Genomic DNA, 144179 nt, shown 5'->3' with positions numbered 1-144179 from the left:
ACTCAATCCTTTATTTCTAGCAGTGAGGACAGAGGACAAAGAACCTGGCCGGGCCTTGCAACTCAGAGCATCTGGGCTAGGAAATGCAGCAGGACGTGGAATTGGTCAAGAGTAATTAAAGAACTATGGGAACTCCATTTTAGACCTGGTAGGTATTAGTAGTAAAAGTTGTCATTAGGTTTTATTTTTGGCATTTATAATAGGTTCAAATATAAAAGAAGAGACAACACCAAAATAAACAGATCCACAGGGCAGTAAATTCTTCCAATGGTCTCAATTTCCTCAGTAATTACTTGATAGTTTCCAATGGTAACTGCACCTATAGATATGCATATTTCCCTGTTTGAGGGAAGTCTTATCTCTTGTCTACCTCTAAGATCCATCCTCACCTTATAGAGGCCATGGGAAAACTTCCTCTTTGCTCTCTGAAGATTTGCTCAAAAATCAACTCACGAAAGGCAGATAAATTAGAGAAAAGGCATATAAATTTACTTAACATGTGCACACGAGCCTTCAGAATGAAGACCCAAAGATACACGGAAAATTGTCCATTTTTATGCTTAGGTTAAACAAAGTATTAACATCTATGTAAAAATATTGAACAAAAAGGGTATGATCTAATGCTCATACTGAGTGGAGAGGCCCAGCAAGGCCCATCTGCTTAGATTCTTCTTGGCCTCTCCGTTATAAGCATTCATTCCTTCTGGGTGTGGGGCAGGACTCTCTCTGGAATGGGTGTCTTGTGACCTACAGTCAAACAAGGTAGGTCAGATCATTTCTTTATGTACAGTTTTCACACAGAAAGGCTGAGGGGAAGTTAGGTAATATTTTTAGGCTTTATGGCTGGCTTTGGGGAAAGGGGATCCTGGCTTCTATGATCTGCCTTGGGAAAGAGGAATTCTAGTTTCTGTGGCCAGCCTTAGGGGAGAATGGGACAGAGAGACTGGAGAGAAGGAGAAGGTCAAAGAAAAAATTTTTGCTTCTGAGGCCTTCATTTTGGGGTATTGTCTTCTGTTGAGTCTCAACAATTTCAAGAATGTTGTGCAATTCAGTAACCCATAGAAATATATTCCTTAGAGTTCTGAGTTACTCAGTCAAATATAGCTGCTTCTGAGCTGTCCCTTTAGTGAGAGGTGCCTTCTCATTCTTCCTTAATTCATCTACTAGCTAAACACAGGAACCCACATGCATGCATACACACACATCTTGAGGAAATATGGTAATCCTCAGAAGAACAGAGTTTCCAGTCATATTAAGAAAGAAAATCATTGTTATCCACTTTTACACAGCCACTATTAATATTAGTATTTTGTTATTTTGAAAGGCAGTGGCAGTTGCCCTTTGTATTCCTCTTATCCTCACCATGAAAAAATATTGTGTGTGTATATGTTTGTGTGTATATAAATATATATATATTCATATAATAAAACATCATTTTTAAGAACTGAGTAATAATCTGAGGCCCCTAAAAAGCCATCTTTCTTTTTTTTTTATTATACTTTAAGTTCTGGGGTACATGTGCAGAATGTGCAGGTTTGTTACATAGGTATACATGTGCCATGGTGGTTTGCTGCACCCATCAATCTGTCATCTACATTAGGTATTTCTCCTAATGCTATCCCTCCCCTAGGCCCCCACTCCCCAACAGGCCCCAGTGTGTGATATTCCCTACCCTGTGTCCATGTGTTTTCATTGTTCAACTCCCACTTATGAGTGAGAACATGCAGTGTTTGGTTTTCTGTTCCTGTGTTAGTTTGCTGAGAATGATGGTTTCCAGCTTCATCCATGTCCCTGCAAAGGACATGAACTCATGCTTTTTTATGGCTGCATAGCATTCCATGGTATATATGGGCCACATTTTCTTTATCCAGTCTATCATTGCTGGGCATTTGGATTGGGTCCAAGTCTTTGTTATTGTGAATAGTGCTGCAATAAACATATGTGTGCGTGTGTCTCTATAGTAGGATGATGTATAATCCTTTGGGTATATACCCAGTAATGGGATGGCTGGGTCAAATGGTATTTCTGGTTCTCGATCCTTGAGGAATCACTACACTGTCTTCCACAATGGTGGAACTAATTTACACTCCCATCAACAGTGTAAAAGCATTCCTATTTTCAGATCACATAAATCTTCTGCATTTTATTAATGAAAAGCCATCTTTCTATTGATGTCCATCTATTACAACAGTAAGACCCAACAGAAACTTTGAAATTCAAAATTCTGTCTCAGTTGAACAGCCAGGTCAAAGTCCTGAACTCCCACTTTTCTTCTGTAAAATCAAAACAGGAAACAGTTGTGATCTTTCTGCACAATGAAACCCCAGAGATTGAAGATTGAGTGTGCCCATAGACACACACACACACACACAATCACCTCTCAATACAGATGTTGAAAATAGTAGCTTGATTGCCAGGGACCATGGGAGGCACTGCCTCCCTGCCAAGCCAGTGGATGTCTGCCCCAGGCTGCCAAGGCACAGATTGGGCATGGGTTGACTTCAGTGAAAGGGGGAACTAGTACTAAGATCTAGAGTTCTGGAGAAGATACCTCGCCTTGGACTAATACTGTTGTTGACACCAATAATATCACCTCTCCTGCTGCCTTAAACACCATTTCTTATCAGGGTAGTACTTCTGACAGGTTGCCGTTATGTCTTGTACTCAACATCCATCAAAGATAGAAGAGAAAGAGCTCAGGTAGATTTTCAGAGTGTTTTATTTGAAACCTTGTTGCAAAATTTGAATCATAAACATGATGTTATATAAACACACCTGGAATTACAGGTGTGAGTCACCATTCCCAGCTTTCTCATCTTTAAGATGCATACCACCCTAAGCAAATGGTAAAGATACTGTTTAATAGATGCTATGTCAGCATCTGAAAGGCAAAACCCATAATATCTGTGGATAAAGAACAAATTAAAGAAGCTATTTGATTTGTAAAAATACATGGGCTAGCACATATTTCTGAGAAATAGCAATGTACGAAGAATAAAAATCATGCTAGTTATTTTTACTACTCATTCCATAAGTATTTGTTAGCTACCTACTTTTTAATAGGTACTATGAGTGACACTGGAAATACAAAATAAACAAACATGATTTATGACTTCAGAGCACTCACATCAGGACATCAGGAATTGAGAGTAAAGACATATACAAGGACACTCCTATCCAGTAATCTCCCCCACCCGGTTCATTTTACAGTAAGTCTTTTTTCTTCCAGTGCTATGAATACACACAAATGAGTCTGCCAAAGTTATACTGCAATAAGAATTAAAACTTGCTTTCAAGCAGTTTTTTTCTTGACCATAGCTAGGTAATATGAGTTAATAGTTCTCAAAGTAGACTGGAAGAAAAAGCAAGATAAGAGGCGACTGATTATGGTAATAAAATAATTAAATTCCATTAAGATCAATTACCAACATAGGGATCTTAGCAATTTTCTCTGTAATCATTCTCAATGGTCCTTTCTCTTACTGCCTTATGCCACAATATTTATTATCTAGAAAGGAAATTAACCCAATCCTCTCATCTCTTCCTGGCTTGATTCAGAGGGCTCATTTTCTCATCAGAATGAATCCCGCATTCATTCCATTCTTTGATTGTGTGATATTCACATTTCCTTTGATTTGCCCCAGCACAACACAATTTCAACACCCAGTGTGAAGTCCACATGTTGCAAAGGATGACTGGCTTTTGCTGAGTGTCTATAAACCAGGGCTGGCTTCTTTCCTATTCCTAATCTACTCTATTGAACACTGTTCTTTTAAGCAAAAACAGATGCTTAACATCCTGAAGTATCCTGTAAGCTTGAACCTGAAACATAGTTACATATATAATGCTTATATATTACTGCTATGGATATTTCTAAAATTACTTATTAGCTTTCAGAGACAACCCTTATATCTACTCAGCAAATGGCTGTTATGATCCTGAATGCATAGTGTGACCCATTTAAACCAGATCAATCTAAAGTAGGTAAGTCCTTGGACTTCAAACTGTGCTACAAGCTGACCAGCTGCTATTAGTAAAGTAAGTTACTTATGTCATCTGTCCTTGAGTTTCTTTACTTTATTCATGTTTTATTACCATCAGTGTTGAAGTTGGGAGTAAATTAGAAGCTTCTTCTGGATGTGGGGGTAAAAATTATAATAAAATACTAACTAATCCAAGTTGATATTCTCTTCACACATACCCCCAAAAAGGAAGCCATTTGAGGTAGTGTGCAACCTGACAATATTCATTTGTTCAATAAATATATATTGATCATATAGTATGTGCTAGGCATTGTTCTACGTATTGAAATCGAGCAGTGAAGAAAACACTCTTGCCCTTATGGAGTTTACATTCTAACAGGCGAAAAATAATCAGGGACAGGAGAAATAATCCAGGAACATGACAGAATTAGTTACTCATTTGCACAATAATGCAGGACTGATTATTTTATAGAGGGAAAGACTCAAAGTCGTGTGACATAAGACATTGCCTTTTTCTCATATGAAATTAGGAAAAAAATTCTCTTCTTAAGATAATGTGCTTACTTTCTTGAGAAACTCATGAGGGAATCAACCATAATGTTCATTATCAGAGAGGCAAAAATAGGACTTGGATTGGAGCACCAACATCCATTCTCACCCATGGTATCTAAGCCCACCTCCTCTTGATGAGTGGAGGAGAGCCTCCTCCAGCACCCACACAAAGTATGAGGCCCCCCAGTTTCTAAGACCCAAGAAAGTACCAAAGAAAGGGTGAGAGGGGCATTTCTTCCTCTAATAAAAAGACTGAAGATTCCCAAAGCAGCCCCAGGGCACTTGACTAAGGGCCATGAGGGGCTGTGTTGAAGCTAAAGGGCAAGAAGAAAAGAGAAGGAGGAGTCAGGACCAAACACCCGCAGGTGGGCACCCTCTCCCAGAGGGGGTAAGTCCATAAGGCCCTTCCCTTGAGTCCTATAAGGGAACAACAAAGTGGCAACTTTGAGATTCACATTATCCCCAACAAAATCAAGTGTGTGTTTAATCTGAGAAAAACTAAGCAGACAGGAGAGTCTCAGGAAAAGGATGGCAAATGTCTCTGAAGCATACTGCTGGGATTTCTATTGGAGACAACACACGCTCACTCACATACACACATGCAGACTCGTAGATGAAGTTTCCACAGATTATCACCAGCAACACAGTGATGCCCTCATAGATGGCAGCAAAACAAAAACAAAAGCCTCTATATATGAGGTTGTAAAACTGAATTCTAGATTATCCCCTACACACACACACGCACACACACACAAGTGAGCAAAAAATCTTCTTTAGGACAGAGGAGGGACTTTGCATGTACAGTAAATAACGTATTCCATACAATGCTTGGAATTTCCTTGGGGAAATGTACTCTAGCGTTCCAGAGCATAATCATGCAAATAAAGTTCCCAACAGCCTCTACATGGTTCTATACCAAATAAATGGGTCAAAACAGACTCTAAGCCCTGTGTGACCAATTAACTCCACAAAAACACACACTAAACTTTACTGCAAATTTGAGCCACATAATCAAGTGATATAAAAATGTGTATTTGTGTTCTGTCTACTTATAGCTTACATATGGATTTGACATGTAAAACAGATTACGTTACTGAAAATAACTCAAAATACATAGCACACTTTTGATTACTATTTCATAAGGGCCTAAGGAACAGAGGGGAGCCCATGGGTAAAGAGTGTCAGCAGTCACAGGACTGACTCTTAGGTGAGTATAGGTTAGTATATTATATGTTTTTTCCCTTTACTTAAGAACTTGAGCCATGTGCATACTATAAATTATGGAATACATACATTATTTATTAATTAAATTCTAACTATAAAGTTATAAAGTGGTACAAATATGGATGTCATTAAACTATTTTCAAAGGAAATGTTTCAATGTTTTCATGTTTGAATAGCTAAGTTAATTGATTGAACATGTTTAAATTTTATTCACATCCATTTATTATCAATTGAGCAAGGCTTATAATTAATTCTAGAGATACCAAAACATTTGCAATTTTTTTTAAAAAACCAATTGCTCAAAATATGTTTCACTTCAAAATGTCAACCTGCCATATTAAATTATTTCAACTACAAAATACAGCCAAAACAAAGACATTTTAAAAGCAGGGCAATTTAAGTACAGAGTTGGTGATATTTTAGGTTATCATTACAAGTTCTCCTAGGCAGTTTATTGGCAAATATGCTCTCAAAGACAAAGCTTTTAAACAGTAAAGAAAACACTTCATTTAAAAACTACATTCAGCCTAGACAGTCTTGAGAATCCTAACTTCCTTGGAGTGCAAATAGTTAGACTTCAAAGAGAATGAGAAAGCTGAATAGACACACTCCAGAGACGTCCTCAGAGCCCACAGTCAACAGGAGACGTGCTGGAAAAGTGAGCTCTCTTACCTGCCTCTATCACTTCTTCATAAAAGAAGATGAATACTTTCCAGACAATGCCCTGAGCAGAATTACTCCCAAAGCACTGGGGGAGGACTGCTTCCCCATGGTACACCAATCCCTCTAGTGGCTGGGTCAGAAGGGTAGGCATTTCCATGAGCCTGCTGGAGAAGACCATGTGACTGTCTCTGTAATTTTAAGTTATTGGTCTTTCACTGGAGGTTCCCAGAAATTCAGGAAACTAACCCATCCTCTACCCAGTAGAGCCAATATTTTTCTAAAAGTGACTTCAAGGATAGCTCCTACCAAGTCTAACACACTTCTTCATATAAACAAAATGGTAAAGGGAACCTAAATTTTGCTTACTACAAACAAAAATTTCATCATAAACATCACTGAATTTAGATACAATAAATGTCAATGTAAACACAATAATGCCAAACTTAAATGATATCTGTAAATTCAGTATGTCTAGCCTACTGTATACATTTTCAGGAGCATCATCCTAGATGAACTGAGATCTAGGTTACCAAAGAAAACAAGTTAAAAAATTTTTCTAATTCCAAACATACAAGTAACTTTGAGATCTGAACAAAGAAAAAAATGACTCACTGTTTATCCAATGAGGAAAATGAAAACTGTGTAGACCAGTCATCTGGATGGATTACTGACTTCTTTTTGACTTTCATTTTATTTACTGCATATATGTTGAGTCCTTTTGTATTTTGTTCAGATCCCACAGTTACTCCTATGGAGGTTTATTTTGACCATGCTATTTTTAAAAGTACCACCCTGCCCCCTATTCTTTTACTCTGTTTTGTTTTTCTTTATAGCAGGTGTGCCATATTAACAACATAGTATGTTTTTATTTATTTATTGCCATATCCTTCAGTAAAATGCAAGGCTCTTCAAAAATAAGAACTTCATTTATTTAATTCACTGCTATATCCTCAGTACCTAAGACAAGGTTTTGCAGAAAGTAAGACCTCAATAATTATTTGTGGACAGAAAAGTAAACAGAGACTTTAAGGGCAAGTGGAGTCTATTGACATAAAGTACTTGTTTCTAAATTTTGACCCTTCCATTATGTCAGTAAGATAATATATTAGTTCATTCTCATGCTGCTATAAGGACATACCTGAGACTGGGTAATTTATAAAGGAAAGGGGTTTAATTGACTCACAGCTATGCAGGTATGGGGAGGCCTCAGGAAACTTACAATCATGGTGGAGGGGGAAGCAAACACGTCCTTTTTCACATGTCAGCAGGAAGAAGTGCCAAGCAAATGGGGAAAGGCTCCTTATAAAATCATCAGCTTTCATGAGAACTCACTCACTGTCACAAGAACAGCATGGGGGGTAAATGCCCCCATGATCTGATTACCTCCCACTCAATCCTTCCCACAATACATGGGGATTATGGGAATTACAATTCAAGATGAGATTTGGGTGGGGACACAGCCAAACCATATCACATAATATACTCTACCACGTGATAAAGTAGTGTATTTCCACTTTGTACTTGGGAGAATAAATAATGAAAGAGAAATAGTGTTACAGATTTTGATATGCCAATAAGAGGAAATTCACAAAAAATTTAAAACTCATTTTTTAAAAATGCACAGCCAAAGTCTTACTGTAGCCATTAATAATTTGAACAGCATCCTCCAAACCACTTGGTAGGCCTTTGTATACTCCTAGGACACACAGAGGATATATCTAGAGAGCCGTGCGTCAGCATTTTCTTGTAGTCTAGGCTCCTGGGAAAAAATTAGAATTTTGTAAGAACTACAAAATAGAGTAAAATATACTAAGAAACAATTCTACAAAAGAGACTATTATGTCCTTTGGGAAAAGCCTCTTCTCTCTGTATTTCCTGTAGCAGACTCCCAAGTCAGAATGTCTTTTTTAATTTTTATTTTTATTTTAAGTTCCAGGATACATGTGCAGAACATGCAGATTCGTTGCATAGGTATACATGTGCCATGGTGGTTTGCTGCACCTATCAACCTGTCACCTAGGTGTTTTTTTTTTTTTTTTTTTTTTTTTTTTGAGACGGAGTCTTACTCTGTCGCCCAGGCTGGAGTGCAGTGGTGCGATCTTGGCTCACTACAAGCTCCGCCTCCTGGGTTCACACCATTCTTCTGCCTCAGCCTCCTGAGTAGCTGGGACTACAGGTGCACACCACCATGGTTGGCTAATTTTTGTTATTTTTTTTTTTAGTAGAGACAAGAGTTTCACCATGTTAGCCAGGATGGTCTTGATCTCCTGACCTCGTGATCCGCCTGCCTCGGCCTCCCATAGTGCTGGGATTCATCACCTAGGTTTTAAGCCTCACATGTATCAGGTATCCGTCCTAATGTTCTCCCTCCCCTTGCCCCCGACACCCCTAACAGGCCCAGTGTGTATTTTCCCCCTCCCTGTGTCCATGTGTTTTCATTGTTCAACTCCCACTTATGAGTGAGAACATGAGGTGTTTGCTTTTCTGTCCCTGTGTTACTTTGCTAAGGATGATGGCTTCCAGCTTCATCCGTGTACTGGCAAAGGAGAGAATATGTCTTGAGTTTCATTATAAAGCAAGAACTTTAACGTTGCAGTTTGTGAGAGCTGGTAAAATATAAGAATTGAGAGATCAGGCCGGGCTCGGTGGCTCACGCTTGTAACCCCAGCACTTTGGGAGGCCGAGGCGGGCGGATCACGAGGTCAGGAGATCGAGACCACGGTGAAACCCCGTCTCTACTAAAAATACAAAAAATTAGCTGGGCATGGTGGCGGGCGCCTGTAGTCCCAGCTACTCGGAGAGGCTGAGGCAGGAGAATGGCGTGAACCCGGGAGGCGGAGCTTGCAGTGAGCCGAGAATTGCGCCACTGCACTCCAGCCTGGGCGACAGAGCGAGACTCCATCTCAAAAAAAAAAAAAGAATTGAGAGATCAAATTAAAGGAAAATAGTGTCTCATTCCATTCTGTTTCTTTGACTAACAGTTTGACCAATATCATTTCTGATGATCAAGCACCACTTATGTAAGAAGTAGTGTAACAACACAATTTCAATTGTTTTCAGAAAAGGGATTAATGTTGGACTTGTGGTTAAATATTATTCTACTCCCTCCTGAAACCCACTAACCTAAGAATAAAGAGATGGATAAAAATGGCAAAGCCCACAAGGGCTAAACAAAATTGTAACTGGGAAATCAGTGGATAAATGGCAACTGATATGGCAGAGAGGAGTAAGCCTAGACTTAAGTTAGCAGAGAAAGCCCAGGAGCCCCACAAAATCTCGGGAATTAGAGACATTAGGTAATCTTAGAAGTGGGGATTCAGGTGAGGCAGAATACAGAATGGCAGATAGAATGTCAGTAGAAACCTGTTAATGTCTATATAGAAAGTACTGCACTCCAGATCCTACATAGACACACACACACACACACACACACACACATGCACACACACACACACCTCATTCAGCTGGAAAGCGACCTCTCCTCCAGCGAGAATAACAGTGTCCTTCACTCTAATATAAATGGAGACTTCTACTTCTGAGTATGATGGAGAGCTAAGAACAGCGGAGCTAAGAACAACTAGAAAGGTAATTTTAAAAAAATTAAAGCTGTTTGAAGACTTATAAGAACTCCTGAAATAATGGATTGGGAGGAGGAGGGAAACAGCAGAGAATGAGCTGATATTTCTGCAGTGGCATTCCCCTAGTGCATTGCCAATTCTGAGAGCAGGACAAGAAGTCAGCAATGCAGACTTTTCTCAGGCAGAGGAGAAACCAGCAAAGATTTTGGCAGTCTTCTGATGCTGGGAAGATAAAAATTGTAACAAAGTAGCAAACAAATAGAAAGTCCAAAATCACAGTGAAAAAGAGAGAAACAGAAAAAGAAGGCTAACACTCATCTGGTATTATCCTTAAGACAAGAGTTCTGCAGTATCATGGGGCAGGAAGCTGAAAGCTAAGCAGAAATCTTTCAAGGAGCAGAGGGTAGATTTTTATGATCTTAAAGTTCTGAGATGGCAAGGATTAAAGTTCAGGGTTTGACAGTGAAAAGGGTCTCAGTGAATAAAACAAGCTCTTGGTTGGAAGATCTGCAGAGCTACACCCCAAGAGTGGATCTAAAACAGAGGTAGAAAAAGACATCCCATGTTCATGGATTGGAATAATTGATATTGTTAAAATGTCCATGCTACCCAAAGCAATCTACAGATTCAATGCAATCCCTATAAAAATTCCAATGACATTTTTACAGAAATTTTAAAAACAATTTTAAAATTAATATGGAGGCACAAAAGACCCCAAATAGCAAAAACAATCTTGAGCAACAAAAACAAAGCTGCAAGCATCAATTACCCTATTTCAGAGTCTACTACAAAGCTATAGTAATCAATACAGCATGGTATTGGCATAAAAACAGACATATAGACCAATGGAACAGAATAGAGAGCCCAGAAATAAGTCCACACATTTACAGTCAATAACTACAATAACTTGAGGATCTTCTGTAATAATTTGGGGGATCTTCAACAGATTCCCCAAGAACACAAAAGGAAAAAGTACAGTCTCTTCAATAAATGACGCTAGCAAAGCTAGATAGCCACATTCAGAAGAATAAAATTAAACTCTTATCTCACACTGTACACAAAATCAACACAAAATGGATTAAAAACTTAAATGTAAGACCTGAAATTTAAATTAATAGAAGAAAACATAGAGGGAAAGCTCTAAGACATTGGTCTTAGCAAAGAATTTTTGGATATGACCCCAAAAGCATAGGCAACAAAAGCAAAAATAAATAGGATTGCATCAAACTAAAAAGCTTATGTACAGCAAACAATCAACCAAGTGAAGAGGCAACCTACAAAAGGAAAGAAATATATTTGCAAACCATACATCTGATAAAAGGTTGAAATCCAAAATATATAAGGAACTCAAACAACTCAATAGCAAGATAACACATAACTCAATTTAAAAATGGGCAAAGGGACTGGGTGCAGTGGCTCATGTCTGTAATCCCAGCACTTTGGGAGGTCAAGGCAGGCAGATCACTTGAGCTCAGGAGTTCAAGACCAACAGGGGCAACATGGCAAGACCCTGTCACTACTAAAAATACAAAAAAAAATTGCTAGGTGTCATGGCATGCACCTGTGGTCCCAGCTACTTGGGAAGCTAAGGTGGGAAGATTGCTTGAGCTCAGGAGGCGAAGGTTGCAGTGAGCTGAGATTGTGTCACTGCACTCCAGCCTGGGTGACAGAGCCAGACGCTGCCTCAAACTTAAATTTTTTTTAAAAAGAAATGGGCAAAGGACCTGAAGACAAATGGCCAAAAGATATATGAAAACATGCTCAATGTCACTAATCACCAGGGAATACAAATTTAAACCACAATAAGATGTCACCTCACACCTGTTACAGTGGCTATTATAAAAAAGACAGGGGATAGTATTTGTGAGGATGTAGAAAAAGGGGAACCCCTCTATACTGTCAGTGGGAATATAAATTAGTATAGCAATTATGGAAAATTAAACAGAAGTTTCTTGAAAATTGAAAGTAGAACTACCCTATCATATGATCCAGCAATTCCACTTCTGGGTGTATGTCCAAAGGATATGAAATTAGTATATCAAACAGATGTCTGCACTCCCATATTAACTGTAGCATTATTCACAGTAGCAAAGATAGAAAATCAACCTTAGTGTTCAAATTTACCTATGTAACAAACCAGCACATCCTGCACATATACCCCTGAACTTAAAATAAAAGTTAAATAAAAAGCTTTTTAATAGAGCAAAAATAAATAAATAAAAATTTTAAAATCTTAGTGTTCATCAATGAATGATTAAAGAAAATGTGGTATAGTGTGGTATAGATATACAACGGAATACTATTCAGCCTTTAAAAAGAAGGTAAGCCTGTCATTTGTAACAACATGGATGAATCTGGAGGACATTACGCTAAGCAAGATAAGTCAAGCACACGATGAATGCTACATGATCTCACTTATATGTGGAATCCTTAAAAAGTCAAATGCATAGAAATATACAGTAGAATGGTGTTATCAAGGGCCTAGGGTTATGGGGGAGGAAGGATTGGAGAAATGTTGGTCAAGGGATATAAAATTTCACTTAAACAGGAGGAATAAGTTCAGGAGAGCTATTGTAAACACAATGAGTGACTATGACTAATAACAACGTAAAGCATACTAGAAAATTGCTAAGAAAGTAGATTTTAAATGTGTTCACCAAAAAAATGATAAGTATGATAATTTAGCCTTTCCACAATGTATACCTATATCAAAGCATCATGTTGTACAATTTTTGTTTTATTTTGTTGTTTACTTTGTTATTAACAAGTAAAAATATATAATTTTTACTTATCAATTAACAAAATAAAAAAATTACAATTTCTTAAAAATAAAGCAGAGGTAGAAAGAACTTACCAAAACTGTAACCCAGCTTTGATATATCTCAGTCCCTGATTGGATTAAGGTGAGCAGTTGCACTCTATCTGCCTGGAAAACGAAAAGTAAAACCTCTTTGGAGGAAGAAATCATTATTTGAACCTCTACAATTTTTTCTTACCTAATGTCTCATATTCGATCAACAATTACTAGGCATGACAAAAGACAAGATCATATCAACAAGACTCAAGACAAAAAACAGGAAATAGAAACAGGCCCATAATGACTATATATTGGAGGTAGTGGAGACTGACATTAAAATAATCGTGATTAATATGTTCAGGAAAACAGAGGAAAAAGTGGCAAATCTCACCAGAGGACTAGAATCTATAGAAAAGAATCAAATAAAAACTCTAAAACTGAAAAGTAATATCTCTAAAATTAGGAACTCAATAGATGGTTTTAAAACAGGTTACCTATAAAGAAAGGAGATTAGTAATATAAAAGACTGGTAAATAAAAAACCCAAAGTGAAGAACTATGAAGAAAGGACTAAAAACTATTTTCAAAAGTAAAACCCAACTAGGTCAGTCAAATGGCATAATATATATGTTACTTGAAGTCTCAGAACGCTAAGTGAGAGCTAGAGAATTTAGTAGAATCACTATTTACAGAAAAAATAGCTGAGATCTTTAGAAACTGTTGAAGGATGTTAACTTGCAAATTCAAGAAATGCTATAAACCCCAAACAGAATAAGCAAGAAGATTATTTGCTAATTAAGTAAATGAATAAAGAGTCGATGCCATAATCCAAACCTGTAAGCATAGCATTGCCATGGCAATAGAAAATTGGCTTAGGCAGCCCAGCACAGTGGCTTACACCTGTAATCCCAGCACTTCGGAAGGCCCAGGCAGGTGGATCACCTGAGGTCAGGAGTTTGAGGCCACCCTGGGCAACATAGAGAAACCCCATCTCTGCTAAAAATACAAAAATTAGCCAGGTGTGTTAGCACGCACCTGTAATCCCAGCTACTTGGGAGGCTGAGGCAGGAGAATTGCTTGAACCCCGGAGGCAGAGGTTGCAGTGAGCCGAGATCACACTACTGCACAACAGCCTGGGTGACAGAGCAAGACACTGTCTGGGAAAAAAAAAAAGAAAAAAAATTGGCTTAGGAGCAAGAGAGACAGCCATTTCTAAGGCCACCATCAACTTTTATGTTCTTGTTGGCATGACTAAAAGAGATGGAGGAGCTGATCTATTATTTAGCCAGTTGTGTATTGCCTAAGCAGTTGATTCAACTCACTAGAGCATAAGTCACATTAGGGAAGGGATTTCCTTTCTTGCTCATGCTCTACCCTCAGTGCCTGAACTGTGACTTGTTCACAGTAAGAAATCAACTAACATTTATGGCATTAATGAATGAACCATCTAACCATTCATTCATCCTCAAAGATTACTGCCAAATATGCATGAATTTTCTTTCAGTAGAATTGCAAATAATACCTATTATCTCACTCAACTTTATCTCTGGGGCTATGGGCAAATTGCTGACATATTATTTTAAGTGCTGGCCCACAATTTTAAAATAGGAGCTCATCTCTGAGAATATCTTGAACCAATGGACACTTCTACTTAATTTTCACACACTTATCTACCAACGTATTATTGCACTGGTCCACCTTATTAACATTTTATGTTCATCAGCTTGGATAATACAGGTTACAGACAATAAACAAAGAGGTGTCCTCAGAATTATTGCTTGTTGAATTATCAGATTCCAGTTTTTTTCCATCATACTTTTTAAAATTGAATGATCTGTCAGTTTTTCACAGAAGGTTTTTGAAGAGAATCTTCACATATGCCCTTGGTTAAGTCACTTCTTTCTGGGCATCCATTGCTGATCAGAACAGAAGACAGTTAGACCACATCAGAGGCACCGATAGAGCAAAACTCGGAGTGGATGGAAGCTATAGACACATCTTATTTTACCTGTAGAGAGGTTTTTTGGGGGTGGGGGGTTATTTATGTGTGTGTGGCTGAGGGGGTGGTTGGTTGCCAATATGTAAAAATGTTGTTACATAAAGATTCAAACATCCAAATTTCTAGCTTCTTCAGAAGTCAGATCTGGCAACAATGGGTCCAAAGTCTTATGTGGCAGCCAAAGGAAAATTCCTCCTTTGTCCTCCAAAGGTTTGCTGAAAACCAATTGACAAAAAGCAGATGAATAGGAGAAAGGGCATACAAATTTATTTTAATGTGCATAGCATGGGGGAATTGTAGGAGATTGATTACCTAATAACCCAACGGGGTCCAGATTGTTATATACCCTTCTTCTTAGGGGAAAGGGAGATGAAGCAGTGTAGATGACGTTAATGGGTTAGTAAATGATCTTTAGGAGAATTCAACGGGCTTGAAGAATATACAATGGCCTGGGACAGAGTCTGTTGGACCCTCAGAGCAAAGAGTGGTTTGTGATAAAAATCTGTCCAGGTGTGTTGACAGACTTTAGTCTTCCTTCCTGCAATATAGTTCAGTTAATGAAAACTCACGGAAGGGACCAGAAGTCATCGTTTCCTTTTTTGGAGGGTCCAGATTTTAGGCAGATGAGAGTACTTGAAAGAGTAACTTAATCCTGTACTTTGGGAGAGACAGAGGACTGAGAGACAGGATGGTGGGTGGGTAGGTCAGAAAGATCTTTAGGCTTCTTTTTCAGTTCAGCATGTCACAGGGCCATATTTTGGGGGTATTGTTTTCTGAGCCCCAACATTCACATGAGAACAGGTTGGGGCTACCCTCTTCCATAATAGCTTGATTTCTCTGGTTCTCCCAGTGCCTTCAAACCCACATCACCCCTTAATGTGACCTGACCCCTGAACTAGGTGGGTCCTGATTTCCTTGTGTATGGAGCATTGTTATTTTATAAAATACCGTCAATTAGTGTGTTAAGCCGTTCTTGTATTGCTATAGAGTACTGCCTTAGACAGACCGGGTAATTTATTTTTAAAAAGAAGTTTAATTGGCTCACAGTTCTGCAGGCTATACAAGCATGGCCCCAGCATCTGTTCAACTTCTGGGGAGGCCTCAGAAAGCTATTACTCATGGTGGAAGATGAAGTGGGAGCAGATATTTCACATGGCAGAGCAGGAACAAGGGAGAGGTGGGTGCCACACGTTTTTAAACAACCAGAACTCACCAGAGGTCATTCACTATCACTCAGAAAACACCAAGACATGAAGGATCTGCTGGGACTCAATCACGTCCCACCAGGCCCCACCTCCAACACTGGGGACTACATTTCAACAAGAGGTTTGAGAGGACATAGATCCAAACCATATCAATTGGTATTGGACGACTAATAAGCATTTCATAAACATGTGCATTGGTTAAAACTATGTTGGCACTATGTATGATTTCTTTATGTTTAAGATCATAGGCAAACTCGATGCTCTGAGTCTCAGTTTCCTCATCGGCAATGAAGGGAGTAGGTTGCTAAATGAGGGGCTACTGGGGCCTAGTGGTCCTATGCAGCCCACTGCCCTCCCTCTGGATTTAAGGCTGCTTCTCAAATATGCCCAGATATTAACACTGAATGCTATAAACTGGAGAATATTTCCATTAACACTCTTCTAGTTAATGAAGTAGATAATATAAATTGTAAAATGGTATTATAAGAAGCAATAATAAAGGGCTGAGGGCTATCTTCTTAACAGAAACATTGGAAGACAGAAGACAACAAAGTTGTATCTTTAAAATGCCTTATGACAATAATTGCCAACATGGAATTCTATACTTTGTGAAGACGTTTCAAAAATCTAGATGAAATAAAGACTTTCCCATCAAGCAACAGCTTTGAGGGTTTGCTGCCAGCACAGCACATCTGAATGAAAAGAAATACTAAAGAAAGTTCTTCAGGCAGAGGAAAAACGGTTCCAGAAGCAATGGTGGAAATGACAAAAGGAATGAAGAGCACGAGAAAAAGGAAATTCATGAACTAAACGTAAAAACAAATGAAGTTTGGCTATGCAAAACAATAGGTCTGCAAAGCACTGACTGTGAAAAACAATGATGTCTTTGCAGGGTTTCAAATATATGTAAAATGGTCATAAAAATTTACGACAACAGTAATTCAAAAGGAAAGAAGGGGTAGAATTGCAGTAAAGTGCCCTAAATTTCTAATATTATGAGATATGAGGTACAAGTAAATATACAGCCCATAGTAAGCAGACATTACAGAAAGCCCCTCATGTAAAAGACAGAGACCAAAGTAACAACAAGCAAACAGAAACCAGTCTGAAAAGAAACAAAGACAGTATAGAGAGGGGAAGACAAAACAACAGATAACATACTCAGAGCAAAAAAAAAAATTAATTAATAGACTTACAACGATCAGAAAGGATGTTGCATCCATGAAATAAGAAAAGAAAGCAAAAAAGGAGCATTCAGAAAACAAAGTGTAAAGTACTTTTGGAAATTTAAATGAAAATAGAAACTAAAGACTTGGAACTAACCCAAATGCCCATCAATGATAGACTGGATAAAGAAAATGTGGTACATATACACACACCATGGAATACCATGCAGCCATAAAAAAGGATGAGTTCATATCGTTTGCAAGGACATGGATGAAGCTGGAAACCAACATTCTCAGCAAATTAACACAGGAACAGAAAACCAAACACCACATGTTCTCACTCATAAGTGGGAGTTGAACAATGAGAATACATGGACACACAGGGAGGGGAACATCACACACCGGGGCCTGTCGGGGAGTCAGAGGCTAGGGGAGGGATAGCATTAGGAAAAATACCTAATGTAGATGACAGATTGATGGGTGCAGTAAACCACCATGGCACATGTATACCTATGTAGCAAACCTGCACGTTCTGCACACGTATCCCAGAACTTAACGTATAATTAAAAAAAAAAAAATCAGCCAGACATTGTGGCACATGCCTGTAGTCCTAGCTACTCAAGAGGCTGAGGCAGGAGGATCACTTGAGCCCAGGGAGTTGAGGCTGCAGTGAGCCATGATTGTACCACTACACTCCAGCCTGGGCTACAGAGCAAGACCCTGGAAAAAGAGAGAGAGAGAACGAATATTTAAATAAGTAAAAGTGTTTTTCATTTTCCTAATTTTGAAAATCATGCTGTAATAAATATCTTTATAATTAAAGTTTATTAAGGAAAAAATTTCAATAACAGGATTTGAGGATAGTGCTAAGTAATCTCTCAAAAGATAGAGTAAAAAATATAGGTGAAATGTAAGACAGGAAAGATGAGAAAAGATTAGGATCAATCCAGGAGATCCAAAATCAGAATAATAAGAGCATTAGAAAAAAAATAGATAAAACAGAAAGAAGGAAACAATCAAACTTTTTTTTTCTTTTCAAAAAAAAGTCTCCACATTGAAAGGCAGGAGTTTCCAGATTAAAAGTACTAATAAAAGCAATAAAAGAAAAATGCATTACAAGCCACATCATTAAGAAATTTCAGATCACCAGGGACAATAAAAAGGCCCACTAATTTCCAAAGAGAATTAAAAAGCAAAAAGTCCATTCAACAGATCAAGAATTAATATCGCATCAGATTTCTCAACAGGGATACTGGATGCCCTGAGAGCAGGAGCGGGGCTTGCAAAAATTCTGCAGCAACCTGACTTTCATCTTAGAATCTAGACCTGGCTAAACTAGAAATCACGTGTGAGGATAAAATTAAATCATCATCAGACATGTAAGGTCTCCAAAACTTTGCTTCCTATGCCTCCTTTCTTGATCAACTCCTAAATGGCATTTTTCTCAACTAAAATATGGGAGAAAACCAAGAAAGTGGAAGACAAGGGATTCAGGAAAAAGGAAATCCATGACAGGAGCAAGTTAAAAGAACCTTCACAAGGTGGCGAGGGGAGGCTGAAGGATGGCAGTTGTGTGTCCAGCCTTGGCAGACAGTCTAGATCAGAACAGGAAAGAGGACCTCCAGAGGGATGTGCTCCCAGCGCTCTACCTCCCAACAAAAAGGATGTAGATAGGTCACATTATTTTCACATGTACTGGTTGTACTTGAGAGAAGATTTACACGTCTGGCTGACAGTTTGGAAATAAATTAGTGATAATTGGTGTTTACACAGAAACCTAAGGAAAGAGAAAAAGAAAGAAAGAGAAACAGACAAAAAAGAGGAAATTATTTACCCCAGGAAAATCTAAACTTATAAAAGATAAGAACTGTAACCACACCTTGCTACACTTCACAGCTGTGAACAGTTACATAGTACCAACAATGTAAAGAGTGAATATTGATGTAATCAAAAATTATAATGCAACACAGAGAGGATGAAGAGGGAGATATATCTTGGGGTTGTGGGAGGTGATTTTAAGAACACTAAATTCTTGCCTTCCATATAGTAAGGGGCCAGTAAGTAAGGCCTAGAACTGAAAACAAATCAAGAAATAACACTACAAGCAAGTTATTTAGAAATATGGCAATAAACAGCAGAAGAAACAGCTTAAAGTTGAAAGAGATAGTCTCTGGGGAGTTGGAATGGAGGAGGGAAGGGTGGGACAGGATATTGCTGTTTTTCATTATGAGCTTTGTAGAAGGTTTGACTTTTTAAACAATATTAAATTTAAAAAGAGAGGGTGACATGAAGCTTTGAGAGCTCCAAAATAAAACTAGAATGAATCATTGGTATGACACTAAACTTGAAATGCTTGAATTCTAAAGCTAAAAGCTTGCTTTTTCTAGTCCTCACTTTTCTCAAGGGGATTGATTAATTCAGAGTAAAAAAAAAAAAAAAAAACCCTGTGAACTACTAATTACTAGCAATTAATGTCCCTTTTTCTTAAGTCCAGTTGCAAATCATTGTTGCCTAAGAACTAGGACTGCCAAACTCATTCTAAGGAGGTGCATCGCTCATAAGGTACCTTTTAAAAGCCAAAGTGAAAACCTATACTTCTTGTTCTAGTTCCCTTGTGTGACTAAACAAAAGGCATGAATAGCAATGCGACTGTCTGTAAAGCTGAATGTGTACCAGGTGCAAGGACAGATCACACTTCATGTTAGTGAATACACCAAGGATTTCATTACTAAACGACTTCAATCTGCTGAAAAGAATTACTGCCACCAGAGGACCTTTATTAGCAGAAGCAACTATGAATGAATGAAAATGCAACATAAAGCAACATAAGCATTTCCAAAAAAGCATTGGAAGATCAATAGCTCTTTTAGATTTCTCCAAAGAACAGCTCCTCCTCCCTATTTTCACATCTAGTGAGAAATGGTGTGCTCCTTTCTTTATCACACTGTTTTTCCAGGTAGCTATTAACAAAGAAGGCTCTCCTTTGCTGCTTTCTTCTGCCTATAAGCATTTTTAAGCTAGCATTGACCCTAACAGGGTCAGAGCTTACACTGATGTCAGGCTAGTATGGCATTGCAGACAGGAATCTCATCCATGGTTTGAGGAATTAAAGCATAATAGTGGAATCCTATCAGCTGTCCTCTAACTTATGTAGTTGCTTAAAATTACTTACTTGCTTAAATATTGATTCTTGCCCAATGACCATAAGTAGTAAAATTTACAATGCAGACAAAAAAAGTCCAGTTAGTGAGGCCGGCCATATGTAGTTTCCCCTATTTTCAGCTGCCAACAAGAGAGTATTTCTCTTATTTTGAAACATATTTTCTCCCATAGAGGGAATAAGAATGACTGCGGAACAAGAATTTAGGCAACATGCATTCTGGAAAGAAACCAATGTGATCTGGGTTTTGAGAAATTCTGGCTATGGAATGTTTCTGAAAATAATTATCCAGTCACAGTATTCAGTTAGCCATTTCTGAAAACTTGATTTTCATTGTGCTGGCCACTTTGGCAGGCTTTCTAATTCTCAGATGGTTTCCATCCATTCACCCTGAAAACGTAAGTGCTAATTGTCTTGCTCTGGACTCTGTTAGTTTCCATTTGAGTCATGACGGTCCAGCCCCATGATTCTTGTTAATGTTAATAAATAAAGCTCTATAGTAAAATCTTGGCCAGAGTGAAACAACTCTCAGAACATATGGACTCAAGATGATCATTCACACCAGGCACCAAGGAACTCAGTCCAAGAACCTAAATGTGTAGTTTCTTCCTAGTTCAGACTGGTTTTCTGCCTCACACAAAGGAACAGGTAAAAACAACTTATAACTTGACCGTTGGATTCCTCACATTACATTTGGTAAAATTATGTCGCACTTTTCCAGTGTAGAGAGGAATTGTTAAGGTGAGCATTTTTTACTCATCACCACCTTCTTCAAGGAAGATATTTAGTAGGCATAATATGTGGAGTTCCAATCTTCTGGGAGAGACCGGACCTAACTTGAGACAGTTAATTGACAATGATAGGTAGAGTTCCCTAAATGACGAATGATGCAAATAAAATAATGCTAAAGGAATTGGGGAAGGGGAGGTATATGGTTTGGGCAGGAAAGGTAGATTAGAAAGAAGTGGCCATGAGCTGAGCCTTAGGAAAGTTTGAGATAGAACTAAATGGAGAGGCAACAGAATACAATTTTTAAGAGTATGAATTCTGGAAAAATCTACCGGGCTGTGAATCCCAGCTCTGCTGTGTAATAGTCGTGTGGTCTTAAACAATTTGTTTAATATTGCTGAGCTTTAATTTTCTCTTTTGTAAAAATAAGATTAAATAGTATCTGCCGTCTTAAGGGGATGCCAGGTTAAATTTAATTAAAACATGTAAGGGACTTAGGTCAACGTTTAGCACAGAGTTGCTGTTGTTGCTATATAACAAATGACAGAGGAGTTCAGAAGACATTCCAGGAAAGGGAAATATCCCAGCAAATTAACAAAATATATTTAATCACATGATTACACCGAAATGAAAAGCTCACGACAGCACCAACATTAGAAAGTTTTTCCATTTGTTCCTCATACTGGTGAACCAGCAATTTGAAAAGGTAAGTATGTAAGTGGTGAGATTTCACTTAAAGAATTACCCATATCTGTGTTGGAAATTTTGATTATTTGTCTAAAATGTAAAGAGTGGAAGCATATGTCACTAATTTTAAAAAAGGCAGTTCACGTATTTTTTTAAATGACTTCAGTCAGACATGAAGACCCAGGTGCTTTAGAGGCAGGCATTAGCGCAACACTAGAAAATAAGAAAATGAGGTGCCAGCCTACATGATTTAGAACTCATTTCTCTAGTCACTATGAATGCAAATGTCTCATTTACATAAAATCCACTCATATAGATGCTAATCGAGAGCAAAGGAGAGGCTACCACTTTTCCTATCTAGCATCAGAAACAGGAAATCAGAATTCAAATTATTCCCATTGGAAATAGTGATAGGATCTTTCAAATTGTTATGTTGATCAGCTTCAATATTTTGATATTCAAGAAGTATCTATTGAATAAAGAGTACTTATGGAGTGTTAACCATGACCCAGGCATTGTTCTAAATGTTTTTAATGCATTTTTCATATAATTTTTTACAACAACCCTAATTAGAATGTTCCATTATTATTCCTTCTTTTGCTAATAAAGAATTGAGGCCTAGAAAGGTTAGGAAAGTTGTGCTGTATCCCAAAGTAAGTGTGTCTATCTGATTTTAAAGTACATGCTTCCTGCTCAATGTTAAAATGTTTAATCTAACTCCATTAGCACCCACCTCTCACCTGCATCTGCCCAGTGCTACTCCCATTTCCAGAAACAGAGCATCCAAAGAGAGGCTCCTTTTCCTTTAAGCCAGGCAGAAATTTATGCAAGGGAGAAATATGGAAGGAATAAGTATGGTGCTAGGGACTATGACAGAATTGTCCACCTGAATGCAAAGGAGAAAGCCCAATACTTAAACTGCCATTGCATGCCATTCTGTTTTAATCAGCCAACAGTAGCAACAATCTAATTGAGGAATTGAATTGCCACATTAGTAGAAGACAAACTGCTTAAGTACTTGTTTTTAGCAAATATTGAAGACAGTTTCAAAGGCCCAAGGCGAGGAAATAAGATTTGTGCATTTACAGCTAGATGCTTCTGATAATTTCTCATAACGTCAGAGTTCTTAAAATGTTTTATTTCCGGCAATCTGTAGGAGTAAGACATTAGAGCCAAGTGAATCAGCATAGAACCTTGCTGCTGATTCTCTGATTTTGAGAGCAATATTTATTTTCCTCTTGAGAAGATTGTTTTAGGATCTTGCATCTGCTTCTATGCCATTCAGTTGGCAGCTGCTTCTCCCTATTTCCTCCCACGCCCACCAAGGTGTCTCAGCTCTACCAAGAACTCCCACGCCCCACCTCCATGAGTTCTTAACCCACCCTGCTGTGCAAAGCTCCCTCGGAGGGGTCCTTTAATATTGCATCTCTTAATTCCAAGCACCATCCATATCACAAAATACAGGGTAAACTCACTCTACAAAAGAGTTGGGGGTAAAGTCATGTCCAGTAGGACATGACTAAAACCTTTAGTTAAATATAGTTACTCCAGAGTTCATGGGAAAAGTAAAAAAATACAATAAAATTTTAAAAAGTAAGCCCTTCTCAGGTGAATCCTATGAAGACACATCCATGTTAGTCTCCTTTTTTTTCCCCGTCTTCTCTCTTCTGAGATAGACTCTTTCTACAAACCTTTAAATCACAGGCCTATATCCACCTTTTAGGAGCATCCCACTGCCTAAACCCAAGAGTTTATTTTACTTTAGGATTAAGCCATAAGACACTTGGCAGTAGTAGAGTCCCAAATCCACATCCAGCCATGAATAACACCACAGTGGAGGATAGGGAGCAGGGAGGTGAAGTAGTAGTTTTCCCCCCAGGTCCAGCTAATTCTCTCATTCTTCCTGGTTATCCAGCATAGAAGCATTGGATTGACACGTTCACCACAATTTTCTGCCAGTATTATCAGAGAATTTTCAGAAAATTGCAATCTCAATTGATATTAAGGAAGATAAATATTTCCTTAAATATAACATCTACTGACTTTATTCTTTAGAATGTGTCATTTCTCACGGATTCATTATCCTTCTTCTCATGCCCAGAGACCAAAAATCAGGAAAAGAAAAGCCTTTTTTACGCCACTGAGCCAGCTGCCCCTGATAACCATCGTCTGGTTACATGAAGGCCTGGCCACAGCATCTAAAATGTTCCTTTTCTTTCCCTCAAACTTGATCAGATTCTTGGGCACAGCATCCCTCATATCTGTTTCTGTAAACAGAAGGATCAAGTGAAGACTCACCATTGTCTTGTTTACAGTAACTGTTCTGTCGTCAAGAGATACGTGCTACCACCTTAATTTGAAGTTAGAAGAAATGCTATTTAATACAAATAGAAACCAAATACAATTTTTTTAACATACTTTCATTCTGAATCTGTGGCATTTTCGGGAAAAGTCCATGCATTAGTTCTATACGTTTTGTAAAATATTTAATGGTTGTTTGTTCCATTGCTTTAAGCAACACCTACTCGGGTTCTATATTTTGTGTATAATTCCTAGACAAGGCTGTTGTATTTATATGCTATCCAGTGGCAGGTATTCTGTGAGTTGCTCTGTATTAGAGTAGTCCGAAGAGTGCCATAAATATTTCTGCTCTTCAGAGTTCAGAGTCCCTGCTCCCTCATCTCTTCCCTGTCTTCTCTTTCTCTGACTTCCCTTATTCCCTTTTTCTATCTCTTCCCTTTTCTGTCCTTATATTTTCTTCCCAGGATATCTGAGAACTAAGGATCAGAAGCAGATCTGAAGCATCAATAATGAGCAGTTCCAAATTACAGGAAACTAAAATTGAATACTATGCCTTCCCAGGTTCTTAAAAGTCAATGCATGTGAAGCAATATTTAGAGCCTGAAATTGATTTAATATCTGAAAACCATTTTTAAAACTCCATAGATGGGAAGATTAAGGAAAGCCTGACAGAAATTAAAAAGTAGTCCCTTTATTCAGTGGTTCCTAACAGAAGTGCAGAGGGAATAATTTGGAAGATGTGGATTCGACCCTGCACAATTCCCATGGTAACTGACAAGACAGAAATGATTTGTCTAAACTAGGGGTAAGGAAATTATGGCCTACGGGCCAAATGCAGCACACTGTCTTTTTGTGTTGATAAGGTTTTATTGAAACACAGCCATGTCCATTCATTTGCATGTTGTTCCTAGCTGCTTTGGCACTGCAGTGGCCAGGTAGTTGCCGCAGAGACCTTGTGGTCCATACAGCCTTACAGATTCACTCTCTGGCCCTTTACAGAAAAACTATTGTAATATTTGGAAAACATGTGGCTAATGTATTAATGTGAACAGAAACAAGATCTCCAAAAGTATATTTGTCATCAAGTTTGTATCTTGTATTGTCTTTGTATTTTGAAGTTGGCGCTGCTGCTGTGATTGTTAGGACATGCATGTTTATGTCCTTGAGAGCTTATCAGTAGTTAAACAGACTGATGTTCAGAGTCTTTTTCACACATGAGACACATAAAACTTGGCCTTTGACTTAGTCATTGTCAAGTCTATCAGCAAAACCTCATACAGGCTTCTTAGAGACTTTTCTTAGTGCTGCTCCTGATTGCTATAAACCATGATGTTCCAACAACCTAAAGGCATTCATGTGATGGTTAAGAATATAAAGCCAAATTTCATTGCTTCAAATTCTGATTCTACAACTAATAGCTTTGCCTGTTTTCTTGTCTGCAACAGTGGGGATAATAATAGTACCCATCTCACAGATAAAGACACCTAGAATAGTGCTGGGCAATATGTACACTCTGTAAATATTAGCAGTAATCATTACTGTTTGAAGGTATGCTACTCAGTTCTGAAACATGCAAAGTATCTTCCAAGGGAGCAGTTACTCACTTTACCTTATAATTCTGGAATTGATTGTGTGGTCCATTTGAGGTATCATGATAAGCATGGCTATGTCATAGAATTAATTCATTAGTCAATCGGTATTTACAGAGCATCCACCCCATGCAGAACAAGATATTAGAATAAGTGGGGATGCAAAGTAAACATGAGATATAGTCTTGTTCCTGGTAGAATTACTAGCATTGATATCTGGGGGAGCAGACCTATATACCCACAACACAAGCAAATAGACAAGAGACAGTGATTAGACTCTGGCATTCTTACAGTTAAAAAGGGCAAGGGAAATAAGACCATCTTTAATAAGGAATAAGGCCTGGAGGTACAATGTAATTAGTCTGCACCACTCAAGTTACTGTTTATAAAAATTCAGATGGAAAAGAAAGCTCTGTGAAACCTGTGGTGATCATGGAAGAAAGGCTTCATGGACAGGGAGGAATATGAGTTGATCTGAATAGGTAGAGACAGCAAGGGAGGTCTTGCTGAGCAAAGGCTCACAAGGTGATTTGTTCATGGCACGGGCAGTGAATAGATCACACTGACTGGATATGAGGTGCAGTGGCCGGGGACCATACGCAAGATGTAAACTTGACCTCCAATCTAATGGCATGAAATGAATGAGGACATAGAGGGGCCCACTGTGGACTTGGCATAGAAATTGCCAGCCTCCCAAGTTTCCAAACCATGCGCATTGGTTTGATGGTATTTCCTGCATTTAAATCTTGTACAGCTCTTGGTTGACTCTTGAATGCAATTCTGACTTTGGAGACAGGAAAGGAGGTTGGGGACAGGTCACTTTAACATTGACAGGTCACTTTAACATTAATATTGAGTAGGATAATGAAATGAGATGTTAGATTCCCAACAATTTATCAGATGGTTTTGGGGAGGATCACGTAAAATCGATGAGGAAGCTAACAGGCCATGGTTGAGATGTAAAGTGGGAAGCGTGTGATGTGGAGATAGATAAGAAAGACTTGCAGAGTGAGAACAGAAAAGGTGTATTACAGACTAGTCACAGGAAATGAAGGAGGGAGATGGGATAAATTACAGATGGCATAAGGGCAGCCCCAGATTACTTTAGGAGTAATGATGCCCTGGCCACCATTGGAGAGTGGCGAGGAGAACAGACTCTGCCTTGTTGCTTTTAGTTCTCTGCAGGTGTGGGGTGGAAATCAATTGTCAGAGAAAATGACTTTAAAAACATCACACGTAAATGTTTGCTGGATTCCTCTCAGGGTGGGCTTCAAAAAAAATGGTCATAGCTCTAGCCATAGCTTATAACATCCATACCTCATTAGCTAGAAAATATTTCCTACAAAATTGAAACTACAGTCTGTATGTGGGGAGCTGACTCAGCACCAAGCTGTCCCTTTGGCAGCAATCTGGGAAGAACCACCCACTGTTGCAAGAGTGAGTGCCTCTCACACTGTGTGTCTGGTTTATAAAAAGTTAGTGCCCTAAACACAGTGCTCAGCTACCACGCTCTTTCCCAAATTTCTTGTGTGAACAACCCACCACTCCACAGTCCTAAGAGGAGGACTTATATACCCAGTGGAGTGACGATAGGATGAAGAAAAAGGTGGGAGTGTGTGTCTAAAATTTGCCAACTTACAGTAGATCCCACTCTTTCCATTTAAACAGTCTCTTTTAAATAAGCACTTGGTCTTTCAGATTTCTTTCTTTCTCTGATATTCCCAAGATGCAGAACTTCAAGCCCCTTGAAAACTCAGGGTGTTAAGATACTCCCAAGATGACATCTGGCTATTTGGAGGGGTTAAAAGATGTGAGGTGGCAGCAAGGGGACCCAAGATCTATGCAGTTGGTTTCTTTAGTTGGCCTTAGGATTCTATGGCCCATGTGGTCATGTGGAGGCCTGGTCCCTGTAATGGAGTTTAAGGGAGCTAGCTAGGTAGACATGCATTGCCCCCGTCTACATCCAAGAAGCTAAGATTACACATTTTCCTGCCTTATGGGCTCCACTGCATTAGGGTCACTGATGCCCAATGAACAGGACAGAGTAATGGCAGCCTCAATGCTTCAGCAGTGGCAGGGCCCACTGGCCCAGCACCACCCACCAGAAGGCACAGCAGCACCCAGCTGACTACCCAGAATCCAGGGAAGTGAGTCTGAGCTAGAAATAGAGGAGAAAATAAGTGCTGATATTCATAAGCTCATTTGAGCCACACTTCCTGAGTACTTATTAAAAATGTATGTATTGGGTTGAGTTTTCAAGGGGCTTGAAGTTCTGCAATGTCATTTGGGGATAAAAGCCAGTATGGTATACAAGTTATGTAAATATTCAAACTGTGCATTATCGTGACTGTAGGCAGAGTCTCATTCTGTCGCCATAGTCAGCAGCTTTAAGAGAAGAAACTGCTCTTAGCCTCTGCTTAACAGGCACTCACTGACCCAGCCCCATCCTCTACCTTCTTAGGGCTGTCTTCCACTTCAGCACCTAAGTTCTGGCATCTGGGATCCATTTTTGAAGGAGAAGGGCCAGTCTCCTTACACTTCTTATATACATTTTAAATTTGTTTTAAACTTCAAAGGTTTAGCCAGATTATGATAACAGTAATGGCTAACATTTGTTGAATTCTTACATTATATTCAGCACATTTACCTACGCAATACACACAGCAATATTTGGAGGTAGACAGTATTCTCCGCCAACATTTTCATGAGGATAGAGGCACAGCGAGGTTACCTTGCTTGCTCTGTGTCACATATCCAGTAAAGTGTCAGAACACAAACCCAGACATTACACTTTCAGAACTATGCTCTTAATCAGAGGTAGATGATAGATTGATAGATAATAGATGATAGATGCTGGCATGGTACCTGGAAAATTAGAGGAAAGCAATATTAAAAGTAGAACCTCAGACCTTTATATGTGGAAGGTACTTCAGAGCCCATCTAATCCAGTAGCTTCCAAACCAGACTAAATCCCCCCTAGGGAGCAGACTCCAGGGATGTCATAGAGATTGAGGGAAAAAGGACAAGCAAACCAGCAGGGCTCAGAGCTCCTCCTTTCCTGCTATAACTTCAGCAATTCTGTATATATTTGTTTTATGTTAGAGATTCTGTGTAAGAATCTTTTTATAGGAAGAATTATGCTGCTAAAAATAATCTGAGAATCACTGTTATCTATCCCAACACTTTCATCAAAAAATGGGAAAACCAAGACCCAGCATCATCTGAATCATACAAGAAGGTTATGGCAAAGTTGAACCAAGCATTCACTCTCCTAACTCATTTGTGGAAAATATAGAATACCCACAGGTTACTTTCAGCATTCTTGTCAGGCCAGATAACCTACAGATCACATGTGGCAGACTTCCAAATTCACCCACCTGAAGGAGGTCTCAGGATACATGGCTTACATCCTGTCCTTGAGTAAAGAATCTTATCTGAGTCCCTCAAATCTTATCATGAGTTCCTCCAACTGTTGATGTACTGATAAGTACATAACCTGCTGACATTGAAAAGTACACTGACTTATTTCTGAATCATGAAGTTTTAAGGATTGTCTTGCACACAGAACATTTTGGCCTATATGTTGTAATCTATAACCAATGACTGTAACTTCTGTATTCTACTCTCTAGTGAAAAGAACAACTCTGGTATGAGGAGTCCCCTACTCTTCTCCTAAACTTTCCTGTAAAAGCCTTCTGTATTAGTCAATTCTTGCACTGCTATAAAGAACTACCTGAGGCTAGGTAATTTATAAAGAAAAGAGGTTTACAGAGGCAGAAATACCATTTAACCCAGCAATTCCATTATTGGGTTTATACCCAAAGGAATATAAATCATTCTATTATAAAGACACATGCACGCATATGTTCACTGCAGCACTATTCACAACAGCAAAGACATGGACTCAATCCAAATGCCCATCAATGATAGACTGGATAAAGAAAATGTGGTATATATACATCATGGAATACTATGCAGCCACAAAAAGGAATGAAATCATGTCCTTGGTGGGGACATGGATGGAGCTGGAAGCCATTACCCTCAGCAAACTAATGCAGGAACAGAAAACCAAACACCATATGTTCTCACTTATAAGTGGGAGCTGAATGAGAAGACACGTGGACACATGGTAGGGGGAGCAGCACACACTGGGGCCTGCTAGAGGGTTGGGGAGGTAGGGGAGGGAGAGCATCAGGAAGAATAGCTAATGGATGCTGGGCTTAATACCTCGGTGATGGGATGATCTGTGCAGCAAACCACCATGGCACACATTTACCTTGTAACAAACCTGCACATCCTGTACATGTACCCCTGAACTTAGCTCTAAGATACTCCCACTTGGGAGTATCTTAACACCCTGAGTTTTCAAGGGGCTTGAAGTTCTGCATCTTGGGAATATCAGAGAAAGAAAGAAATCTGAAAGACCAAGTTTCTTTTATCAAAGAAAAAAAGAGATTTAATTACGCTAACAGTTCTGCAGGCTCTACAGACTTCTGTTTCTAGGGAGGCCTCAGGAAACTTACAATCATGGCAAAAGGTAAAGAGGAAGCAAGCATGTCTTCACATGGCCAGAGCAGGAGAAAGAGAGAGAGAAGGGGGAGGTGCCTCACACCTTCAAACAACCAGATCTCATGAGAACTCTTTCACGAGAACAGCAAGAAGGAGGTCCAACCCCATGATTCATTCACCTCCCATAAGGCCCCTACTCCACCACTGGGGATTATAATTCAATATGAAATTTGGGTGGGGACACAGAGTCAAACCACATTAGCTTCCAACTTGTAACAGACTCTGGAACACATCCAACTTTGTTGATGTGTCTTTCCAGGTCCATCCTCACATTTGGCTTCCAGTAAAACTTTATCAGATTTTTCCTGCCTCAACAGCCTTCATTTTGGCCAACAGGCAGCTATTGTTGATGAAACTGACTCTTGTTTTTCATAGATTAGGGGAAGGGTAAAGATTGCCAGGTTATGACAAATGACAATCCTTCAATATTAAGGTAAATGTGATCTGGAAAAAAAAATTGTAAAGACTTCCTATTCTGTCACTTGCCACCTGCCTCTTGGTTAGGAGTTGTTCCTGTGGTTGACTTGAGTCCTTTACTCACAATAGAGAACTATCTGTTAGTTCTGTGTCTGATGCTGTGGGCCAAAACTGCTGAACCAAGAACAAGGGTTTCATAAGCAATCCTTATCCAAGGTCAGCTGTGTCCTCTTAAGTATCAAAGAAGGATTGCTTTGCTGTCAGAGAATTCCTAAGTTTGATATAAGGATGAAGTACAAATGTTTTGCTGCAAGGAGCACATGAAAGCAATACCATCTGTTTGGCTGTTTAGATCATTCAAAACGAAAGGCGTACCTTGACAGAAGCAACTTACAGGCTCAGAAACCTGAGGTTATTGTTCCAGACTCATCTTGTGAAACAAAGGCTGTTTCACAAGAACAGATGTACATGATTAATCAAACACACAGATACTAAAATACACACATATACACACACAGCACAGTGCCCATTTATTAACTCACAATGAGAAATTCTGCAACCAAATAGATGGCACTGTTCACATCCACAAAGTATTGCTTTCCTTCCCATTAGGCAAGTGATGCATGTAGCAGGTGATCAATATATATCTATTGAATTAATGAGGGAAATCAAATTATAAGCAGAATGTTAAGCCATTGAATTACAGTGAGAAATGCAATTCTCAAAGAGCGTGGATGATCATATAGCCCCAATCAGCACATTCATTTACCGTCAACAAATGACTTGTATTGGAAACAAGCTATCAGAAGGCTGAGGAGAAATTGTGAAATCAAAGTTAAGGGAGACAGTATCTTAAGAAATGACTCTCAAGAAGGAACAGTTAAGGCCTCTTTATCTAACAATGAATTAGATATTCCAAGGAAAACACAACGATTGAGTCCACTAGCCAGGACTCCTCTTTCCGTGGTGAGTTGGATGGCGCGTGCCCACACCTGCCTCTAATTCTCATTCTGTAATCGCATGGCTCACCAGATTCACAGCAGTCTCACCAGCCTAAAGATGGTTCTAACGCTTTTTCCTTGTGTTGCCCAGCTCTGCTGTGATCCATAAGACACTGCTTTTAAAATTTAAACTTCCACAAACTGTCTTATTTCCTTTTTTGTGTGGAGGAAGGAAAGAGGAAGAGATGAAACATGTTGTAGCCTGTTGGTAACCACAACCCAAATTACATAAAATGAATTATTTCTTATTTTAGTAATTCTGTAAGTTTAGAATTCCATATAGAGAGAATTTTTATGCTTGAAAAACTAATATAAAGCATCTTTTATGAGAGAATTGCTAATATCTATCACATTTAGACTAGTATTATGAATAATTATGAATCAGTTACATTTTCCAACTCTGTACTGAAAGCATGTTTTTAGATCCCTATCAAGCTGATACTATTTAAAGCATTTAATTTATTGATATATTAAACATGTATTATAATAAATGCCATCCCAACAAACATAAAGACAGACTCACCAATATTTTATGAGACAAAATAGATCACTTCTAATGATTTCATGTCACATCTTCCTTCCACTAAAACTCAGTCATCCATCCTTGAGTTTCAAACCTACTGCTCCATCCTAAGTACAGCATGGATTCAAATAGATGTATCTTATAGCACATCCTCCCATCCTCCATTTTAGCAAACTTCTATTAGCCTTGTTGGGTGTCCCTATTCCGAATTTAAAGACCTTACATCAAGAACATGTATCTTCCTCTCTTCTTGTAATAGTCAGAAATATAACAAAAATGTCACAAAGGCAACAGAGAGTCCAGGAGATGGACAAAGAAAAAAAATCCCCCCTGGATGCAAAAGGGTCAAGGCCAGTGAAACTCTATCTGAAATTACCAGCTCTGGGATTTTTCCAAAAAAAAAATGAAAGCCTACATAAAGCATGCATTCCAAGGATTATGAACTCATTTTGGCTTATGCTCTTCAAAAAGGTCTACAGCTGCATTCAAAATATATCCAGCTCATCTGTAGGCCTTTGGACTGACATGAAGCCAAGAGCCCCAGCTGGGACATGCAGGCAGGAATCAATTTAAGCCGTTCTGGCAGGACATGAGGTGGTTTGTTATAATGAATGTTAAGGAGGGAAACCAAACCATGGAGAATTGGGTGTTTATCTTTCCTGAGTATTAAAGAGAGGATAAATTGATGGATGAAAGTATATAGGAGATTCTCACAAAGCTATTGTTCATGCTGGGTAGGGGCTGTGTCAGTTTCGCAATGAAGACTTAATAAAAATAAATCAGGGTTTGAGAATTAGGGAAGTCCCAGCCATGCTGTTGAGAGGAGAAAGATCACCTGGGGCTTCAAGCCCTGACTTAATAGAAAAGACGAGGCATTCATTTGTAGACCCCTCAACATTAGTAAAGTAATAAAGCTCCCAAAGTTCTTAGAATTCTACATTTTTATTAATAACCACTGTCAAGGGAGCTAGTAACTGTATTAGAGAACCATATTTCAAAAGTAAAAATGATACAGGAGAGGAATATTTAAAGCCTGAAATCAATTTTATAAGTACCAAGTGAAGTGATCTATAAATATAGTTATAATCCAAGATGTGCCTATTTGGGTTACGAGAATTCAAATTTATGAAGCATTTCATGTAATATCCCTTGCTTTGGCTTCTGAGGCATTTCTTCCCATTAATAGAAACCAATTTGGATTTTCCTGTGCCACATGCAGTCATCTTTGCAGATGTAGTTAGCTCAAATTGCATTAAATTATCCTCTCAGGAAACTCATGGTATGCTCATTTATAGCAGCAGAAATAATCTCAGGAATCATGCCATTTATGACGTCAACTTGTCTATTTAGTATGACGTCACTCGCATTGTTTCACTGCATTCCTTTGTCTTTGAATTGTGTTTATTGTTGTTACATTTTTACTTGCTTTGCAATACAGTCTGAATTGTGCTATTGTGCTACAATAGTAAAAGAATATTAATATATAATTTGGGGGCATTGACAATATGTGGTGTACTGTGCTAAACATTTTGCACATATTAATTTATTAATCCTCACTCAATCCTAAGAGGTGGGTACTATTATTATCCCATTTTTCTGATGAGGGAGCTGAGGCACAGATTAATTAAGCAATCTTAATTAATCTCGAAACTACAGAGTTAGTAAGTGGCAGAACTACATCTGAATGTGGTACCTAATATACTGTGATAAGTGCTGTAAAATTGCATAACAAGAGCAAGTAAACAGCTGTTTTCTAATTGATGAAGGGATAACACCTTGTCAGGGGCTATTATAACTTATTTTAACAGCTATTAAAATAATCGTGCCCAATTTAATGGGATATTATGTTGTTTTAGTGTAAGTGGATGCCAGTTTGAGGGTTTAAAAACACATGACTTAACAAAACATGTACAGGATCTGAATACTGAAAACTAGACAATGCTGATGGAAAAAAAATCAAAGAAAACCTAAATAGAGAGACATAGCATTCATATGTTAGAAAATTCAACATATGGAGTTATGAAGTATCCTCAGACCTATAGATTTAGCAGAATTTCTATCAAAATCTCAGCAAAGATTTTCATAGACATAGTTTATTCTAAAATTCATATGAAAAGGCAAAAAAAATCTAGAATAGCTAAAACAATTTTGAAAAAGGTGAATAAAGTTAAAGGAGTCACTCTACCCAATGCTGAGGCTCATTGCATAACTGCAGTAATCAAGACAGTTGGCACTGGTGAAGGGAAAGACACGTGCATCAATGGAACAGAACAGAGAAGCAGAAATGATCCACAGATGTATATCGAAGTGATTTTTAACAAAAGTGCAAAAGCAATTCAGTGGAGGGAGGGCAGGCTTTTCAACAAACAGTATTGCAACAATTGAACATCCACAGCGGAGAAAAAAAAGAAAAAAGAAAGAAGCTCCACTTAAATTTGATACCTTAAAAAAATTAACACAAAATAGATCACAAACTTAAATATGAAGTGTAAAACTATAAAACTTTTATGAAAAAGCATAGGAAAAAATCTTCAAGATCCAGAGCTAGGCAAAGTGTTCACAGACTTGAAATCAGTAACGCAATTCATAAAAGGGAAAATAGATAGATTGTACTTCATCACAATTAAAAACTTTTGCTCTGCAAAAGACCCTGTTAAGAGGATAAAAATGTAAGCTAGAGATGGAGAGAAAACATTTACAAATCATGTGTCAAAGGACTAGTATCTACAATATAAAAAGAACTCTCAAAACTCAATGGTAAAAAAAAGAAATAATCCAGATCAACTAATAGGGAAAAAAATACTTTTTAGATACAAAAGGAATAAAAGACCAAAAACTGTTTTAAGAAAGCACACAGTCCAATTGAAAAATTGACAAAGGACATAAACAAACATTTCACTGAAGAGGATATATAAATGGTAAATAAACATGCAAAACTGTATTCAACATTGTTAGCAATTACAACACTGTACATTAAAACCAAAATGTTATAAATGGCTGGCCGGGCGCAGTGGCTCACGCCTGTAATCCCAACACTTTGGGAGGCCGAGGGGGGCGGATCACGAGGTCAGGAGATGGAGATGATCCTGGCTAACACAGTGAAACCCCGTCTCTACTAAAAATACAAAAAAAAAAAATTAGCTGGGCGTGGTGGCAGGCGCCTGTAGTCCCAGCTACTCAGGAGGCTGAGGCAGGAGAATGGCATAAACCCTGGAGGCGGAGCTTGCAGTGAGCCAAGATCGTGCCACTGCACTCCAGCCTGGGCAACAGAGCAAGACTCCGTCTCAAGAAAAAAAAAATGGTTAAAAAAAAATTTAAAGAATAGTAACACCAAATGTGAGCAAGAATGCAGAGAAATTGGATCATTCTTGTGTTGCTGATGGGAATGTAAAATGATACAGCCACTCTGAAAAAATGTTTGGCAGTTTCCTACAAAATTGAAAATTAAACATGCACTTGTCATATGATTTGGCAATTGCACTCTTAAGGTATTTATTCCAGAGATATGAAAGTGTTCACCAAAAAATAATCTGTATATAAATCTTCATAGCTGCTTTATTATACACAAAACTCAGAAATAATCCGAAAGTCCTTCAGTGGGTGAATGGCTAAACAAATAGTGATATATCCATATTATGAAATACTAGATAGTAATAAAAACGAATAAAATGTTGACAGATAAAACAATTTGGATGGATCTCAGGGAAATTATTCTGGAAGAAAAAAAGCCAATCTCAAAAATGGTTACATTCTGTATGATTCCACTTATTTAATGTTCTTGAAATAACAAAATTATAGAAATGGAAAACAGATTCGTGGTTGGCAGGGGTTAGGTTTGGTAGGGAAGGCGGTAGGTATGGCTATGAGGAACAACCAGAGGGAGACTCGTGGTGGCAGAACAGCCTTGTAGCTGGATTGTGGTATTTGTCACACAAACCTACACATGATAAAATTGCATACAACTACACACACACACAATCTATGCATGTACATAGATTGTACCAATGTCGATACCCTGGTTTTAATGGTTATGCAAAAATGTTACCATTGGGGGAAACTTGGTGAAGGGTATCCAGGAACTCCTGTCCCTGCACATTTTTTGGCAACTTCTTGTGAATCTATAATTCTTTAAAAACAAAAAGTTAAAACAAAACATGAAATTCTTCCCTGTTTCAATTATTTGTAATTACATTTTTTATTTATGATGATTTATTCCTTCAATAATTTTTTCAGGAATAAATTACCCTTGAAAAACAGGAGAAGGCTGTTCAGATAAAACACTATCCTTTTCCTTTCAAGCAGAACGCTTCCGAGACGCGTTTGGAATAAGATGAAATGTACATTATATCCTGGGTTTCCCTCTCTGAAGAATCCATAACAACACCCAACATTTTGATACCAAAAAAACTAGGTTCTATTAACATCAAGGACAAACTTGAGAACATAAGTCACCAAAAGACAACATTCAGACTGACAAATTTATGCATTATGGTTTTTGTTGAAATCAAAAACAAGTCTCATAAACTCTATAGCAAATTTAAACATCACTTTTTAACAAATAAAAAATGCACCATTTGCAAAAATTTACATTTAAGCTACATGGCACTTTATTGGTATATCTATAGATATCTATACTATATATCTCTATCTGTCTATTTTTATTTGGCATATTCCAACATGATTTCTTAGAAAGACCATCAGGCTCTCACCATCAGGAAGTGGTGGGGGCTTGGAATGGAAAAACATCTAAAGAGTTTATGAAAAAGGAGTTAAGGCTGAGCGCGGTGGCTGAAGGCTGAGGTGGGCAGACCACGAGGTCGAGAGTTCGAGATCAGCCTGGCCAACATGGTGAAACCCAGTCTCTACTAAAAATACAAAACATTAGCCGGGTGTGATGGCAGGCACCTGTAATCCCAGCTACTCGGGAGGCTGAGGCAGGAGGATCACTTGAACCCAGAAGGCAGAGTCTGCAGTGAGCTGAGACCACGCCACTGCACTCCAGCCTGGGCAACAGAGCAAGACTCCACCTCAAAAAAAAAAAAAAAATGAAAAAAGAAAAAGGAGTTGAAAATGACTCCTGTATGGATTCTGTGCTTTTAACAAACATCATTTGAAAGATTTAACAGTAGATGAATAGAAACATACAGAGCACATTTACCTACCTTTCAAGTTCATATGAATATAAAAGTTCAGGGAAATTTCTCTGGCAAATCTCAGAACATTTTCTCAACGATTTAGTGTATGTATAAACATCAAAATGTGTCTAGATTTTTCAGCTAAAACCTTTCTATGGTGCATATTTATGGTTTTAAAGGATGGTTTCAATGTTCATAATAATTTGAAAATAACACATTCAAATCAGAGATTGCTTAGCTCTCCCATAAAATAAAAAAGATGTCTGCTAAAACACTATATAAAAAACAGTTTGTTCCTGGAGCTAGCTAAGGAAGTAGGTGAGGGTTCTATGATTCCAGTTAATGAACGTTTCACTCCAGTGCATGACTCAATGTCGTCTAGGCTGGTTTGTGATGTCCAGCATTCATTCTGTTTCTTTGTCACAAAATCCAAAGCTCTTCACCATATGGTGTCATTTTTGAAATGTTAATCTGAGCAGACCTTGTGATGCCAGTTAGGTTTCCAGCTGGTCTCTGTATTGGCTATTTCACAGACATTAGCCCTGTTTTGAATTAAACTAAATTAGGGAATAAAATGAGATATTGTCATGCAAAGTCAGGCAATATTATTTGACATCTGCACCATCTCTGAGAGCTTTATTGAGTGGTTATTTTTAAATGTAAACTAAGAAAGAATATATAAACAACTTAAGGCTAGATAACATATTAATGTAGCATCTTAGGAGATAATAACAGTACTTGAAGAATGACCTCCATCCACACCCTACGTCTATTTGGGCCAGAGAGAAGGAAGTAAATAGCTTTTTCTAAGACATTTACAGACCCAATGCATCATTTTTGCCTGGCTAAGGAAACAGCCATTAAGATGTGTGTGGATCAGAAATGCACGTGTTTGCTTTTTATTTTTTCACCTTCCTGTCATTTCCAAAAGACACCTACTTGAAAGTAAAGAGATGGATGAAAGGAATTCACTCTGCTTTGCATAATAATTTAGTATGCTAAATCCACTGCAAGAGAGTCGTCTTGCTGATAACTACACAGGGTTGGCATTTGGTGTGGCTAAACATTTCTCATTCTCCTGTGGCTTTACTGTCCCCTGCCTGAGAATCAGAATTTGTCCATGGCAGATGTGTATCTGTGTGTCTCCTGCACGGATGAGGCTGTATCCATGGACACTTGTTACTCACAGGAAAATCAGAAACAAAAATTTGAACTGCAACTTACACTGGGGATAGATCTTGAAAAGGACTAGACTTGCAATGCCTAAATTCCTCCCCACCATCCCTCCCAAAAGTTTTCTGCAGGACTTGGGAAATCAAGGGTCATTAAAAACTATTCTGCTGTAACTGTAGAGCCTAATTCTACCCCAAATCCCCAGACTTGTTGCAAGGCTTTGCTTTGAGGATAGAGATGGGTCCAGTGTGTGCACAACCCTGTGGGTCAGGTGGTTTCCTGTGGAGTCAGTCCAGGTTTGCCCAGGAGATCTGAAGAGAGGCTCTCACAGAGGAGGGTAGACCTGAGATCGTGTGAGCAAGGGCAGGAATCTGGATGTGTCCTAGGGAGGGCTACTTGTGAAAGCTTTAACTTCTTGAAAGCGTTCCTTTTGAATTTTTTTTCCTTTTGACGGTTCTAAGTATCTTTCCATGTGAGTTCCCTTTAATAGAGCTCCAACCCTTCAGTGACCTCTGGTCTACCCATCCAACTGGATATTCCAGTGGTGCAGAAGAAAGGAAGGACAGGGGGTGAAATGTACCTCACATTTGCCCCTGGCCACTTCCTCCCTCTTTCTTACCCTACATCCTTGCCTTATCAAGGAGGCCCGCAGTCCCGCGTTCCAGGGCCCCAGCTGATGACTGAAGAGAAGTGATGAGAGACTGTGTTATGGACTGAATGTTTGTGTCCTCCTCAAAACTCATGTGTTGAAACCCTAACCCTCATTAGGTGGTTGACCTTTGGAAAGTGATTAGGTTAGGAGGCTGGAACTCTCGTGATGAGATTATAGAAGCAAAAGAGTTTCCTTACAAAGAATCTTATAGTCTGGCTACAGTGGCTCACGCTTATAATCCCAACACTGTGGGAGGCTGACGCAGGCGGATCACTCAAGCCCAGGAGTTCTAGACCAGCCAGGGCAATGTGGTGAAACCCCACCTCCACTAAAACTACAAAAAAATTAGCCAGCTGTGGTGGCACACACCTGTAGTCCCAGACACTTGGGAGGCTGAGATGGGAGGATTGCTTCAGCCTGGGAGGCAGAGGTTGCAGTGAGCTGAGATAGTGCCACTGTGCTCCAGCCTGGGTGACAGAGTGAAACTTTGTCTCAAAAAAGAAAAAAAAAAAAAAAAAAAAACAGAATCTTATAAGAAGAGAAAGGGATATTCTCTCTCTCTCTCTCTCTCTCTCTCTCTTTCTCTCTTTCTCTCTCTCTTCCTAGGAGAGCCACCCAGGAAAGCATGCACATAGAAAAGGCCATATGAACACACAGCTAGAAGGCAGCTGTCTGTAAGCCAGGGAGACAGCCCTCACCAAAATCTGAATCTGCCAGCACCTTGATCTTGGACTTACCAACCTCCAGAATCATGAGAAATAAATATTAAATGTCTATTAAATAATTAAGCCCATCTAGTCTCTGGTATTTTGCTATAGCAGCCCAAGCTAAAATAGATTGCAACTCAGATAAGAAACAGAGATGAAATAATCAGGGTCTGATTTCACACAACTTCTTTCTTTTCCAGAATGAGTTCATGTTCTTTGCAGGGACATGGATGAAGCTGGAAACCATCATTGTCAGCAAACTAATACAGGAACAGAAAACCAAACACTGCATGTTCTCACTCATAAGTGGGAGTTGAACAATGAGAACACATGGACACAGGGTGGGGAACATCACACACTGGGGCCTGTTGGGGGTGGGGGGAAAGGGGAGGGAGAGCATTAGGAAAAATAGCTAATGCATGTGGGGCTTAAAACCTAGATAAGGGGTTGACAGGTGCAGCAAACCACCATGGTACTTGTATACCTAGGTAACAAATCAGGACATTCTGCACATGCATCCCAGAACTTAACGTAAAATAAAAATAAAATAATAAAATAAAATAAATATAAGAAAAATAACTTTTTTCTTTTCCAAATACCCTACAAGGATGGTGATCCCAAAAGCTGTGCAAAACCAGCCCACATGTTAGGCTAGATGACATTTATTACTTTCCAAATGCCAGCTCTCCTGACCATTTCACTTGCATTATATTTGAACAACAATGCTGTGAGGTAAATGCAGTCACTTTCCTTGTTTTACAGATGAATGAGGAGAGACTTGATTAATTAACTTGCCCACTATCAGAGAAATGGAAAGCAGTGCATTCTACTTTGAAAACAGGTGGTTTGACTCCAAAGTCTATGTACCAACCACCATCCTAATCCAACCATTTTCTGACTTTCCTTAATAACTCAATTCTTTTGTACTTTTATGCTCCACATTTTTTCCCAGAAGCTAGAACTTCCAAAACTCTACTTCTTGCTTTGACCCTATCATTTTCTGCTCAAGAAGTTTGTTGGCCCCTTCTTCCGTGAAAGGCTCTCAGCCCAGCAAATACCTAAGGGTAGATCTGGGCAGGGTACTTGTCATTAACTAGTATCATTCTTTTAAGAATCTACTTTTCTCAGATGGTATGGTACTCTGTATTCCTTTTTCCAAACCCATATTTGGTGCCCCTCTGTGTGGAAGGATGGCATTTCCCCACCCTACTGCACTCAGGCAGGGCCCTGTGATTTGCTTTGGTCAATAAAATGTGAGCAGAAGCGACATGTGTCTCTTCCAGACAGAAGTTTTAAGAGCCAGCACCTGCTTTGCTATGGGCTATTTTTTCTTTGTCTGAGCAACTGGTAATATTCATTTGGAAACTACTCCACCTTCCTGGGTCCTAGGCTGAAAATGACATGAGGCAAAACCTCAGCCAAGCCACTATAGATATGGAGCATACTGAGTAAGAGACAAATCTTTGTTGTTGTTGATCACTGAAATGTTGGAGTCATTTGTTACTGCAGCATCGCCTAACCTAACTGACTGATACAAGTGGATAATCTGTATTTCTAAAGCTGCCTCCTCCTTCAGGGTTTGATTTATCCTCCAGGGGATATTTACCAATGTCTGGAGACATTTTTGGTTGTCACAAGTGGAGGCATGCTACTAACACCTAGCTAGCGAAACACTGCCAAATATCCTACAATGAACAGAACAGTCCCCCACAACAAAGAATTATCCAGCCTAAAATGGCAATAATGCCAAAGTTACGTCTACACTAACCACCAAAATGATCCAACTTATTGATGTATCATTAGGAGTGATTTATTTTCAAGGAAATAGAATGCCCAAGTAGTCTCAATAGCTTAAAAAAATAGTTGATTTTGTTTTTTGGCTAATACAAAGTTCAACACTAGGCAGTCCAAGAATGGTATAGAAGCTGAGAGATGTCATCAGGAGTAAGGCTCTTCCTACTATCTGTGCTGCCATTCTTAGTATGTGAGCTCATTAAATTCATGAGCATGAGAAAGCTGCTGCTCCTCCAGCCATACACACAGATTCTAAGCAAGACAAAGCAGAGAGGCAAAGATCTGAGCCAACCACATCAAATCCATTTCATCAGAAAAGCCAAAGCTTGTCCATACACCCCTCAGAAGATCCTCCCTTAGGTCTCATTGGCCAAAGCTTCTCCACTTAGCATCTCAACTACCAAAGGAAGCTGGGACTGTGCATATTTAGCTTTCCCAGTCTTTATAGTAGAAAAGGCAAGAGGAAAACAGATTGAGAATCAGTCTTTAGAGAGCAGTCTTACAGTATCTGTCTTTCTCTGGCTTTAGGCTATAGACCAGTTACACTGACTTGTGCCATGAGTGAGGAAGGGGGAAGATGACATGCAAAACTGTTTTGAGATCTGTGGTCACGGTTCCATAGGCAGCTTTGTGAAGTAGGATGAAAAGAACCTCCTCCTTCTCCTTCCATTGTCCCTTCCAGGCATTCCAGTGAGTCATCCTACTGCTTCAAGCTCATGCCCAAACCCAAGCACCTGTCCTGCGGTCTTCACAGCCTGCCAGAGGACACCTGTAGAACTACATGAAGACAGGTTTTCCCATCATGGCCTCATGTGAATTCTAGGATGTGGAGGCAACTAACTAGCTAGGAGTTAGGCATTCTTGGACAGTAGTGTGGGAAGCCAGCAGAAAGACAAGAACAGTGACCTTCGGCCCAGAAAGTCCTAAATTATTGGCAATGGCTTTGTCTTTCATCTCAACTCTCACCACACCTCCACATCAGACTAGTCAGTCCTTCTGAAGGTTTGCAATCTATGACTCAGTTAATAGGGGCAATATGTGCCCAGGAGGACTTCTAATAGGAAATGCATCCATATGGAAATGCAATCCAAAAGCATCAAGGAGCACAGATGATGCATTATGATAACCTTAGCTCATTCAGTAAGTCAGCAAAAGTGTGTGTCACAGTAAATTAAAAATGACTAAACACTAGCCTTTTTGTCCATTTTAAGTAATATTCCTTAATGACCTTAAATGAAACAGAAAATTAAAAATCTGTGAGATGAAGAGAAGAGCAAATTGAAATACTTACTCAGATACAGGATGAAAGCAGCAAAAAGTTAATAGTTATTTCTATGTTTAGTGCACTGATGGAAAAAATGAGTTGTCATAATTTCTTTACAATGTTACAATGTGATTGCTATTCTTAATGTATTTTTCAATCAAAGGCAGAGCCAAAGAGATAAGAAAGGTAATATATAGAAAAATGACTCAGTGTGTAGGCCAGATCAGAAGTTGGTGCATATGTAGAGTACTTAACTTCTTCCAGGTTTTATTATTACAGTGATTCCTTATTCAGGAGTAGAACTCTTAGATACTAGCCCCTAAATGAATGGAGAGCTGTATGCCACATAGCTTGGAAATTGGAAACTGATTTAGACGTCATGATTTCTAAGCCTATGTGTTGGCACTTAAAACCTCTCAGAATTAACTTATATATCAAAGTTGACCCAATGAAATGAAAACACCAAGAGATCATCACACTGTTCTTGGGGATAGGAGGCTTCTTTGGTGTTGTAAACAACAACAACAAAAAAAGCACTGAATCTGGGGCCAGAAAATATACTTCAATCTTTGCCTCCACCACTTATTTACTAGATATGACACTATGGGCAGGTCTTTACATCTCTCTAAACTTCAGTTTCCTCCAAAATCTACATAAGTTATCTGCTACTGAATAACAATTTACCCCCAAAACTTAGCAGCTTAAAACAACAATAAAAATTTATTATCTCACATAGTTTCTGTGGGAGAGTTCAGAAGCAACTTACCTGGGTGGTCCGGACTCAGGGTCTCTAGCGAGCTATTGAGATGCTGACCACAGCAGTATTCATTTTAAGACTTGACTGGCCCTGGAGAATCCTGTTCCAAGATGCTTACTTATATGGCTTGCAAATTAGTACTGACTACAGGACCACTCACTACACGGACTCTCCTCAGGCCTGTTTGAGCTTCCTTGCAACATGGAGGCTGGCTTCCTCCAAAGGAATAAGCATAAAAGGACTTTTTAAATCATAACACTCTTTACAATTATTATAAGTGTTTCATCCTAATTCCATCATATGATCAAGAATGTACACTTGGTAACAGGGTTGATCAAGAAATCCATGTGTATGTCCATATATATATGTGTGCTTTTTAACTGACTTTAATTGTTATCAAAAGTATACGTGTACACGGTTTTAAAACTCAGATAGTGGATAGTGCCATCAGATTTACAGAAAAAAAAAGTCAGGCACATACCCTATTCCTGTACTTCTCAAAAATAACCACTTTTAATCTTATAGCATTTTAACCCAACCTATACAAATAACCTGAGTGAACTGCTATTTTTTTAATTTACAATTTTAGAAATAATTTATTGGCTTCCCAATATTAGAAGTTTTAACTCTAATACCATATTCACCTCTTCCTCAATTCCCAAAAATATATATATATAATTTAAAGAAAATCAATATTCAGTCTGTGCATAATAATGTTGGTGTAAATTTGGGTCTTAGCTAAGCTGTATAAGGTATTAGGTAATTTCTTTTTAACGATGATATTCATTTTATCTGCAAAGGAGACTAAAAGCTATAAGTTTTTTTTAGTATTATGAGATACAGAGAAATTAAACAGTTTCTTCAAGGTTTGATTAGCAATAAGTCATTTTGAGACATATTTATTCAATGCTTAGCAAGGTAGTCTGGTGACATTTTTTTAATTATGTAAAAAAAGCCAAGAGCGGTGGCTCCCATTTGTAATCCTAGCTACTCAGGAGGCTGAGACAGGAAGATTGCTTGAGGCCTGGAGTTTTGAGATTAGCTTGGGCAACATAGTAAGACTCTATCTTTAAAAATATAAAGAATAAATTAGCTGGGCACAGTAACATGAGCCTGAAACTGTTGTCCTAGCTATTCAAGGGGCTGGAGTAGGAGGATCGCTTGAGCCCAGGAGTTCGAGGCTACAGTGAGCTATGATAACCACTCAGCTTGGTGACAGAGTAAGACCCTGTCTCTAAAATTAATTAACTAAAAAGCCTTTTAAAAGAAAATATACTTAACAAAAAATTTACCATCTTAATCATTTTCAAGCAGACAGTTCAGTGGCATTAAGTACATTCACATTGTTATGTGACTATCACCACCATCCATCTTCAGAACTTTCTCATCTTCCCAAACTGAAACTCTGTGCCCATCAAACTATAACTTGCCATTACTTCACTCTTCTGGCAATCACCATGCTACTTTGTATGAATCTGACTGTTTTAGATACCTCATATAAATGAAATCATACACAATATTTATCCTTTTGTGACTAATTTATTTCACTTAGCATAATGTCTTCAAGATTCATCCATGTTGTAGCATGTGTCAGAATTTCCTCCCTTGTTAAGGCTTAGTAATATTCCATTGTATGTATATACACATGTGGTTTATCCACTGTTTCAGTAGATATTTTGGTTGCTTCCACCTTTTTGCTATTATGAATAATATTGCTACGGACTTGGGAATACAAATATCTCTTCAAGTCTCTGCTTTCAAGTCTTTAGGGTATATACAAAGAAGTAGAATTGCTAGACTCTATGATAATTCTATATGTAATTTTGCTTTCTTTTATATAATGGCCATCCTAATGGATGAAGTGGTATCTCTTTATAGTTTTCATTTGTATTTCTGTAAGGAACTGTGATTTTGAACATCTTTTCATGTGCTTATTGGCCATTTATAAATCATCTTTGGAGAAATGTCTAAGTTTTTGCCCATCTTAATTAGGTTGGTTTTTTTCTTGTTGGATTGTAGTTCTTTTTGTATCCCGGATATAATCCCTTATCAGATACATTATTTGCAAATATTTTCTCCCATTCTGTGGGTTGCCTTTTCACTCCGATAGTGTCTTCTGATGCACAGAAGTTTTTAATTTTGAGGTAGTCCCATTTGTCTACTTTTGCCTTTGTTGCTTGTGCTTTTGGTGTTACATCTAATAAGTCATTGCCAAATCCAGTGTCATGAAGCTTTTTCCCTATGTTTTCTTATAAGAGCTTGATAGTTTTAGCTCTTGCATTAAGGTTTTTGACCTATTTTCAGTTAGTTTTTGGATATGGTGTAAGGTAAGAATTCAACTTTGTTCTTCTTCACATGAATATCCAGTTTTCCCTGCACAATTTGTTGAAAAGAATGTCCTCTCCGCATTAAGTAGTCTTTGCAGCCTTGTCAAAAATCATTTGACCATATATGTGAGAGTTTACTTCTGCGTTTGTATTATGTAATGTACAACTTTTTGTTTTCTTTTGAGTTAACAGTTGCCTTATCCTTTCAATTGCTTCATTTCCATGTACCTATCATTAATTCACACCCAACTGGCCCAGATATATAAAATTCCTCTCATTATAGTTTTTAAAATCTGGCAGTAGATCGGTTTGGTACATTTTCTTGATTGTTTTGGGGACATTGTTCTCAGACACCTCTGCCTCCCTGCTCCTCTTTGAGGACTTCCACACAGCTATTATGTTTCTTTTCACTATCATCCTGGGAATTCCCATTGCTGCATCTTGTGGCAGGTGCCCCATACCCAGGATTCCTTACATCTTCCTTCTTTACTCACTCGTGTTGGTGAAGCACGTCATTCAACTTTCTGAATATATTTATTCCATCCTAACACTTTAGTTTTCATATGAGTAAGTATGGAATTCTAGGTTTGAAATGTATTATCTCAGAATATTGAAGGCTTGACTCCATTGGCTTCTAGCTTCCAGCGTAACTGTTAAGAAATCACATTTTAGGATATCAGTAAAAAGATTGTGGGTGGGAAATTTCATGGTCATATCTTTTTCAAGTAGATCACACTGACTGCTGTGTGACAGATGAACCTAAGAGGTGCAGAAACCAGTTGGAAGACTAGCAGAATTCCAAGGAAAAGCTAAAAAAACCTAAACTAAAAAGAGCATTAGAGATGGAAAGAAAGGGTAGAATTCAATAAATATTTAGGAAACAATATGAGTAGGATGAACTGATTATTGGTAGGGTCTAGGATGATTCCCCATATTTGGACAAAAGTAGATAAAGCCTCAGCATTTGGAAGTACAATAGATAGACAGATAGATATAGGTATATATCTATACAATAGACACATCTATATATATAGATTTTTTTTTATTTTAAATGTAGTTAACTGCTGTTGATGAGAAAAAGACCAAACTGTAAAATATTTGAAGAGGTTTATCCTGAGTCACTATGAGTGACTCAGATAATATGAGTCACTACAGCCAGGGACACAGCCTCAAGAAGTCCTGAGAACATGTGCCTGAGGTGACTGGGTTACAGCTTGCTTTTATACATCTTAGGGAGACAGAAGTTACAGGCAAAGACATAAATCAACACATATAAGGTACATACATTGGTTCAACCTGGAAAGGTGGGACATCTCAAAGGGGACACATACAGGTCATGAGTGGATTTAAAGATTTTCTGATTGGCAATTGGTTAAAAGAGTTAAGCTTTGCCTAAAGAGTTGAAGCCAGCAGAAAGAAATCCTTGAATTAAAATAAGCAGGGGTTGTGAAAGACAAGGTTCTTGTTATGTAGCTAAAGCCTCTAGGTAGCATACTTCAGAGAGACTAGATAGTAAATGTCTCTTTTTGGACATTAAAAGGTGTCAGATTCTTAGTTAAATCTCTTCTGGATGAGGATAAGACCTAGAAAGGGAAGGAGATTCTCTACAGAACATAAATTTCCCCCACAAGAGATGGCTTGGCAGGACCGTTCCAAGATAATGTCAAAGAAATCTGTTTTTGGGTAAAATACTTCGATTTCCTTCAGGGCCTTTTATCTGTCATGTAATGCTATACCAGAGTCAGGTTGGAATTTGTCATCTTATTACTACAAAATGTCTGTTCTGTCAGTCTTACAACCTTTATCTTCATGTTAATGCTGGCCAGTTGTGCCTAAACTCCAAAGAGAATGGAGTATAATGAGGTATATCTGACCTCTAGTCAGATGGCCTGAACTAGTTTTTTTCTTTTTTTAAAAAAAAAAAACTGTCAACATTAGACAGATCAATGAGACAGAAAGTTATCAACGATATCCAGGAATTGAACTCAGCTCTGCACAAAGTGGACCTAATAGACATCTACAGAACTCTCCACCCCAAATCAACAGAATATACGTTTTTTTCAGCACCACACCACACCTATTCCAAAATTGACCACATAGTTGGAAGTAAAGCTCTCCTCAGCAAATGTAAAACAACAGAAATTATAACAAACTGTCTCTCAGACCACAGTACAATCAAACTAGAACTCAGGATTAAGAAACTCACTCAAAACCACTCAACTACATGGAAACTGAACAACCTGCTCCTGAATGACTACTGGGTACATAATGAAATGAAGGCAGAAATAAAGATGTTCTTTGAAACCAACGAGAACAAAGACACAACATACCAGAATCTCTGGGACACGTTCAAAGCAGTGTGTAGAGGGAAATTTATAGCACTAAATGCCCACAAGAGAAAGCAGGAAAGATCCAAAATAGACACCCTAACATCACAATTAAAAGAACTAGAAAAGCAAGAGCAAACACATTCAAAAGCTAGCAGAAGGCTAGAAATAACTAAAATCAGAGCAGAACTGAAGGAAATAGAGACACAAAAAACCCTTCAAAAAATTAATGAATCCAGGAGCTGGTTTTTTTAAAAGATCAACAAAATTGATGGACCGCTAGCAAGACTAATAAAGAAGAAAAGAGAGAAGAATCAAATAGATGCAATAAAAAATGAAAAAGGGGATATCACCACTGATCCCACAGAAATACAATCTACCATCAGAGAATACTACAAACACCTCTATGCAAATAAACTAGAAAATCTAGAAGAAATGGATAAATTCCTCGACAAATACACCCTCCCAAGACTAAATCAGGAAGAAGTTGAATCTCTGAATAGAACAATAACAGGCTCTGAAATTGTGGCAATAATCAATAGCTTACCAACCAAAAAGAGTCCAGGACCTGATGGATTCACAGCCGAATTCTACCAGAGGTACAAGGAGGAACTGGTACCATTCCTTCTGAAACTATTCCAATCGATAGAAAAAGAGGGAATCCTCCCTAACACATTTTATGAAGCCAGCATCATCCTGATACCAAAGCCTGGCAGAGACATAACCAAAAAAGAGAATTTCAGACCAATATCCTTGGTGAACATTGATGCAAAAATCCTCAATAAAATACTGGCAAACCGAATCCAGTAGCACATCAAAAAGCTTATAGACCATGATCAAGTGGACTTCACCCCTGGGATGCAAGGCTGGTTCAACATATGCAAATCAATAAATGTAATCCAGCATATAAACAGAACCAAAGACGAAAACCACATGATTATCTCAACAGATGCAGAAAAGGCCTTTGACAAAATTCAACAACGCTTCATGCTAAAAACTCTCTAGGTATTGATGGGACGTATCTCAAAATAATAGGAGCTATCTATGACAAACCCACAGCCAATATCATACTGAATGGGCAAAAACTGGAAGCATTCCCTTTGAAAACTGGCACAAGACAGGGATGCCCTCTCTCACCACTCCTATTCAACATAGTGCTGGAAGTTCTGGCCAAGGCAATCAGGCAGGAGAAGGAAATAAAGGGTATTCGATTAGGAAAAGAGGAAGTCAAATTGTCCCTGTTAGCAGATGACATGATTGTATATCTAGAAAACCCCATTGTCTCAGCCCAAAATCTCCTTAAGCTGATTAGCAACTTCAGCAAAGTCTCAGGATACAAAATCAATGTGCAAAAATCACAAGCATTCTTGTACACCAATCACAGACAAACAGAGAGCCAAATCATGAGTGAACTCCCATTCACAATTGCTTCAAAGAGAATAAAATACCTAGGAATCCAACTTACAAGGGATGTGAAGGACCTCTTCAAGGAGAACTACAAACCACTGCTTAGTGAAATAAAAGAGAATACAAACAAATGGAAGAACATTCCATGCTCATGGGTTGGAAGAATCAATATCGTGAAAATAGCCATACTGCCCAAGGTAATTTATAGATTCAATGCCATCCCCATCAAGCTACCAATGACTTTCTTCACAGAATTGGAAAAAACTACTTTAAAGTTCATATGGAACCAAAAAAGAGCCCGCATCACCAAGTCAATCCTAAGCCAAAAGAACAAAGCTGGAGGCATCACGCTACCTGACTTCAAACTATACTACAAGGCTACAGTAACAAAAACAGCATGGTACTGGTACCACAACAGAGACATAGATCAATGGAACAGAACAGAGCCCTCAGAAATAATGCCACATATCTACAACTATCTGATCTTTGAAAAACCTGACAAAAACAAGAAATGGGGAAAGGATTCCCTATTTAATAAATGGTGCTGGGAAAACTGGCTAGCCATACGTAGAAAGCTGAAACTGGATCCCTTCCTTACACCTTATACAAAAATTAATTCAAGATGGATTAAAGACTTACATGTTAGACCCAAAACCATAAAAACTCTAGAAGAAAACCTAGGCAATACCATTCAGGACATAGGCGTGGGCAAGGACTTCATGTCTAAAACACCAAAAGCAATGGCAACAAAAGCCAAAATTGACAAATAGGATCTCATTAAACTAAAGAGCTTCTGCACAGCAAAAAAAACTACCATCAGAGTGAACAGGCAACCTACAGAATGGGAGAAAATCTTTGCAACCTACTCATCTGACAAAGGGTTAATATCCAGAATCTACAATGAACTCTAACAAATTTACAAGAAAAAAAACAAACAACCCCATCAAAAAGTGGGCGAAGGACATGAACAGACACTTCTCAAAAGAAGACATTTATGCAGCCAAAAAACACATGAAAAAATGCTCATCATCACTGACCATCAGAGAAATGCAAATCAAAACCACAGTGAGATACCATCTCACACCAGTTAGAATGGCCATCATTAAAAAGTCAGGAAACAACAGGTGCTGTAGGGGATGTGGAGAAATAGGAACACTTTTACACTGTTGGTGGGACCGTAAACTAGTTCAACCATTGTGGAAGTCAGTGTGGCGATTCCTCAGGGATCTAGAACTAGAAATACCATTTGACCCAGCCATCCCATTACTGGGTATATACCCAAAGGACTATAAATCATGCTGCTATAAAGACACATGCACACGTATGTTTATTGTGGCACTATTCACAATAGCAAAGACTTGGAACCAACCCAAATGTCCAACAACGATAGACTGGATTAAGAAAATGTGGCACATACACACCATGGAATACTATGCAGCCATAAAAAATGATGAGTTCGTGTCCTTTGTAGGACATGGATGAAACTGGAAAACATCATTCTCAGTAAACTATCGCAAGGACGAAAAACCAAACACTGCATGTTCTCACTCATAGGTGGGAATTGAACAATGAGAACTCATGGACACAGGAAGGGGAATATCACACTCCGGGGACTGTTGTGGGGTGGGGGAGGGGAGAGGGACAGCATTAGGAGATACAGCTAATGCTAAATGACGAGTTAATGCGTGCAGCAAACCAACATGGCACATGGATACGTATGTAACAAACCTGCACATTGTGCACATTTACCCTAAAACCTAAAGTCAATAATAAAAGAGAAAAAACTAAAAAAGAAAAAAAAATTTTAATAAGCACTTATTGAATTAAAAATGAATTAATATAAATTATGGTGTTATATAAGACTATAAACTTCAACAAGATCTTTAGAAAACATTTTCTAAAGTTCAATCTCCTAAGTCCAAAAGTATCCTAATTATATAGCTTTTTTATTAGTATTATTATTTTACTTTAAGTTCTGAGGTACATGTGCAGAACATGCAGGTTTGTTACATAGGTATACATGTACCATGGTGGTTTGCTGCACCCATCAACCCATCATCTACATTAGATATTTCTTTTAATGCTATCCCTCCCCTAGCTATTCAGATTTCTTTGGAATCCCTTTGGCCAGGAGGGGCTCTGTTCAGTCAGCTGGAGGGCTTAGAAATTTATTTTTGGTTTACTTTGCATTATGAGATAATGGATACCTCATCTCTGGAAACACGTGAGCAAAGACCAAAGGAGTATTTTTCATCTTTTTTAGGTTATGACTCATTTCAGAATTAGATGGAAGCAAAACTACATACATGTGCACGCATGCACACACAAGTACACACACACACATTTTTGTATATATATTTAACCTCTAAGTCAATTAGGTGAAGAGAAAATGAACTAATTGATCTTTTGCAAGGTATAGTATAGAGAGGATCCTTGGGCTGACTATGAGGTAGGATCAATGAGCTCTGATTAGCTTCTAACTCTCATTATTCTAATTCTATAAATAATAAAGTACTACCTGTTGCTGTGTCCCTGCACCAAGAATGCATTGTCAAAGTCACCTCACCACGTTTCCATTTGAGACAGGAGTTTGGCAGGACTGGTTTCACGAGACACAGGTCACAAAGACGCCACTCATAAAACAGGATGCAGTGAAGACGCTGGCCAAAACCAAGATGGCAACAAAAACAAACTCTAGTTGTCCTGGCTGCTTATTATATGCTAATTATAATGCATTAGCATACCCAAGGAAACCTCTCACCAGCACCATGACAGTTTATAAATGCATGGCAATGTCTGGAAGTTACCCTATATAATCTGAAAGTGGGAGGAACCCTCAGTTCCAGGAACTCCCTGCCCCTTTCCTGGAAAACTCACAAATAATCCACCCCTTGTTTAGCATATGATCAAGAAATAACCATAAAAATAGCCAAACCAGCAGCCCTCAAGGCTCCTCTGCCTATGGAGTGGCCACCCTTTTATTCCTTTACTTTCTTAATAGACTTGCTTTCACTTCACTCTGTTGGCTTGCTCTTTAATTCCTTCCTGCACGAAGCCAAGAATACATGTAGCCTCCCAAGCTGAACCCCAATTTGGGGGTTTACCCTGTGACACATTACTTACTTACATGTATTGACCTCCTTGAGGGAGAAGTCTTTCTTTTACCCCTCTGGATGTCCCTATCATGAAGCACAAGGTTTATTAAATAAATCTTGTCAAATAACAACATAGGGAAATCAAAGTGGTATGGTCCTTGCCCTCTAGCAACAGCGTCTGCTCTTTTCCTTCTCTTCCCCAACCACTACCACAATCCTTACCCATTAGAATTACACTAACTACTCAAGTTCAATCGTGTATCCTAAGATACTTAATGTTTCTATTGGACCCCAGTCATGCCTTTGGGGAGTTACATGGAACCTGTTTAAGATTTTGAAGGAAATCTTGATAGCCCCAAATTATGTACCCCAGCCCCTCCCGCCAAAAGAGATTTTTATCCTTTGATTACCGCTTAGGAGGGGATATGGTGGTGAAATAAGCAAAGACGGGAATTTGGAGATTAACATCCAGTTCTTAACTTATTCTGGGTCCTACAATTAGCTCCCTTTCTCTCCTTGGGCTTCAGTGTTTTCATCTGTAAATGAAAAGACTTGACTGGACCATAATAGCTAATAGGCTTTCTTTTGGGCCGTCTCTGATCAGTTGGTTACAACTGCCTGGTACACTGTGCAGAGGAGGACTATGAGGCTGGGTCTGGGCCAGGGCTGAGCAGCACCCTGTTTGGATGGTGTCTGCAATGGAAGGGCAGGGTGTCTGCTGGCAGTATGCCAGCCCCAGGGTGGATGGTCACTAATGTCCCCGTTCAGCTTTCTAAGTCTGTGACTAATACCCTTATTTTTCAGCCTGTTAGCCTTTTTTGATGGTCTCAATTAATGAATCTCCACATTTTTCATGTCCCTTTTTAATTGAGGAGACTAAAAGTGGATAAAGTTTGCTTGAAAACTTATCAGATGCATAATGTCATAGTTCCTAAATTCCACATTCCACTTACACGTCATAATAGTTGCTTCTTTAATTGGAATTGAAATGTCAACCCATGCTATATGGGACACACGACACTAATAATAACTAATTTCCAGCTATAGAGAAATATATAATATAAAATAAAATAATTCAGCATAACATATTATATTAGTTTCTTAGACAGCTCCTGTAACAAATTACCACAGACTAGGTGGCTAAAACAACACAAATGTATTCTCTCACAGTCCTGGAAGCCAGATGTCCAGAATTAAGGTATTGGCCATCATGTTCCTTCTGAGGGCCCCAGTGAGGAGTCTTCCTTTTTCCTCCTAGCTTCTGGTGGTTGCTGGCAATTCTTGACATTCCTCGGCTTGCAGCTATATTGCTCCAGTCTCTGCCCTTGTAGTCACATGGTACTCCTCCCTGGGAATCTGTGTCTCCAAATCTCTCTCTCCTTAGAGGAAAACCAGTCAATGGATTTCGGTCTCACCCTAATCTAGTATGATCTCAACCTAACTTGATTGTATTTGCAAAGACCCTATTTCCAAATAAAGTCACATTCACAGGTACCAGAAGTTAAGACTTCAGGACATCATTTTGGGGGACACAATTCCACCCACAACACATATCATAGCAACTTCTACACTTGCCAAATAATTCATTATTAAATCATGACACACATCCATGTTTCATCTTGCATATCTTGATAATGATCTATAATTATTTACCTGGAATGGTATCATAAGTTCTTGGTGAATAAAAACACCAGACTATAGTATAATAGAATCTTATTTACAGGATATTATATAAAATGTCTATATGTATAAAAATGCATTGAGAAATACTTGAATAAGGCAAGTATCATTTTTATAATAACAAAGCTTTAGATTTATAAGCTAGACACAACTAATAACACCAATAACAAAATACATTGTTTACAATGCTAATACTTCTCAAAACAATAAAAGCAAAAGTAAAAACAAACATACCAATTTAAAAGACATGTTTTTACATGTTGACAAAAAACAAAGATAATTTTGGCATTTATATTTAGTCCTAATCCTTCTAAAACCTTTAGCTAACCAATGATCAAAGATGAAAAGGGTCTTGACTTCTTTCTCATAAAGGAAGAAATTCTTTCCCCGAAGTCCAAAGTAACTTTATTTAATAGGTCACTTTTTCTCTCTTATTATTATTGAAAAGGCTGCCCCTATTATGTTATCTCTAAGTTGTGGCAAAAACAAAGTTGACATCAGGTATTTGGCCTCAGATGAACCTACAATAGAGAAATCAGAAAAGCAGTGCAAAGAAGGGAGTCAAGACAAACATAAGCCTGGGGGCTGAACAGAGACCCAAGTATTCACCGTTCAGCAAATCTGCAAGGACAACCTTGACTAAGAGGTGAAATCAGTGGTCAGTGGGGCATGCAGCTTCACTACTTCCACCTGTCTTTTAGTGTGTCATTATTGCAAATTAAATAATTCAGTTGAAAGATAAAACATTTGCTACACTGGCGGCAAAATCTTTTGATGCCAACATGTGACAAACATAATTGAGTTCTCTTCCACTAAAAGTCAGACTATCATGGAGTTCAAATCCAAGTCTCTCAGACCTTCTGTGTCCCATTTAAGAAGGATGGTTGTATAGGCCCTGACATAGTTGACTTTTTAACTGCAAAGGAAGGAAGTTCCTTTAAGCCTAAAAAAGCAAAACCATCTGGTATTGCACAGCTGTGGAAATATTGTGTATCTAATTATTTATGGAGATACCTAAGATTTGGCCTTGATATATCCCAAAAGTCTTTGGAAAAGCAGAGTTTCATTGCGGGTTCAGATCAATAGCTTCTAAATGGTTATTCTGGTCCAAGATTTTTCTCATCGGAATGAAGAATGGAAAAACCCTGTTTTCATTAAAGAACCACAGAACTGTCATCCTGGTTTATGTCAAGATATCAGAGAAGACATGGCTATGTAGTCCTGTAGGAAAAATTCTGACAGTCATTCTATAACTTTGGCCTTTAAACTTCATTAGTCAGAACAGGTGACAGAAATATATTTAACAACAAATGTAGTATCTAAACCCCTAGTTATTTATTGCCATATACGCTCTACAGATTAACTACTAAGAAATGATAATCCACCCTTTATAAATAAAATCACAAAAAAATGTAGAACTTTAGAGTTTAACACTTAATAGAGATTTTCTGCTTCATGTCAGAACACAAGATTAGGTTTTTTGGTTTTGTTTTTGGTTTTGCCAGACAAATCTTCTTTCTAAAAATAGAAAATTAGAAAGACATTTTTAAACTATAAATGCTTGAAGGCATCAAAGAGTTTCAAAAACTTAGATTTTTCAAAGAGAGAAAAGGGGCACAGAGAAATGAGCTCAACATTCAGTGTGTTTTACCCTTAAGCCTCTGACAATTTACCAGTGGTGTCTTAAGGACTGAAAAGTTGTGCAGAAGCCTGTGTCTAGAAGAGTGAGAGACCAAACAGAATTTCCAACCCTTGTAAGAGGCTGAGGAGGACATAAATTGGAATTCAGAGTATACCAAGTTCTGTAGTTTGAATGTGTGTCTCAAAGCAACAGCATGGAGAGGTGGGGCCTAATGGAAGGTATTTATCATGAGGGCTCCTCCCTCATGAATAGATTCATGCCGCTATAGAAAAGGCTCATGGAAGTGGACTTTCTCTCTCCCACTCCTGTTTTTCTGCCATGTGAGGACACAATGTTTGTCATCTCAAGAACTGAGCATTCAAGATGCTGTCTTGGAAGCAGAGAGACTAGGCCCCAACCTGTGAGCACTTTGGTTTTGGACTTCCCAGACCCCAGAACTGTGAGAGAATACATTTTTGTTCTTTATAAATTATTCAGTCTGTGGTGCTCTTTTATACCACCATAAAATAGACTAACACACCAAGGAAAAGGAATCTTGATAAATAACCAAGACATTCAGCTAAGACTCCTGAAAGATAATTGGGAATCCTTGTAAATATGATCAGTCAGAAACAATGTTGGATCAGCCATCAAAAACACTAAAATCTAACTTTGAATCATCTCAATTCTTGGCTAGATTAAGGTGACATTCTACTATGCTAACTGCCTAAATCAAAACGCAAGCAAATCCTTTTTGAAAAAAGATTAAAATCATTCAGAATCCAATTTCTCATATATGACATCTAGCATTAAATCCAAAATTACCAGGGTACAAGAACACTTGACCAAAAATCAAGAGAATAATATATAATAGTAATAGATCTACAAAAACCTCATTAGAGTAATTAGACATGAATTTTTTTAAATGGTGATTAATACCCTCAAGAAGTTAGATGGCAAATTGAAGAATTTCAGCAGAGAAATGGAAATGATAAAAAATACGAATTTTAGAGCTAAAAATATATAAGCAAAATCAAGAATACCCCTAATGGGTCTAATAGCAACTTACATACAGCTGATGAAAAGATTCATGAACTATAAGTTTGTAAAAATATACAGACTGATGCATAGAGAAACAAATAGAAAATGCATATACAAACCTCAAATAGGATGAACACAAATGAAAGAACACCTAAGCACATCATGGTAAAACTGCTGGAAATTAAAGACAAAAAAAAATTATAAGCAGGGAGAAAGAAGACAACATTTTATTCAAAGAAGCAAGAAGGCTAACAAATTGATGGATGACTCTACAAAAGAAAAAATGAGATCCAGGAAAAATGGAAAAACATAATAAAAGTATAGAAATAATCCTGTTGCTTATTTAGTCCCACTCTGACTCACCTATCTCTGATGAGAAAACTACTCCCAGAGAGGTAAGTATCTAGCCCAAGATAACAAAGCAAAGTCAGACCAGAATTTTAGGTTGCCTTAAAATTCAGTCTCCTAGTTTACTTGTATTCTTCCCACTCAAAGAAGATAAAAAACATTTTACCCTACCAAAGAAACTACTCTTTTCTGTGCATACCTTTCTCAAATATGTATTTGGGTATCCCTTCAAAGAAAATACTTTTTTTTTTTGAAGATAGACTCTCACTCTGTTGCCCAGGTTGGAGTGCAGTGGCATAATCCCAGCTCACTCCACCTCCACCTCCCAGGTTCAAGCAATTCTCGTGTCTCAGCCACCTGAGTAGCTGGGACCACAGGCATGCACCACCACACCCAGTTAAATTTTTTTTGTATTTTAGTAGAGACAAGGTTTCACTACGTTGGCCAGGCTGGTCTCAAACTGCTGGCCTCAAATGATCCACACGCCTCAGCTTCCCAAAGTGCTGGGATTACAAGTATGGGCCACTGAACCTGACCAGAAAATATTATTTATATAACCCAACTGCTAAATTTTGACTAGACATATTAATACTTCTGAAAACATAGATTTCATTTTTGCTCTTTACAAAGAACTCTTGGAACTAGGAGAGTTCCCACTAAAAAAAATCCCTGAAGTATAAAATTCACTGGTTCATTTTAAGTACTGCATTCCCACTTTGTCTAAAAATTGGGTAAAAGGGAGTATTATTTTGCTGTGTGTGTGATGCTTTATTCAACTTCAATTCCAATATCTCAAACAGGACACAACCACTTTTTTAGACAACCTCTATAGACCGACTTTTTAAAAAAATGTTTTGAACATATAAAAAAAATCTTTTGGTGCTTAAAAACTTACACTTGCCTAAGTCATCTATTCCATAGCTCTGGCAGTAAAGATTAATAAATGTCATTCTTCTTAATGCCACATCAGAAAATGTGGCCTTTCAACAAGCACATTTGTGCAATTCAAAACCATGTGGGGGGTCTCCTTAAATGACTTTTCCTGAATACATTCAGGGATACAAATTACTATGCATGATGAAAGAGATCAGTAATGTTTCTCATTTTTATAAGACATTATTTCCATTTTTTACATAATTGTAATAGTTAAGGAGGGTATAGCAAATAAAATGGAGGCAGCTCACTATTTAGAAATGTAAAGGTGATAATACTTGCTATAGGAATTTTCTGTCAAATTTACAGGAAAGAATTAGAGATTGTAAAGCCTGAGTAATTAATTCTGGGAATATGAAAGCATTTTCTGTGTCGCTGAATTAGCAGTGCCCTCAGATTGTCTCTTGAAACACTGCATAGCACTGAGGGCACCAAATGAATAGAAAAAAGTAGGTTCATTTTGCTGCTACTAAATGCAGAACTTTATATCCCTGACTAATATTTTAAAACTGGTCATTACCTAAAAATAGTCTCATTATTTTTATTAATTGCCAATCAAGGTTTGCCCTTTAAAGTAAAGTCCATGAGTGGGCAAAATCTACTTTTGCCATTGAAAATTCTGTATCTTTGCGGTAGTATCTGTTTAACGTTGTCTTACCATGCTAAATATCTCAGTAACCACCCATGTCTGTGCCAGATGGAGGTGACTGCTGCTCTAACTCCACATGCACCTGTCAGCAATCCAGCAATCTAAAAGAGTTAAATGACTCCATCTGCTCTTCCTGATTGCCTGGAGACTGCCCCTCAAATGTTAGTGGTTTTGTTTGTTAATAAATAATAAAAGGAGCTTTGTCAATTGTGTGACTTGACTGATTGATAATTTGTGCTAACAAATTTCTGTCAATATTGAGTGAATCAATAAAGAAGCATTTATTAGGTACTCACTGCATATCTTTATTGTACTAGTCACTATAACATATAGGAGAAAATAAATTTATCATTTAGAAGGAAAACATACTTAAAATCTTCAGAGCATTTCCTAGAAATTTACCTTCTCTTGGTTGTCACCTCTGGTTTAAGCTCCTAACATTTTTGAATTTGTTTAGGGAACATCTCACCATCCTTTTCATGCATCCTGTTTAATTTCACACTACATTGACCTAGATGTGGAACTGTTTTACTTAATTTCCCACAAAGCAATCAGTCCCCTGGATATCTATACATGAAAAAGATTTGACTGCAAATTTGGGATGTCAGGGAATTTGCATGGCCACAACACAAACAACCTGAAAATGCAAGTTGAGATATTTCTGCTATGAAAGTCACTCGGCCATTTGCAGAACTAGAATTTCAGTCTTCTACCATGTTATGTTCAACTCTCTTCTCACTCCCTTTTCTCTTTCTTCTTGTGCTTCACTACCAAGTTCTTCTTCATTTCGAATTCACAGTAGCTTTTCATCTTGGCTTTTGCCAATCTGTGTATTCAGAATGTCTTCCTTCATCCCTAATTGGCTGGTCAAGGTATTTTCCTTAAAAAGTCTACAACCTCCTTAAGAGGAATTCTGGAATCAACCATTACAGTTATAAAATATTTTACCCTGATATATTCATAATTCCCAAAGCTATCAAGGTAGTGGAGAAAGCGGTAAACTCTCGCATTACTTCTCAGCTGTAGAGTCAATTTACACTGCCTCTAGAAATTTAACAACATTTATTAAAAATAATAACGTTCATATGTTTTTGCCCTGGAATTCCACTCCACAGAACTTTACATACTTCATAGTAAATACTCAGTATATGATAGCTATCATTATTGGTTATTATTCCAAGGTAACTAAATTTATACCTGTTAAATGCACAAATTGTTCTTTGTAACATTACATATTACAGAAAAATTTGGAAACGATATGTACAATTGGTGAACAGCCAAATTGAATACTAATATTTGATAGGATATAATGCAGCCACTAAACATTTCCATGTTACTACTGGAATATACATTTATCATCTCACAAATTTTTTTGTGAAAAAAATGATCAGAAAACAAGGTAACATTTCTACTGATTGAAATCATGCAACAAACATGTACATAAATGAAAATTGGATGAAAACATATACAAAAGAGAAACAGAATATAAGATATAGTAGTGTGCCTACTGGCATTTTAATATTCCTTTTTATTATTTCCCTTGTTGTACTGGCTTTCATATAATAAAAATCCTAATAGTTCACTGTCACCAACAAGTTCTTTCTCCAACATGAGCCTGAAAGTCAATATAAATTTTGATGAAGATTTTAGTGAACATTCCATGAACAAAGTCTTTCCTTCAAAGGTGATTGAGAGATATCTGGAAACAAACTTGAATATGATTTGCTTCATAATTTAGAGCTCCCTAGAAATGCTCTTGGATTGTCTGCTTGCATTTCAATGGTATCATAATCTCTATCCTGCATGGTAAGTGGAGACCTCAGCTGTGAGGCCTAGTAGGAATTTAAAGGCTTCTTCCTGGATTCACGGTAAAATGGAACGCTTGCTTCTCTTGAGCCCTTCCTCTAGGGCTGTTGTCTCCAAAGTGAAGTGTGCACATCTCAGGTGGTACACAAATACTAGGGCTTCTGCATACATTTATTTATATCTTATTCTTTTAAAACTTATTTTGAGTGCTTTTTAATTTACATATTATTTTAATAATTAGTTTCTCTAAATAACTTATAGGATAATAAATATGTTTATGAGGACATCTGTTCAAAAGCTTCTTTTGACAGATGTTTGAACAAAAAAACTTCTAGAGAACACTACTCTGGAGGTGAATTAGAAAAGTCATCATTAAATTTAGTTTCAACAAAAGCAGATGCATATCCTAATACATGATAGGGTATCCTAACCATCACCTCAGTTCAAGCATCTTGCACTGCTCTGTTCTTCCCCCTCTCATCCTCTTGACACACATATAATGGCTTCCCCACCATCACCCTGCCAAGTATCCAGGCCCTCTATTTAGCACTAGACTTGGGTTTGTGCACCTCCTAGAGCCCTGAGGAATGTATCCACAGAGGATAATTAGGGGAGGGGAGTTCACCCAGAGTTTTATGGCATGGATGGGTGTCACTCCTTAAGCAAGTGCTAGGTAGAAATGGAGCAAAATGCTCCAGTTTTAATGGTAGAATCAATTGTCAGAAGCACCCAAAGTCAATGGGAGACTCTCACTCAGTAAAGGCTGAGTGATAGGACAATGAGGACACGACTTTCACGAATACCTGGTCCTCTAGGTGCACTCACTCAGCAATTCCAGAACATTCTCCCTTCTCCAAGATCACCTTACCAGCTTCAAAGGAGGCCGGGCTTGGTGGCTTATGCCTATAATCGTAGCACTCTGGGAGGTTGAGGTCGGCGGATTGCCTGAGCTCAGGAGTTGTAGACCAGCCTGGGCAACATGGTGAAACCCTGCCTCTACTAAAATGCAAAAAATTAGCCAGGTGTGGTGGCACGTGCCTGTAGTCCCAGTTCCCCCAGAGGCTGAGACATGAGAATTGCTTGAACCCAGGAAGGAGGTTGGCAGTGAACCAAGATCACACCACTACACTCCAGCCTAGGAAACAGAGAAAGACTTTGTCTCCAAAAGAAAGGGGGGGCCTCTAGCCCCCGTACTTACTCTTCTTATTCCTCAACCCCAGTTTGCAACTCGTAGTATTCATCCGCTGTGACTTCTATCACCACCACTACTAAACCGGGTGTAAACAGGAACAGCAATGATGATGATTATATATAGACGCACCATTGAGCACCTGCTATATTTCATTCATTGCAGTAGCTCTTTATTGAATGATGGATGCTAATAGATTTATAGAGATTCTCACAACAGTGATAATTTATGGAATCAATCCAGGGACAATTTTATATCTTTTTCTACCTGAGAGTCATCCCTTCATTGTCAGCTCTTTATGGGAGTTCCAACTGCCAGTAAACAGGCTGACTAGGGCTTGCAGAAGTTTTAAATTTGCCCTGGTTTTGTTGTATTGTGCTGTTGTATTTTAAGTTCATATGCCTTTGGTCATAATAAGTTCCTCCAGGTTGCCAGAGTTCCTACCTCTCTATATTGTCTTACACTCAGCATCACATGGTTATGTTAACTGTTCAACTCTTTAAGGCATTGCATTTTCCTACCATTTTACTCTAGACTGAAAAGTATCTTTACAATGGATATTTGAGGCCCTCAGCATAGCTGACTCATTAACCATCTGTGTTCACAAATAGACTGATGACCCCAAGAGCTTGAGAAAAACGAATGGAACAAGAATCTTTTGTGATTTAGTGGTGGTCTTTTACTATAGGAGAATCTTTGAAACAGCCTGAAATAGCTTTAGAGTTGCTTTTCCTTCTTGGCAGGGCCTTCTGTGTAATTTGTACATCCCAGTATAAAATGACTATGTGGGACCCCACATTCAGAAAATAAGAGAGGGAAAGGCTGCTTACTGTTACTAAAATATAAAGCTTTTTCTTAAAGTACTATATTACTAATAAAACATAGCAGAGTTAAAACTGATAAATGAGTAACAAAAACTTATGTATTCCCAAAAATATTTTTGGTGTCCATTTTTTACATAAAACAATATAAATAACAATTTATTAATGTCTTGATTGATAAAATTTTTCTGCAACAAAATACTAGCAAATCATTTCCAGTAGGATATCAAAAAGCGAGTTCACCACAATCAAGTAGGCTTTATTCCTGGGATGGAAGGTTGGTTCCACGTATGCATATCAATAAATACGATTCACCACATAAACAGAATTAACAACAAAAATCACATGATTATGTCAATAGACACAGAAAAGGCCTTTGATAAAATCCAACATCCCTTCATGATAAAAACCCTCAACAAATGAGCCATGAAAAATATATACCTCAAAATAAACCTCAAAATAATAAGAGCCATTTATGACAAACCCACAGCCAACATCATTCCTATTCAACCATAGTACTGGAAGTCCTAGCCAGAGCAATCAGGCAAGAAAAAGAAACAAAAGGCATCCAAATAGGAAGAGGCGAAGTCAAACTATCTCTCTTCATAGACAATATGATTCTATACCTAGAAAACCCCAAAGACTCTGCCAGAAGGCTTCTAGAACTGATAAACAACTTCAGTAAAGGTTCAGGACACAAAATCCATGTACAATAAACAGTAGCATTTCTATACACCAATAACATCTAAGCTCAGCACCAAATCAAAAATGCAATCTTATTCACAATAGCCACAAAAAGTATAAAACACCTAGGAATATAGCTTACCAAGAAGATGAAAGATTTCTACAAAGAGAATTACAAAACACTTCTGAAAGAAATCAGACAACGCGAGTAAAAAAACACTCCATGATCATGAATAGGAAGAATCAATATTGTTAAAATGGCCATACTGCCCAAAGCAATTTACAGATTTCATGCTATTCCTATCAAACTACCAACATTATTTTTCACAGAATTGAAAACAACTATTTAAAATTCATATGGAACTAAAAAAGCCTGAATCACCAAAGCAATCCTAAGCAAACAGAACAAAGCTGAAGGCATTACACTTCCTGACTACAAACTATATTACAAGGCTATAGTAACCAAAGCACGATAGTACTAGTACAAAAACAGATACATAGGTCAACCAAACAGTTTAGAGAACCAGAAATAAAGCCACACACCTACAACTATGCTAGACCCCTTAAAACTGGATCCCTTCCCTTCCCCATATACAAAAATTAACTCAAGGTGGATTAAAGACTTAAATGTAAGACATAAAACATAAAGATAAAATCTCTAGAAGAAAACCTAGGAAATACCATTCCTGATAGTGGCTTTGGCAAAGAATTTATTACTAAGTCCCCAAAAGCAATTGCAACAAAACCAAAAGTTGACAAGTGGGACCAATTAAACTAAAGAGTTTCTGTACAGCAAAAGAAACTATCAACAGATTAAACAGACAATGTATAGAATGGGAGAAACTATTCACAAACTATGCATCTGACAAAGGTAATATCCAGACTCTATAAGGAACTTAAATCAGCTAGCAAAAAACAAATAACCCCATAAAAAATGGGCAAAGGACATGGACACTTATCAAAAGAAGACATGCATACAGGCAACAAATATATGAAAACATGGTCATCACTAATCATTAGAAAAGTGCAAATCAAAACCATGAGACACCATCTGACACCAGGCAGAACGGCTATTATTCAAAAGTCAAAAAACAACAAATGCTGGTGAGGTTGCAGAGAAAAGGGGGAACTCACACACTGCTGGTAGAAAGGTAAGTTTGTTCAGCCACTGTGGAAAGCAGTGTGGAGATTTCCCAAAGAACGTAAAAGAGAACTACCATTCGACCCAGCAATCCCATTGAGTATATACCCAAAGGAAAATAAATCATTCTACCAAAAAGACACATGCACTCGTAAGTTCATCACAGCCCTATTCACAATAGCAAAGATGTGAAATCAACCAAGGTATCCACCAGTGGTGCACCGGATAAAGAAAATGTGGTGCAGATACACCATGGAATACTATATAGTCAATAAAAAGAATGAAATCATGTCCTTTGCAGCAACATGGATGAAGCTGGAGTGGATTATCCTAAGCAAACTAAGGCAGCACAGAAAACTAAATATCGCATGTTCTCACTTATAAGTGAGAGCTAAACACTGAATACACATGGACACAAAGATGAGAAGAATAGACACTTGGGACTGCTTGAGGGAGGAGGATGGGAAGGGGCCGTGGGATGAAAGCCTACCTATCAATCGGGTACTATGCTCACTACCTTGGTGACAGGATCATTCATATACCAAGTCTCAGTGACATGCAATTTACCCATGTAACAAACCTGCACATGTACCCCCTGAACCAGAAATAAAAGAAGGGGGGAAAAAAACATCTTTTTGGCTTGTTATTTGGCAAATTCATTTATTAAGACATCAACTTCATTTTAAATCAATGCAATTGAAAGCAGTGTCAATTGCTCTTGACAGATGCTAGATTGCAAATATATTTTGGTAATTTTTAATTTTGAGAAAGATCTTTTTGCTGATGTAACTGTTATAGGAGCTATCAAGTTTTTTTATAGGTTTCATTCTTAACATATGTAAAATAGATGATGATACTGTTAGTGTATTTTTTTTTCCTACAAATGTATCATCGGTGTCATTTCTAGGACTCCTTCCATTGATTATGTTTCCTATTATAGGCTACATTTTCCTGCTTCTTTGCATGCCTAGTAATTTTTAACTAGATGTCAAATATTGTAAAGTTTACTTTCTTTTTCTTTTTATTATTGAGACATTTCTGTCACACAGGCTGGAGTGCAATGGTGCAGTCTCTGCTCACAGCAACCACTACATGCCGGGCTCAAATGTTCCTCCTGCCTTAGCCTCCTAAGTAGCTGGGACTACAGGCAGCTACGCCTGTCATCACGCCTGGCTAAGTTTTGCATTTTTTGTACAGAGGAGGTTTTGCCATGTTGCCCAGGCTGGTCTCAAACTCCTGGGCTCAATCCATCTGCCTGCCTCGGCCTCCCAAAATGTTGGAATTACAGGTGTGATCCACCACACCTGGCCTATAGTTTACTTTAATTAGGTACTGGATATTTCTGCATTCCTAAAAATATCTCTGGGTTTTGTTCTTGGATGCAGCTAAGTCACTTGGCAACAGTGGGATCCTTTTGGGTCTTGCTTTTCAGCTTTCTAAAGATAAGACCACAGTAGCATTTAATCTATGGATAATTGTGTCACAGTACTGAGGTAGTAAACGTTTGAGTACTCTACCTAATGCTTCAAGAATCACGAGGTGTTCCACTCTGGCTGGTGGGAACATGTCCTGTCCCGTTCCTGGCCCTCTGTCACTTGTCAAGACTGTCTTGCTTGTCTCTCCCTGGAGCCTCTCCTGTGGCATATACACAAATATTAACTCTTCAGCCTGAGCTCCAGGACAGAAACTGCTGGTACTCAGATATGTTAAAAGCCCCCAAACTGAACATTGAAGAATGAACAGTACAATGTCTGAGATGAAAAACTGAGTAAGAATAAAAGCAGATTTGATATCTCAGGAGAAAAGATCATGAAATTGAAGCCATTGAAATAGAAACCAACAAAAAATTAATCACAGAGGGGGTAAAAAAGATTTAAAAAGAAATAAAGTACCAGTAAGCTGTGGAACAGATTCAAGCAGCTTAATATATATATGCCCTGGGAGTTCTCAAAAGAATGGAAAGAGGGGGGAAGATGGAAAAAAAAATTTGAATAAGCAATATGCAAAAACTTTTTGGAATTTGATGAAAACTATAAGCCCACAGATACAATAAGATTAGAAACCAAGCACCAGAAAATAATAAATGTAAAACAATGCACATTTATAATTAAATTACTTAAAACTGGTGATTAAGAGAAAATCTTAAGCCAGAGGAAAAAAAGACACATTGCATACCACTGGGGCTCAGGCCACGCCACCGCAAAATATGCCAGGAGACCAGAATATGCCACCGAGGCATGTTGATTACTTTGAGTTAAATGAAACTGAGAACCAGCCACTACAGGAAAAGTTCTTCACCTCTCCTCTCAACCTTCTAAAATAAAGCATAAAACTCCCCTTTTGTAAAGGACATTTCCATTAGTAAAGTTATCTGTACCAATGACAGAGCTGTTCGGAGAAAACTTTTACCACCTGAGTTTTATCTGCATAATGAGGCAACCTTCATTTACCATGCAATTTCTCCCTTCATGCTGTCATAACTCATCTCCATCCCAGCACTCCACTAGAAGTCTCAAGCCTCTATTCCTTTCTGGAGCTCAGGATGCTATAATAAGCTTCAATCATCTGGCCCTTTTTTGAGTCTCACATTTTTGTTGGACTCCCATGCATACGTACATAATTAAAATGGTTTATCTCATCTTCATCTGTTTTATGTCAATTTAATTCATAACCCAGCCAAAGAACTTAGGCAGGGTAGACAGAAGCCATTTTTCCTCCTCTGCACTATAGATAACAAAAAATAAGGACAGCAAATTTCTCATTTTTAAAAAAAGGTACAAAACCAAAGTCAATAAAATATCTTTAAAGTAATTAAAAGAAATTAACTGTCATTGTAAAATTGTACATGCACTGAAAATACGTTTTAAAAATTAGTCAAAATAAGGCTTTTTCAGTCAAAAAACAAAACAACACAACACAACCTGGAAGAATTCAGCACCAGCAGACCTGTACTGCAAGAAATATTAAAGAAAGTCCTTTATATGAAATGAAAATTATACCAGAGATATCTTGAGCTAAATAAAGAATGAAGAATAGCACAAATGGTAAATGTGTGGGTAAACAGAGACAATTTTGTAATGTTTTAAACATATCATTAGAAGTTTAAGAAACGTAAAAGAGGCCAGGTGCTGTGGCTCACGCCTGTAATCCCAGCACTTTGGGAGGCCGAGGCGGGTGGATCACGAGGTCAGGAGATCGAGACCATCGTGGCCAACATGGTGAAACCCCGGCTCTACTAAAAATACAAAAATTAGCTGGACGTGGTGGCTTATGCCTGTAATCCTAGCTACTTAGGAGGCCGAGGCAGGAGAATCACTTGAACCGGGGAGTCAGAGGTTGCAGTGAGCCGGGATCGCGCCACTGAGCTCCAGCCTGGCAACAGAGCGAGACTCCATCTCAAAAAAAAAAAAAAAAAAGAAATGTAAAAGAAAAAATTTCAGGACCTTCTAAATTTATTATGCCAAGAGGGAAGTTAAGCCCTGGAGACCGAGTCTTGTAGCATGTCTGCAACTTCTGCCTCTTAGTTTATGGATTAACTCTCTTCTTCGTTGTTCTTGTTCAATATATGACTAGGATAAACCAGAAACCAGACCTTCTCCCCTTCCAATCACTGATCTTTGTTCAAGATTAACTGCCTCCTTTATTATCCTGCACCCAACTAACCAAATGGCACCCAAGACTGCATGACTGTTACGTCTTCAATGTGGAAGGTAAATATGCCTTTCCCCAAAGAAAAAGACCACCCTGACTAATCATATCATTGTAACTATGCATTCAGCCTTACACAGAAAGATAATGAAGTTCTGTTAGGCTTCCGTAAGTTTTGTCTATATAAATGATCCCAAACTTCTATATTTCAGAACACTGACTTCTTTGGAATCTGTGCTTCCCAGGTGGCTCATCCTCAAATTCTGCACTTGAATAAACTCTCTTTAAATTAAACTCAGACCCTTTTGATTATTTAGGTTGACAGAAAAAATTACTAATAATGTAATAGGGCTTATATACAAACATATTTCAGAGACCTTGCAGATTCAGTTCCAGACCACTGCAAAAAGTGAATATCACAATAAACTGCCACAAAAATTTTTTGATTTTCCAGTCTATTAGTCTATTCTCATGCTGCTAATAAAGACATACCTGAGACTGGGTAAAGAAAACAAGGTTTACTGGACTCACAGTTCTACATGGCTGGGGAGGCCTCACAATCATGGCAGAAGACGAATGAAGAGCAAAGGGACATCTTAGATTGCGGCAGGCAAAAGAGAGCTTGTGTAGGGGAACTCCCCTTTATAAAAGCATCAGATCGCATGAGACTCATTCACTATGCCAAGAACAAAATGGGAAAGACCCGGCCTCATGATTCAATTACCTCCCACCAAGTCCTTCCCACAACATATGGGAATTACGGAAGCTACAATTCAAGGTGAGATTTGGGTGGGAACACAGAGCCAAACCATATAACCCAGGGCATGTAAAAGTTGTTTATAATATACTATAGTCTACTAAGTGTGCAACAGCATCATGTCTGAAAAACTATGAATATACTTTAATTTTAAAATTTATTGGCCAGGTACAGTGGCTCACACCTATAATCCCAACACTTTGGGAGGCCAAGGTGGGAGCATTGCTTGAGGCCAAGAGTTTGAAACCAGCCTGGGAAACATAGTGGGATCCCATCTCTATAAAAAATTTTAAAATTAGGTATGGTGGTGGGTACCTGTAGTCCTAGTTACCTGGGGGGCTGAGGCAGAAGGATTGCTTGAGCCCAGTAGGTTGAGGTTGCAGTGAGCCATGATCATTCCACTGCACTCCAGCATGGGTGACAGAGTGAAATCCTGTCTCAAAAAAAATTATTGTTAAAAAATGCTAATGATCATCTGAACCTTCAGTGAGCCATAATCCTACTGATGGAGGATCTTGCCTCAATGTTGATGGCTGCAGACTGATCAGGGTGGTGGTTGCTGAAGGTTGAAGTGGTTGTGGCAATTTCTTAAAATAAGATATCATTGAAGTTTGCCACATCCGTTGACTATTCCTTTCACAAAGGATTTCTCTTCAGCATGCAGTGCTGTTTGATAGCATTTTTCCCACAATATAATTTCTTTCAAAAGAAACTCTGCCACTGCTTTATCAACAAAGTGTTGGTAATATTCTAAATCCTTTGTTGCCATTTCAACAATGTTCTCAGCAACTTCACCAGGAATAGATTCCAACTGAAGAAACCACTTTCTTTGCTCATAAATAAGAAGAAACTCCTCATTAGTTGAAGTTTTATCATGAGATTGCAGCAATTCAATTCCATCTTCAGGCTCTACTTCCAATTCTAGTTCTCTTGTTCTTTCCACCACATCTGCAGTTACTTCTAACTGAGGTCTTAAACCTCTCAAAGTCATCCATGAAAGTTGAAATCAACTTCTTCCAAACTCCTGTGAATGTTGCTATTTGACTTCCTTCCACTAATCACAAATGTTCTTAATGTCATTTAGAATGAGGACTCCTGTCCAGAAGGTTTTCAATTGACTTTGTCCAGATCCATTGGAGGATCTCCATTTTGCTGATATGGAGAAAATTTTAATGGTTGGTCTTGCCCCTATAGCCTTACAAAACATATATCTTAAATAGTAAGACAAAGTCAAAATTAGTCCTTGACCCATAGGCTAAAGAATGGATGTTGTGTTAGCCAGCATGAAAATGACATTAATGGCCGGGCGTGGTGGCTCACGCTTGTAATCCCAGCACTTTGGGAGGCCGAGGCGGGCGGATCACGAGGTCAGGAGATCGAGACCACGGTGAAACCCCGTCTCTACTAAAAATACAAAAAAATTAGCCGGGCGTGGTGGCGGGCGCCTGTAATCCCAGCTACTCGGAGAGGCTGAGGCAGGAGAATGGCGTGAACCCGGGAAGCGGAGCTTGCACTGAGCCGAGATTGCGCCACTGCACTCCAGCCTGGGCGACAGAGCGAGACTCCGTCTCAAAAAAAAAAAAAAAAAAAAGAAAATGACATTAATATGTTTGTACATTTATTGTACATGTATTGTTGGAGCTCTTGGGTAAGCAGATACATTGTCAATGAGCAATAATATTCTGAAAGAAATTTTTTTCTAAGAAATAGGTCTAAACAGTAGGATTAAAATGTCCATGCTATAAAGAGATGCATAATAATCCAGGCTTTGTTGTTCCATTGACAGAGCACAGGCAAAGTAGAGTTAGCATAATTCTTAAGGGCCCTAGAATTTTCAGAATGAGTGGAAACGAGGCAGAGCAGGGTGGCTCACACCTGTAGCCCAGGACTTTGGGAGGCCAAGGTGGGTGGATCGCTTGAGCCCAGGAGTTTGAGACCAGGCTGGGCAACACAGCAAAAACCCATCTCCACCAACATGGCACATGTATACATATGTAACAAACCTGCACATTGTGCATATGTACCCTAAAACTTAAAGTATAATAATTATAAAATTAAATTAAATTAAAAAATACAAAAATTAGCTGGGAGTGGTGGTACACGCCTGTAGTCCCAGCTACTTGGGAGGCTGATGTGGGAGAATTGCTGGAGCCTTGGAGGTTGAGAGTGCAGTGAGTTGTGATTGTGCCACTGCACTCTAACCTGGGTGACAGAGCAAGACCCTGTCTCTACATAAATAAAATTTTAAAAGATAGAGAGAGAAAGAGAGAGAGAGACTAGGCCTGGTGGCTCATGCCTATAATCCCAGCACTTTGGGAAGCCGAGGCAGGCAGATCACGAGGTCAGGAGATCAAGACCATCCTGGCTAACACAGCAAAACCTCGCCTCTACTAAAAATATAAAAAAAAAAATTAGCCGGGCATGGTGGTGGGCGCCTGTAGTCCCAGCTACTCGGGAAGCTGGGGCAGGAGAATGGCGTGAACCCAGGAGGAGCTTGCAGTGAGCCGCGCTTGGAGATCGCGCCACTGCACTCCAGCCTGGGTAACAGAGCAAGACTCCATCTCAAAAAAAAAGAGAGAGAGAAAGAGAGAGAGAGAGAAAGAGAGAAAGAGAGAGAGAGAAAGAGAGAGAGAGAGAGAGACAGAGAGAAAAAGAAAGAGAGAGAGAAACAGAAAGAAAGAAAGAAAGAAAGAAAGAAAGAAAGAAAGAAAGAAAGAAAGAAAGAAAGAAAGAAAGAAGGAAAGAAAAGAAACGAAGGAAAAGAAAGAGAAAGAAAGCATTGGCTAGAAAGCTGTTTCATCTATATTGAAAAATCTGTTTTGTGTAGCCACCTTCATCAATGATCTTAGCTAGATCTCCTGGATAACTTGCTGCAGCTTCTATAACAGCACTTGCTCCCCTGCCTTGCACTTCCATTTTATGGGAGTCAGCTTCTTTCCTCATGAATCAACTTCTGCTAGCTTCCAACTTTTCTTTGCAGCTTCCTCACCACTCAGCCTTCACAGAATTGAGGAGAGTTAGGGCCTTCTCTGGATCAGGAGAGGGTTTGGAGAGGGTACTCCACCAGAGGAATCCTTATCACACTTGCTGCATGTAGAAAGACAGGTCAGCTCACCCTTTCTGAAACTAAAATCTCTCCAATGTTTTCAACTTAAAATAATCAATATAACTATTAGGCATATTTTGGGATGGCACATTCTTCACTTCTTTGCCACCTTGTGTGTGTGTATACACACATACATGCACCCAATAAGCAGACAAAAGAGAAAAAAACAGAATCATTAAAAAGAAAATATTCAGCCGGGTGCGGAGGCTCACACCTGTAATCCCAGCGCTTTGGGAGGCCAAGGCGGGTGGATCACCTGAGGTTGGGAATTCGAGACCAGCCTGACCGACATGGTGAAACCCTGTCTCTACCAAAAATACAAAATGACCCGGACATGGTGGTGCATGCCTGTAATCCCAGCTACTCGAGAGGCTGAGGTAGGAGACTGGCTTGAACCTGGGAGGCAGAGGTTGCGATGAGCCAAGATCGCACCATTGCACTCCAGCCTGGGCAACAAGAGTGAAACTCCATCTCAAAAAAACAAAGAAAAGAAAAGAAAAAGAAAATATTCAATCAAAAAGGAGGCAGAAAAGGACAAAAAAGAGAAAACTGAGGGACAAGTACAAAATACATAGCAAGGTAATTGGTTTAAAACCAACCAATTTACTAATCATATTACAGGAAACAGTCTAAGCACTGTAGTTGAAAGGCAGAGATTATTCAATTGGATAAAAAACAAACAAGACCAACTGTATGCTATATATAAGAAATGTACTTTAAGTATAAAGACACTGATAGGTTAGCAGTTAAAAAGATGAGTAAAGGTAGACCATGCTAACACTAATCAAAAAAAAAAAGCCAAAGCAGCTATATTAATATTGGCCAAAGTAGATTTCAAAGTAAAGAATATTACAAAGATAAAAGAGGGTCATTTTATAATAATAAGTTCAATTTCTCACAAAGAGTAAGAATTCCAAAGGTTTAAGTACCAAGTAACAGATCTTCAAAATACATGAGACAAAAACTGATAAAAATACAAAGAAATAGGCAAATCCAGAATTTTGGTTAGAGATTTTATCATCTCTCACATTCTTTTGGAGGGCACACAAAGCTTGTATAAAGATCAACCATTTTCAGGGCCATAAAACAAGTCTCAATAAATGTAAAGGTTTTAAATCTTATGATGTATGTTCTCTGACAATAGTAAAACTTAATTAGAAATCAATAATGAAATATACCTGGAAAATCCCCTCATATTTGGAAACTTAATAACACACTTCTAGAGACACAATTGACCAAAGAAGAAATCAAAAGCAAATTTAGAAAGTTATTTGGAGCTAAAAGAAAATGAAAGCAAAACATATTAACATTTGTGAAATACTGCAAAAGCAATACTTGGAGGGATATATAGTTCATAATGTATATATTAGGAAAGAAATATTCTGAAATCAACAACCCTTTCTATCTTTGGAACAAAGGGGAAAAAATCAAACCCACAGTAAGCAGAAAAAAAGGAAATAATAAAAATAAAGACAAAAATCAAAACAAAAAATAATGAAGAAAATTTATGAAACCAAAAACTTTTTAGAGATTAGTAAACCTATATCCAGACTGATCAGAAAAAAAGAGCATGAAGACACAAATTACCAATATCAAAATGAGGGAACATCACTACGAATTCTGCATGTATTAAAAGGAAAAATAGGCTGGGCACGGTGGCCCATACCTATAATCCCAGCACTTTGTGAGGCCGAGGCAGGCGGATCACTTGAGGTCAGGAGTTTGAGACCAGCCTGGCTAACAAAAATATGAAATTTAGTCAAGCAAGGTGGCGCGTTCCTGTAATCCCAGCTACTCTCGAAGCTGAGGCATGAGAATCACTTGAACCCAGGAGGCAGAGGTTGCAGTGAGCTGAGATCACACCACTGCACTCCAGCCTGGGTGACAGAGCAAGACTAAGTCTCCGAGGGGAGGAGAGGGGAGGGGAGGGGAGGAGAGGGGAGGGGAGGGGAGGGAAGGGGAGGAGAGGAGAGGAGAGATATAACTTTAAGGCAGTAATTTTGACACCTTAGATGAAATAGACAAATTTATTGAAGCAGACCACCAAAGCTGATGTAAGTATAAGAAGATAAATAGTTCTTTATCTATTAAAGAAATTAAATTTGTAATTTTAAAACTTTTCATAAAATATAGTAACTCCAAGTCAGATAGCTTCATTGGGGAATTCTATCAAACATATAAGGAAGAAGTAATACCAATTTGATATGGTTTAGATGTTTGTCCCCTCCAAATCTCATGTTGAAATGTAATCACCAGTGTTGATGTTGGGGCCTGATGGGAGGTGTTTGGATCGTGGGGGCAGATCCTTCATGAATAGCTTGGTGCTGTCCTAGTGATCATGAGTAAGTTCTTGCTCACTTAGTTCACATTGGATCTAATTGGTTTAAAAGATTGTGGCACCTCCCCACTTTCCCTCTGCTCCTGCTCTCACCACGAGGCACGCCTGCTCCCCCTTTGCCTTCTGCCATGATCGTAAGCTTCCTGAGGCCTCACCAGGAGCAGATGTCAGAACCACACTTCCTGCATAGCCTGCAGAACTCTGTGTCAATTAAATCTCTTTTCTTTATAAATTACCCAGTCTCAGGTATTCCTTTAGAGTAATGCAAAAACAGACTAACACACAATTCTACACAAACTCAGAAAATTTAAAGAGAAATACTTCCCAATTCATTCTATGAAGGCAGCTTTACTCTGATTCCAAAACCAGACAAAAACTTTACAATAAAAGAAAGCTACAGACCAACATTCCTCATAAATATAGATATATAAATTCTTAAGAAGTATGGAATATAAGATTGGTTTAACATTCAGAAAATCAATATAATTAACTACATTAACCAATTTAAAAAGGAAAACCATATGATCATCCCAAAAGAGGCATAAAAAAGCATTTGACAAAATCCAACATCCATTAAAAAAAAAAAAAATCTTAAAAAAAAAAAACCTCTCAGCAAACTGAAAATAGAAGGGAATTTCTTCAGCCCAGTAATGGATTTCTATGAAAAATCTGTAGCTAACATCCTAATAAAGATTAAGAACAAGAATTTCCACCATGAAAACCCTTCTTTCAGCACTGTAGTGACAGTTTCATCCAGTACTATAAGCAAATATGTATACAACATACATACATACATAAATGGCATTCAGATTGGAAAGAAGGCAGTAAGCATTTTTTGCAGATAATATACTTACCTATGAAGAAAAGCCTACAAAATTTACCAAAAGCCACCGGAACTAATAAATGAGTTTAGCAAGGCTGCAGCATACAAGATCAGTGTATAAAGAGCAATTGCATGCCTATATACTAGCAGCAAACAATCACAATATTTTTAAACATCTTTTACAATAGCACAAAAATAGATCTGTACCAAAAAAAAAAAAAAAACTGCAAAATGATTCTGGTTCCTATGTTTTTGCTAGATTTCTATACTGCCCACAATTTCTTTCCCATACTTCTTGGCTCTATCTGTTATCTCATGGGAAACTGGAAAGATTGTCATCCAGGCCTCCAAAGAGCCATTCTTACCTGACCAGCACCCTCTATGATGGGTTGAATTAAACTGCTCTGGAAATAGTTTCAATTAACATGAGGCATAAATATTTTGGGGCATCACAGGCAGGAATATCATCCCCTTGGTTTCCTATTTCTAAGGAAAAATATATTTGCCAACCATAAAGTGAATTGGGACATTATTCTAGTTCCACAACAAGAAAAGGAATATTTTTTATTTTTAAATGACACCTAATAATTGCACATATTTTTGTGGTACTGAGTGATATTTCATACATGTATACAATATATAATGATCAAATCAGGGTAATCAGCATATTCATCACCTCAAATATTTATCATTTCTTTATGTTGGGCCAAGATACAGAATCAACCTAACCGTTCATCAACAGGTGAATGGGGCTCGGCATGATAGCTCACAATTTCAGCCCTTATGGGAAGCCAAGGAAGGAGGATCACTTGAGTCCAGGAGTTCAAGACCAATCTGGGCAACATAGTGAGACCACATCTCTACAAAAAAAAAAAAAAATTTTTTTTTAATTAACCAAGCAAGGTAGCACACACCTGCAGTCCTAGCTACTTGGGAGGCTGAAACAGGAAGATCACTTGGGCCCTAGAGTTTGAGGCTACAGTGAGTTATAATCGTGCCACTGTACTCCAGCTTGGGTGACAGAGCAAGACCCTGTCTCAAAAAAAAAAAAAAAAAAAAAAAAAGATGCCCCATCAAAAAGTGGGCAAAGGACATGAACAGACACTTCTCAAAAGAAGACATTTATGCAGCCAAAAAATACATGAAGAAATGCTCATCATCACTGGCCATCAGAGAAATGCAAATCAAAACCACAGTGAGATACCATCTCACACCAGTTAGAATGGCCATCATTAAAAAGTCAGGAAACAACAGGTGCTGGAGAGGATGTGGAGAAATAGGAACACTTTTACACTGTTGGTGGGACTGTAAACTAGTTCAACCATTGTGGAAGTCAGTGTGGCGATTCCTCAGGGATCTAGAACTAGAAATACCATTTGACCCAGCCATCCCATTACTGGGTATATACCCAAAGGACTATAAATCATGCTGCTATAAAGACATATGCACACGTATGTTTATTTCGGCACTATTCACAATAGCAAAGACTTGGAACCAACCCAAATGTCCAACAACAATAGACTGGATTAAGAAAATGTGGCACATATACACCATGGAATAGTATGCAGCCATAAAAAATGATGAGTTCATGTCCTTTGTAGGGACATGGATGAAACTGGAAAACATCATTCTCAGTAAACTATCACAAGGAAACCAAACACCGCATGTTCTCACTCATAGATGGGAATTGAACAATGAGAACTCATGGACACAGGAAGGGGAACATCACACTCCGGGGACTGTTGTGGGGTTGGGGGAGGGGGGAGGGACAGCATTGGGAGATATACCTAATGCTAAATGGCGAGTTAATGGGTGCAGGAAATCAACGTGGCACATGGATACATATGTAACAAACCTGCACATTGTGCACATATACCCTAAAACCTAAAGTATAATAATAATATAAAAAAAAGAAAAAAAAAGATGAATAAAGAAAAGATAATGTATATACACACAAAGGGATGGAATATTGATTTAATTTTCTAAACCTGGGATCAAAGAAGGAATATTTGAAATACTGTACACAGCTCTTTTCAAATTCTGTTTTATTTAAAAGAAGATGTATTACGGCCGGGCGCGGTGGCTCACACCTGTAATCCTAGCACTTTAGGAGATCGAGGCAGGCCGATCACTTGAGGTCAGGAGTTTGAGACCAGTCTGGCCAACATGGTGAAATACAAAAATACTAAAAATACAAAAACTACCCAGAAATCCCTTGAACCCAGGAGGCAGAGGTTGCAGTAAGCCGAGATCATGCCACTGCATTCCAGCCTGGGCAACAGAGCGAGACTCCATATAAAAAAAAAAAAAAAAAAAAAAAAAAGATGTTTTGGGAAGAAAACATTTATACAATTTTGGAATTCCACACTTGCAGAGCTTTTCGTGTAACTAGGACACAGTTCCAATGCCTGGAGGCTCCAGACCTGGATGGAATTGTTGTTAATGCTCCTTTGAGATTGGCCTCACACAAGTTTTCTCTCAGATGTATTGTCATCAGCTGCATTTACTTTAACAGACATAAAGCAGGAAAATATTTCAGAAAAATATCGTAAATGCATTATTAATCAATAGTGACCAGAGGTTTTTCTCCTAGCAAATTATTATAAAGCTTTCTGAGGCAGATTGAAAAGCCACTGGTAAGCAGCCTTATTTATTTCTGCCTATAGATATTTTGTGATCAATTATAATAACATTACATCCCTCATTTCTGCTATAATATATTCAATTACAAGTTAACATTTCCTGCTAACCTTTTCAAATACAGGAAAGCGAATTCCACCTACCTGACTGGTATGTTTCTCTAATGCATATGTTATTCTCATTATCCTTAATTCAAGTGGACATTTGCTTTCTTTGGTTACATAGCTGGGTAACCAGTTATTTACCTGATTTGTAGATGCATTTAAACTCCTATGTCTCAGGGGATTGATTCATACATATTGTTGTCATTATACTCTCTCTTAACAATTTATCTCTCCCAACAGTCTCATAAAACAGGTTGGTATAACTTTACCCCCTTTTATAGGAACCCAGAGACATTACTACTTTATTTTGGGACGAATTTGTGCCAGCCAGCCAGAAATGTTGTCTTAGAGCCCATGTGGTTCCAATCGATCACATATCCCAGACATACCCCACCTCCCAGGAGAGGCACAATTTGGGGGACTGTTATAGCAAAGAGTTAAGAAAGAAGAAACCATTTTGAAAAACATTTATAATACAGGTCATTAATAATTAGCAGTACTAAGTAATTGTGATACCATGGGGCACACAGGACCTTCTCCAAATACATTTTTCTGTCATAATTAAGATGTATGAATCACAGAGGTAGGAAAAATGTAAAGAACATAAACTATTCCATATAAGGTTAGTATTTCTAGGAATGTTCTGCTTTGTTTGGCCTAAGCAATGGACTTGAAGGCAGAAGCATAGCTGGAAATGCAAAATGTGCATCTGTGCTTAATTAAGAACATTTTGAGGACTGCATATTAAGCAATGTGATTCTAAGGCTCAATCATTATAAAATTACCAAAAGCTAAGTGAAGAGTAAGTCAGTCAGCCGGTTGTTTTGTCTATAGACTCTAATTTTTGTTCTCACTTAATTGATTTTTTTTGTCTAAACAGGCCAATAGTATTAATTCTATTTAATAATACTTATCCTAAGAAATAAGTTTTCAAAACCACAGGTGTCATGAAATCCACTTTAATTTGGTTTATGAAAATTAGAAAAGTAGACCAACTCTATGTAAAATTATCTTAAGTGTTTTCAGGCCTAGTCAATTCTCTCCATCCAATTAATTTCTGCCTCCATTCATTTTTCTGAGAAAAATGAAGTATTTTGATGGTCTTTTTATAAGGTTCCTGCTATAGGTTGGTGCAAAAGTCATTGCCATTTGGGCCATTTTTTTTAAATACCTCAAATCAGGTCCTAAAGATAGTAAAAGGACTGTGCAGAGGCCTGAAGGCACCAGGGATTTGCTGTTCACAGGGCCCCCAGGCAACCATCTGAGCACAATCACCAGGAGCCCAAGCCAAATTCTCTACTTCCCAAAGCAGAGATTTTGGCCCAAACCACTGTTACGACAAACTTCCACAAAGCCCCTCAAGATCTTTAATATTCATCTACAACAGGCGTAGCTGCGGCCAAGGCTAAAGTTTAAGGCTGGGTCTAGAACATACTTACATGAAACAACTTTGTACAACTGAAGTTTACCCAAAGAAGTTTCAGTTAGTTCAAAGTGCAGTCAGCCATTTTTGGACAACTAGGTTGAACTATATCTATAAATTTAAATATATTTATATATAAATACCTTAAAAAATATAAAAATAAAAATAACTTGAGGTTTAGCATTTGATTACCTATTAGAGAACAGCAAATTCTACTGATAGAGACACACACAGAGAGAGAAAACAGAGATCTTATGGCAGAAATTCTCTGTCCCTAAGAAGGTATATATTTTTTTTATTTTTAATGAAATATATAGTCAGAAAAAATGCATCCAGGGTACAGTTTGATGAATTTTTGCAAGCTAGACACACCTGTTTAGCTGATAGATCCAGAAAGAGAAAATGTCAGCTCCCCAACAGCCCCGCAGGCTCACGGCCCTCACTTCCCTGCCCTGCACCTGCCTCCCTGAATTCCAGTCCCCAGGGGCCTGTCCCAGCCCTGCATTGGAATAAAATGCTCCCAAGGCCTGCCTCACTCACTCCTGCAGTGCCAAGACTCTGTACAAATACCTCAGAATGCATTTATATCACCAGAGCCAGGGTGTGAGGGGAGCAGAGAGAAAAATCCTGAATTGATTGAGTTTGAACCTTAAATTACTTTATTGACCAAAATGGGCCATTGGGTACCATCAGTTGAAAAGGGGGCATGGAATAGCATTTAGGTTGATTTGGAGAAGAATCAAGTTCATTTTTTTCAACCTACATCAAACAAAACCTAAAGACAAAATTTAAAAAGCTATCTATTCATAAATTGTAGCAAGGGAATTATCCTGCAGCCACTTTCCTTTCAGCAGGGGTTCAGAGTGTCTGAGAGGAGAGTACGTTTTAGAGTAGAAAGAGGAAATGCCAAGGAGACAGCATTTGGCGGGCATGCATTGTATGAAGGTGGGACTTTGGGAAGCGGAGGAGACCCTAATTGGCCTTCAGGTACATTTGGCAGATTTTGATAGGCAAGGGAGCAAGTGAGTAGTTTAGGAACATTTCAAAGGAGGAAAGATTGTTCAGTGTTAGGGGCAGAGCGTTTTCTGTGACCAGCCATTTCCTGAAGCATTTCGGGGTCAAAGGGGTGCTATTTTGCAGTGAAACTGTCATCATGGTCCTTATGGGGGCTGCTGCCACAGCAGACCATTTCTCAACTGAATACATGCCCTGAAAATTGAGCTAACAACGCATCTTGAAGTGTTGTGTTTGCGTATGAGTGATACTTACGAACATAATGAAAAACTGATTGCAGTGAATATATCATAAGTACCGCTCAACAATTAGCAAGCTCTATGTAATACATACCATTAATCAATTACTCATGCACTACCTACTTTCAGGACTAACCACCTTCCCCTAAGATGCTATTTGGAAATGGTTCCTTATTATACTTTCTCTCTCCACAACCCAGAATTTCATAGATTTAAAAGTGGTACACATTGCCAAAGTGGCATTCCAAATTGGAAACTGTGGTATTTAAACTTTGTTAATATATGTCCCTATATATAATAAAAATTGTATTACATTTAATAAGCAGTTTTCAGTCTTTATCTTGCTTGATCTCCTGTCAGTCCCAAACCCAGGTGGTCACACCTGCCTTAAAACTCTCCCTGACCCCCATGATACCACTCTTTTTTGGCTTCCCTCCTATTCCCATAGCCCCTCCCTCCTAATCATCTATAAAAGCTGCCTTCTTCCACCCTGTCTTCCTCAGGCTTAGTCCTAGACTCTCTGCTCTTCTCATTCTCTATATTCTTACAAGGTGATATCAGCTACTTCCATGACTTAATTTACAATCCGTATGTTATTATCTCCCATATCAATATCTCCAGCCCAGATTTCTCTCCCAAGCTCCAGACATTTTTATTCAACTGCTTCCGGGTCACCTTCATGTGAACCATTCAGAGTACCTCAAACTTAATATGTTTGGTCTGAAACTGAACTTATCAACCTGCCACCATTCAATAAATGGCAGTCCAACTATCTGGTTTTCCAAGCTAAAGATTTGAGAGTCATCCTTGATTCCTCCCTCTTTATTACCCCCAAGACCAATCAATCCCTCCTCCTTCTTTATTACCCCCAAGACCAATTAATCCCTAAGTTTACACATTTTACCTACTTGATATCTTTTAAATTTATTCACTCTTCCCTATCTCCACTGCCACCTATAGTTCAGACTACACTCATTATTCCCACGCACAACTGTGACAGCACCCTTTCACCATTCTTACTCATCTTTGCCATTCTCCACACTGCAAACACAGTGATCTTCAAAAAGCACTAAGACGGCTATTTTATTCCCCTGCTTCAATTCTTTTAACCAATTCCTATTGCTCTGAGGATGGAGTACTAACCCTCTCTCTCGGCCCCAAAGCCCTTCACAAATTAGTCCCTGTTTATTCCTCTAGCCTTTGACCTTGTCACACTATGTTCATATGACAACAAAAAAGTTTCCCATGAGGCCAAGCAGGGTAGCTCCCATCTATAATCCCAGCTGTTTGGGAGGCTGAGATGGGAGGATCACTTGAGCCCAGGAGTTTGAGACAAGCCTGGGCAACGTGGTGAGACCTTGTCTCTACAAAAATATGTATAAATTAGCTGGGTGTGATGGTGTGTGCCTATAGTCCTAGCTACTCTGGAGGCTGGGGAGTGAGAATCACTTGAGCCCAGGAGTTTGAGGTGACAGTGAACAATGATCACCACTGAACTCCAGCCTGGGTGACCAGAATAAGACGCTATCAAATAAATAAAGTTCCTCATGGAAACAGCTTATATATATTCTGCCTTTAGATTATCTCTCCATAGAGGGTAGACCAGGTAGAGAAATTAATATCATAATGCCTTCAACACCACCCTTTGTTTCTGTCCTTATATTCACACAAGTCTACTTTATGAAAATTCCTGGCCCCCAGTACAAAAACTCAAAATATTTGTCTTCAGGCTTCCACCAATAAACTCACTAGCCCCATGTAAATTCTGAATTGTGACCTCAGCTCAGCTGAGACCTCCACTACAATAAAATGGATCCTTTTTTACAACTGAAACAGCAAGGCTGATATAGAGGAAAGACCCTTGACACACCGGGGTTTCAAATCTAGTCTCTGTCACTTACCACTTGTGTAACCTTAGGCAGGCTACTTAACGTCTCCAAGTCTTTGGTTACTTATCCATAAAATGGATCAGAATGTCTATTTTATTTGATGGAGGACTATAAAACAGCTCAGTGCTTGAAATAACTGTATGCATTCAACAAGTATTGGCTCATTTGTACTTTTGCCAGCCTCCAAGAATTATGTAGAGGTGTAGACTTTAATGTTGCACCCTGCATCTGAATTGCCATGGGTGCCACAGAAACTGACATCCTCCTCTCTCTGATACTTGGCTTTCTTTCAAGTCTGTTCAAGTCAAGCAAAGAAGATTTACATTAGGCTATATTTTCATTAAAATATCACTCCAGATACTATCACCTTTGAAAAACCCAAAGAAGTACAAATGGCTCTTCTTTTTAATATAAAATTAATTTCAGTTGAGTATTATGGGTTTTGCCACTTTCAACATAGATAGAAAATCTGAATTTCCTTGGTTGAAATTCTAATAAGGTCTGCCTTGTTGGGTCCTTTTTAATTGTTCCTACTTTTTCCTTCTCAATATTATCTATCAGTATTAATATAAGCCCAACTTTTTTCTTTCTAGAAAATTAGAGCGAATATCAAGATACACATAAAGCACATTAGGAAGCATTTCTGTTGGACTTATTACTATACTCTTAGAACCTCAGAGTCAAGAAAAGACTTACATACAGGGAGAACACATATCCCAGTTTCCCCAGGACATCTGCCCAACTTATCCTTGTGTTCACCTATTGTCCTAAGTAAATTGTTAATAGTACCTTTCACTCTCAAAAGTGATTAGCTTAAATGATAAATTGTATGGTCATGGACATATCATGTAGTCAGATTGTTCAGACACCTGGTTCATTATCAAAATAGCCTGAGAGGCATTTTAAAAGTATATACTCATGGCCAAATTCAGTGGCTCACATCTGTATTCCCAATACTGTGGAAGGCCGAGACGAGAGGATTACTTAAGCCCAGTAGTTCAAGAGCAGCCTGGGCAACATAAGGAGACCTCATCTCTACAAAAAAAAATTTTTTTTAATTAGTCGAGTGCGGTGGCACACGCCTGTGGTCCCAGCTACTTGGGAGGCTATGGTGGGAGGACTGCTTTGGCCTAAGGGATCAAAGCTGCAGTGAGCTGTGATTGCACCACTGCACTCCAGCCTGGGCAACAGAGCAAGACCCTGTCTTTAAAAAATAAAGGCCAGGCCTGGTGGCTCATGCCTGTAATCCCAGCACTTTGGGAGGCCAAGACAGGTGGATCATGAGGTCAGGAGATCAAGACCATCCTGGTTAACACGGTGAAACCCCGTCTCTACTAAAAATACAAAAAATTAGCCGGGTGTGGTGGTGGGCGCCTGTAGTCCCAGCTACTCAGGAGACTGAGGCAGGAGAACCACTTGAACCCAGGAGGCTGAGCTTGCAGTGAGCCGAGATCGTGCCACTGCACTCCAGCCTGGGTGACAGAGCGAGACTTCATCTCAAAAAAAAAAATAATAATAAATAAAATAAAATAAAAGTATTTACTCTTTAGCCCTATCATGTACATCAAAGTCAGTATGGGACTCAAATTTATTTTATGAAGGTTCCCAAACAGTTCAAGTAATCAGCCAGTTTTTAAAATGCCCTTGTCTACTTTTGCCCCCTCGTCTACTCTTTTCTAGCTTGGGAGGAACTTCCCCCAGAGAAAGCTGAGAGATACCAGAGTGTGTTGGTTTTTCCTCAATTAGAGATTTTTTAGAAAAAGACTGATATCATTTCCTAAGAATGCAGATGAGGTGTCCTGCCAGCTTCTTCAGGTAGATTTCCCAGGATCATTTCAGCATTCTAATAATGAGAAAAGGTAATATTTATGGAGAATTTACTGTATGTTGCATGCTATACTCAGTAATTGATTTGTATTGTTTTATGTAATTCACTTAAAAACTCTTTGAAGTCTCACCAAAGGAGATATATGGATGAGAAATAAGTATATTAAAAAAAAATGCTCACCATCATATGTCATTAGGGAATTGCAAATTCAAACAATGAGATACCACTACACACCTATTAGAATAATTAAAATCTAAAGCACTGACACACCAAATGCTGGTCAGGATGCAGAAAGGCAGAGCCTCTCATTCATTGCTAGTGGAAAATGCAAAATGTTATAGCCACATTGGGTAACAGTTTGGCAGTTTCTTACAAAGCTAAACATATTCATCCCCTACGATCAAGCAATTGCACTCCTTGGAATTTAACCAAATGAATGAAAAACACAAAAACCTGCAGCATTATTCTTAATCGCCAAAAGCTGGAAGCAATCAAGATGTTTTTCAGTTAGTGAATGGATAAACTGTGGTAGATTCAAGAAATGGAATATTATTCAGCAATAAAAAGAAATGAGCTATCAAGCCATAAAAAGGCATGAAGGAATCTTAAACGCATATTGCTAAACGAAAGAAAGCAATCCGAAAAGACTACATACTGTATGATTCCAACCATGTGACATCCTGTAAGAGACAAAACTATGGAGATAGCAAAAGATTAGTGGTTTCCAGGGGCTGGGGTGGGGAGAGGGATGAATAGGTAGAGCACAGAGGATTTTGAAGGCAGTGAAACTATTCTGTGTGATACTGTGATGGCAAGTACATGTCATCACACAATTTGTCAAAACCCAGAGGATGTACAATCCAAAGAGCGAACCCTAATGTAAATTATGGACATTAATAAAATGTGTCAATATTGGCTCATTAATTGTAACAAATGTACCATAGTAAAGCAAATGTTCCTAGTACCAGGAAACCTAAAATGGCTCAAAAAATAAAGTCTATTAATTTCAAAAAAATCCTGTGAGATAAAGACCATTGTCATACCCATTTTATCGATAAGAAAACTGAGGTAGAGAAAAAATGTCACTTGCTCAAGATCACATTATCAGCAAATCAAAATTTGAATCCAGGCAGCCTAACCCCAGAGCCCATGATTTTTACCTCTACACCTCAATTTTCTAACATGTGTATCTATTGAAAGCCTATACAAAACCTAAATCCTTTTTTTTTTTTAACTACTACAGAAGTGTCTGTTAAAATGAACCAATTTCTCCCCAGTGCCTAATTTACTGCCTCCTTATAATAAGTGCCCTCAGGATCACCAAGAAAATAACCAAATGTTAACTCCTTCAACACTCTGGGGCACCTTTGTGACTGCGATAGTAATTCACTTCATTAATCTAGCCGTATCTCCAGCAGCGTCCATAATTTTAATGAAGAATTGTTTCCCTAGTGCCAATGTCATCCAAGATATTTTTTTTAAAAGAACCACACAGAAGTCACCTGTTGGAGTTGGTTACTGTGGAACTTCAGATACCCAGTACATTTGCTTGATTTTTTTTCCCCCACTAGAAAGTCAACTAGATGCTGGGAGAAATTAGACTCATTAGCTATTACTGTGTCCACCAATGATTGCTGCCTTAGGGTAGGAATCAGAGGAACAGAAGGGGCACTGCAGGTTTCAGAGTCTATGTCATCCAGTCACAGCTTCTGGTACCTGGTAACACTTGTAATATAAACACACCAGCCCTTCAGAGGGATTGCCTGCTAGGGAAGAAGCAGCGTTCATAAAGTACTCTGAGCAATGGCAACCTCATTGAACTTCCTAGGGTGAGGAATCTAAAGGTCAAATCTCTTTTGGATGTGTTGATATGATTGCTTAAAAAGCCAGCCTCACTATTTCACAGACATATCCTGTAATGTTAAGGGTCCATATAGAAGGAAACGAAAGTGAGAAAATACTAAGATTAGTATCAAAAGGCTGAGTGTCCCCGGAGGCCTTGACTGAGTCCCAAGGTATCTGTCATTCTTTCTCTCAGCAAATGCATACTGAGTGCTTGCTGTGTGCCAAATATTGTCCTGGATGCTGCAGATGGATTGGTAAATAAATGGATGAGGCACACTCCATCAAACTATTACCCCATTAGCTCCATGAACAAACTATCAGCACGTCTCTCAAAACCAAGAATTAGCTTGTTTACATGAGGTTTCTAAATCTTCTTTGTTGACAAATATTTCTGCTTCTTATGTAAAACGTTATTGAGTCATACGCGGAGACGGGGTAGGAGAAAGAGGTTGACAATGTATAAGTGGTAGGAATGTGTGAGAAATATTTGTAAGGTAAGGTTTGAAGAGGGCTCCATAATGAGAAGCCCTATCATAATTCCATGTCCAGAGTTCACCTGCTTAAAATGCTAACAAGCCTTTAGGGAGGGAGAGAGTAATAACAGTCATGGCCAAGATCCATGAGGCCAGAACCCCGAGGCTGGATACACCAGTCCTGAGGACTTAGCTTCCTGGTATGAAATATACAACCTTAGTTCAAATTCATATACAAAATGAAACAACACTTTCACTTACTAATGATCACATGACCATACATATTACAGACTATACTAAAGCTCTCTCAAGCAAATAAACCATTCATTGAGGGTTAAACACATAGAGAAAAACACAATTAAGGAATGTTTTCCTTTTTTTGTTTTGAGACAAGGTCTTGCTCTGTCACCCAGGCTGGACTGCAGTGGTGCAATCACAGCTCACTGCAGCCTTAAACTCCTGGGCCCAAGCAGTCATCCCACTTCAACCTCATGAATAACTAGAGCCACAGGTACATGCCACCACACCTGGATACTTTATTTTTTGTAGAGACAGGGTCTCATCATTTGAGACCAGCCCAGGCTGGTCTCAAATTCCTGGGCTCAAGTGATCTTCCTGCCTCAGCCTCCCAAAGTGCTTTGACTACAAGTGTGAGCCACTGTGCCCTGCCTTAGTTGTTTTTGCTTTGTTTTTTGTTTTTTTTTTTTTTTTACTAAAGACATTGCCATTGCTCCTAGACAGATAAGATAAATTGTATATAAATAGCTTCATTTGGGGGCCACTTTTTCCTGCCATAATCACCTCACTTAACATTTTGCATATGTATGATTAGAAATGCTAAAATAAAATGTCAAGTATATTTTGGAAATTAGAATATAAAATAGGCAGCTGGTGACATTATGGTCTTAATGTGGCAGAATCAGCTTTCCTTTTCCTATCAATGCCTTCTAGCTTTACCTCCTCACTCCTTCCTGAGTGGGGTAGAGATGACTTAGGTGAAAAAGGAAATTAGATGGAAATGCCTTTGGTATAGTGATTGTATCAGTCAGGATAGATAAAATGATGCTGTGGTGATAAATGCCCCCAAGAGCTTGGTAGCTCACAGTTACAAAGGTTTTCGCCCTGCTCAGGCTGTGTGTTCACTCGCTCTTGGAAGAGGCTCTGCTCCCTGCTGTCTTCACTCTGGCACCCAGTCCGGAGTGGCATCTCAAAAGATGTCTTGTAGCAGAGGAAACAAAGGGAGCGATTGAAGCCCAGACAGATTCCTAGAGCTTCTGCCAATGTGATACATTTTATTAATTAATTTTACCTTTATCAATCAATGGTGCAGGGGAAGTATAATTCTTCCTAGGGTGAAAGGAATCAGGTATTGATTTAAAAAAAAAAATGCAGGCCGGGTGTGGTGGCTCACTTCTGTAATCCCAGTACTTTGGGAGGCTGAGGCGGGTGGATCATGAGGTCAAGAGTTCGAGACCAGCCTGGCCAGCATGGTAAAACCCCATCTCTACTAAAAATACAAAAAATCAGCTGAGTGTAGTGGCAGGTACCTGTAATCTCAGCTACTTGGGAGGCTGAGGCAGGAGAATCGCTTGAACCTGGGAGGCAGAGGTTGCAGTGAGTCAAGATCATGCCAGCACACTCCAGCCTGAGAGACAGAGAAAGATTCTGTTTCAAAAAAAAAAAAAAATGCAATCCACCACAATAGTGCATCAATATTTTCTATGAAATGCAGCTTACTTAAGCAAAATAAGGATTGCTGTCTTCTAGAAGGTTACTTCTGACGAACGGAAAGGAGCTATGACAATGAACAATATAGAAGGATTGGGAAATCTCCTATAGATCTGAGTCCTGGAGGAGTGCCAGGGCTAGAAGAAGTATCAGAGGACACTGGGGAGGGAAAGAGATCAATACTTGGGAAAGAAAGGATATAAAGAGCTCCAACTCTCAAAGACTGCCAATTTTGCCTCTAATATGCATGTTTTCTTCTTCTGTCATAATCACATTTCAGCAGGGCATATAGTGTCCCATAATAAAGATAATTCCCAGCCACCTTTCAGCTGATGTGGGCATGTGACTTCACTCTGGCCAAGGAGATAGAAGTAGAGGTAAAATACGGCAGCTTCCAGGATACTCCTTTAAGAGAAAGTAGACTGGTATCATTTGCCCTCTTCTTTATCCCATCCTTTGTCCTGCTGCCTTTCAACAATGCTGCCACCTTGGATTTCGTGTATGACTACCACACCCTGGAGTAGTGGGGCTGAGAGTTGGAAGAAGCCTGGGCAGACAGGAGATTCTTGCTGTGCGTTATAAGCCTCTGTACTATTAGGTTGGTACAAAAGTAATTGCGGTTTTTGCCATTACTTTTACTTGCTCAGAGTTGAACAGCTAGTAACTGGCAGAGCTATAACTTTTAATTGCAAAAACCACAATAAATTTTGTACCAACATTGTATTTTTGTTATTGTATTATCAGTTTAATTTTTAAATATTTACACAAAGAAAAGAAAAGGAGATTTTTTTTTAAAAAGTCAAGGAAGCATCCATAAAGGAGGTGGGATTTGAACTGGGTCTTAAAGAAACCATAAAATTTAGAGAAGCAGAGTTAAAGAGGAAGAGGGCAAACTGACATTTGTAAAGTATCTCTTAATAATAACTTGCAATTTCTGAGCACTTTCTCTATACCATGCACTTGTGGTGAGTACATTATTTTATTCAACTTTCACACCAACCCAGAAATGCCAGCATTATTATCACCATTTTCAGATGAAAAGACTGAAATTTTTAAAAAGTGTTTAAAACCTCTCTCAGAGTTGTATAGCTAGTAACTGGCAGAGCTATAACTTTAATCCAGGTTTGTCCACTACAGAAGCTCTTCTCTTTAAGGTAAACACACACACACACACACACACACACACACACACACGAAGAAATGCACCTGATATATTTTGGAGAGTTGGGTAACATGCTGGAACAAAGTTCACTCAGAGAAACACTAAAACTTCCTCCCATCAATTGGTGAATGCTCTCTGAAGTAAAACTAAATTTAATATTAGCTTTAAAAGAACACAATTACAAGGATACGGCTTTTGCAATCAAAATAAAAATTGCATAATACTTTCTAAAGTCAAAGCATGTTTAGATTATGTGCATTTAAAAATTATTTATGCTACTATTCCTCTTTATCTATCTAGAAAATTAAGTTATCTGCATTCTACATAAAGCATGCCTTTAGATTAAGGAGGATCCTACAATGCTTACATTTCAAAGATATATTTCATATTATACTCATTTAACCATCTCAATTATCTTACTTAACTTTGAAATAGCACCTGTATTTGCAATAGACTTTGCAAACCCGTTACTCCAGTGCATATTCAGTTAGCAACACAACATAAATAGAAAAGCATTTGGGAAAACAATCTAGTTCTGTCTAATGGAATGTTTTGCTGTGGTTACTAACTTTTGTTTTCAATATTCTCATCAGTGGTAGAAATGACAACTGAATTTATAGTCTTCAGAATTTCATTTGAATAAGCAAATATAATTCTGTGCAACATCCCAAATATAATATACATTATATGCTTCTTTAGAGAATTATAATTACAGAATCTCTGCCTATAATAAGTAAACCTGCAATTGTCTAGCATTGAGATGCTTCAGTGAATGAAACAGCTGACTGAAAATAGAAAATTTCTGCATTTTCCCACTTTAAAGCCATACATTTCCAATAATTTCACATACACCAAACTGTAAATTTGTGTAAAATTTGTGTTTTATCAGGATATGAGCTCAATATCTACAACAATTTTTAAAACTGGAATAAATTATTTAAAATGACCTATAGTTGACAAAGGTTGTAACACAACGATATCTAATGCCAAGTTCTATGGCAGGAAAAGTGGTACAAATTGAAAATGCATTGATTTCTTATTTAATTTTACATAGGAAGCATTTATGTAGCCCTTTAATGTCTAAGATGATACGTTTTCATAAATGGGAATAGCTCTTTCATCAGGTTTAAATCGTGTTAATACTTGGGGTTCATATTTTTCTCCATACAAATCTATGAAAGTACAAGTTTTTGTTCAAACTCATTCAAACTATGTAATTTTAAAATCTTATTAGAAGACGTGTAAGAGGTCATGGCAACACTCTCTACTGTATTTCTTGATTTGAAACCATCAAAGAGCCCTTTTCAGTATATATATTAAAATGCCCAATTATTCTAGAAAAATATACTTCTCCTCCTTATATTATTCATCATTTCTCATTCTCCAACTTCCCCAAAGAACTCCACTGAATAAGCTCAAATTAAAAAATCAAGATAAAAGACTCAGTTTTTGGTTTCATGCAAACACATACACATTTCTTCTTTGAGTGCTTCTCAGCGCACCCTGGTGTGCAGTAACAAATAGCTAATACTCATGAGAACATAGATAGGGTTGTTCTGGATGCTGCACAAATCCACTTTATGAAGTTGTCCATGGTTTTGAAAAGTATTTGAAACTTTTTTCATGCTATGTAAACCAATGACAAAATATGATCAAAGTTGCCTTTGGCACAATCAGAATATTTTACAAATATTTATCTGCTTTCTCTTTGCAAGTTAAGGAGATGTAGGCATTCAGATCATTGCAACTGAAAATTCTTTATCGAGCCAAATGTTTTCTACCAGCCTACAAAATATATTCATGTCATACTTCAAAACAGGTGGAAGTTTTCCGCATATAAAATGTAAGTTTGAGATAAAAGCCAAATTCCCTGCAATCATCAAAATTTTGCATACTTCTCTAAACACAATGGTTGACTTCTTCCATTGTTTCACTTTTTACTCTATTTGCCACTGACCCACTTTGTAATTCTTAAAATCAACAGTTAGGAGGATGAACAGTGGAGAAATGTCCTCACTAAAGAGACCAATCCAAACTAATTGTAAAGGCTAACAGAAATGATATGAAGCGCCTACAGCAGAGGCAAAGGATAGGTCTGCTGTGGAGAAATAAGCCCAAGGTCACTGAGTATTAAATGCAAAACAGATAACAATGTGGGGGGAGTGGAGAAAGTAAAATTCATAACAAAGTGGACAGAGAAAGAGCCATTCTTCCATCTTCTTTGAAGGCTTTTTAGGCAAAAACAGAGAGAGAAGCCTACCTTAATGTCACGCTTCCAATGGCCACTCCCACAGTGCTAGTGGAGTGTAAATTGGTACAATATGTGTGGAAAATTACTGTTATCAACAACCTTAGAAATGTTCAAAAACTTTTGTGAGGCACAGTAGCTCACGACTGTAATCCCAGCTCTTAGGGAGGCAGAGGCGGGAGAATAGCTTGAGCCCAGGAGTTTAAGACCTGCTTGGGCAATATAGCAAGACCCTGTTCTCCACAAAAAGAAAAAAAAAAGACAAAAAAGAGAAATTTTTTTTATCCCTGTTGGATCAATTCTAAAAAGTCTATCCAATTCTAGAAAATCTATCTTAAGGAAACACTTCCAAATAAAGGAAACAGCCTTATGCACAAAGATGTTGTTTAGGGATTGATGATTTACCACAAACAAATGGTAAAAATAACACACTAATAGACCCATTAAATAAATTATTTCCCAAAGGAATATAGCCATTTAAAGTGAAACACTCTTGCCACAGGTAAATAAAAATATTTATGATGAGTGAAAATGCAGCATGATCAAACTATATCCAAAAACTAATAAGCTAAAACTATGCCTAAGCAAAAAGTGAAATGTGTGCACGTTGGTTTTCCTTTCAGCGGTGGAGTAACATTTCTCCTTTTCTGTATTTGTCTTTAAAGAACATATATTACTTTTGCAATGAAGAATAATCTGACAAATGTTATTGTTACATAAATAAACACGAAAACCCTCTATAAAAAGTTAAATGAGGACAAAATCCAAAGGAGGAAGTAGAGCGACAAAGTGATTATTTTCTCTCTCCCACCAGCTAAATATAGTACTGAAATGTTGATCCGGTCATTGGGTTTTCCTACTTCTAATGAGAGGCCTGGCACAACTCTCTATGTAAGGATCTTTATTATTCAGTGCAGGCTAGTGTTCAAAGCTCACTTGGCAGAGTGGATTAAACAAGGAGGCTGCACACATTCCTCAGTTTATCAGCAAATCCACAGTGACATGCATTTTATCTTTTTCCTCTACTCATGAATACTAAAACCATCAGCTGTGCAAGTCTCTCTATTACATGTGTGCTGCGGGCTAAGAGGCCATCTTTATAACCCTCTCCTGATGGTGGGCAGGCAGCTCAGCTTCACAGCACTTTACTGTTTACTAGCAAGGCTGGTGGGTCAGCCAAGAGCCAAGAGTTACATGAGCAATTTCTTTGAATAATGATTAAGAAGGGGTGTGTGGATATGAATAGATGAAAGAAAAACTAAATTTTATCTCTTTCTAGTGAAAGAAGGCCAGCTTAGCCACAATTTAAACATCAAAGTCAGTGACTATTTTTAAAAGCTGAAAATTCCAAGCAGTGATGGGATTCACTTGGTTTTTTTTTTTTTTTAAACAGAAAAGCTTAACTTTGGCAAATGGAAGCTATATCCCTCTTTATTTATTCTACCCATCCTCCTTTCCCTGTTCCTTTTGAAAAGCCCTGTGGGGCCATATTATGCTGTCAAAATATAGCCTATATCAGACCATTATCAGGCCATAATTAGTTTCCTTTGGTTTGGGGTCATTTCATTTGTTCAAAAACACTAATTTTAAAACCAGGGCAGAGATATCTGGTTGACTCTGTTTGTTGTTTGCTCTTGTACAGCTGACCTAGAAAGCCCTTATCTGTGTTATTAAAAAGGATTATTCTGTAATTCAGCCACTAGAATGCCAGAAGTTACAGTGCTTACTTGTCATTTGGGGTATGACCTCTCTGAGCAAGCAGACAGTTGATACAAAGGAAAAACAAATGGATATTTCCTGTAAAGGAATATTTTATACCTCTTCACTCAGAGCCTGACAACGTGGGTGCTCAAAAAATATTTGATGAGCCCATGAAAGGTGTCTCGTATTGTCTTAAGATCATTTTGTAGACAAGAACCATATCTTATAAATTCCTTTGTCTCTTCCAGCACACAGCACAGCTATGGCTTCAGAATAGGTAGTTAATCAATATTTTTAGGTAAATAAACAAAAATTATTTTTAAAGTAAACATATAAATCCTGCTAAGCAAGTTTTATGCAAGCTACCCAAGAATACATTTGTCTCTTTGTCTCTACTTTCTGATATCCAACTGATTTTCATACACTGATATCCAATCCTTCTCTGTCTTTTGAATTTCATCATACACTATGACTCCCCATTTATACCAGCTTGAATGGAATTTTATCTTGAGTGTGAATAATTAAAAGTTATAACTCATAATGAGTCCCTCCCATACCCCTCTTTGTGAGACCTCACATACTATAATAAACACACCCTGCCACCCCTGTAAAGAAATGCATTAGCCCCAAGGCAATATCAAATCACCACATACACAGCTAAAGGAATCAATAATCACCTTACACTGGGATTTGACCAGAAGCAAGGCAACTATTTTTTCAAATCTAATTTTTTTTAGAAAAGGTAGTGATAAAATATAGCTGATTATACAAACATTTAAAGTCTGTCTGAAACCTCCCAAAACAATTGTAAGACAATAGTTGCACAATAAAAATGGTACCATATAAATACATAGCATAATGCATTGAAGTAACTTATATAGTCATTCAGAGCCATAGATAATTTCTCAGGGCTCTGTAAGAAAACTGACACACTACGTAACTTAATTACCAATGCTGTACCCAAGACTCAAGGCAAATACTACCCATCAATAAGAGGCAGAATTGGGAATTAGGTTTGTCTAAGGAAACCTAGTGGTTCATTGGAAGTTCTGTCTGGCAGACCTTGTTTAAAAAAAGAAAGGAGGAGGATATTAAAAACAATCTAGTTGGACTGGAAACTTGAATAAAACATCTTATAAAAATAAGTATGTCCAGGATATCAGCATTTCTATTAGATTCGGGGAACAAAATGTTGGCGGTTTTCAGATTACTTCGGGAGATTCAGCTTGTGTGAAAACTACACTCAGTCTTGTCTTTAAGGTGCCATTTGGCTTAATCAGACCAAAACTTTTCTCCTCACCTTCATTCTGTTGCCCAACTACAGCTTCTGCTCATGCTCTGCTTCCCTGAGAAAACCTAAGTCCTCGAGATGTCTCCAAACAAGCTATCAGTCCTCCTCTTGCCTCTCAGACCTCCTCTCCTAATTCCCTCTCCCTCGTTCCCTCCTTTCTGCCATCGCAGCCTCCTTGCTGTTCTTAGTGTCAACTAGGCCCCATCCCACCCCTGGGCCCTTGCAGTTGCTATTCCCTCTGACCAGAATAGTACCAGTCTTCATGCTGCTCCTACATGGCTTCCTCCCTCACCCCCTGCTCAGACGGCATCTTCCCATTACACACCCTCTGATGCCCCTATCTAATACTGAAGCTTCAAACTCACTCTCTCTTTCTCTCATCAAGAGATAAGCTCCATTAAGGCAAGACTTTGTTGGTTTTGTTCACTGCTGTCTTCCAAGAGCCTAGAAGACTGCTTGGAACATAGGCTTTCACTAAGTATTTATTGAATAAATAAAGGACTAGATGCTAGTTGAGGTTAATTGATTTGCTTTAAATCTCAACTGATAACACATTAAGTTTGTTTTCACATGGTTTTAGATACCAATGCCAAAATAAAATGTAGATCAAACCTTATCTCTCCAACCATAACAGTGGTCATCAATGTTTCATTGAACAATGTCGTTTTAAAACCTATGCCCATTTTATGCATTTGTTGAGGTTACCGTGCTGGGGGAAGGGAATGGAAGGAGGTGTAGATGAAATAAGAATGGCAGATGTTGACAGCTGTTGACTCTGGGTGGTAGGGGCACAGATGTCCACTATGCCCTGTCTGCATGTCCATACATGCACTGTCTGCATGTATACATTTGAAATGTTCCATAATGCAAAGATCTTTTAAAAACTTATATTGAAGTCCCTTTCCAAATCAAACTGGGAATAAGGAAAAGGAAGATTTACAATTTTCATGCTAGCCTGTAGGCTATTTGTTATATAATGTCTTTCTTTATGTTCACATTTTTAAAACTCTGTACTTTCTTCAGAAAATTTGCTCAAAAACACAGCCTCTAGGAGTTGGAATTCCCCTAGATAGATGTTAGTGGCTTTCCAGCCTTGAACAAGGTCTTAAAACCATCATAGTATGAGGCCAACCATAGAATACCCTGTTTGGAAAGAAGGATTGTAGATCATAGCCTTGGGAGGCAGTTAAGGGATGCCACTCACAACTGGGGTGAAAGCAGGTAAAGGCACGTCGTGTACACCTGCACAACCTCCTCCTGCTGCCTGGAAGGGGAAAATAGCCCTGATTACAGACCCAGCTGCGGCAAGCCAGTCCTCCTCCTCCTGACTCATCTCTCAAAAATATAGCCAATCTACAGCTCCAGGAATAGCTAAAAATCTTTTACAGATAATCACAGATTTTTGCATTAAAAAAACTTTTTGGAATTCTAAAATAGTCCTGAAACGAATAGAACTCAGTGCTGGGTTTTTGATATTCCTTTTAAGATGTCTACAATCTTTAAAATTCAAAAGACACATGATTTTACACAAGAAATTGTGTCTGTCTTGCAACGTGGTGATCATTCAACCTTGTTGATGTGCTTTTTAATTTATTCAGAATATGAAGTGTGTTTTCGGGCTGGGAGAAGTTCTAGCCTCATAGTTGCAGAAACACGTATCCTCTGAAACAGTCTGAAAGTATATATTACAGTTCTCATCTGCTTAAATATAATCAAGTGAATTTGACATAGCTTAATGATTCTACTGTGACCCCAATCCATTCGCCAGCCACAATTTACCAATTCATTAAGGCTCTAACTTGAGTAAAAACAGAAACATCTTAAGCCTCAAGTCCTTGATTCCTCAACCAGATATTACAAAGCAGATGAGTGATATGAAATTTTCAAAAATAAACTATTTGAACTGGAGGTTTTAAAGACTGGTAACTAGCAACAGCTCGATGAGGTTGGCTATATCTGCTGCTCACCTTACATATTTGTCATAAACAATTGCAGAAAAATAATTTTAAAATGCAGTAAGATATTAATTCAACAGAATAAGACATTAATTCAACAAAAAGCTTTTTGTCACCATCTCATACCCATTAGGATGACTACTACACACAAAAAAAATTAATAATAACAAGTGTTGGCAAGGTTGTGGAGAAATTGGAACCCTTGTGCACTATTGGTGGGAATGTAAATGGTGCAGCCACTATGAAAAACAGTATGATGGTTCCTCAAAAAATTAAAAATAGAATTACTATGTGATCTGGCAATTCCACTTCTGTGTGTATAACAAAAAGAATTGAAAGTAAGGTCTCAAAAAGATATTTGTATACCCATATTCAGAGCAGCATTATACACAATAGCCAAAAAGTGGAAGCCACCCAAGTGTCCAATGACAGATGAAGAGAAAAACAAATCAGCCTTAAAAAGTAAGGAAATTCTAGACATTTCTTAAAAGAAGATATACAAACATCCAAAAAAAATGAAAAAATGCTCAATATCACTAATCATCAGGGAAATGCAAATTAAAACCACAATGTAATACCACCTTACTGCTGCAAGAATGACCATAATCAAAAAAGTAATCGATGTTGGCATGGATGTGGTGAAAAGGGAACAACACTTTTACACTGCAGTGGGAATGTAGATTAGTACAACCACTATGGAAAACAGTATGGAGAGTCCTTGAAGAACTAAAAGTAGAACTATGATTCAATCCACCAATTCCACTATGGGGTATGTACCTAAAGGAAAAAAAAGTCATTATATGAAAAAGACACATTCACACATGTTTATAGCAGCACAATTCACAATGCAAAGAAATGGAATCAACCTAAGAACTCATCAATCAATGAGTGGATAAAGAAAATGTGGTATATGTCCAACACCATTGAATACTAGTCAGCCATAAAAAGGAATGAAATAATGTCTGGCAGCAACTTGGATGGAGCTGGAGGCCATTATTCTAAGCGAAATAACTCAGGAATTGAAAACCAAGCATCGTATGTTCTCACTTATAAGTGGGAGCTAAGCTATGAAGACACAAAGGCATAAGAATGATATAATGGGCTTTGGGGACTTTCAGGGAAGTGTTGGAAGGGGGTAAGCGATAAAAGAATGCATATTGGGTACAGTTTATATTGCTCAGACGATGGGTGCCCCAAAATCTCAGAAATCACCACTAAAAAACTTATACATATACCCAAAAGCCACCTGTACCCAAGAACTATTGAAAGAAAATAATAATAATCACATTAAAAAGGAAGGAAATTCTGACACATGGCACAACATGGATGAATCTTGAGGACATCAAGTGAAGTAAGCCAGTCACAAAAAGACAAATACTGTATGATTCCACTTAGACAAGAAGCTTAGAGTGGTCAAAATCACAGATACAGAAAAGTAGAATCATGGTTGTTAGGGGCTGAAGAGAGAGGAGAATAGGGAGTTGTTATTTAATGGGTGTAGGGCTTTCATTTTGCAAGATGAATGGAGTTTTGGAAAACTGTTGCATAATAATGTTAATTACTCAACATTATTGATCTATTCACTTAAAATGGCTAATTTGGTGCATTTTTATGTTATGTGTACTTTAACACAATTTTTAAGAAGTCAAGGAGGAAAAGAAAAAAGGCTTTTTTGTCTATCTGTTGGATCAAAACCTTTAACTCCTATTCTCTAGTCTTTTGAAACCATTCCTGACAATAGACACCCAGGTAGGCATACTTCTAATGCAGCACTAGATGATCTGCTCCAAGGATGCAGTGTAAACCAGTTGGGAGCACCAGTGTCTGGCTGCAGACAGCAGAGACGAATCTGTGGGTGGTGCCATTGACGAGGTGCCACTTTGAGGGAGAGAGAGATTGAATTTGGCTGTGTCCAATACCACAAAAGGCACTTGATTTTAAAAGTCCAAATCAGGGCTTTCAACTAATTTGACAAGTGACACACATTGTAGCAAGGTCCATCTCATCAGATGTACCATTCAGGGCAGAAAAATGTAATGGTACAGATACAATTTTGAGTTAAAACAAATACATCAAGAATGGTACTCAGACCACGGCTTCCTGCTGCCCACTCATCCCTGAGGCTCCTAACCCACCCACAGATGTACTGGACAACAACTAAAACAAGCTATGGGATACAACCATATAAGTCTGGAGCCAAAAGAGCTTTCTGAGATATCCGTATCAAGAATAAAAAAGAAATTTTAACTTACATGGCCACCCCAATCATTTGGTAATATCTGCCTTAAATGTGATGCTGGAGAAAGATTCTAAATCTACATCTGGACACAGTGGGAAATCATGCCTTGATGGGTTGGTTATGTCTGTCCAAGATTATTCAGAGACTGAAACAGAGCTGGAAATAAAATTAACAGCTAAGTCTGATCTGTTGAAGACCAGAGTGAATTCCCAAGTATGAAAAAGTAAGTCGGTAAGCTATAAAATAGAATTTGTTTTACATATCCTTGCCAAACTTCAGCCCACAGAATAGGAAATTACCTGGGGCAAAAGGTAATTCCAGCTGTGTTGAAGATCTCCAAAACTCACTTCCTTTTTCTGGGGTGGGAGGAAAAAGGAAGTGAGTTTTGGATATCTTCTTCAACACAGCTAGAATTTTCCTAAGTGAGGTGAGCCTCCAGATATGAGTGAGCTCATCAGAAAGGAGGCGGTAGAGAATCACAGAGGCATGAGGCCACCACATCATGCCTCTATGAGGAAAACAAACAAAAAGGAAAATAACAAAACATCCATAACAATATATGCTTTTTAAGAACCAGAAGGGAACTTAGAAACTTCTAGTCTAACTTTTTTTGTGTGACTCTTTTTTTTTATACAAATTGTCTCTTATCTCTGTTCTTATACTTATTAATTGCTGTTGTTTTGGAGTTTGTATCTAATAGCCCTGACATCTGGATCACATATGGATTTGTTTCCGTTTTTCCTTTAGTTTTGAATCACACGGTCCTGTCTTGCAGTATCCCAGTTAGCTCCTAATTACCGTATTTCTGTATGAAAAATTACAGAGGATATGCTAGCCTACTCCAGAGAGTAATTTTCTTCACAAAGGCAGTTAGACCAAAGACAGATCCAATTAGGAGCTGAGATGCTTTGAGGCTGGGTTTCAGCCTTTGAGAGGGCTGGTCTATTTCTGGTTTGCTCTTTTTCCTGGGGTCTAGTCTTTCAAAAGTCCCAACTCAGGTGTTCATCATGGCTCTTCCTCCTTGGTTGGTTCTGAGCTCCAGTTTTCTTTGTGGTATTTTTGGGGGGTTGTTTGTTGGGTTTTGTCTCCCTAGCTTTACGAGAAAGCTGAAAACACTCAGATACCACTTTTTACCCAGCCTGTCATCCCTGCTTACAAATCAACAGGAAATGTAGAGAGGAAAGTAGCAGAGAATTTCAGGATCACCTCAATGTGTTTCCCCTCTCTGTCTTGACTCTTCAAATCCTGGCCGCCTTGGTTGCTTTCTGATGACTTCAAATAGTTATAATATATGTATATCTGTGTTCTTGGTGATAACATTCATGTGATAGAGGGTTTTTTTTTTCAAAATGGAATCTCACTGTCACTCAGGCTGGAGTACAGTGGGACCATCTTGGCTCACCACAACCTCCACCTCCTGAGCTCAAGTTATTCTCCTGCCTCAGCCTCCCGAGTAGCTGGGACTACAGGCACGTGCCGCTACCACCAGCTAATTTTTGTGTTTTTAGTGGAGACAGGGTTTCACCATGTTGGCCAGGCTGGTCTTTAACTCCTGACCTCAGGTGATCCGCCCACCTCAGCCTCCCAAAGTGCTGGGATTACAGGCGTGAGCCACCGCGCCCAGCCTGATATAGGCTTTCTATGATAGCCAGGAGCAGAAGTATATTTTAATTTTAATAGATTAGTTTTTCTACTACTGGATAGTTCCAAAAGTTACAATAAAATTGAAAAATACAGAAAGAAGACATTCACCCATAATTCTATCATCTTGGCATACTCAATTTAGTATTTTGGTATTTTCTGAAATTCTTTTCTCCTGTGCATTTGTGTTGGCCCTTTTACTTCATCATCATAATAGTGTGACTATAACCTTATATCCTATCAAGAACTCTAAGGAAAAGTATATAATTGTTAAAGTGTACATTTCATTAGAACTCTTTATTAAACAATATGAGGATTTGAATAGTCAGGTGTAGTCTATGATACCAAAGAGCTTATGATCTAATTAAGGAGACACACACGAAAAACAACACTTTAAAGGTTTTCAACTCAATAATGAGGCAGAGTCTATTATCTAACTGTTCAATTTAGCAAAAATTATAAAACTACTTTCAACTTTTTCATAGACAAATGGCCAAAGAGAACTTTAAACCTAAATTTACACCACAGATAAAATAAAATAAAACATGGATTTTCTAGGCTGCTTGCTTAAGCTTCTTTTGCTTAAAAAAAAAATCTATAAAGATTATTTTCCTCTGCCTTTCATTTATTGCTTTTTCCCAACAGCAAATATCCTACATGTGTTTGTGAGCCAGTAAGCTTTTAGCTGACCCATATATCTAGTTAATTTAAGATCAAGCCACCAAGGTACTAAGCTGACCACAACCCTGACCCCTGACAAGCTGTTATCCCGTGAAGTCCATGTTCTAAGGATAGAATTTCACAGTAGGGATTTTCTACATCTATGTTGTAGAGAAAACTACTTGTGGTATAATAGATTTTTTTTGCTAGGCCAACTGAGTCAGCACTTTGTAGTGTTAACATTTAATCCCTCTTCCCTCTTAGGTTTTTGATTCACACTTGTCCTGGAATCAAGGCAGGCCAGCATGATGCCTTGGAAGTCATTCTTTGGGCCAGAGAGGACCAGGGAAGGCTCATGACATTTCTAATTCTTTTGCTGCCAGACCTGATGAGCAGCTGCTTTCAGAGAGGTCTCCACCTCCAGGGTGCTTAAACTGCTTAGCCAACAAATCTGTGAAGTCATGCATACTGTAAACTGGCTAGTGTGCATGAATCTACAGATTTCTCAAAAGTGGAGTGTAATGTCCTGCACATGTATCCTAGAACTTAAAATAAAAAATGGAGTGTAAAATTATGAAAATATTTGAAGCCAATTCAACCTTCTGAATAAAGTGACAGCTACTCCTATTTGTATATCCAAACTAAATTTCTTTATAAATAAAGTTTACTGTGTTATGAAGTTTATGTTTCAAAGAAAATGATTCATAATACCTTGAGTTTTATAATATCTATTATGTCAACATAAACAAATTAACAAGCCCATAAATGCAAGTAAATGATTTAACATGAATGAAGCTAAGAGGTATTTAATGTAAGTCACAGAGGACTTTGCAAGGGATGTAACACTTTTTTATTCTTATTTTGTATAATTTCTGGATTTCTTCAAAATGTATATAAACTAGCCCTTTGACACTTACATATTCCCAGACATTCGTAAATTCCCAACTTTTGAGAATCTTTTTGATACCTCCTGGCTCTCTTCCAAATTATGTTTTCATCATAAGCCAACTTTCCTGGACAGATCTTCACATCACTGAAGTTTTACCCTCTCACTCAATGGCTATTTTCATACACACATACACACACACAGACACACACCCCTAATGTGATATAAAAATTAGCAGAGCACAACAAAACTTTAAAACTATATTGATGTAAAGGTGACAGACAGCTGTCTAGGCTTACCAGGAAGCAAATGTTCAGCTGCCACTTACTACCCTGTCTCCAACCTCAATTCACACCTTTTCTAAATTGCGATAACATATATATCATGGACACTGAGGTCCAAGAGAAATCACTACAAACTGCAAATGCCAAAGCCTTGAAGGATAAAGATCAATTGTTATTGACTATCTGATGCTGATACAGAGCTCACAGTGCAGTATATAAATATTCTTAGAAAGGCTTTAAAAAGGCAGCAAAGGGACTTTGATGGCTTGAAATAGATTCACCATTCAGAAAAGGAGAACATTGTGGAATTATCAAAAGGTTCACTTTAGAAAATGGCTAGTACAAGTACAGAGATCAAATAAACAAGCCTTAGAGATTCTCAATCAAACCTACTCTTCCCTGTGCTGGTTGTGTCTTTGAGGCATCATTGAAGGTGGGTGTCCCACTTAATACTAGTATCATTCTAACATATTAGAACAAGCATCCCCTTTATTCTACCCACATTTATGGCAGACTTATTTCCATAAGTATTTTTGTAAATAATTATATCTTAAGTTCTTCTAAGAACTTTCTGCTGCTATAGCACCCAAAGAAAAATATTTCAATTTTTTTAAAGGTCATAAAAGGAACCCAAATAGAAAAGCACAGAAATGTAACAACAAGGATCATTTATTACACCAATTAATAAGCTTCCGTTTCCACAGTTGAAGTCAAAGTCAAAGCCAGAAAAAATGCTTGAGCAATAACCAAGGAAAATGGTTTTCATTTTTAAATAATTCTTTCTATTCCTCTAAGATTTTCAAAGAATCACGAGAGTAATTCAAATAAACCACAGAAAGAAATGGGTGGCAAATGACAGTGATGGGATTACAGCATGGTAGTTGCTAGAACCTAGAATATAATGAAATGAAATTTTAGTTCCATAGATTGTAACAATATAGGAACTGCTAAAAAGTAGCATTAGACAGGCTTTTCTCACTAGCTCAAAGACTTAGCCAAATGCCTGAATCTGACAAATTCATTTCCCATCTAGAATTTTTTTAATCTTTAAAAATCTAACAACATGTAAAAGGAAGGAGTCTTCTAGTGTAGACTGACAAAAACCGTGCATTTGAAATGCAAGGGAAGAAGAGCTTTCCTTCACCCAGTGTTTGCAGGACTAGAATACTTTGAGGAAGTATCCAGGTGTACCCAAGCTTTAAGAGTGCAAAAGCCTTTGCATTCACCCTGCTGTTCTTTGCATTTAACATCTGTCAAGTATCAAGGAATGAGGACAAAAGAAAAAGGAAGAGATAAAGAAACACATCCCAGCAATTTGTTTAGGCCTTACCTCTGTCCAGCGTTGATTAGAAAATGCATGGTACAACTGTCTTTCTCTGAGTGGTTGACAATTGAGTAAATCAAATGGGGAGGAGAATCTGAACATGTGCTCAAGGAGGAGGATTTTTTAGACCTGGGAACTTTTGTGTGATGATTGGTTAATTCTTGTAAAACAAGGAGTTTAATAACGAATTCCTGATGTTTATGTCACACGACGTAGCATCGCAGGAAGCCTGTCATGGAGCAAGTCAGTTCAGCTCTCTGGGCCTCAGCTTCGTCTATACATAACGAAGACAGACAGATCATAAACCCCATCTTCAGTCTTAGCTCAAAAAGCCCTTCAACCTGTAAACAGGAAAGACTCTTTTATATGTATACACAGGGCTAGGTATTACCATTGTCATTCCTTCTAAGTCAAAACCATCCCTTGGATTCACATTCCCAGCAGCCTAACAAAAGCAACATATGTAATTCATTTATGATTCTCATGAGTGAAGTATACTAGGTGGGAAATTATACACTAGGATTACATGGCCAATTAACCAGCTTTGTCAATTGAAGTAGTGACAGCTGTTAATCATATCTTTTAATTCTTCTCTATTTTTAATATTATTATTACCCTTATAACAATTTTCTGATCGCTTTACTTTCTCCCAGTCTTTTTTTTTTTTCCTTCAGAAAATCCTAACTGAACTCTTTCTGACCTTCTCTTATGCTTGATAATTTTTCCCCTGGAAACTCTTGCTTCATTTCATTTCAGCCTTCTAGTTTCCTGATTCTTCTAGCTCCCTCTGCTGATTGTAGCCAATTTGCTTTCAGAGTTTAGACAGCTATCAAATAAAGGTACTAACTCACACTCCTGCACTGTAACCTTCACTGATGGGAGAAAAGAATGTGTTATTTGGTTGAATTTGGAGGCACCTTTCAGACTGTATAGTTCAGCCTTTTAGGAACAAGAAAACTAAGTTTCCTCAAATATGCCACTGAAAATAAGTGAACTATATGATTTTTAACATCCTTCAGTAGTTAACCATTGCCACATAACATTGGTGGACCCTAATGAGTTCTCCCACTGATTTTAAGTCCATATCTCCAAACAAACAACATTTTTATTATCATCACTACCCCCTAAAAATTCTGGACAAGAGAATTTGGTTCAACAGCTGCTCTATTTTTGGTAGAAAACAACAGACTCTCCTCTGGCTAATTTAAGCAGTAAGGAGATGTATTAGGGGATATTAGGTAACTTACAGAAATCATAGGGAGACTAGAAGTTCTGTTTCCAGGAAAATGCCCCTAAATGATGCCACAGAACTAGAGTAATGAAGATGCTGATGGTAGTAATGCTGCTATCTTCATGAATTAAATTCTAGGACTTGACTTCACTGTACCTGCCACCACCTCCAGTACAAATGCTTCTCCTTACTTACCTCTACTGCACCTGCAAGTCAGCTGCCTCCATAGCAATGTGTTGGGGGCTCAGAAACCAATACCCCCAAAATATGGTGCTCTGACATGCTGAGCTGAGGAAGAAGCCTCAAGATCTCTCTGACCTCCCCCTGCCTCACTCCTGTCTCTCAGTCCTCCGTCTCCCCCACAGTACAGGATAAAGTTGTTCTCTGAAGTTCCCTTATATGCCTAAAGTCCGGACCCACCAAAGAAGAAACAATTATTTCTGGTCCCATCCCAGAGTGTTCATTAACGGAACTCATATCACAGGAAGAAAGCCTGAAGCCTGTCCACACACCTGGACACATTTTTGTCACAAACACCATCTGTTCTGTGGGCCCAAGAGACTTTGTTCTAGGCCATTGTATGTGTTTCAAGCCCATTGAATTCCCTCCAAAAATCACCTACTATCCCCCTAAAATCATCCACACTTCTCCATCTCCCTTTCCTTTAAGAAAAAAGGGTATACCCCTTTTCTACCCCATTGTGTGGTGGGGTAACCACTCTGTTATTTTCCCTGTGCATGTTAATAAATTTGTATGCCTTTTCCCCTATTAATCTGCCTTTTTTTGTGTTATTTTCAGTGAATCTTTAGAGGGCAAAGGGAAGTTTTCCCCTGGCCCCTACATATGCAAACCAGAGAAGTCAGGATAAACCTGTTTCCTCACACCCTTTCAAACCAAAGCATCACATAAGCATGCCTTATTGGAAGCCCAGCGTGCCACGCTTATGTCCTAACCACAAGGGACACTGAGACTCATAATATGGGAATTGCCCCAGATACGTGAAGGCTATTCAAAAACGGATGGGCATCCAAAGAGCTCCCAAATGTGGATCTCAGGTGCTAAATGAAAAGCAGAATCTGAACTCCTTCCTGCTCCATTCCCCTGGTCTTGCCCATTTTATTCAGGCACAATCACATTCACAGATGATTCGGGTTCTGCAGTCAACAGAGAGCAAGAAACATTCTATTTATCCATACGCACAACCAGAGCAATACTGGGCACACAATAACTGTTCAGCCACTTATCCAAAAATGGAATGCTTATACAGTGCTTATGTTTAATCCAACAAACAAATATCAAGCATCTGCTATATCCAAGGCTTGTTTGGGATGCTGAAGGATAATACATTGATGAATTAAATATGGTCCAGTCCTCAAGGAACTTACAGCTTGGGAATAGGAAAAATATGTGGGGACTAAATTTAATATATCTTTACAAATACTATGCAATGACAGAAATATGTAAAATGTGCCAGGAAAACGTAAGAGGAACAAGAAATGAATCCTCCCTTGAGTTAGAAAGCTGGGGAAGAAGCGTGACAATGTTCAACCCAAGGTGCAAAGAATTTTACAGAGGAGGAGAAATTGCATTTCAAGCAAGGAGCTAGTGAGAGCTACAGCTTATAAGCACTTGGCCATGCCAAGCATTCTCCCAAACATTTCACACGTAGTAAGTCACTGAACTCAGAAACCAAACCCATGGGGTGGCTACTATTAAATATTCGTGTTTCACACAGGATTGGGAATGGGTGTCCTGATTCCAGCATCTGGGCTCCACACTGTGACCCCCAACACTCATGCTGCAATAGCACGGGCACAGGCTCAGAGGTATGAAGAGCATAGTGCATTCAATGAAGAGCAGCCAGTTCAACAGCTTTAAGGATGGTTGCTATATATAATGGTTTGGAGGTAAAGACAAGCCTGAGACATATAATCATCCTTAACCACCTTAAACATCACTTTTAATCAACAAGTATTTAAGACCAATGTGACTTATATTTGCCAGAACAATAGTGGAGGAGAGGAAGGTGATCTTTGTTTTCTCTTTTCAAATTTGGCAATAGAAAAATTAAACAATGTGCTAAGAGACAGGAGTCTTTCTCTGTTCCTAAGTGCTCCTCCGATTAACTCTGGGCCTGCCTGAGCACACCCAGCATGGGACCACCCTCTCCCTCTGACAGTTTATGCCTGAGGTGGCTTGGGTAGGTGCCTTTGTTCTTTATCCCTTACACCACATTCCTGGGACCACAGTTGCTTCAGACGGAGCACAGCAAATATTCTATTGAAGGCAAGTTCAGAAACCTTGTCACTTGAGGCGCATAAAGTGAAAGCAACCTACTTTTTTGAAAACCTCCTAAACAGAACCATTCCCCACTAGAAAAGAAGGATCAGCTGGTTTACTTATGTGACTCAGCCATCCCTGATGTCTGCGATCCTGTGATATGATTCCAATTTGTCTTCATGGAGGGCCGTCTGCTGAATTAATTGTATGCGCTCCTTTGTGCTCGCCTCTAATGTTTATTTCATTACAATATTTACAAAGGGACTTGAGAAATAAGTCACTATGCAAATGGAAGTATGAATACAAGATTCAGAGGAATATTAAAATTCATTAACCTTATTTACATTTAAACTATTATCATGTATATTTGAGCACGGTGCACCTGCCAGAATGGATGTGGAGCCACATCAGCAATCCATTGAATCATCTATTCACTGTCTTTATTTCCTTGTCAAGTAAAGTAAAAACTTCCTCATCTTGGACACATTTAAAATCACTACCAAGCTGATTTATTCGTTAGTAGTTCTTATTTCTAGAGAAGTCTAATACAAATTTCAAGTTGTCCTTTGGCATTTAGAGGATCTACTCTTAAATAATTTTTCTGTCTTCGTGAATTTTGAAGCACAGTGTTTCTCTTATCACTTAGAAATGAACTAGACCAAGTTTATCATTTTGGAGGCTGACAAAGGCTATACCTGCCTGACCGCCTCCCCCACGCCAGAAACCTCAGTTCTATAAGAAAAGAAAAATTAAGAAAGAAAAACAATCAAACTGGTGGCTTTCTATTGTTTTCCAGTCCTTTATTCATCATGCTCTTGATTCAGTTAATGTATGGGATCAAGTGGCAGGTCAAAACAGTACGAGCCACCACGATAAGATTTGATGCCTTCTGTCCCTATGAGAACTGAATCTGCCATAGTCCACTTGGCTTTGGGTTATGCAGCCAAAAAAAAAAGAAAAAGAAAAAAAGTGTAATCTATAACTGCTGTCTGACAGGGTAGATGCAATTAAAGGGTAAGCTTTTGTTCAACAAAAGTTGTTCAAGACAACTTGAATGCAAGTTGGCAAGTAGACACTGATGAGAGATCAACACAATAGAAGGATGATTTTCTGAAGATCCAAAGGAGCTCACAAGAAGGGAAGAAGCCCAGTGATGTACGTTGCAAGGTTCAGAAGAACAGACCCAACGATACTACAGTTGAAAAGAGAGAACAGGGATTTCTAATAGACCATTGTTACCTTGTTTCTTCCGGGTTTGAGATATAAACACCTCCTCACCACTCGTCCACATATCTTCGTTAAGTCTGTATGTCCACAAAGGCTTTCTGGGTGAGTGGATTCTTTGGAGGGGTGTAGAGACTTCCACCAAAGTCAACGTGCTGCCACTGAGTCAGCCACAAGGACCTGGAGCAGAGGACTTAGTGAGAAAAACAGACCCAGAGAATGTGTGGAAAACTAGGAGGTGCCTTGATCATCACCAAGCCATGGAAATTGTGGGTCTGAGCAGTGGTTCTTTAGCTGCAACCTCCATCAGAATCACATGGAGGGCTTGTTAAAACAGATCGCTGGGCCCCACCCCCAGAGTTTCTCCTTCAGTAGGTCTGGAGCAGGCTGCGGAATCTGTATTTTTAGCAAATTCCCAGGTGATGGTGGTACTACTAGAATGGGGGAAACGCCTAGAGACTGTTCCTATCTAGAGCTGGAGACCTGGGGAGGCCTCAGCTGACATGACTTGGGTGACTATCACCTAAAAGCCCTGCAACCAGAAGGCAATGATTCTCTGGTCTTGATGCATGTTTGAATCACCTGGGGAGCTTTTACAAACTATAGAGGCCTGGGCCCACCCCTCCAGTTAAATAAGAACTCTTAGAAGTGAGAGACTAGGCCTTGGTATTTATAAAAAGCTCTCCAGACAGTTGGCTGTATCAGCAGTATCAGGAGGCACTGATACAAAGTAACAATCAAGGACAAATTCCTGGAGAGCAGAAGCTGTGCTTTCTGGCACAGAATTTAGATGTGAAGAATGGACAACCCCAGGCAGTGGGAAGACAGCAGAATTTAAGGAATCACACCATAGCTGCCCACTGCAAGGGCACAAGGGCAGCAAGCAGTCAGGAGTGGAGTAGTTCTTTCTGAGAAAAGGCCTGGAAGTCAACATGCTTCAAAATAAGAGTAGGAAGGAGTAAGAGCTTTAGAAATGGCATCTACAAGGTCATCTATAGAGGGAATCGTTTACAAGTCTTTGCATTAGGCCATTTTTACATTGCTATAAAGAAATACCTAGGCCGGGCGCGGTGGCTCACGCTTGTAATCCGAGCACTTTGGGAGGCCGAGGCGGGTGGATCCCGAGGTCAGGAGATCGAGACCACGATGAAACCCCGTCTCTACTAAAAATACAAAAACTTAGCCGGGCGTGGTGGCGGGCGCCTGTAGTCGCAGCTACTCGGAGAGGCTGAGGCAGGAGAATGGCGTGAACCCGGGAGGCGGAGCTTGCAGTGAGCCGAGACTGCGCCACTGCACTCCAGCCTGGGCGACAGAGCGAGACTCCGTCTCAAAAAAAAAAAAAAAAGAAAGAAATACCTAAAACCGGGTCACTTGGAAGCTTCCAATCATGACAGAAGATAAAGCGGGAACAGATGTTTCACATGGTGGGGGAAGGAGCAAAAGAGCGCGGCAGGAAGTGCCCCACACTTTTAAGCAACCAGATCTCGCGAGAACCCACTCACTATCACAAGGAGGTGCTAAACCATTCATGAGAAATCAGCCCCCATGATCCAATCACCTCCCAACAGGCCCAACCTCCAACATTGGGGATTACATTTCTTTTTTTTTTTTTTTTTTGAGACGGAGTCTCGCTCTGTCGCCCAGGCTGGAGTGCAGTGGCGCGATCTCGGCTCACTGCAAGCTCCGCCTCCCGGGTTCACGCCATTCTCCTGCCTCAGCCTCTCCGAGTAGCTGGGACTACAGGCGCCCACCACCACGCCCGGCTAATTTTTTGTATTTTTAGTACAGACGGGGTTTCACCGTGGTCTCGATCTCCTGACCTCGTGATCCGCCCGCCTCGGCCTTCCAAAGTGCTGGGATTACAAGCGTGAGCCACCGCGCCCGGCCGGGGATTACATTTCTACATGAGATTTGGACAAAATCCAAGCTATATCAGACCTGTAGGAAAAAAGAAACTTATCAATCTCTTTAAATCTATATGTAGCAGTAATAACAACCATTGTAATGCCACGTGTACAAGTTAGAAAGTGGGAGCCGAAGAGAGATAAACTCAATAGGGAGAAAATATGTTAAAGATCCAACAGAGCTAATGTTTATTGTTTATGTGTGTGCATGTGTGTGTGCATGTCCCAGAAGGGTTGAAGCTAGGGCCTGAGGACATCTCAATTGAGAAATGAGATGCCGCTCTCCGCCTTCTGTCTAGTTACATCTTCTGATGTGCTGGGACCCCACAGACCCATAAAGGATATGAAGTGCATGGACCCTTGGGAATCCAAAGTCACAGACTTGTGTGCCCACCTTGCAAAGAGGATCCAAGTTGGCTAAATTATGTGGCTCTCTATGGAGCAGAGCATTTTAGGAAAAAAATAATGAGGGTTGGTGGGGGGAAATGGTGAGAGGAAATGCCTGGCCACCAAAGACAGAACCCACAAAAGTATCCAAGCATCTGGAGAAAGCAGTGGTTCCAGGAGTCTTTATTTGAATCACTTTGCATGCCCTGGAAATGCTTTTGTAAAGCAAATAGCCATCACATCAAGATTTTCACACTTTATTTTTAGCATAAAAACAGCCATCAACCAACCTCATACTGGGAATTGAATTATAATGCAGATAGAGATAGAGTTGCCCCAGAGAAAAAAGGGGCAAGTCCCGACTCCCACCCCAGACTCCCAAATTGAGGCTCCCCTTATTCAGTAATGCTATCCCTGAGAAGGCTTGTCGATCACTGTTTGAAACCCACGGGATAACCTCATTAGTATTGTGAATCTGAATTTTTCACTCGGAAAGCTGATTTTGCTCTCTACAAGATAAAAACAGAACTGTGGTGTTTTCATTGAACTCTGGCAAATAAGAGGTTAGGCTATTATTTGGTTTTCAAATGAGAGATGCCAGAGGAAGAACTATCAGCATAATTCAGGATAGCTCAAAGAGCAACACCAGGGTTGATATGGAGTGAAGCCTCCTTGTCCGGCAAACCATTTCAGGCGTCTTCGTTTTATGCAGAAGCCTGCAGAGGTTAAGTAAATAACTGCCCCAGGCTTGTCTTCTTGGTGTATTTATTTTCCTAAGGTCAAAGTACAAGGTACGTTTACCCCTGAGCTCCAAAGTCAACCCGGCTGGAACTGAATCTTGTGGCATAAACACTTTTACAGCTGGGTGGTTTCATTACGAGATTTAAAACCTAATATCACCAACAACAGAAGGTCTCTATAAAATAAGAGGCATAGCAATAAAGAAAGACAAATGAAAATGAGAATATATATAGGTGGCACATCTGGCCCAGATGGGTAAAATCTGAGCCCATCAGATGGCCCATTGGAGTTCTCTTGATACCATGAACATCCCTGCTTCCCTTCACTCTGTCCTAGTATTTTCTAAATTGAATCTTTAGTCTACCTTCACTCACTTAATGCTTTTCTCTCCTCCCTAACCCAAATATCCCTTTTGTATAATCAGGACTCCCAGCATAGAATCTAAATTCTGTGTCCTATCTGGGTATGTCCAACAGTGAAAATATTTCCAGATCCCAGGAAAAGCTGGAGCAATTACTCTTACTTTTCTTAGCCATGCTTTCCCAGCTACACTATTCAAAGTTGTGCTTATTCAGTGTTGATAGTTAAAATATTTAATGATGGAAATTGAAGGGACATCCATGTCCCTACTGGCATCTGCCTACTAAACATCAGTCCACCATTTAGGACATAGACTACTACAGTCTGGCATAAATATTTTGAATCCTCAATAAAACAATAGCGTTCCAGACCCCAAGAAACAGGGTAAAATGAAAGTTTTATTTTATTTTATATATTTAAGGTGTATAATATGATGTTTTGATGTACATAACGTTGTGTGTCACAACAGAGATATGTTCTGAGAAACATGTTGGTAGGCAATTTTGTCATTGTATGAACACCACAGAGTGCGCTTACCCAAACCTAGATGGTACAGCCTATTATACACCCAGCTATATGGCACAGCCTATTGCTCCTAAGCTACAAACCTGTACAGCATGCTACTGCACTGAATACTGTGGGCATTTGTAACACAGCGGTAAGTATGTGGTATCTAAACATATCCAAACACAGAAAAGGTACAGTAAAAGAAATGGTATAAATAAAAAATGGTACACCTGTATATGGTACTTACCATGAATGGAGCTTGCAGACTGGAGGTTGCTATAGGTGAGTCAGTGAGTGAGTGGTGAGTGATGGGAAGGCCAGGACATTACTGTCCACTACCATAGACTTTATGCACACTGTATACTTAGGCTACACTGAATTTATTTTTTAATTTTTTCTTCAATAATTAATGTTAGCTTACTGTAACTTTTTTACTTTATAAACTTTTAAAATTTTTTGAAATTTTTTACTCTTTTGTAATAACACAGCTTAAAACACCCTTTATACAGCTGTACAAAAATATTTTCTTTTTTATGTCTTCATCCTATGAGCTTTTTTCTATTTTTAACATTTTCAATTCTTTTTTTACTTTTTAAACTTGCTTATTAAAAACAAAGACATAAGCACACACGTTAGCCTAAGCCTACTGAGGGTCAGGATCATCAATATCACTGTCTTCCACTGACACATCTTGTCCCACTGGAAGGTCTTCGGGGGCAATAACATGCATGGAACTCAGGCTATTTACAGTTAATTTTTTTTTATAACTAGAAGGACACTCTAAAATTAACATAAAAAGTATAGCGTAGTTAATACATACATCAGTGACGTAGTCATTTATTGTCATCATCAAGTATTCTGTGTGTACATGATTATATGTGCTCTACGTTTATACAACTGGCAGCACAGTAGGTTTGTTTACACCAACTTGTTTACAGCACAAGCACGTGACCCATTGTTGTACTACAACATTACCATGGCCAAGACTTCACTAGGTGATAGGAATTTTTCTGCTCTACTACAATCTTTTTTTTTTTTTTTGAGACAAGAGTTTCGCTCTGTTGCCAGGCTGGAGTGCAGTGGAGCAATCTGGGCTCACTGCAACCTCCGCCTCCCAGGTTCAAACGATTCTCCTGCCTCAGCCTCCCGAGTAGCTGGGACTACAGGTGCGTGCCGCCAAGCCCAGCTAATTTTTGTATTTTTAGTAGAGACAGGGTTTCCCCATGATAGCCAGGCTGGTCTCAACCTCTTGACCTCGTGATCTGCCGACCTTGGCCTCCCAAAGTGCTGGAATTACAGGCATGAGCCACCGCACCCGGCCTATAAACTTATGAGACCTACTTTGTATATGTAGTCCATCGTTACCTGAAACATCGTTATGCAGCACATAACTGTACATATGGACAGTGAAAAGTTACTACTATAGCCAAGCAAATTAACATGTCCATTATCGCACATAGTTATCAATTCTTTCTTTGTGGCAAGAGCACCTAAAATCTATTCTTTTGGTAAAAATCCCAAGTACAGTACGGTATTATTCAGTACCGTCCTCATGTTGTATATTAGATCTCTAGACTTGTTCATCCTTCGCGTCCTCAGACCTGTATCTCTCTCTCTCCCGCTCCTGGTAATCACTGTTTCATTCTTTATCTCTGTGTTGTGACTTTTTTAAAAAGAGTTTACTAATGTATCCGTAACTACACCACTGCTAATCAGATCCAGGTGGACTTGTGCTCTTTTAAACACATTGTTATAGCAGATTATGTTACAATAAGGGTTCATCGTATATTTAATTAGCATTCACTACACTCTATTTTTAGCTGAGTCCTATTATTTCTACACGTCTCACCACACTAACATATATGCATCTGTTTTCTGGTAAAAACATACACCAAAAAAATGATAAAATCAGAAATTATTTTTACTTATGAAAGTCAAATGTCTTAAACAAAAGGTGGCCCAACCTCTACTGAACATGTTTCCCACTCAAGCATTAGTTCTTTTCTAATAGAAGCTGTACCATCCTCAAATTCTTCTTTTTCTTTTTTCTTTTGAGATGGAGTCTTGCTCTGTCGCCCAGGCTGGAGTGCAGTGATACAATCTTGGCTCACAGCAACCTCTGCCTCCCGGGTTCAAGCGATTCTCCTGCCTCAGCTTCTTGAGTAGCTAGGATTACAGGAGCCACCATGCTCGCCTAATTTTTATATTATTAGTAGAGACGGGGTTTTGCCACGTTGGCCAGGCTGGTCTCAAACTCCTGACTTCAGGTGATCCACCCACCTGGACCTCCCAAAGTGCTGGGATTACAGGCATGAACCACTGTGCCCAGCCCTCAAATTCTTTTCTTGCATGCATCAGCTTTCATCTTCTGGGACAAAGAATTACAATGTAGTCACAAAGCAGGGAAGATTTAGGACATTCCCTGCCAGAATAAATCAAATCAGACTTAAAGGTAAATATATTTCGTTTTCAAGATATTTTATAAGGAAAAAAATTAGTCATTAATTTTGATAGCTTTTAGTGTAAATAGGTAAACAAACAAAGCCCCCCATATATTATTAACCTTTTTATTAACGTACGTTGAGTTTAGTTGTACAGCTAAACTTTTCTAAAGTGTTTAAGCCAGCAAATCATCTTAGCTAGCCAGAAAAATACACTTGCCATATTCTCCTTCTTATCTACGTATAGTCAATAGCTAATTAGCTAGCTGGGTGTGGTGGCTATGCCTGTGATCCCAGCACTTTAGGAGGGTGAGGTGGGGGGATCACTTGAGGTCAGGAGTTCAAGACCAGGCTAGCAAACATGGTGAAACCCCATCTCTACCAAAAATACAAAAATTAGGCGTGGAAGCATGCACCTGTAATCCCAGCTACTCAGGAGGCTGAGGAAGGAGAATCATTTGAACCCAGGAGGCAGAGGCTGCAGTGAGCTGAAGTCATGCCACTGCACTCTAGCCTGGGCAAGAGAGCAAGACTCTGTGTCAAAGAAAAAAAAAATAGCTAATTAGCTGATGCTGGACTGTTTACATTCTGGATTATTGGTGGCAAATCTGATTTTTTTTAGCTTTGGAGAGTCTTTTTAAATTAAAAAAAACTAAACTTTATTATGATTTGGAGTGCTCTTATTATAGGGAAGATGAATAAAGAGAGGTCCAATGCTTCAGACTGAGGCTCCCCTTGGTAAAAGGATTAACTCAAATTTAGGAACATGATATTAGTGGTTCACCTAGGGCCTTTGGGAGGAGGGGACTACATCTTACATGACGTTGACTTGAAAGGCATAGTGCCAACTTCTTAATTTACCATCACAGGATATTCCCTCTGGAGGTGATCACCAGGAGGCCAAGTTACAAATCAGAAAGATGTGGACCACCCTAGAATTTGGTGGGTGGGGGGCAACAGTCTTGGTTAGCCTAACATATGGAAATTAATCTAAAGTATGCAAATGAATCTGAAGCAATGATTCTCAATCTTTAACTCAACGTCAAAATCACCTAGAGGGCTTGTTAAAACACAACTCCTAGCATTTCCAAGTCAGTAGGTCTGTAATAAGACCCAAGAATTTGCATTTCTACAAATTCCCAAGTGAGGCTATGCTGCTGATCCCAAGCCCACAACTGGAAGGAACTAGATAAACTGTATTTTTATCCATTTATGTGTATTTTTGTCTGCATAACTCATATTGGTGCTTAAAACTAATGTACATCCTCCCCTGAACAATGGTGGATTCACAAATATTTTACTCTCCAGATTAAACATTCTTCATCAGTCAACTATGGGACATCTTTATTTCATGTCATAATTCTCAAAAACTTGGTGTATACCACTTGTGCTTTAGATTAAAGCCTTCCTGGTGCAATTATTTGGAAACATGCTATTCTCTCATTATAAACACATGTTTGCAATAGGTCTCTTAAACGTGCTACTTTGGCTGGTTATTTCCACACATTGTATAATGATTATTGCTAGCTTCCACTTCAGTCTTCAACATTTTACTAATTTCAAGGACTAAAGATGCCACCTAGATCAGTAAGATTGTATTCATCTATAACTAACAAAAAACTTGATTTACAGAAGCTCTGACCTAAATGTTTATTTTTCCACATAAAAAGAAATCTGAATTGAAACCCTCCAGAGTGACTGTGGCTTTTCAAATATGCGGTCAAGGACCCAGACTCTTGGATTCTGCTCTGCCTTCTGGTGAATGTTGGATTTGGTTACTTGATTGTTGCCTCATTGTAACAAAATGGTTGCAGCATCCCCAGACCCCAATTATTATTTCAGAAGGAAAGAGTAATAAAAAGGAGGAAGAGTACTTACATCTGAAACTCAAAAGCTTGCCATGAAACCCTTAATTCAAATCTCTTTGGCTGGCACCATGAAAAATGACCACTGTTAGTTGTTCAGAAGAGTGATCATTTTTAGGTGGATATGTGACCGCCCCTCTCCCGCTAAGACTGGCATTCAATTAGGAAAGACAGAAGAGAGATTTCATTTACCATTGTATGCTCCACTGCTACAGTTGGATATTTCACCCGGTCGGACCTCAGCTCTCCCTGCAATCAAGACAGCTCTGGGAGTCTTCAACCTAGACACAAGATCACCAGACTGCATCCTAAAGAAAGCAGGCAAGCACTCTTTTCTTCTTTTGCAAGAGCTGCAAATCTCACCAAATCATTAGCATGAAATATGCACAGCACCAGTGATGCCCAAAGTGCTGGAGATTTGTGAACACATCTGTGAATAAAAGTATTTTCATCAAATATTCCTAAAGCAGCCTGCAGGCCCACCCATAGGTAGCCAGAACTCCAGAAAGAGTGTTTCAGTCATTCCCTTAACACATTGCATGTTAAGGTATCGCACTGGCTAATAAAAGGTTATGACACTGAAGAAGACATCACCCCTAACCTCAAGAAACTTAGAGATGAATGTGAGAATAATCAGAGTAAGAAGCGGGATGACACACTGGACCTTGTTCCTCTTATGTCCATTTCTTCTCCACCTACATCAGGGAAGCTGATCTCTGTATAAAGAAACCACAAGTTGATGTGCCTGGGTCATAATGAAACAGAATTCCTGGCCTATGGCAGCAGAGCATCACTGTCCAATCACTGTGTCTTCTCTATTCTCAAGAAAACTACCCTTAAACCCAGTGTGGCATAGCAGCGAAAGGCTTAAGCTCTGGGGTTGACCCCCTCTTTTCCACTTACCTGTAGGAAACTCAGGCAGGCGCTTAGCTTCTGCACCTTAGTCTTTCCACCTGAATATAAGCATGATGATAACAGCATCAAACTTACAGAATTTGTCATAGATTTCAAATATATGTACAGACTTAGAACTGTGCTTGAGAGATAAGCACTAGAGGAGGATTAGCTGGTGCTTATAAACACCAAGAAACTGAGTTTCATCACCTATAGCACTACATATTCATACTCCGCCCCATGAAGTGCCTGGACCTTCTTCATCAAAGTCCCCAAAATTCTTGCTCAGAAATTACCACTGTAAAAGGAAGGCTCTTGTTCCACATCCCACGGCCAGTGCCTAAGATCAGTCTCAATGGGCATCAAATCTTTTGTTTTTCAGAGTAGAAAGCCACAGGATGGGCTTTCTCACTTTTACAATAAAAGAGCTGGCAGGATCCAGGGAAAACAGTTCCTCTCTTAAGGGGAGAGTCTCAGATACAAAACAATTGAAGTAGAAACTCAACTTCATTAGAATTGTTTTGACCACCTGAGCTCATTTCTCCATGTGCTTAAACAATGCAAAATAAGCCACAAAGGACTCAGCCTGGCAGAAGTTGAAACATAAAAAGTATTATTTTAACCTTAAATTGGCAACTAAAAGACTCCCAACCAGGCTGTCCCAAGTACATCTGGCACTCACACCCTGAGATTTGGGATTTGGCTGCAGCTGGTTCCAAAAGGTTGAGCTAAGGCTTACGAGACTCATCTACCCTCGTAACCAATGATGCTAACCAGGCTCGGCACTCATCAGCTCACTCACAGACACAACCACCTCCCTGAGGAGGGGGATTTTCACAGTCCAGGGCAGCCCAAGATGCAAACAGAAACATTTCCTTTTTACACTAACATATAAAGGAGAACCTTGCAGTTCAGCGTTCCAGGCAATGTGTTAGTCTCTTCCTTTCATCTTCATGAGTCCAAGGCTGTGTGCCTCTCTCTCTAATCGCGATACCTAGTCCTGCATCTCAAGCCCTGTGGGTGTTCAATAAATATTTGCTAAATATATAAATGCCTTATAATCCAAAGGCCACCTTGGGTGTGATAACTGCTGGCTGATTATCTCTGAATGAGATCTTCCCAACTGCATCCCATTCCAAAATAGGATTAGAGACAGCCTCCACGGGCACACGAGAGAACTACAGCCAAGAGAATCTTGGCCCTGACATCAGCATTCAGCACCGTGGGGACCTAGCCTTGGAAGCCTGACAGAGAATCTATACCAAGAGTCTTGTCTGATGAGGCCCTCAAGGATCCGGGAGGAAGGAGTGCCAGGTTGGCTCAGCTGTTTGGATCCCTTCGCACTATCCTCTCCTTGATTTGTCAGGTTAATCACAGCTGCCTAAATCCTACTAAAATTGGGAAATTAAAGCACAGTAGCACTGTTCCATTATCCCATTAGGGATACATCCTATTCCGATTTCCATTCCAGTAGGCAGATAGAAGTGCTCATTCATCACCCTTAAAGGGTGCTCATTAAGGCCTGGCCATCTCAATTGTTCTCCTTACCTTGAGAACAGATGTAAAGCTGCAATTCCCAACTGTCACCATGATTGAATTCTCTCCAGCTTTGGGTGATTCTGTGGGTTGCCTCCTTCCACAGTGAGGAAAGAGGTTTTCTTGATTCTCCTTTCTGAACACTTTCTATTCACTTAGGCACAAATCTCTTAGCCTTCCTACACATGGTGGTGTCAGCACGGCTGCTTTCTGCCTAGGTGAATATTTGACATTCATTTTGGCTGCTTCTATGTTTGGTGTATTCTTATCTAAAGAACTTGCTATCAAAGCTGAAAATAAATGATAGGTACTTGCTCTCCTAGCATTATTTACAGCCAGAATCAAATTTGTAACCAAGGTTTCAGCAAAAAAAGACCCATCCACACTGGACTTAGGAAAAAATGGGGAGTGTTTCTCTCTCTCTCTCTATCATGAAGTGGCAGCAGAGGGCAGTGGCTACAAGGTTGAGTCCTTGACACAAGAATTGGGGGCAGCACGGGTGGGGAGTGTTTGTCAGCTTTGGTTGGGCTAAATGATTCCCTGGTGCAGAGTGGTACAAATGTTTGCATCTACGTCTTGGTGGCAGCTAAAAACCAGTTCTGATTCAGGGTTTGGGATGTTGGTTACCTCTGGCTTGGCACTGCAGCCCTCCCGAAAATTCTGTAAGTTGCTCTATATCCTTTTGACAAACTTTTTCTGTTTAGTCACTCAGAGTCGAAGTCTATTGTTTCTAACTTAGAGCCCTGAGTAACGCAGTAAATTTCTGCAGAACCGATGCTTTTCCCCAAATTCTCCTCTCATAATAGTGATGGCTTTGGACCCCCCATGTAAAGGTGAGTGTAAAGCTTTATTCAGGATACAACTTTCAGACACCCAGATGGGCACACTGAGATGGTTCAAGTGAAGCCCAAGCTCACCCAGCTAATGAGTAGAAGAGTGGAGACTTGGACCCAGGTTGTCTGACTCAAGTCATGTACATTTTTTTAGAGACAGGGTCTCACTCTGTTACTCAGGCTGGAATGCAGTGGTGCAATCATAGCTCACTGCAGCGTCAAAGTCCTGGACTCAAGTGATCCTCCCACCTCAGCCTCCCAAGTAGCTGAGACTGTAGGTGCGTGACACCACATCTGCTAATTTTTTTTTTTTTTTTTGTAGCGGGAGGGGGGTCTCACTATGTTGCTCAGGTTGATCTCGAACTCCTGGCTTCAAGTGATCTCCCCTGCCTCAGCCTCCCAAAGTGCTAGGATTACAGGTGAGAGCTATTCTGTTTTTCTCGGCGAAAAGAAACAAATCCCTCTTGAGTTGTCAAGCCAACTTAAGTAAGTGCCGTACTTTATATTCACTTGTAACAACTTTAATATTATACTAAAAGTAGGAGCTACACATCATTGCTCAGTGAAAACCTTACATGTTGTTTTTCGTTGTCACACAGTGTAGATCATTTATAATACCACAGTTTTGCAGGCCACCCAAGGCAAAGCTGGTGCTAAAACTCCAAAACCTTTTTTCACATGTAGCTAATTTGCTGCTTCTCTGTAGTGTGCATCTGCATGTCTGCTCCCACCTATGGAGTTATATTCTTATTAAGAATCAGTTGTGTTTGTTCTGAAACCTAGTTAGGACCATTGTACTTGTTATTGCAAATTCATAATTGAATAAAATATGGGGAAAGCTGATGAAATACTAATTTTTTTAATTTATTGTTTTGAAAAGACTCAATAGAGGCAAGTAAGTAAAACTTCTGAGGAATTAGGAAGTTTACAATTGTCCAACTGTAAAGTCATAAAAGTAAAGAAAGATTCTGTCCTCAGAATGCTTTTCAGTGGACTTTCAATTCTCAATTCACATTCTTGTTCTGATTCTTAAAGTTCTCCATTTAAAGACTCTGATGCTGGCAATTATGGAAGATGCGTTATGTACATAGTTTATGCAACAAAGAAATAAAGGTATTCCAATCAGCACAACAATACTTAGAGGATGCCCTGAACCTACCTCATCATATTGAAGAGTGAATATGCATATGCATGCTTTAATATACATGTAAATGTAATGCGTAAATTATTATGCATCCTTTTTTGTGACTCTCCACTTTTAGCTGTCAGTAGATTAGCTGGGTCCATTTGCATCAGATAGGAAACCAGCCACTTTTCTTTTTTTGCAGTCACTTTTCTGGAAGAGATATCCACCTGTTCTGGATGATGCAGTTATGGGACAGACTTAATTACCTGTCATGTGTCTGGGTGCTGTTGATCTACCTTTCTAGACCATTTTTGCTATGTACACCAGCTTCTGTGAGGTAGGCTCTTCCTCCTGTTCATAGAGAATTGGGAATTCATTGCTCGCAGAATTCTCAGAGAAGCAGCCGGGCACGGTGGCCCATGCCTGTAATCCCAGCACTTTGGGAGGGAGAGGCGGGTGGATCACCAGAGGTCAGGAGTTCGAGACCAGCCTGGCCAACATGGTGAAACCCCTGTCTCTACTAAAAATAAAAAAAATTAGCTGGGCGTGGTGGTGGGTGCCTGTAATCCCAGCTACTCAGGAGGCTGAGGCAGGAAAATCACTTGAACCCAGGAGGCAGAGGTTGCAGTGAACCGAGATCATGCCACTGCACTCCAGCCTGGGCGACAAGAGTGAAACTCTGTCTCAAAAAAAAAAAAAAAAAAAAATTATCAGAGACTTAGCACTCTTAAACAGATCATCAATTTATGTTTTGTCACATGCAGGAAGATAGTACTGAGACAGCACTAAGTGATGTGAAGTTTCATGTCCAAATCAATCCAAATATACCATGTTATAATCTAGAATTTTTACAATAGTGGCAAGTTTTATGATCTTCTATAGATCATAGTAGAAATTGGATAAGGAGCATGCCCAATTTCCTACCAGTGGCTATTTGTCATGCAAGTACGTGGTCATTCAGAATTTTCCTTCAATGTAATAGAATAATCCAGCCATTCTTTTATATTCAAAAGTTATTAATTAAGCAAGTATTATGTGTTAGGAACTATTCTAGACATTGAGGCTACAATGGTGAGCAAAATAAAGTTCTGCTCTCATGGATGCTATATTCTAGTAGAGTAATTTATCCTCCCTACCAGTGAGCTCCTAGAAAATACAAATTGTATCTAAATCATCTTTGTATGTCTAGCACTTATCATGGTGTCTGACATTTTACCCAATCACAGCATTAAAGGGGTAGAAAGTCTTTGCAGACTGTATATAAACATTCTAAATCTAAGAACACACATTGAAATTAATCATTTTGTCTTCTTCCTACAACAGCCACTATTGGAACTTAATATTTACAATGCTATTCTTACTTTTCTGGTTCATGGATTATTTTAGTAGAGAAATTTTAATTCAGCAAATATTCGAATGCCTGCTTTGTGCCAGGCATTGTGCTAGAGACCCAAATGGCTTTAGGATAGAACAGCATCCAATCTTCACACTGGTTTCTCTCCTGAAGAAACAGAAACAGATACTCTCTTTTAAATCTGCCTGCACAGCCTAGACTTCTCACAGCTTATAAGAAGAAAGTTATCATACAATTCTCAGTAGTCCTTTGCCTATCACTCCCAAAAGAAAGTTATTTTCTGGAAGCAGTAGAAGAAAAGTACCTTGCCTCAATGAAATCTGATCATTTGTTTGGGGATATTGTTTTCTAGAGCTGGCAACTGTGCAATCTGCTTGTGGAACTGCAGAAATGGTGTGGGCAAGGCTGAGGAGAGGAAGGTTCTGCTTAGCCACACTCCTCCTGCCCTTCCTGGGCTCCCAGACAACTCACCAGTAGAGTAATAAAGATCTTCTCCACTTTCTGCGAGCTTTATATAGAAGTACTCATCTACTCTTTAATAGGTAAAGTTAACTGCAGTTTTAACAATATTATTTAAAATGTTAATAATATTAAAATTATAATTATCATTATAATAATGAAATGTTATTAAAATATTATTTTAAAATATAATAAAGTTATTATACTCAATGTGGGTCTAAAAAAAAAAGTAGACCTCTGGGAGTGTTAGGGGTGACAGCTAAAACTTGCTAAAATTTTCAGGAGGTGACTCATACCAAACATCCAACCAAAAAACTGTAATCTACAGTGGATCATTCAGATTTTCCAAGTATGTAAATAAAATACACTCACCCGGCTGGGCACAGTGGCTTGGGCCTGTAATTCCAGCACTTTGGGAGGCCGAGGCAGGCGAATCACGAGGTCAGGAGTTCAAGACCAGCCTGGCCAACATAGTGAAACCCAGTCTCTACTAAAAATACAAAAAAAATTAGCTGGGCATAGTGGCAGGCGCCTGTAATCCCAGCTACTCGGGAGGCTGAGGCAGGAGAGTCACTTGAACCCGGGAGGCGAAGGTTGCAGAGAGCCAAGATCGCGCCACTGCACTCCAGCCTGGGTGACAGAGTAAGACTCTTTTTTTTTTAGAAAAAAAAAAAAAAAAACTCACCTAATGACAGTGGAGAATACATTTTATTGACATTTCTCCAAACCCATACAAGGTACAACACCAAGAGTTAGCCCTAATGTAACTGGGGACTCTGGGTGATAATGACACATCAATGCAGGTTCATCAGTTGTGACAAATGTACCACTTCAGTGGCCAGTGATGATGATGAAGAAGGCTATGCATGTTGCGGGGGCAGGGGATATATAGAATATCTCTGTTGCTTCTGCTCAATTTTGCTGTGAACCTAAAACTACACTAAAAAATTAAGTCTATTTAAAAAAAATACTCTGATCTTTAAAATGTCTTCTTCAAACAGATATTATTTTTGTAGCCATAGCAGCATAAAAGCCTAATGCTCTCAGAGAAGACCAGGGGTGGAGAATTCATTTTAAATGTCTTTAACTGGTGTAATAATCATCAAGAGGATGAACGGAGAAAAGTGCAACAATGTATTTATCAGAAAAACTGAGAATTCAGAGTCTCAGAATAAACTCTGACATCTATGTCTGTTTACCCGAGCCTTTAGATGGCTTGCCCAGTTTGTAATCTTTCAGAAACAAAAGAGCAAACAGTGAAAAATCATTCACGCCCTCTGGATAACTGCCAGCCCATTTCTAAAGTACCTCACTACAAGGAGCTAAGAATGTGGACAAAGATAAATCAAATGGGATTTTTTAAATGCTTTCTTTAAAAAACTAAATGTGCTTTTCCATTTTGTGCTATTTTTCTTCTCTATATGCACTGCTTCTCCTGGATGAAGCTGTTAAATAACTGCTCTTGCAGAGAGGAGATCATCTCTTGGCCCCAAAGGAGTTCTCGGAATACTGAGAGAACATGTTACAAGATGGACCCCAAAAGAAGAGCATCTGGTTGCCCCAAGTATAATGCTCGCAGCAGAGAAATCACCATAAATAGCTTTAACAGAGACCGAATGTGTCCGTTTCAATCCAGTGTTTTATCACCCACCAAGGGAATTTATCTGGGTGAAGGGAGAGACGGGGAGTGAAGTCACTTAGCAGGGCATGGTTCATAACTCTTTTATTAGGACCAAAAGGTCAAGGTCTTTAATAGCTGTAAGATGGAAAGTTAAAGTCATTGTTATATCCAACCACATTTAAAGAATGAAAACATAATTGAGAGAGAAGAAAACTAGTTCCTCCGAAGGTTAGGGAAAAGAGAGAGGACTGTATTTAAAAAGTGATTTGGAGAATTAGAGAGGGAGGGTTGTATGTGCTTTTTTGCTTAATCAGAATATACTTGGAAAAAATCATAACTAAAATTTCCTGAGTAGTGCTATCTTCTTGATCCTGATACATTTGGGATTTTCTTACTGTCTCCAAGGAAATGAGTTGAGGATGCTCGTCTTAGGAGAATTAGCATGTACTAAAAGTGAAATAACAGGCTTCTGTCATAGGAGAAATATAACCATGGAACACACTGATTTGTTGCGAATTAACAAAAACCGTAACAAACAGTTGGTAATTCAAGCACATGTCTATGCAAAGAATATATGCATATTTAAGGATTATTTATTTTATTTAAATAGGAAGAAGCAGCCATATGGCATGGAACGGGTAAGATATTTTAGTGCACTGTAAAAGGTGCATCTCACTCTATTTATGAGGAGGTTAGGAGAAACTCCACAAATAAAACTTAATGGATTGAATTCTGGTGAGACACGGTGACTCTCTCAGAGGGAAATTCAGACATTCCATGGAGGGCCTGTAGGATTAACTAAATTGCTGGCATTTTTCCTTGTCAGGATGGCAGAAAACACCAATATACCACTACTGCTGCAGGCTTTGCCGTATGTCCTGGCATCACCAAAATCCTCTTGCTTTGGAAAATTAATCTGAACTGTGTGAAATTTGACCACAGTATCCACTGGAAGAATCTATTTTAACTATCCTGAATCCACTCTCCAGAGAAGTCCTTACTTGTTAGATGTCTTATGGACCAAGTTGCAAGTACTTCAATTTAGATAATGTGGCATAAATGGAATAATTAAAAAATAAATAGAGCCTGGCACATGGGCAAAACTGAGACTTTTTTCTTATTTGTCTTCCAAACTAGTCTTTTCAGATCTGATCATGTGCAGACAATTTAAATCAGAAATAGCTTGAGTGTTTCCCCTGCTGCAGTCCTACCATTCTTACAATGAAAGAGCTAACTGCCATCTTCCTCAGCACATTACAGCATGCAAACAATCCAAACCTTACTACAGATGATTGATTGAGCCACTAAAGGCATCAAAATCCTCTAATTGAGCTGTCTGAACAATATCAAACGCCCACAGAGATGTGGTGGGAAAAGAATTCAGACCTACCTCATCAAAAATAAACCCTGTTTAATTGCAATCAGCAGCTTCCTTGCCTTTGTTTCATCCTGTCATCCACTACATCCACCACCATAAAGTCCTATCTCTGCCTTGCCCAGGCAGAATTGTTTGATTTATTGATGGCTCAATACCTTGACCAGTATTAGGTACACCCGTATACTTATTACTGAGCACATACCTCTAACACCATTTTACTCTCTGGCAGCTGCCTTTGATCTCTGCTCCAAACCTGCATTTGTTGAATAACCAGGCTCTCTGACCTCTACCACATCTGACATTTTCCCCTCCGGGTCATCTTGCTGTCCTTCATTGCAGATGTCGACTATAATTTATCCCTTTTGCTAACACCACAGGAAACCAGGTCCCTCTGAGGCCAATACCAGCATCCTGAGCTAATTGTGGTTATAATAAACTGCTGCCCACCATCCATCCACCCACCTCCACTGGCTCTTCCCCTCCTCCTCTTTGAGCTGCCAGTCATTGCAGGAGCTCATTGACTGCCTGCGTGTGTCTACTTATAATAAAGTCATTACAGTGAACGTTGCTTTTGTCAATGGGAAGCCACACTGTTACAACTGGGTTTAAAGGATATGTTTTCTCCTAAGAATGACAGTCTCTGATGGGCGTTTTTCCTTGTCACTTTGAGAGTGGCATGAGGAACAGTTGGAGGGGATGGAAATGTCCTATATCTTGCTTAGGGTTGTGGTTACCTAAATATATACAAAACTTGATGAACTCTATACTTTAAAATATACCTATTATTGCCTAAAAAGTACACTTCAAAAAGGTGACTGGAAAAAGCCATAGACAGATTGATAGACAAAATGAAGCATCAGCTAACTGAAAAACCAAACTCATCCAAATAACAAACCATCTCCAATTTTCTAACTTTACACCTAGGATCCAATTCCCTAAACTGAATATAATTTAGAGTTTTTATTTCATTCAGAGATTGTTAATGCAAAATTTGAAATGGTTGACATGTCATCTAAGCCCTGCCCAGTGTTTGATGAGACAGCATAAGCTATTACCTTGACACAATTTTAGGAAAAGCAGGCAGCCTAATTTCCCCTATATATATGGCTGGAGGCAAGAAATCTGATTTCAACGGAGAATTCCAAATAATCAGCATCCTCGACAACCCATATAAATGGAGGCTAGGTTTGGAGGGATTCCAAAGCCAGGGGTAGCAAGAAGCCTTAGGCCAAAGAGATGATTTAAAAGACATGTGAAGAAAAATTTCAAATATAGTGTTTATAGAGCAAAATAACATTTGTTTTTTTCATTGTGCAAGGATATCTTGAAGGTGAGAGCCAAGCTCAGATGCTGCTTGTAAATCAAAATAACCCTTTCATTTTTACCTAACAAAAATGAGAAAGGGGAGAGAACAAGGTTACAAGGTGATATTCTTACCTAGTGAGAATACTAAAAGGAATGCCGTTGTTGTCAAAATGTGTAAGGTCTATAAATCACGTGGGTTAGAGTAACAGGACACACAATTAAGTATAATATTGGGAAAGCATGATTTTTTTTCCTTGACAAGGATGAATTGTTCAATATAAACCCTGGGAAGAACTAATATGAACAAAGAAAAATATAAAGAGAATCCAGAATAAGGTAGTTTCTGAATATCAGATGTTACAGAGCAAAGGAAAAATATCATAAAATATTTTGTGCATGATAAAACCTTGATTATTCAAATTTTTGGTACATAGGAGTGGCACATATATTGCAAAATAGAAGGTGATTAAGAAACAGGTTATTTAATTTTAGAGGGTAGTCACACATATGGACCCTACACACACATATACACACACACTTTTACACTCCCTGGTCTTAACACTCTTCACACTCCAGCTTGTTGTTCACAGTGCAGATCCCAGCTGAAGGCTGGTGTGGAAGAAGCCAGGCAACAAAAGATGTGCATATGGGTTTAAGAATTTTCACTGTATTTTTAGGATGGATGTTGACAAATGACTTTAAAGTAGCTCAAAGAGAGAGGCATAATTTCTTGAAAAATGATGCTCCCTGGTTCATATAAGCTGACATATTATAACATTTATTTTGGTTTAACAAGCTGACAGCCTTCCAGCTGTAAATTAAGAGGCATTTCTACATCAGCTACACTGAGTCTTTATCAAGGCAGTTCTTGACCATTCAAGAGACTGCTGCCTAACCAATCAAGTCAAGAGATTCGATCTAATCAAGTACATCATATCCTTTCAAAGATTTCAATAAAAAACACTTCCATGTGTTAGCATTTAAATACTGAAACACTGAAACACTTAGAAATATACAACTCTCCAGTATTCTGCATGAGGTAGGTGTTATTATATCATCATATAACAGAAGAGCTGTGGTTTAGAGAGGGTAAGTAATGGGCATAAAGTCACATGTAATAAACAGGAGCCAGATGGATCTGACACCTAAGGCCATGGCAGCTGTAGAAGGCAAAATTGAATTTTGGTCACCAGTAGGACACCTATGTAATTAGGACATTAAAAACACTAAAAGATAAAACCTTGTATTCAGCTGGGTGCGGTGGCTCACGCCTGTAATCCCAGCACTTTGGGAGGCTTAGGTGGGTGGATCACTTGAGACCAGGAGTTCGAGAGTAGCCTGGCCAACATGGTGAGACCCCCCACACACACACCGTCTCTACTAAAAATACAAAAAAATCAGCCGGGCATGGTGGTGCACGCCTGTAATCCAAGCTACGGGGCAGGCTGAGGTGGGAGAATCTCTCTAACCCAGGAGGTGGAGGTTGCAGTGGGCCGAGATGACACCACTGCACTCCAGCCTGGGCGACAAAACAAGACTCCATCTCAAAACAAACAAACAAACAAAAAACCTTGTATTCACTGAGAAGAAATTGTGTATTGCATTATTTTTTCACTTGAGAAGCTGGTATTTCAAAATGGTTAAGAACACAAACTAGTAGGCTGCCCACGCAGACCTGGCTCCGTACGTTCCGCACTCCGGCCCTCGCGCACCATGGGGCCACCGTTCAGCAGCTGGAAGGAAGATGGCGCCTGGCGGACAGCAAAGGCTTTGATGCATACGTGAAGAAACTAGGAGTGGGAATATCTTTGTGAAATATGGGCGCAATGGCCAAACCAGATTGTATCACTTGTGATGGCAAAAACCTCACCATAAAAACTGAGAGCGCTGTGAAAACAACACAATTTTCTTGTACCCTGGGAGAGAAGTTTGAAGAAACCACAGCTGATGGCAGAAAAACTCAGTCTGCAGCTTTACAGATGGTGCATTTGTTCAGCATCAGGAGTGGGATGGGAAGGAAAACACAGTAACAAGAAAAGTGAAAGATGCAATCAGTGGTGGATTGTGTCACGAACAATGTCACCTGTACTCGGATCTATGAAAAAGTAGAATAAAAATTCCATCATCACTTTGGACAGGAATTAACTACAAGAATGAACAAGCTCAGTTCAATAAGCAAATCTCCTTACTGCTTTTTTTTATTACTGTGTTCAATTATCTTTATCACAAACATTTTACAAGCAGCTATTTCAAAGTGTTGGATTAATTAGGATCATCCCTTTGGTTAATAAATAAACGTGTTTGTGCTCAAAAAAAAAAAAAAAAAAAAAAAAAAGAAAGAAAAAGAAAACAGACTATGTGGCCAGATAACCTGATTTCAAATTCCAACTCTGGCACTTACTAGCTGTGTGACCTTAGGCAAGTTACTTAACTTGTCTGTGCCTTGGTTTCTTCATCTATGAAATGGGGATAATACTACTACTTAATGCATAAAGTTTTTATAAGGGCTACATTTATGTGTAGTAATGGTATTGTGAGTATCTTTCTTTAAAGGTCTTTATGTTTTTGAGAAGCACATTGAACTACTTAGAGAAAAATGTCTATGATATCAAGATAGTTGGGGTACAAGGGTATAGACAAAATTGTCCATGAGTGGATAATAGCTAAAAATGAATTGTCAAAAAAAACTACAAATATTAGCTGGGCATGGTGGTAGACTCCTGCAAGTAAGTCCCAGCTACCTGGGAGGCTGAGGTGAGAGGACCACGTGGGCCTAGGAGGTTGAGGCTGTACAGAGCCATGATAGCAACACTGTACTCCAGCCTGGGTGACAGAGCAAGACCCTGTCTCAAAAAAAAAAAAAAAAAAAGAATTGTGAGTATGTAGAGGTTCATGTACTATACATACACAGGCATTCCTGTGTAGTTTTGGAATTTTTTATAACAAAAAGTTTTTTAAATATTTTGTGTAAAACGTTTAAAATTATACCTGGAACATAGAAAATACCATACGATAGCTATGATTATGACAGCAAAATTCCATTTTTATATGGATCTGTATCCATATAAAATAGATCTGTATATGGATCTACTTTAATGCTATTTACATATAGCCCCTTTTTTATTTCTAGGACATAATGAAAAATAAGCAATAGAGATTTATTCTTTACATCTATAGTTAGCTTAGAAGAAAAGACAACTGAAGTCATACAAGGAACGGTTATCAAAGAAGATGGAAGCCTCATCCATCATTTCGATCATGTTGAGTTGAAGAATCTGAGTTAGTACAGTAAAATAGAGAATAAGATGTAGTCAGGTAATAAAAATTAATAATAATACTTCACATGTATTAAGGAGATACTATGTGTGAGGTACAGTCACAAGTGGTTTCACATTTGTTACCTCATTTAATCATCTCAACCACCCAGCCTATGAAGTAGGCATCATAATAATTACCTCCTTTTTTTTTGAGATGGAGCCTCACTCTGTCGCCCAGGCTGGAGTGCAGTGACGTGATCTTGGCTCACTGCAACCTTCACCTCCCCTGTTCAAGCATTCTCCTGCCTCAGCCTCCCGAGTAGCTGGGATTACAGGCGCCTGCCACCACACCCAGCTAATTTTTGTATTTTTAGTAGAGATGGGGTTTTACCATCTTGGCCAGGCTGGTCTTGAACTCCTGACCTTGTGATCCACCTGCCTCAGCCTCCCAGAGTGCTGGGATTTCAGGCGTGAGAAAACATTGGCCAAGAGAGGTTAAGTAGCTAAAATCTGCTACATAAGACTGACACTAATGCTATCTTTTTCTTTCCCAAACATCACTGGCTCAGGAACTGAGAGGTAACAAATCTTTACCAGGCAGACAAAAAAATAGCATGCCCATCATCCCTCAACCAGCTAGTTACTGTAGGAGCCAACACATCCAAGCCAACAGTCTGACTCCAGAGCCCTGACCCTCAACCACATCACTATAGAAGACCTGGGTTCAAGTCCTGACTCCACTAAGGTTTTTAATCTTGTGCCAGTTGCCCAACTTTTAGGTCCTCCTCAGTCCTTTCACTTGCTTTGTTCTTCCTGGGTGTTTTGCCTGAAGCTATAGCTGGTGCCATTTTGAAGGCCTCAGCATCTCTGGGTTCCAGCAACAACCACACTGAGTCAGGAAAAATATCTGCAAACTCAGGATCACCAAATAGCTGTCGTTAGGTACTGCCAAGGATTGCTTGTCAACACATGGCTAAAGCAGTTGCTGTCGACCCTAGCTGCACATTAGAATCACCAAGGGAGCTTTTAAAAATCACCAATGCCCAATCCTACTCCCAAACCAATTAAATCAGAATCTCTGGGGATGGAGTCTGGGCACTAGAATTTTTTTTTTAAGTTACCCAGATGATTCCATTGAATCCAGCGTTGACAGCTGCTGAGCTAAAAGATGGTAAAACCCATAGATAGGCACGGAGATTTAATAGAAGCCAAAAACCTAAATATTCAAGTAAATCTTTCAGAATGGTGCTTCCCCATATTACTATACTCTATATCTGCTTATTTTTAAAATCCTAATTCCAAAATAAGTATACTATTCACAAATTTACAAGGTATGCATACATGTTTATGCACATATACATAAACACAAACACACATATGATAAGTATGCTTGTGTAAGTGTATTATTTTTATAACACTACAGCCGTATATGCTATAGATCTGGTTTGGGGGTAAAATTAGCATCAGAATATCAGTAGTATTTCCATTCTACCACCATACACACCCACATACACAAACAAACACACACAGGCGCACGCACCACTTCCTGCTAGTTCTCTCTAAGGCTGGGATCTCACCTTTGCATCTTTCTAAAATTGAGGAACACAGGAAGTCATTTCAGCTGCTGACAAATGAGAATAACCTGACTCTAGGTATAGTCATATACTTTAATCAAGGAAGTAAATGCCTTAAATTTCTGCTGGTTTCCTATCGTCATTAAAATTGCAACATCTTAATTTTCATAGCAGCTACTGTTGGAGTTTTATATAGATGTGTGTTTAATAATTTTTCCTGTGTCACACAAAGAATGTAATGTGGACAACTGAAAGGGAAAAAGGCAATAGTATTCAGAGGCTTAAAATAAATTAAACATTCCTTCCAGGTTTTTCTGGATGACTTCCCTCCATAAATTATATCTTTTGCACGATGCCATTTGTTTCCCCCAAATATTTCTATATGATGTAACAATTATATGCTCCATTGAACTCAGAAGGGTTAGTGAAAGGTTAGGTGAACAGAGCAAATATAAGAAAATGTAAAGAAAAAGCCTCAGTTTGGTCTTTGTTGGTACATAAAAAAAAAATTTTTAAGTGAACAGAAATTTCATGGAACAGACAGAAGACACCATCATTCTGTTCAGGTTACATTTTACACAAAGCTCAATGTAAGAAGACATTGAAGCCACTTTAAACATGGTGTCTCTTTATTACTCATGTCTCCTTTTCCTTGCATAAGCAATGAAAAAGCACACAATGATATTAGGAAAATGTTTAAATATCATTCTTGTAGCACATAAGAACAAATGGATAATTTACACTATAAAAATTAAAGATAAAAATAAACACGATTTAAGCTGGGCATGGTGGTGTGCACCTGTAAGTCCCAGCTGTGCAGAAGGCTAAGGCAGGAGGATTGCTTGAACCCAGTAGTTCAAGGCTGCAGTGAGTAACGATCACATCTGTGAATAGCCACTGTACTCCGGCCTGGGCAACATAGAAAGACCCTGTCTCTAAAAAAAATGAAATACAATAAACAGGATTGCATTATCTGTCCTCATGGACCTATGAGCAATTCAAATCTCAACACATCCTTTACAACATGTCCAATTTGTCTTAGTATCTTAGATGTTTAAATCTGAAAAAGCTAATAAAGCTTACTAGTGCAAAAGCCAGTAGGTGTCAAGAAAAGAAAACCACAACAACCTATGTACGGATTCAGCTTCCAGTTAGCTCTTCCACTTCCTCCATTAGTAAGGTAAGGAATGGATGCCGCTGTGTACCTCCCTGCACTCTGCACATACTGTGCTTTAGGAACCACTGTTCAAGGTTGCCCTTGGTATTCTTTTTACTACACCAAAACTTGGCATTTGAAAGGAGGGGCAGATGAGAAAGTAGGAAAAGAAAATATACTGATTTGCCCTGGACCTTAGCTCCCCTATGAATAGCCCAGTATACTCCAAAAGTATTTATGCTGAATTTCTAAATACATTCCTAACAGCCTAAGAACTAAAATTATCTCATTGCCAAACAAAAGGCTTCTGCATTGAAATGTGACAGCTCGCTGCTCAGGCAGCTTGTTGCCAGAGGGATACACACAATTTCCAGCAGAAAATTGGTTTCAGGATTTCACCCAATAGTCCAGACATAAAATAAACTTCCCTAGCTCTTTGCAACAGGGCAAGGCCATTGGGATTCACCCCTGCTCCATTCAACAGAGAGCCCTGAATTTCCTTCCAATATAAGAACTCAAACTAACTAAACCAGATCATGTCTCAAATGCTATAGACCAGCATTGCATTCTGAGGCATTTCTATTTCTTCAGTGATTTTACTCACAGAATTGCTCATGACTTCAGACAGTATTGCTTAATTAAGCCCCAGTAGAACTGAATTTAAGCTTTCACCTAAGAAAATATATTCCACCATTACTCAAGAATGCAGTTTGCCACTACTGGACATGACATGAATCGTTTAGCTCTATTAAATAGAAGTTTCCCATAAGTTCCAAGCCATTTTTTGCCTTCATAAAAGCACAACACATGTCCTTGATAGTTAGCATTTGAATACGAATACAGAAATTCTTGATTTGGTGGCATTTTCAAAAATGGACTTCCAAATTATTTTTGTTTTTTAAAATTGCACTACCAGATGCAAATTTAGTGATCATTAAGCCTACTCTTCTCATTTTACTGATTAGAAAGGAGACCCGGAAACACCAACTGATTGGTTCAAATCAGGCAGCCATCTAGGGTAGAACCAAGACCAAACTCCAGCTTTCCTGCTTCCTTGTGTCTCTTTTCAAAGGAACAGAAAAAGGACATGAAAAACAGAAGGTCTAGAGAATGCTGATTCTCTCATGAAGACACGGCCTTCCAGGGGACTGGCTCCTATAAGCCTGGCAAAAGCTGCCAGGGGAACAGTCACTTGTCCATCTGAACGGAAGGAGGCAACTTAAAAGATGAAAGAATCATGAAAGACCCCTGCTTCAGCCCCAGCCCCCCATAAAACTGTTAAGTTTTTTAAGTTTTATAGGCATATTTGGCTTTAAAGAAAATCTGAAACATAAAATCAAAATTTATAGATCAGATGTGTCTGGAAGCACGGTTTATGTTACCAAAAAAAATGGAATCTTTGCTTTACTAAACTTTTCACTACAGTTTTCTCTGAAATAATGACCTCCCTTATGATTAATAAATATCCCATTCAGGTGCAACATTAGGGCTATTTCTATGGCATTAAGCAAGATACACCTCTGCACTGTTGACTCCACCAAATTTAGCTTTCTTTCTTATTGTAATTGGGAGGAAAACTCATAGTGTGTGATGCCCACAGACAATGGTCTGCTGGTGCCAGGTCACGCCCACTCACAAGAACCTATTGTGGGCCTGTCTTCCCAACTCTGCGTTCAGTGGTTAAGGGGTCTGATAGTTGGTCCTTGGTGGATGAACACAGTGAGGAACGGAGAAGGCATGAGACTGTGAAGCAGGTTCACTGTGTACCAGTTGCCAACTTGTCTGAGTCTAGTGATAAAACACATTCATATGCAACAAGTTCCAGGAAGCAGATGTATTACTTACAGATAGGCAGCAAGGAACAAAAGAAACATGAGATCCACAGTGAGCCAGTTCCCCAAGGCTCAAGAAAGCTGCCCAGGCTGGATGGAATCTTGACTGCATGTGCCCCACTTGCAGCACAGCTGAGGACCCTGAAAGGCAGCCATCCTGGGTTGTACACCTCAGGGGCACGTGATTCACTGGGCTAAAGAACATCCTGCTCCCAGGGGAGAAAGGAACAAAGCCCAGACTGTCCCATGCAGTTCCTGCCTAACTCAAGTGTTACATCCCCCCTAGGAAGGACACAAACAAGGCCTAGACTGTTTCAGGCAGCTCCTCCCTATCTCAGCTATTGCCTTCCCAGCACGTTCTATAGTTAGATATAGAGAACTACAGAAACTACAAAAAGCAGGGAGAACTGAGTCAGTTCAAGGCCACCTAAAAAACCGTTCTTCAAAAGCAAGCTTGTTTAGGTTCCACAAGTTGCTTAGAACAAAAAATAAAGGATCATACAGAAATAAATGGTCCAGGGCCCTGGTGGGATTCCATGTAGCATAGAGTCTGGGCCTTAGCAGCTTAACTCCCTGCAAAAAAAAAAAAAAAAAAAAAGAAAGAAAAGAAAAGAAAAGGGAAGTATACCCTACTGGGGAATGGAAGTTTAGGGAAGCCATTCCAAGGGCCTCAAGTTCTGTGCCAGGAACAGAGATCATGGCCCAGTCAATGTGCCAGCATCAACAGGGCAATGACAGTGACACAGAGCAGCCAGGACTACACTGGGCAGGGGATGCCTGGACTTCATGTCCGCAGGTGTACCCATGAAAGAGGAGTGACTGGGGCCATCTCACAGCTACCACCTGGAAGCTTAAAAGCCCATGGAAATATGAGAGAGGACAGTTGGTGGGACCAAGTAGGAAAAAAGATACATCTGCACCTCTAAGCTAGGATCATCAGGAGACATCTAGTAAGTGGAGCATAAGAGATGGGAAAACACTAAATAAAAGCTACTGCTTTGGCCTAATTGGCCCAGACCTGTCCTAACAATCAAATTTCATTTAGCCTGAATTATTTGGTCTCGAAGCCTTAATGACAGAACAAATAGCTGAATCAAGAAACATGCACATCCTCCACCCACCAGGTAGGGGTCAGTAGTCACTGAGACTATTTGTGTGTGGGAGTAATCACCGGACTCACAGGATGTTAATGACAGTATTTAATGAGGTGCACTATTTCACTCTAGCAGAGACTAGAAAGTATTTATAATTAGCAAAGTTCTAATGGATTTTATACTGCAATTGGTGCTTATGTGGGGAATAGCATATTTAGGGTCCATTTAGCATCATTATATTCCTTATGGCCTCTTTTGTGATCTTTACGCACCTAACCCAGGAGTAGGGTGATATGAACCTATTGAACTGTTTGTTATCTCTCGCTAAACATAATTGGCCTTGCATTAAAGACACAGCATGTGAGTTACCTAACATCCAAGTCTATGGCCAAACCATCCCATTGTTGTCTTAATGCAACTCTGGCTTCCCAAAATTCAGACAATGCACACAAACAAGAATATGTGAAAATCATATCTGCCATTCAAACTGACTTTCCAATTTGACCAGAGGAGTATGACAGACAGGTACATGTGTAATAAATAGTCAGTTTCATTCAGGTAACAAAATATTTCTTTTCTTATAGGCCAATTCCTGAGTATAAATAAAAACTTCAATTGTGACTAAGATTTGCTTATCTTTTCATTGTTGATGTATGTGGCTCCATTTATGTCATTGAGGTTAACGAAAACATTTGGGATAGGAAACATTTTTAAATCTTGTAAAGTTTATTGGTCCAGTGCTTTTTAAAAAGTATTATCTAATACATTTTGTATCGGGTTAATGATGAAATATTTTGGCATAAAAAACAAAAGGAATTTTTCCTAGGGCTCTTCTCATTTGCAAAATGAACTAAAAAATGAAACCCAATATTCTTCTTAACCCACAATCCTATTAGGGGCTCAACTGGCCAGTAAAAAGTATCCAGCTGGGTACATGGATTGGGGGTCCAACCTTTATTTATTCAGTTTGAGTCTTTCCAAATAATCGCCTCAGTTCAATAATTTTCAACTCTTCTTTCATTTTGTCCCAGATAGATCCGGCCTAAATGACTGTTATAAAAGAAAGTGGATATTCCACCAGTCAATCAAGAAATTTCCACAAGAAGATAAAAGGCAAGCAGATTGAATATGGGAATTTACCCAATTCCAAGAGAATTTGTTGTGTCCTGCAATCATGTGGCTTTACATCTGTGTCCCATCTAGGAGCAGCCACCCAGTCATTTAACCAAATACCAAATCCTCAGATTGTCTGCAAATACACTGCGGTTCATTTGGGTAGATTTCTTTTTAAAGAAAGTCTGTATATTATTATTAAAATAATAGCACGTTTATTAGTAGACAATTTAGAAAGTATATTCAAACCAAAAAAGAAAAGAAAATGAAATTATCCATATTTTCCTCCTACTTCCAAAATACGTTTTGTGATTCTTTTGTTCCATCATGTTCCCATCCTCTCTCCCTCTGTATAGGTGGGTGTATGTGTGTGTGATGTTTATGGGTTGTGTGTGTGGTGTGTGTGTATGTGTGTGTGTGTGTGTGTGTGTGGTATTGGGAGGCTGTCGGGGGTTGTGGGAGGGTCGTGTCAAAACCTTATTAACCCTATTAAGGATTTAAGAGGCCAAAGAAGAGACCCAGAGCCAGCAAACAAGACATGGGGTTTTACTGGGGGCTTACACACAGAGGGGAGAGTCCAGTGGCACGTGCTGGACAGGAGAATCGCAACCGCTTGCAAATAGCATGCAGGTTATACAGCATTTTCACTTAACATCCTCCCCCGAACGACCTCCACCCGGCAATCTTCATTTAACCCAAAACTCAGGGCCTTGATCCCCTGCACGGCGTGTAGGGGGTGTGTGGTGCGCATGTGTGTACTCTAGAGATACGAGTGTTGGAATTCATTGCCCACGTTACTTGCTTTGCCACATGCACCTATGTAACTCCACCACACTAAGACGATACCTGGTCTCAGAAAGTTCTGAGCTCAGCATCCTAAGTGTTGAGCTTAGGATCTTTGTTGCTTCTCATGCCCTAAAACTATTACTGAATTGTTTGCCTGGATTCTGACCTCAACTTACTCCACATACTTTTAGTCAATATTTTGTTTTGTTTCCACCTGTGAGACCTGCTGGGCTTGTCTTATCCCAGGATGCCTGGCCCTGCTGGGCCCTTTTGGTACCAGTCTCTGCCTCAGTTCCACCCTCCTCTGCTCTGATCTCCAACTTCCAGTCCACCTCTGCTTCCTGCCTACACTCTCTCGCACTCTACCTGGACATCTTTTTCTCTTCCTAGATCTCCTGACATTGCCGTCAGGAGAGGCTCCTAGGTGTGCCTACCTAATCGCCAGATCCCAGTCTTGCTGGTCTGTCACATCCTTCTACTAAAGAAACCCACTTCTGACTTGTAGTGTGTGTACACAGACCTTTGAGGACTCTGTTTACTCAGCAATTGAAGCCTAAGGAGATTTCTTACCACTTTCTTTTTTGGATCAGAATGATCTTTTTTGTAGAACAGTATTTTAAAGCAGCTACCTGCACTTTCAAGAATGGTAAACTTTAGCAATTGTAAAACAAGTATAACTTCTGGTCTTGGAAAGCAAACCACAGATCCACATAGCTTATAATGTCCACCCAAAATAAGAAGGACTGCTGCACATTTCATAAGTTCAGGGAGTTGCGATATCATCCTATGCCATTGAATGTTGTAAACAACATATTGGACTTAGAAATAACTTTTCAATTTCCCGTAAGACTCTCTACCTCTTCCTGGCTCTGCCCCTTCTGGTCCTACATTCTTACCTTGAATCCATGCCCCAACTTCTTTCCCAACTCTAGCACTGACAGTTACCATGATAGGAGAAGTTTGCAATTTTTTTAGGAAAATAAATAAATACATTAATGTAATCATCATTACTTGGAAGTTTTAGTTGTTTTATGCTGGTTGGATATTACTACTTTTAACTCACAACATCCAGTTGTTGTGAAATATCTAGTAAGTTCATAATTTCGGCTCTCAAGAGTTCTGATTTCTTCCCTGATACATAACTCATCCACTCTGCTATCTTGTTCAGAGCACCAAAGCAGGAATTGGGCAACAGAGAACAAGACAGGAAACCTCTTGTTGAAACACAAAAAGCAAAGGTCCAGGTATGCAGATAGGATTAGCTCCCATCCCTCTCCTCCCTTCTCCTGTTTAAGGAATTACTCCAGCAAGTCTCTTCCCTCTCTTACATCAAGTTTTCTGTTCCTAATGTATCATTTCCATCAATCTGCAACTTGAGACATCAAATAATGATTTTAGCTTCCCTTCTCCCTCAAACCACTCTCCACTTTCAAAACAAACACCCAGCAACCAACACACACACACACACACACACACACACACACACACTTTCAGAGGACAAAATGTAAAACAAGTTGGGAAACTGCATTGGAGAAAAGAAGTAAAAATTATACTTAAGACACCCACACACCACTTCCTACTGCCATCCCAGAGGCAGAATGGGGACCTGAGAGAATCTCCCCAGAAGTGTGAGAGTGATTTTGAGTGGAGGGAATTGCTGACCACTTCTCTGGCAGACCCAGCAGGATGTCTGGTAGGACATGGACAAATGGTCAGCAGAGAGAAGGAGGAGGGAAATTAGGCAAGATAAGGCAAGCATCACCTCTGGTTTCATAAACAGCCAAGTGTGGTGGAGTGGGGATTTCTAGGTTTTTCTTGAACTTAAGAGTAGACATTTGAAGATACCTAGAGAGAAGATCCAGCTTGCTAACCAGCCCCAAAAGAGGCCAGCCAGAAGAATGAAGGTGTATTAGTCTGTTTTCACGCTGCTGATAAAGACATACCCAAGACTGGGCAATTTACAAAAGAAAGAGGTTTAATGGACTTATAGTTCCACATGGCTGGGGAAGCCTCACAATCATGGCTGAAGGCAAGGAGGAGTGAGTCACATCTTACATGGATGGCAGCAGGCAAACAGAAAGAGAGCCTGTGCAGGGGAGCTCCTCTTTTTAAAACCATCAGATCTCGAGACTTATTCATTATCACAAGAACAGCACAGGAAAGACTTGGCCCCATGATTCAATTACCTTCCCCCAGGTCCCTCCCACAACATGTGGGAATTCAAGATGAGATTTGAGTGGAGACACACCCAAACCATTTCAGAAGGGAAACACACTCTTGAAAATTGGAGAGCAGGGGAGGGGAAGCAGTGGTGCCTCCACAGGATCCCCTGCAGTACTCTGTAAAGAGCACCAGCCCAGACACCAAAGATCATCCCATGTGACACACAGGAGAGCCAACACTGGAAGTCATCCATGCCCAGAGGCTCAACCATGGACATCAGTAGCTGGACTGCATTAGCATTGGAGTGGGAAACAAAAAATAAGGGAGTGAACCAACTTTTATGTTGCCAAACTGTACCCGGGCACATAAACAAACTCCCCCTCTGCCTTACACTGCCAGGTGATGGACTCTGAAGCTCAATGGGATTGCATCAGGACCATGAGTGGGGAAAGGGTAGCCTCAGAGAGGGAGCTGTGAACTGTGATGTGAAGCAGATAGTAACCTGTCAATTTGACTGATGATTTACATAACAGAAAGTTTTTAAATGTAGTTGACTGAAATACATGGTCATGACAAGATTGTTTTCCGCTGCCCGGTGAAAATAGTGGCTTTAAAAAGAATTAAATTCTGTTAAATAAATATATATTTTTCCCATCTCACTTGTAATCACTTAACTCACTTCTGATGGCATATATACCTAAAAGTCAGAAGGAAAAGAGCTGACCCATTGTGAAGAGGACTGAGACATTGAATAATGAATTGAATGAGATCACAGTGATGATGTCAGGCAGAGGATATTAGCCTGATGTTAAGACTAGTTTTCTAGGTCCAAAGTGAATCCAAGAACAGGTTTTTTTCTACCCAGGGAAGTGTACCTTCACACAGAAACACAGACTTACAGAACATGATATTAATGAAAAGGACAAGCAGAGTTTAATGCCTCCTCCCAACTTCTCAAATCCAATGGGAAAGAAACGGTGTACTTCTAGCCACAGAGAGGACATCATTTCTTCTCAACATTCCAAGCAGGGTGTGGCCCACGCTGATGACTGAGGAGTCATGTTGGGGAATGGGTGCAGCTCAGCGGCCAGAGGGCCTTGGGAAACTGGCTTCTTTATCATCAGTCCAGCTCAGGGAAGTCCTTCCATCAGAAAAACCTAGGAGATGCAACGCAGCAGCATAGGTCAAATATTTGTCCCACTGTCTAATGCTCCTCAGAAAGACACCAGGGGGCCCCCTCTTCAAATAAGGCAGCTGATTTTAGTCTTACTTATTGGGAATGTCCAGGCAAACGGCAAGTAGCCTAGACACACTGAGAAGCCAGCCTCCCAGCATAGCGGGGTGGTCAGGAAGACAGGAGCTGAAGTTTTTCAAGGACGTGGGGTGGGTGGGGAGAAAGGAATGAACAAGCATTTTTAAATGCACAATTAAAAGCCAATTAGACCATTTTGCTTCAAAAATCAAAGGGACTAGGCCTGGTGGCTCATACCTGTAATCCCAGCACTTTGGGATGCCGAGGCAGGCAGGTCACTTGAGGTCAGGAGTTCAAGACCAGCCTGACTAACATGGCAAAACCCCGTCTCTACTAAAAAATACAAAAATTAGCGAGGTATGGTGGTGCATACTTGTAATCCCAGCTACTTGGGTGGCTGAGGCAGGAGAACTGCTTGAACCCGGGAGGCAGAGGTTACAGTGAGCCGAGATCATGCCACTGCACTCTAGCCTGGATGACAGAGTAAGATTCTATCTCAAAAAAAAAAAAAAAAAAGTGCATTTTTAGGCAACTTGCCCCAGCCAACTTTATATCTAAGGTCTGTAGGCTTCTATTGCAAATATATAGAGGATAGAAAAACCAAAGAAAGAAAAATCTCAATTCTAAGGGGAATTTGCTTGGACAGGCCTACCGTGAAGGAAGGTCAATCCATGGAGGATTGTCTAAGAGATCGCTCACCGACCCTCCTTCACTGCCAATTTCTTAATACTCCTTTACTGCACACTACAAAACTCTATCATAGCTTCAGAGTGCCACTGAGGAAATGGAGCTATTAGTGTCAATACATGTTTATATACAGATATGAAATATTTTAAAATTTCTTCTAATTTAATTATAAAAATATTTCTGCCACTAACAGAACCCAGTGTACATTTAGCCAAGCATGAGGTCTGAGCAAAGAAAAATAAGCTGTATAGATAGTGGCAAGTCAAACAAATATCTGCGTAAATAATCTTAATATTTTTATTATTTGTATGGCTCCCCAATTATAATTACAAGAGTTGAGAGATATCATTCAATTCTGTTTTAAAATAGCCTGGAATCTTAATCTCCACTGTAACCTGCCAAAATATTTAAGAAGATATTTAACTACACTCCCACTTGGCTTCATTTAATTTTTTATAAATGTGTTTACCATCATGATTATAACTTTGAAAATATTGCCTTATAAATATTTTATCAACAAGAAGTTTTAGCACTCCCCCACCCACTGACTTCGAGAGAAAAGAAAACTGTCTTTCTTGATTTGAGTGGAAGAAAATTTTCCATATATATCCACAAGTTTTGACAAATTTTGTCGTGAGTCATTCTGAATGGAAGCTTCTAAATTCCAGTGTGAGAGGCTTGCGAAGGACATCAGTTATTGAGCTTTTAGGATTGAAACTCTGCTGTTATTTTGTGATACCAATCTTGGTAATATAGAGATAATTCCGCTAATGTACTTGGAAGAGCTACAGTGAGATTGGATTCAAAGGATGTTTGTTAGAAATTAGATGTGTTTTCCTCCTATAGTTAATAGCTTTAAAAAGTAGTGATACTATCCTACTTCCTGACACACATGTAAAAGCATCAATAAATGTCTTCTTTTATCTCAGTTTGCCTTTTAACAGAAAATTACTTGAACTTCCAATGGTGTTAACTTATAGAAAAATGAGAAAGGGGCATTCAGACTTTCTTTAAAAGATAGTACCAGCCTCCGCCCTAGACCAAATCCTTTGAGCCTGATTTCAAAGACTAAGTAAATGATACATGAGCACACTGCTAGCCTTATGGCTGCAAATCATTCTCTACCTCTAGAATCTAAAAAAAAAAAAAAAAAAAAAGAGAGAGAGAGAGAAGATAATGGTTCAGAAGAAAAGCACAAGAATTTGGGGGGAGGGGAAGAGTGGCAATAAAAACGTATGCCTGTTGAAGTTTTTTAAATCACTTCCTGAAATAACTGGCAAAATAAAGCCTCTAAATGTTTAAGCCAAATTAAATTGCTTACATTTTTAAATGATCAGTAAAACATGGTTGCCATGGTTTCAGGTGCCCACAGTGTGATGTATGGGCTAAATACTGCCTTGCAGCAAAAATGCCTGTGTATTAAGTATGAGCCACAAAAAAAAAAAAAAAAAACTAATTATAGTGTTCTTAGGTGTTCGAAATCTTTCAAAAATAAAATAATGATTAATTATAATTTTTTAAGTGTCAGCTGATCTTACCTGTTAGTGTGACAGCCATCAGCCGTTCCTGCTCCAAGTCCTGAGGCTTTTCTTTGCACTAAAACCCAAGCCCTCGCCAGATGTCTAGCAGAGAACTGAATGGCCTCTGATCACGATAAAGTCACAGACAGCCTCTGACCCTACAGGTATTCTAAATGCTCAATAAGAAAACCTTGATTTTTTAGGAAGTTGTTTAAAGCCATTTTCCCAAAAGAATCTGAAACTTCATCATGGGTTCGGGTTTTGTTTTTTTTGTTTTTGTTTTTGTTTAATTTCACCAAAGAAGACCCTTATTTTCTATTCCTTTACCCCTTATTTCCTCTGTCACACTCCAATATGGAA

The 144179-nt window shown here is 38.9% G+C and overlaps 1 long non-coding RNA gene and 1 pseudogene across 2 annotated transcripts; one reads left to right on the top strand and one right to left on the bottom strand.

Annotated features, from left to right (window-relative positions):
* Positions 1-54910: 54910 nt before the first annotated feature.
* Positions 54911-135305, bottom strand: LOC134737500 (uncharacterized). 2 transcript variants are annotated; one of them, XR_010122490.1, is made up of 3 exons: positions 135218-135305; positions 108690-108854; positions 54911-54981 (listed from the first exon to the last, which is right to left on the bottom strand). It is a non-coding gene; the product is annotated as an uncharacterized lncRNA (long non-coding RNA). The 2 variants fall into 2 exon arrangements; XR_010122491.1 differs by lacking the exon at positions 135218-135305 and adding an exon at positions 110031-110097.
* On the top strand, positions 128518-129886 carry LOC129490656 (fatty acid-binding protein 5-like; annotated as a pseudogene).
* Positions 135306-144179: the final 8874 nt, after the last annotated feature.

This window comes from Symphalangus syndactylus, chromosome 9 (genome assembly GCF_028878055.3).
Source record: "Symphalangus syndactylus isolate Jambi chromosome 9, NHGRI_mSymSyn1-v2.1_pri, whole genome shotgun sequence".
Lineage (NCBI taxonomy): Eukaryota > Metazoa > Chordata > Mammalia > Primates > Hylobatidae > Symphalangus > Symphalangus syndactylus.
This window is presented reverse-complemented; position numbering and strand designations above follow the sequence as displayed.